Source organism: Beta vulgaris, chromosome 4 (genome assembly GCF_026745355.1).
Source record: "Beta vulgaris subsp. vulgaris cultivar EL10 chromosome 4, EL10.2, whole genome shotgun sequence".
Classification (NCBI taxonomy): domain Eukaryota; kingdom Viridiplantae; phylum Streptophyta; class Magnoliopsida; order Caryophyllales; family Amaranthaceae; genus Beta; species Beta vulgaris.
In genome coordinates this window covers 56,680,994-56,825,172 of record NC_079205.1, presented here as the reverse complement: position 1 = coordinate 56,825,172, position 144,179 = coordinate 56,680,994, and the positions used below count along the sequence as shown (strand labels likewise).

The window sequence follows — 144,179 nt, the reverse complement described above, 5'->3', positions numbered from 1 at the left end:
CTTCAAAAACAAAATGTATTATTTATATATGTTATGTTAATTAACATAAAGATTGATCTAACTAGGGATCTTATAATAACCAGATTTGTTTAGCACATCACTTTAAAGAAGAGAGAGAAACTTTTAACTCAAGCAATTTGAGACTAATCTATAATGGTTGCTTTTAGCAAAAAGAAACTTTAAACTTAAGCGTCCTTAGATCTTAGCTTTAAAAGATTCAAGAAAATAGTATTTTCAATGGTTTAGGTTATCTCCCTTTTGAACTCACCTTTTCTTTCAATTTACCCATACTTCCTGTTGATGGTCAACATTATATAGAATATTATGACCATAAATTAGTAATAATATAAATATGAAAATGCTATTATGGATCTAACCTTCTTAGTTTCACATTAATTATATAATTTTATTAATAAGTATTTAAGAAATACAAATGATCAAATGTACGTGTGAGTATTGAAGAAAAAAAATCAATCAATTAAGTAAAGTATACGTCCTCCGTTTTCTTTTGTTGTTCCTATTATTTGAAATCTTTTTTGTGAGAGAAAAATGGTCAAAGTACGAAAAATCTTCGAAAACAGAGAGAATAATAAAAACTAAAGAATATATTTATTATCTTAAGTAATTGAGTAGTTTTAAAAAACAAAGACGTTGAAGAAGAGGCAGTAGCTAAGTAGAGTTATTTTATCGTCTCAAATTTTAAGCTAGTCCAAGGTTTGAATCTTATCCCAACATAAGTTGGAGAATTTGTCTCTTATGATGGCAGTAGGTCTTTAACCCTTTTGTCTTTTTGAGTTATTAATTAAGCCTTGTACTTAACTTTTGAGTTAGCCGGTGTTTCTTACAAGCTAATAACCGGCCGCGGAAGTTAGTTGTTGTGTCAATTATGTTTTCAAGGACGTTGACCTGATGTTACCCTAAATTTCTACTTATTGCTCAGGACTTTATCGATGCTAATATTTAATCCTATTCTGAATTTCGTATTATAGAGTATAACTTGTTAAGAAAGGCAAATTGTAGATGTAGAATCTCATAATACTGAGGAATATAATAGGTGGCAGGGCATGCAGCACCGACAAATAGAAATATGCATGCAAAATGCAACTCAAATGCAGCACGTCCTTGCATTTTCGTCTCAACATCGCTTTCGTTTCGTAGACTCGTAGTGGGTAAGCTTTTGCCGTTACGATGGACGACCCGAGAGTATGGGACACTACTCTTTTATACTTTAACTAGTTTTAGGACCCGTGCATGATGCACGGGAGTATTAATTGCTTGATAGCATAACTAATGAGCAATAAAAAGAATCAAAATAACGAAACATTTTTAAATAATCATATATGAAGGCATCAAATCGTTATTTACACAAATGATTTTTCAACGCAATCTATATGTTTCAAAACACTTCCTTGTAAACTACTTTTGTGTACTTGTACGCACTCCGTGTTCTTTGTCAAAAGGAAGTATCTTCAAACCTTTTTTGCTCGTAACTCTGGATAATACAGCAACATTAAAATTGGTCGTGGCTAAAAACAGGTCTCGGGAGATACAGGCCTACATGAGACAAAGATTGTCTTGACTTTTATTTATAGTCATAGCAAAACAAACCATTAAAGGAAATTGACGTCTCTGAAATCTGATAGGAAACTTGGTGGAGTCGACGGCGTCAATGTCATTCTTGGGATAAAACTTTTGCACCCACATTACTTCCGGAAATAACAATAGCTTCAATAACACGATTACCTAAATGATTGACACTAACCTCGTGCCATTACATAATCCAGATGTAGATCAATATTACGTAAAAGCATAACGGGCGCACCAACCTTTAATCGTATGCTATGATTTGGGAGACCAGAGCATTTTATTGTATTGAGGAATTCAGTGGAGTATATTTAGTGGACTCCAAAGTTTCCTTCCTCTTTGCTTATAGCATCCGAACTCAATAAAGATCTTCCTCCTGGAATAGTAGATAGAACATTATCATTTACTATCTCCACTATCTCATTTGTTGGGGCCAAAATAGCTCTTTCTTGGAAATATTTAGCTTCCCAAATATGCTCCCGTAGGTCTGGATACGTGCTTTCAACAATTGCTGAAATCGGATCGGCCCCGGGATCTATAAGGATATCTTTTGCAATCTCGATGACGGCTTCACCATCATTAGGACGCCAGCATTTCCATCTCCTACGCTTAGTATCCACTCTGAGAATTCTCGCAATTCATCAAGAAAGATTTCGAGGAACCTGATTGTAATCTCATATTGCGAGAAGTCTTAGGACCTTACACGAATCCCATAAGTAAGACGAATTAACGTGGCGAACACGATATCCTGCCTATTCCCTTTGGTACAACTGGTAATATCTGCCTGAGATCACCACCAATACTATCACTTTACCTCCAAATGGTCGATGCAAGATTATCCCTATCAACAGACCTCATTATGTCCCTCAAACTTCTATCAAGTGCTTCAAAACAATACTTATGCATCATTGGAGCTTCATCCCAAATGATAGTTTTGTCTTAATGAGAAGAGCAGCTAATTCCGACCCAGGGCGAATCCCGCGCAAGTAGAATTCTCATTTACATTAAAGGGATACCAAATCTAGAATGAGCTGTTCTTCCCGTGGAAGAGGAGAGAAGCAATTCCACTCGAAGCTACTGGCAATACAATTTCGCCCTTCTTTCTTATTGCAGCACATAATGTTTTCCAACATATGTTTTACCCCTCCCTCCGTAGCCGTAAACGAAAAATACACCTCCTTCTTCACTCGACACGCATCCAATACTTCTCGATAAATCATCGACTGCTCATCAGTTAACCTTTATACAATTTGTCGTGTTCCAAGGTCATTTCCTCAATGTCATATGAAAGCTCATCTGCTATAAGCTTGTTTTGTCCTTCAAACATGATTAGTTCATCTGGAAAAGGCATTTCACTGAATCTACGCAAGCTACTACCATTACTTTGGAGCATGGTTTCAATCTCAGCCAATGGAAAAGCTTCGATTTGATTGTCAGTTAAATGAGGTCTGTGAAACATATAAAAAAAACAGTAACCTATATACAATGCAAATTGCTAAAAAGTATCGTTTTTGACTCAAAAATCTTTTCGTAGTTATTTACCTTTATTTTTTTTGAAGACAACGCTGCTTGTAAAGTATGTCATCAGATAATAACTGCCATATCTTCTGTCCAAACTTCCTCCGGCTTCGACATGCTACCAGATAATAGTAACATAGAGAACAAATGTCTTAGATAATACCCTGATTCTCTAAAACTTGCTTCTGTTATTGCATCAACATATTCCTTGTCATCATCAAGTAAACCCCTTGCGTAGCAAGCTTCCTTGAATGTAGGATACACTAAACCATCAACTTCTAATTTCTTCGTAGCATGTCGCGCCTTTTACAAAATTCAATAAACGTTCTAAGATAGAACTTCCCCAGATCCTGGTGAGACTGGTAGATTCGTCCTATTGTGAAACCTTTAGCTCTTGGTGTCCACTCTCTCTGTGCCTGTTTCCAAACAAATTTTGTAGGAACTCCACATAAGTAAGCTCCCTAGCTTCTTCATATTTTTGGTTACATTGCATCCAAGATAGGAATTTCGTATTGTCAATATGAGGTCTGTCTAGTACAGATTCCACATCAGCATGGTCATTAAACAAAACGGTTTGTTCTCCTAGTAGATGAAAACTTAATCTTTCAACAGCAGGGGTTCAATAATGTATGCTGAATCCAAAAATCCTCCAAATTGCTTCACACGCCGAAATATATCGGCAATCATAGTACATCTTTATCTCATCTATTTCTTTAGCTTCACCTTCTTTCTGTTTATCTTGATAAGCCGCAGCTGTAACCCTATCATATCCCTTGTTCATATATTTGAACAAATATTTTAGATATGATGTGAAAAGTACTTCAAATATTACATACTTATATTAAATAAGTAAATAATAAATTAATACCATTTATAATTCTCCGTGTAACTGATTTAAGGATATTTGAACTTCGAACCACATGTCTCTTAGATCTAATATTACTTGAGATTGTGCCATTCCAACATGTCTCCAGAAACCATAGAGATGCCTATAATTATTGCTTTTAGTTAATATAAATAAATAAATCGATGTAATTATCGAATACAATCACTTCATTGAAAAGTAGAGAATGCATACCTCGAGCTCTTTTTTCTAACATAATCAGCTTTTGTTACTTCTGGCAATATCAGAAGGAGATTGTGTGGCTAAAGTAAATGTCAAATAAATCATGAGATTTTGCATATTAATTTTATTTAATCGTTTAATATAATATAATAATTAAATATCGGAATGTATGTAAAGCGTATACCGTTAATGACAATGCTGGTAGGATTATTGTTAGCAATAACTGTGTTTAGCGGTGCCTCAAAAGAGACTTAGAAGATGATGATTGCAAATCTAGAAAAATAAAAATTTGTATTTAATTTCTTAATATCAACATTAAAATTTAATTACCATATAAAGGGAATTTATCATTATTTACCTATACGCCCCAATGGAGTAGTACAATAATACTTGAATCATTAAATATTGTGCTTATTGACGGTGAATTAACAACGGATCCATCTAAATATAATACAAAAAGATAAAATAAGTTTATATTTAACGTACGATAATATTTCGTATAATAATAGTCTCTATAGTACACATCTATACCGTTCAATGAACGACAAAAACATTGGAATTAAATACGGATTGCTGCGTCCTAAATTGGCCGAAACTTTTTCACGTCTTTGTATAATATTAGTTTTCTTTTTTGCCTTGCACATCGTTGTTCAATTTTTTTGTATAACTTGATTTAGAGATCTTGAGGATACTGCAAAAAAAGAAAAAACAATACAATACAAAAAGTGAAGTTATATAACGATAATATAATTGCCAAATGAAAACCAAACAAACGATAATTTGTCATTATACTAATTAATTAAATTTAGAATAATAATATTTTATTATGACTATATCTTAAGTACTCATAGTATCACAAATAAATTAATATTGAGAGGGTTAAAGATAATATGTTTACATATAAAGTCTTCTTAAAATTCATGTTTTTTGACATTAAAATAGACTGCTTTCATGAAATTAACCTATATATTATTTGTTTTCTTTTAAAAACATAGAATAACATTAGTAACATACCATTTGACTATGTACAAAATATCAAATTATAAGCCAACATGTAGTGATTATTTCGGTCAAAACAAAATTTATAAGCAACCTTTGTTATTATATTTGTGATGATTCACATGCATTCCTCATTTACTTCATTTCATTTCTCAAACTCATGCAACAACTTCTTTTATTCTCTATCTCTCTAACTTCTCTCTATGATTCTTCAAATATATCTTCATCTACTCTCCAAAAATTTCGAAATATTCTTCATTTCTCACGTTTTGTCCTACAAAATTTTATTTTCAAAATCAAATACACAAATTCACCATCAAACATGAGAACACAAAAAAAATCAGATTTATTTGGTTCGAAATATCTCCGTAGAAAATAATATGGAAATGCTACATATTTCATTTTTACGAAGTTTTAATTCGGGAATTTCTCAAATGTTGATTAGTTATGGACGAATTACTTGCAAAATGTAGTTGCATGTCATCATCTCAACATATTCAAGATGGAAATTAAAGATTTTTGGTAAGTTTTAACATTCTTTTTTTTTTCGTTTTTGTTTATATGGTATATGTTATGTGGATATGTAGTTTTATATTTTTTTTGCTTTTGCTTATAAAAATATGAATAAATACAATAATGAATATTCGAAATTTTGATTTGCATGTAAAAATTATGATGAATAATGGGTGAATTTAAGCTAAATAAGTTTAATAGAAGTGACAAAAATATTTCGTTTATAATTTTTTTTCTTCCGATAATTATTCATATTGGTTTTAAAATTATAGATGTTGGTGGAATATCAACAATAAGTTGGTATATTTTATACTCGGTTCAACTGAATTGAATTTCAGGTAAAATTTTATATTTAATGTTTTTTATTTCTGTATATAAATATATATTTAACCAAGGTTGATTATAATATTTATTTAAACGAATTTTGAATTATGTAGTTAAAATTAAAAACTGGGTTGCATGTCAGTATGTTGCAAAGGAGATTTAATAGACTTCAAGAAAATACATTGTAAGGCATTAATTTCTTTATTTTTGTATTTTTATGCACAATATGTATAGTTTCTTGATTAAATTAAAATTGGAAAAATTTAAATATGCACAATATAATCTAACATAAACATATTTTAATTTGAAGAAACAAATATTAGTGCAATACAAATAAAATCTAGATTTTTGTTAATCAAATTTCTGTGATGTGCTTTGTAATTAGATTAACTTTAATTTTCAAATACAACCTTAACTTATGTGAATCAATTGTTAAGGATATGTACTCCCTCCGTTTCCTAAAGATCTTCCCTCTTTTCCGTTTAAGGGTGTTTCCAAAAGATCTTCCCTCTTTTGCTTTATTCCTTATTTGGCAAAACAAATTTTTCTATTTACCCTCTCATGTCACTATCATATGGTCCACCATTACATTATTAATTCAATTTTACTCCCTTTCTCTCTCCTAGTTTAACCCCTTTTTATTTGTTTATTAATCTTAACCCCTTTCTCTCTCCTACTTTACTCACACCATGCCCCACACAACTTGATTTTCCTTGGTATCTGTAGGAACAGTAAGTGGGAAGATCTTTAGGAAACGGATGGAGTATTAAAATTTTATTCCATACGACTAAACGAATATATGAAGCAAAATTAATTTTTTTTTTTTTTTACAGTAAATTGATAAAAATGTTGTTTCGATTAGTTTTCAAACTAACGATAAATAAAACAAAAACAAATATGACATCTATTATTACTATAACATATTGTATGTCATCTATAATTACAAATAGAGTAGTAAAAAAAAATAACAACATTCATGAGCTTTTAACTATTTTAACATTATAATGGGAATATTATGCAATAGAAATACCATTAGATATGTCGCATAAAGGATTCTTTGAGTAATACAACTTATGTGACTTCTTTGAGAATGAAAATGTAGTTCTTGTTCTTGACTAACATTATCTGCTAAAAATCAGACATCAAGTAATACAACTTATGTAACAGGATAAAATGTAGTTCTTGTTCTTGAAAAATATAGAATATATGTAGGAAAACTGACATATATGTTTTAAATTGTTCCTTGCTAGCTATCAAAGGAATCTGAAAACCTTTCACGTAATTTTGTCAATATAAGCTTCCTTTATTCCTAGTATGACGTTAAGATATTTATTTTGACAATATATAGCTCATTTAGTATTCCAAATAATAATGCTGCAAGAAGAGAAAAGTTTATGGTTAATATGTCCAACCATTTATTAGATTCTCTAACACTATAGTTCAACCTATCTAATGAAAAAATATTGGCTTAACTCATTGCTTCATTAAGAGTTGAGGTTCAGATCGGTGAATGACAACTTGCACTATTACTTGCACTCGTTAATGCAACCATTATTGCTCCCAGATTTCGTACTCTTTCTCAACCCTTTCTTTTGTGATATAGTATCAATCAACCCATATTTTTGCACGGGTCCATTTATTAGATTCTCTAACACTCTAGTTCAACCTATCTAATGAAAAAATATTCGCTTAACCCATTACTTCATTAAGAAGTTCAGATAACATGACAATTTGCACTATTACTGTCACTCGTTGATGCAACCATTACCGCTCCCGTTTTTTCCTAGTCGTGCTTAACCCCTCTCTTTTGCGATATAGTATTGCCTTAATCCATTTGAAGTTGGTGTACACATCATTGACTGAACATCGCGCATGTTATCCAAAATAAAAGATATTTGTGATAATTAATTGTTGTTGAACTAACACGCACTTATAGCTTTTGGATTCCTTGAGACATTTATTTGTTACAAATTTCAATAATGTTAGTCTCTTTTTACTTGATACATTTCTTTATTAAGTAATCATGACCCACCAAAAATTACCAATAATACCTTTTTTTTCCATATATCTTCTTACCTATAACTCCCAAAAGAGGAGAAAGTTTGATGCAACATGTTATAAAGAATTAAAAATGCAAAAATGTTATATTAAAAAAGAAAGATATCAAAAAGTAAAGTGTGTAGAATAAAAAAAAGGTAAAGGAGTATTAAAACTATTGGTATTATAATCTAAATATTATATTTAAGGAAATTCAACACATCAAGTTTGGATTTATGATTGTTTAGACTTATATAGTATGATTAATAGGATTGCGTGAATGTCTAAATAATATAATCAATCGTTTTTTTTTTACATTTGGAAATAGACCTACCTTTTTGACTTATTAATCATTATTAGACCTTAACCTAATGTATTTGAATAAATCTAAATTTGTTAGACCTTATTTTATGAGTAAATCAAACTTTATTTTCTTCTTATTTTTGTTGAACTAACTATATCTGTACTTACCCGAGCATATTAATTTTTATTAGATTTTATGTGAACTTATATGAATTTGACTCAATTTATTGAACTTTTTTTGTTTTTAATAAGGACTAAACAAAATAAACAAATTAGTATTGTATAGTATAGTGTATCACTTTGGTTGTTATTTTACTTAAGTTTTGTAGAAACATTTATTCGATTCTCTAACACTATAGTTCAACCTATATATCTAATTAAAACGTATTCGCTTAGCTCATTTCTTCATTCAAAGGTCCAGATAAAATGACAATTTATCCTAATACTGGCACTCCTTCATGTAACCATTTTCGCTCCCGAATTCCATAGGCTCGCTCAACCCTTCTCTTTTGTGATATAGTATCAATTAACCTATCTGATGTTGGTGTACACTTCATTGATCGAATAAAGATATGCGTGACAGTTAATTGTTGTTGAACTAACCCTTTTACTTTTTGCAATCCTTGTTGTATATAACTTTGTAAATCTATATATTATATTTAAGGAAATTCAACACATCTAGTTTGGATTTCTGACTGTTTAAACTTATATAATATGAATCATAATATTGCATAAATGTCTCAATAACATAATCAATCGATTTTCTTAAATTTGGAAATAAACATAACTTTTTTAATTTATTAGTTATTATTAGACCTTAATCAAATTTATTTGAACAAATCTGAATTTATTATACCTTATTTTATGAGTACATCGAACTTCTTCTTCTTCTCTTTGCTGAACTAACTTTGTCTAGACTTACCCGGGCTTATTAATTTTTATTAGATTTTATGTGAACTTATATGAATTTTACTGAATTTTTTTAACTTGTTTTTTACTTTCAATAAAGAATAAAAAAGAAACGGAATGGTACCGTGTCGATCGTAAAGTATACAACTTTGATTTTTCTTTTATCTAAATTTGTAGAACCATTTATTAGACTCTATAACATTATAGTTCAACATATCTAATGAAAAAGTATTCACTTAGCCCATTTCTTCATTCAAAGATTCAGATAAAATGACAATTTGTACTATTACAGGCACTCCTTCATGCAATTATAACCACTTTCGAATTCCGTAGTCTCGCTCAATCCCTCTATTTTGTGATATAGTATCAAATAATCCATCTGATAATTGGTGTACACTTCATTTACTTAACACTACGCGTGTTATCTAAAGTAAAAGATATTCTTGACAATTAACCGTTGTTAACACTTATAATTTTTGCAATCTTTTTTGTATTATAATTTTGTAAATCTAAATATTGTATCTAAGGAAATTCAACACGTCAAGATTGAATTTATGAATATTTTAACTTATATAATATGATTAATATGATTGCTTAAATGTCTCAATAATATGATCAAACAATTTTCCTATATTTGAAAATAATCCTACCCTTTTGAACTTATTAGTCATTATTAGACCTTAATTGAATTTATGTGAACAAAATTATCCAAATTCATGATACCTTATTTTATGAGTATGTCGAACTTTTTTTCTTCTTATTTTTGTTGCATTGACTTTTTCTAAACTTACCCGAGCTTATTGATTTTTATTAGATATTATGTGAGCTTATATGAATTTGACTGAATTTATTGAACTTTTTTTTTTGTTTTTAATAAGGAATAGAATAGTAAACAGAATGTACTATATTGTATAGTATATCACTTTGTTTAGTTGTTCTTTTATTAAATTCGTAGAACCATTTATTAGATTCTCTAACATTATGTTCAATCTATCTAATGAAAAAATATTCGCTTAACCCATTTCTTCATTCAGAGACTACATTTATTATCAATTTTGCTCCTAATTATAAAATATATTATACTTTATTTATGAAAATATAATAAATATCATAGAATACCGTATAGAATGTACCGATTAAATTATACTCGATTGTTTTGCCATTATTCTACCATGACTTCAAAATAATTATTTTGAGTTCATATGTAATACAAAAAATTTACACAAATGATCTCCTTCTGTCTCTCCTACTTTATCTACAGTTTCTGCCAATCTCTATAATTATACGAAACATATAGAATATATGTAGGAAAACTGACATATATGTGGTAAATTGTTCCTTCCTTGCTAGCTATCAAAGTAATTTGAAAACCTTTCACGTTATTTTGTCAATATAAGCTTCCTTTTTTCCTAGTATGACGTTAAGATATTTATTTTAACAATAGCTCATTTAGTATTCCACATAATGTTGCAAGAAGTGAGAAGTTTATGATTAATGCGTCGAACCATTTATTAGATTTCTAACATATAGTCAACCTATCTAATGAAAAGTTTATGGTAAATATGTCGAACCATTACTTCACTAAGAGTTGAGGTTCAGATAAAATGATAACTTGCACTATTACTTGCACTCGTTAATGTAACCATCACCGCTCCCGAATTTCGTAGTCTTTCTCAACCCTATCTTGTGTGATATAGTATATCATTCAACCCGTGATGTCCATGTACACTTCATTGACCGAACATCGCGCATGTTATCTAAAATAAAAAATCTTCGTGACGATTAATTGTTGTTGAACTAACACTTATAGCTTTTGCAATCCTTGTTGTATTATAACTTTGTAAATCTAAATATTATATCTAAAGAAAATTCTACAAATCAAGTTTGGATTTAGAATGTTTTAACTTATATAGTATGATTAATAGGATTACTTAAATGTCTCAATAATACAATCATCAATTTTATTACATTTGAAATAAACCTACCTTTTTTAACTTATTAATCATTATTAGACCTTAATCGAATTTATTTGAAAAAAATTGTCTGAATTGATAAAACCTTGATTCTAAATATATTAGTTTGGTTTATGAATTTCAGAATCGTATGCTTTTTGATGAATATTAAAATGATCATAGTTCTTCAACTAATACTTAGAAATGTGATGTATATATATATAGGGAGGAATATAAATGTTGATGTGTAGTCATCTAAGGAATAAATTAATGGTTAATCTTTAATAACAATATGCCATATAAACATAATAAAAATAAGAATGATTTAGGCGATCAACTTGCACATGATTTAGGTAAATATTAAAAATTTCGGATACTATCAATTTAAATTAAGTGATTGATTGGAAAATATCATTAACATTGGCAATAATTAAGATTGAATGATAATTTAAATTCATTGCCATTTTTTTGGAGAATTTAAAATTTCGAAACGTAACCAATATGGGAATTATAAATTTCGGCCAAAAGTATATCAATTTGAGATTTTAATTACGTAATTGTAACCATAATTAACGTCAATCACATTAATATATAAATGGGATATGCTTGATTTTTGGAAATCTCATATGATATTTTAACTTATATATATGATTAATAGGATTGCTTAAATGTCTCAATAATATAATCAAATAATTTTTCTATATTTCGAAATAATCCTACCCTTTTGAACTTATTAGTCATTATTAGACCTTAACCGAATTTATGTGAACAAAATTATTCGAATTCATTATACTTATTTTATGAGTACATTGAACTTTTTTTCTTCTATTTTTGTTGAACTGACTTTTTTTAAACTTACCCGAATTTATGTGAACATCACGCATGTTATCTAAAGTAAAAAATTATCCATGACGATTAATTGTTGTTGAACTAACACTTATAGATTTTATATAAAATTAGTTTTATATTGAGGTATGATAATTGGGAGATCTTATATCATATAAAATTAGTTTTACATATAGATAGATATCCAATAAAGTTGGGAAAGTAGTTCTATAATATTTGATTAGCTAAGATTTATAAGTGCACTTGAAGCTATTATATTATAAATGCCAAGTGTTTTAACTATTTTGTGCATCAATGATCAAACTTCCATTCACCTTTGGGTTTTACGTGTTAATTTGGTGGTGCACTTTAAAGTCTATAACATTAAAGTTCAATTTTTTTGTCATTTTTTTCGAACTCTTATCTATTTATGCACATTGTAATGTATTCAAATCTTCGAAATGTTATATAGCAATTCATAACTAAATAATGTAAATTACACCTATATAATTAAATCTACTAAATATATGAGTATATATAAGTATTTAAGAATTGAATTATAAGAAATGTTATATTTGTGTTTTAGGAGCATGAACTCGTGCATGACTATATTTTTCACTTTAAAATTTATAATACTTTGATAATTCTCTAAGTTTTGTATTTAAAAAGTATTTTGAAAAATAGAAAATTATCAAGGTGTTATAGTAACAATAAAAAAAGGAGAGAGTATTTGATAATTATGAAAGATAAGTAAATATCAAGTAGAAATTACACAATCATTACCAACTGGAATTCCAGTACTAACTTTTGTTAATTTAGCTATCACCTTTTTAACAGAATCAAATGTAACATTTTGTTATATCATAGATTTTGTACAAACGAAGTTGATGTTTTTATTAGCATGCAATCTATGATTCCCCCCCTTTTTTTTTCCTTTTTCTCAGCTCCCTTCCTTGTTTCTCTCAGCTCCTTCCTTCTACTGGTGAAAAGTTACAATCTTTTATTTAGAGCTATTCAAAGAGTAATTCCATGATTCTTGAGCTTAAATATTTGTGTCCAGTTTTTTCTTTTGTCTTACTTCCTCTATATTACCAACGAAGAGAAAACCTCCAAAGGTGATTTTTTTTTTCCTGATTTTACTCCTCTTTGCAATTTCTTGAGTTGTGCTCGACTTTCCTGAATTCAAATGTATGTAGTATGTATGTTTGTTTGATTACAGTAAGACGTAAGAACTATTATTTAGATGGACCCGAGTTGTCTTCGATTTACTTCATTAAGATATATGAAAGTGCATTATAAATAATTCTCTCTAAAGCAAAAAAAAGTGTGGTTAATTTTGTATTATATATACATCTTCTTCCCCTCCCCTCAAAAAAAAAAATGTCTTCTTTATTAATTTTAATTAGTGTTTCATTTATCTCGGCAAATAGCAATTAGTTGACAAATTAAATAATGTTAAACATTGTTACAAAAAAACCCTAATGCAATCCCGTGCAAAAATAGTATGTAGTGAATATTTAACACACAATTAGTACTCGAAATTATGTGATTCTACATTAGTTTGTAAACTAAACTAATTTTCACATTGATTTTGTGGCTTAATTGCTAGATTAACTTAAAAAGTAAAGAAAAAAATTGGGAAAGAAATCAATCAAAATTCGAGATCACCTTTTTTTTTATAATAATTATGGGCATGTAATAATAATAAAAAAACTGTAAATTCCATAACTTCCCAATATGATGTTTATAGTATTTCATACAAATTAACTATGACCATAATATCTTTCCAAAAAAATAAAACTATGACCATAATATATTACTTCCTCCGTTTCAAAATAGATGATACATTTTGACTAAAACGCTTTTTGATGCACTACTTTGACTACTAATATCTTTAATTATGTATTAGAGTAAAGTATAAAATTTTGATTTTCTGAAAATATACATTAAGACAAATCCAACAACATATTACATTATAATATTTGATTTTACCTAATAGTAAATAATGCATGGTCAAACCTCATTCTTGTATCCTGCATATATTGTATGATGATGGAATACAACACTCACGGAATTGACTTCCTTCAATGTATGATGTGTAATTGCGTTGGAACCTTAATAAAAGTGAAGAATTCGAAGTAATATGATTGTTTGAGTCTAGAATAACCTTCAAATTGCATAAAGAACAACCAAAATGTATCAAATCATTAATCGAATTTGAATATAAATATGACAAAAGAATAAAAAGAAATGAATTTATTATTATTCAAGAGGGATAAGGATTACATTTGATGAATTAACAAACAATAAAATACATAAAGAAATGATAACAAAATAAAAAACGGAATTTACAGGATGAACTAAAAAACAATTAATTAAAAAAAGATTAAGAATGAGAAAGTGTAATACTCCGTATTTTGAGAATTAATTCGTATTAATTAAGAAAATATAAAGAAGTTAATAAAAAGGATTTAGTATTATTTACAAGAATAATAAGAATATAATAATATTAATACGAGTCGGTTGTGTTAATTTCGGATTTATAAAGGCTAAACCGAGTTCACCCGATCTAGAGTTACCACTTTTAGAAGGCTATAAAAAGGAAAAGAAGAGGAGAAAATTTTCAGAAACCCTAAGTTTCCCTTTCTCCTCTCAGCCGTCATTCCTTCTTCTCCCTCAAACCCTTCTCCTCTCTCGCTGGTCTTCTCTCTCGCGGGTCTCCTCTCTCTCTCTTGCTGACCTCTTTCGTTCTCCATCTCTCCTTTACCAAGAGGCTCGTCGAGAGTCGTGAGGGTGCTGGGCAAACCTTCGGCGAGGCTCGAGAGGGTCATTGCGCGAAGCTCGGGTGCCAGCGAGTGCGCGAGGTCGAGCGAGCGATTTTGTGAGATTGTGCGAAGGGAGTGTGAAGGGCGGACGCTGCGAGGTTCGAGTGCTGAGCGAGACGAGCAAAGGAGCGAGCAGGAGGGGCGTTGTGCGACGAAGCTCGAAGTGCGAGTCGAGTGGTTCGAGTGTTGAGCGAGGGACGACGAAGGCTTGTGCGAGGCTGCTGCTGTGCGAGCTGTGCGACGAAGCTCGAAGCGTGCGTTGCTGCTGCTGTGCGAGTGGTGCGACGAAGTTGTTGCACCGTGGCCGGAAATCGGTCGCCGGAACTTGATTTCCGGCGAGCTTAACGGTATAAAACATTTTTGTATATATTGAATATATTATATTAAGTTTAATTATAATTCTGTTTTCATAATTATGTTAAATTATAATTAATTAATTAATAATTCAAGTTAATGAGTTCATGTTATTATTCTGACTAAAGTTGCGAATCTGACTTTTGGACATAATACTGGATCGGACCTAAGACTTTTGGACATAAGATTTGGACATAAAACATGGTTGGACTTAATTTAATTGGTTTAGTAAAGATAGTGGACTAATATGAGTATGTTCACTAGCTTTGACTTCTTAAAAGACGTTAAACTCTTTATAATAAGAAAAGTAACGAAAATTCTTAAACAAGGGGTTTATTAATCGTTTACTTCGAATTATTAAACCGTATAGTCTTAATTACGTAGTAGTTGTTAACGTTACCAACGACGTAGCACTAAAGTTTTATTTAACGATTTAGGTCCCAATTTCATAAGCGGAACGTTCGATTAAGACAGCGAAAATTCTCCGTTACAAGGTACGTACGCGTACCAGTTTAATCCCAAGTATTAGTATCATGATTAGGTTGCAATCTATGTTATTGGAACCTAGAAGCATGATAGGGAATGTTTGATTGATTGAGATTGTCTGGTTAGACATTTGTAATTGAAATTGATATGTTGCATGGGAATGCGTAATTCTATCGTAGTATTTCAAAGAGCATTTCTAATCTATCCATAGTGTAACAGGTTGTTACAAGAGATATGATTTGAGCATAAGAGGACAGGTAAATGATTCTATGTATCCATAGTGTAACAAGGTTGTTACAAGAGATACGATTTGAGCATTTTAATGAAGAGAACAGGTAATTGATTCTATGTATCCATAGTGTAACAAGAGTGTTACAAGAGATACGATATGTGGTTATGAAATGAATGGTTAATATTAAAATGAATTATGGCAATATCTTGTAGCTGGACTCCCTACAAGTGATGAACAATGGGGGGAGTGTGGGACTTGTCCTACGCTCCTACGCAGGCCTACTGTGACGACAGTAGTGTCCTTATATTTTTGACACTCAAGTAGGCGGAAGGTTCCGTTCGATCTTGGGGGTATGCATACTAAGGTGATGGGTGTGAGACGGCTCGAAACCGTATTTGCATTTCATCTAACAGACCTAGTGTCTGTTAAGGATTCAGTAGCCCGTATGATTCTAGTAAGATGACGGTGCCCGTTCGATGCCAATTAAAAATTAAAGATTAAAGGTTAAAGGATAAGATGTAATGTGTAGCATCATGCTTAAGATTGTTCATGTGTGCATCATTTATGTTTACATGTATTCAATGGTTCATTACGTACTCAGCATAGCTGATTGTGTGTTATTATGTGTTTGATGAACTGCGATGAACCATTGATGCTACAATGGGGAGCAGACTAGGTGTGCTGGTGTGCTGCATATTCGAGCATACGGGGACTAGGCTTGGTATTTACATTTAAAGCATTTTAAATAAGTATTATTGGTTTTTCTAAGACTTATATATGGTTTGTGGTTTGAATGAAAGGGGTCATTGATGATTCCCGAGTTGTATTTATATTTTAATTCCGCTGCATTTTAGTTTTCAAGTTAATGTTTTAAGTTATCGTTAACTCTTATTATGCCTTGCGTTCCATCGCGGCGGTAACGCCCCCGAGGTCGATGCGACGTAACATTAGGCGCGCGTGGATTTTGGGGGTGTTACAAAACTGGTATCAGAGCCGAAGGCTCTGAATTTCAAAGACGTTTTAAAAACGATTTCAAAATGGGTAGTATGGGATAGGAGCATATAGAACATATTATGTTATGTGCATTAAGTCATAGGAATGATTGCAAATGTGATTTCGTTTCGTGTCTTGAACTGAATGTGTTGTTTGATTGTTCAATGAAGTTGCGAACGATTCTTGCAATATTCAAATATGAATAGGTAAGAGGATGTACAAGGATGTTTCAAAAATGGTGTTGACTAAAACCTTATTTTTGCGACAAAACTATTTAATTGATTGGAAAAATCGTTTTATCTCTTAAATATATATATATATGATATATGTTCGAAAACCTTTAAGGATACTTTATGATATTCCTTGTTATGGTTGTGACGTCTCATGTGAGATGTTTGTGTTGCAAGTCAATAAAGACTTAATATTTGTTCGTGACAATTGCTTGCTATATGTGCAATGTGTATTGGTTAAGAAAGGCAGGATGATGTGTGTCACTGAGATAGCTATTATGTTATTTTCAGCGTAGAATGGTTCGGGAGGGAGCACGCCTGAAACCTCTCTGAATATCGAGCAATCGATACGTGACTTGGTGCAAATCACTGCCAACCTAGCCCAAGGTCACAATCGTGAAGGGGATTTATCTGAAAAGGTTGCCCGTAGGAACCCACCAATACTGAATGGGAAAGGGGGACCTGAAGAATTAGAGAACTGGGTTGGGGAATTCGATAAACTTTTCTTCACCTATCCTGCCCTGATGAGAAAACTGTGCCCTTAGCGAGCTACTACCTTCAGGAAATGCTCATTTCTGGTGGACCCAAGCTAAGAGCAACCTCCTGAGTCAGCCTGGTTTTGGGTGGGAAACTTTCAAAAAGGCCTTAAGGGACAAATATTACCCTCCATACCTTAAGAAGCAGAAAGCCCAGGAATTTATGATGTTGGAACAAGGGACTCTGTCTGTTGAGGAGTACTACCGGAAATTCATCGAGCTGATGAGATTTGCCCCGGAAATAGCACCTACTGAGGAATCTAAAGCCTCACGTTTCGAACTAGGACTTACCCTTGACCTGCAAGGAAGACTAGGGGGGAGATACATTCACCTCTTTAGATCATGTGTTTGGCAAAGCTGCTCATCTTTATGCCATCAGGAAGAGAGAGGAAGGGGGTAAGCAGGGTGAGAAACGAAAGATAATCCAACACTGAGGTCCAGAAGTTTGAGAAGAAGCATAATGGGAACCAAAACCTCAAGACCCTCAAAGGAATTTCGGTAAGGGACCCAATAACAACAACTATAATCAACAAAATCCGCAATAACAACACATAACCGCAGATTGAGCGTGTGTATAGGTGTAGGAAGTGCCCTAACACCATCTGGTAGGGACTGTGAGGGTAACAAGGTGGAATGTCGAGAATGCGGGAAATTGGGGCATAGGGCATATGAGTGCTACTCGAAGAACAAACTGATCAACCCTAATGGCCAAAAGAATGGGAATTATGGGGACAAACCTCGAAATGGAAACGGGAATGGAAATGGGGGAAGTGCTTACAATGGGAATTCTAACTACTCCAAGCCTGTAACCAACACCAATAATCAGACATCTAATGGGAAATATGCAACCAATTCCCAAGATAAGGGCAAGGGGAAGCTGTATATGATGTCGACTAGAGAACAAGAGGCTCGAAGGGATGTTGTCTCGGGTACATTTTCTATCAACTCCACTCCTGTTAAAGTATTGTTTGATTCTGGAGCATCATTGTCATTTATTGCCCATTCAACTGTTAGGACTTTAACATTGATCGAGTCTGAGTCGATTTCTATGCCTATAGTCATTCCGTCTGGTGAGACTGTTAATTGCTCTAAAAGATTTCTAAAAGTGCCACTGAAAATAGGAGAGAGTTTCTTTCCTTCTGACCTGATAGAGTTTAACTTATCAAACCTAGACTTATTTTGGGGATGGATTGGCTTGGAAAGTACATGGCTAAGATAGACTGCGATGCGCAGAAAGTGGAACTGAGAGATCCTTTGGGAAAAAAGTGTCATATAGGAGAATACCTCGAGAACCGGATTAAGGTGATCAATGCCTACAACTTAAGAATATGTAGACAAGGGATGGCCTCTTTTATGTGTTCGGTGAGAAGAATTGAGGATGATCCGTTGAGACCTGAGGATGTGCCAGTAGTCCGAGAGTTTAGGATGTTTTTCCTGAAGATATATGGTATGCCACCAAGGAGAGATGTAGAGTTCACCGTTGACCTAGTACCTGGGACTGGACCAATTTCGAAAGCCCATATCGAATGGCTCCAGCAGAAATGAACGAGTTGAAAAACCAGTTGGAGGAACTACTCGACAAAGGGTATATTAGACCTAGCATGTCACCATGGGGAGCACCTGTCTTATTTGTGAAAAAGAAGGATGGTAGTTTGAGGTTGTGTATAGACTATCGAGAGTTGAACAATGTCACTGTGAAAAACAAGTACCCATTGCCTAGGATTGATGACTTGTTCGACCAACTTCAGGGTGCGGGGATGTTCTCCAAAATAGATTAAGGTCAGGTTACCATCAATTGAGGATTGTTGATCATGATATACCTAAGACTGCTTTCAGGACTAGATATGGCCACTATGAGTTTACGGTAATGCCTTTTGGGTTATCTAATGCACCTGCAGTTTTCATGGATCTTATGAATAGGATCTTTCGACCCTACCTCGACAAATTTGTCGTTGTGTTCATAGACGATATATTTCTATTCTAGGAGCAAGGAGGACCATGAGGGTCATTTGAGAGTCATTTTGCAGACACTTAGGGACAACCAATATATGCGAAGTTTTCGAAGTGTGAATTTTGGTTGGAAAGAGTGTCATTTTTGGGTCACTTTGTCTCCAAGGAGGGTGTGTCAGTCGATCCTGCAAAGATCAAAGCCGTGAGTGAATGGCCTACTCCAAAGAATGTCACAGACATAAGAAGTTTCTTGGGTTTAGCCGGTTACTATAGGAGATTTGTGAAAGACTTCTCCAAAATAGCAAACCCATGACCACTTTGATGAAGAAGGATTGTAGGTTTAACTGGAATGAGGACAGTGAGAAAGCCTTTCAAACGCTCAAAGAAAGGTTAACATCAGCCCCTGTCCTAACCTTGCCTAATGGGAATGAGGGATATGATGTTATAGTGATGCGTCCAAGAATGGGTTGGGTTGTGTTCTTATGCAAAATGGGAAGGTCATAGCTTATGCGTCTCGGCAGTTGAAGCATATGAAGTCAATTACCCAACACACACTTAGAATTGGCCGCAATAGTGTTTGCCCTAAAAATCTGGAGACACTACCTTTACGGGGTGACTTGTCGAATCTTCACTGATCACAAAAGTCTCAAATACATCTTCACCCAGAAAGACCTTAAATGAGACAGCGCAGATGGTTAGAGCTCATCAAGGATATGACTTAGACATCCAGTACCATGAGGGTAAAGCCAACGTCGTTGCTGATGGCTTAAGTCGCAAGTCTAGCCATAGCCTGATACATTAGTCGTTGCCGACAAACTTTGTGAGGAGTTTTCTAGACTCCAGTTAGAGTTGTTCATGAAGGGGAGGTAGAAAGATTGCTGAGTGCCTTAACCATCGAGCCCAACTTTCTAGACGAAATAAGAGAAAATCAACCTGGGGATGTGAAGCTTGAGCGAGTCAAAGCAAAGCTTAAGGAGGGAAAAGCAGAAGGGTTTGCGATCCATGAGGATGGAAGCATAAGATATAAGGGTAGGTGGTGGTGACAAAAATGTGAAGAATTGAAACAAAAGATAATGGGTGAGGGTCATAACACGACTTATTCCGTCCACCCAGGGGGAGATAAGTTATATAAGGACCTCAAGAAGATGTTCTGGTGGCCTGGGATGAAAAGAGCAGTAGCTGAATTTGTTTCAAAATGTCTAACGTGCCAGAAAGTCAAAAGTGAAACAAGAGACCTCAAGGAAAGATTCAACCTTTAGACATTCCGACATGGAAATGGGACTCATATCCATGGATTTCGTTGTAGCCTTACCTAGGAGTCGGGGAGGCAATAATACCATATGGGTGATAGTGGTAGACTAACAAAACAGCAAGGTTCATACCTATGAAAGATACGTGGAGTATGGAAGCCTTAGCCAAGGCCTATGTGAAAAATGTCATTCGATTGCATGGAGTACCCACGAGTATAGTATCAGATAGAGATTCGCGATTCCTTTCGAATTTCTGGAAAAAGGTTCAGGAAGCTTTTGGTAGTGAGCTATTGATGAGTACAGCTTTTCACCCAGCTACAGACGGTCAAACTGAAAGAACTATTCAGACTTAGAGGACATGTTGCGAGCATGTGCCTTAGAATACCAAGGATCATGGGAAGACCATTTGGACCTCATAGAATTCTCATACAACAACAGCTACCATGCTAGTATTAAGATGGCACCATTTGAAGCACTATATGGGAGAAAGTGTCGTAGCCCTTTGTTGGAACGACATTAGTGAGACTGTGGTGTTAGGACCTGAGATGATTCAGGAGACAGTGGATCAGGTGCGATTCATTCAAGAAAGATTAAGGCCGCATAGAACAGGCAGAAATCCTATGCGGATCAGAAGCGAAGGGATGAGAATTACGAAGTCGGGGATTGCTTAAGGTGTCTCCAATGAAAGGAGTGATGCGATTCGGGAAAAAGGGGAAGCTAAGCCCTAAATTCATAGGACCATATGAGATTCTGGCAAGAGTAGGCAAAGTCGCTTATCGCCTAGATTTGCCCAATAACTTAGAAAGGGTCCATAATGTGTTTCACGTATCCAATCGGAGATACGTACCGGATGAGTCACATGTACTTGAACCGGAAAATGTCGAAATAGACGAAACCTTATCCTATGAGGAGAAACCTGTCCAGATCTAGACCGCAAAGTGCGTAGTACGAGGAATAAGGACATCAGAATTGTCAAAGTGTTGTGGAGAAATCAAAATACTGAAGAAGCCACCTGGGAAGCCGAAGATGCAATGCGTCTGAAGTACCCTGAGCTTTTCAAGAGGTACGTGAGTTACGGGGACGTAACTTTTCTTTTAAGGGGGGAAGAATGCGATAGAATTTCGCGCTTTCACCCAAAGTATGTTAATTATGATAGTTATTTGTAATTATTGCTGATCTGTTGTGCGAACGTTAGAAAACGCTTATGAAATTTTGGGACTTAGAAGTGCAAAAGATCGTCGTTAAGACTGGCTACCTCCAAGTTTGGGCGAAACTTCTTTTAAGGGGAAAGCCTGTAATACTCCGTATTTTTGAGAATTAATTCGTATTAATTAGAAAAATATAAAGAAGTTAATAAAAAGGATTTAGTATTATTTACAGAATAATAAGAATATAATAATATTAATACGAGTCGGTTGTGTTAATTTCGGATTTATAAAGGCTAAACGAGTTCACCCGATCTAGAGTTACATTTTAGAAGGCTATAAAAAGGAAAAGAAGAGGAGAAATTTTCAGAAACCCTAAGTTTCCCTTTCTCCTCTCAGCCGTCATTCTTCTTCTCCTCAAACCTTCTCCTCTCCGTGGTCTTCTTCTCGCGGGTCTCCTCTCTCTCTTGCTGACTCTTTCGTTCTCCATTCTCTTTACCAAGAGGCTCGTCGAGAGTCGTGAGGGTGCTGGGCAAACCTTCGGCGAGGCTCGAGAGGGTCATTGCGCGAAGCTCGGGTGCAGCGAGTGCCGAGGTCGAGCGAGCGATTTTGTGAGTTGTGCGAAGGGAGTTGAAGGGCGGACGCTGCGAGGTTCGAGTGCTGAGCGAGACAAAGAGGCGAGCGAGCAGGAGGGCGTTGTGCGACGAAGCTCGAAGTGCGAGTCGAGTGGTTGAGTGTTGAGCGAGGGACGACGAGGCTTGTGCGAGGCTGCTGCTGTGCGAGCTGTGCGACGAAGCTCGAAGCGTGCGTTGCTCTGCTGTGCGAGTGGTGCGACGAAGTTGTTGCACCGTGGCCGGAAATCGGTCGCCGGAACTTGATTTCCGGCGAGCTTAACGGTATAAAAATTTTTGTATATATTGATATATTATATTAAGTTTAATTATAATTTGTTTCATAATTATGTTAAATTATAATTATTAATTAATAATTCAAGTTAATGAGTTCAGTTATTATTCTGACTAAGTTGCGAATCTGAACTTTTGGACATAATACTGGATCGGACCTAAGACTTTTGGACATAAGATTTGGACATAAACATGGTTGGACTTTTTAATTGGTTTAGTAAGATAGTGGACTAATATGAGTATGTTCACTAGCTTTGACTCCTTAAAAGACGTTAAACTCTTATAATAAAAAGTAACGAAAATTCTAAACAGGGGTTTATTATCGTTACTTCGAATTATTAAACGTATAGTCTTAATTACGTAGTAGTTTTAAGTTCAAGACGTGACTAAAGCTTTTATTTAACGATTTAGGTCCCAATTTCATAAGCGGAACGTTGATTAAGACAGCGAAAATTCTCCGTTACAAGGTACGTACGCGTACCAGTTTAATCCAAGTATTAGTATCATGATTAGGTTGCAATCTATGTTATTGGAACCTAGAAGCATGATAGGGAATGTTTGATTGATTGAGATTGTCTGGTTAGACATTTGTAATTGAAATTGATATGTTGCATGGGAATGCGTAATTCTATCGTAGTATTTCAAAGAGCATTTTAATCTATCCATAGTGTAACAAGGTTGTTACAAGAGATATGATTTGAGCATAAGAGGACAGGTAAATGATTCTATGTATCCATAGTGTAACAAGGTTGTTACAAGAGATACGATTTGAGCATTTTAATGAAGAGAACAGGTAATTGATTCTATGTATCCATAGTGTAACAAGAGTGTTACAAGAGATACGATATGTGGTTATGAAATGAATGGTTAATATTAAAATGAATTATGGTATCTGTAGCTGGATCCCTACAAGTGATGAACAATGGGGGGAGTGTGGGACTTGTCTACGCTCCTAGCAGGCCTACTGTGACGACAGTAGTGTCCTTATATTTTTGACACTCAAGTAGGCGGAAGGTTCCGTTCGATCTTGGGGTATGCATACTAAGGTGATGGGTGTGAGACGGCTCGAAACGTATTTGCATTTCATCTACAGACCTAGTGTCTGTTAAGGATTCAGTAGCCCGTATGATTCTAGTAAGATGACGGTGCCGTTCGATGCCAATTAAAATTAAAGATTAAAGGTTAAAGGATGTAACATAGTGTAGCATCATGCTTAAGATTGTTCATGTGTGCATCATTATGTTTACATTGTATTCAATGGTTCATTACGTACTCAGCATAGCTGATTGTGTGTTATTATGTGTTTGATGAACTGCGATGAACCATTGATGCTACAATGGGGAGCAGACTAGGTGTGCTGGTGTTGCTGCATATTCTCGAGCATACGGGGACTAGGCTTTGGTATTTACATTTAAAGCATTTCCAAATAAGTATTATTGGTTTTTCTAAGACTTATATAAATGGTTTGTGGTTTGAATGAAAGGGGTCATTGATGATTCCCGAGTTGTATTTATATTTTAATTCCGCTGCATTTTAGTTTTCAAGTTAATGTTTTAAGTTATAGTTAACTCTTATTATGCCTTGCGTTCCATCGCGGCGGTAACGCCCCCGAGGTCGATGCGACGTAACATTAGGCGCGCGTGGATTTTGGGGGTGTTACAGAAAGGCTGGTTTCAACTTTAGCGGGCCATTTTTTTTTGATGGATTTTCGGTTTCTATTATGTTTGGAGGAGAACATAATATTGATGTAGAAGTAGGGGAAGAAGTTGACATCAATATGCAAATTGAAAGTCCGAAATTGAGTTGGGATGTTTGAAGAGAAAACGACACTATTTATACTAAAAAATCTTCCGTTTTTTTTTTAAAAAAATTTACGTTATCTAGGTAATTATCGTTGATTGACAATCAGAATAACTATTGATTGATTGATTGGTAATATAATTTCGGATAGTATCAATTTAAATTAACTGATTGATTGACAATTACCATTAAGCGAGGGAATAATTAAGATTGATTGATAATTTAAATTACTTCCCGTATTTAGTTGATTAGTAAAATATTCGTATAAACCCAATATGGCAATTATAAAATTTCGGATATACACCAATATTAATTTGAATTTTGAATTACGAAATTGTACCCATAATTAACGTCAATCAAATTAATATATGAATGGAATATCCTTGATTTCCGGAAATCTCTTATGAGATCATGATATTAATTGCCTAATTTAAAAAATGAATCAATTAATTTCCAAATTCCTTTGCATTTTTCATTAATTTTTCGGCCAAAAAAACATGCATTGCCACGTGGACACTCTCATTGAGCGTTTAATTGCGAGTAGCTCTAAAATTGCTCGGTTAATGTGAGCTTGACACGTCAGCTTTTGTCTTCTGCTTTAGATAATAGTATAGATTGTCCAACTATGATATTTTTTAAAATACAAAAATTCCTTGTTTTTGAGAAAAAAAAACTTAGAATTATTTAGTGGGAGAAATAGATATTTGTAAGTAACTTGTTTATGTATTTTAATAAATTATTTTACCGCAAAAATTAGCATTTTCAAATTTCTAACTTTTGGATATGATATCGTATCTAAAATTCCATATTTCGAATATCAATTAGGATGTTGATTTTAAGATATATGAAATATGATGGGATATAGGATTTTGAATATCCTATCTGATATCGAAATAATGGGTATGTATCATGTATGACATATGTGCTTCAGGTTTTATACATTTTTGGAAAAATATTAAAATTCAAAAAAACTTATATAAAAAAATGACAAAGAACGAATTAGGATATTGGATATTATATCCGATCTGATCCCACCCTAGCCGCACTCCTCTCTCTTTTCTCTCTCAAACCATAGCCTTCCCTACCTTTTTTCACCAATTAGGGGATGTCATGGATGATTTCATCCATGGTAAGTCCCTTTTTTTCCTTTTATTTTCAGTTTTTAGTTCATTTATTTCTTGTTTTGTTAAATAAAATAGTATCTCTTTATGAAATTTTCTCAAACCTTGTTATGGCGGGGTTTTTAGTCTCTATTTTGGGGATCTCCTTCTCCCCTATGGAAGTTGTAAGTATGATTCTTTTGTCTTCAGGTAGGAGAAATTGTTCTCATTGTTTGAATTTCGACACTAAAAATGAAGGTATTGGAATCTCGGATGCGGTCAACATGACTAGATCAAGAATGTTCTTCTCAAACTATGTCATAGTGATAGACTTCCTCATCAATAGCTGCTTGATTCAGCAAATATAAGAGGGCTACGTTGTATTGCTCGATCTGGTTCATTATAGTTTCTTGGAAGATGAATTTGATGTAACCTTGTTTGATTGGATTTTGTTTTTCTTTAATACCTATTGTAGATGTCGTTTGGCCTCCAATTAATGAAATTTCTCGTTCAAAAAAAAAATCCGATTTGATCCAAACAAATTTCGATTATCAGATTTTTGAAAATTTCGAATCAGATATGGACATAAAATATTGATGATTTCAGATATTCGATTTGTCCTCACCCATAGGTGGATCCATGATTTTCAATTAGTTACTTATAAACTTTAAGCAATTAACTAATTAGTGAATAATAATATATCAAAGTCAAAGATAAAACTTGTCCAGAATGAAAACGACGTACTTTTTTTCTAAACCAAATCGCAAAGCTCACATCTCGTTGATGTTGGGAAAGTTCAACTCCTTCATGTGCTATCATTTCAGCATATTCTCTATGTTGGACAGTAAATTAGTTAAAATTAATAAAAACATCTGAAACATCAAACAAATGTTATAACTACTCACTTATAGAATGGGTCAACTTCAATGCAATTCTTTAAAGCATAGATGTGAGCCTGCTCTCTTTCATACACGTCCAAATTGTTGGTTTTTTCCGCCCCCTAAGGGCCTTCCAGGGTGAGAAAATATAGATAGTTTCCTCGCAGTATCATCATCACCATCACAGTTACGCTCAAGACGATTAAATTTTGTTTCAACGTCATCTAAGTACCTTGAGCATAGAGTCATACACTCGTCAACAATATAACCCTCCGCTATTGAGCCCTCCGGACGTGCTTTATTACGCACATATAACTTGAGTTTATGGAGATATCATTCCCCAGGGTACATCCAACGAAAATGGACAGGACCGCCAAGAATTAACTCATCAGCTAGGTGGATACATAAATGAAGCATGACATCAAAACAAGGAGGCAACCATGCTTCTAACTTCGAAAGAGTTAAAAGGAATTTGGGATTTGATTTTCTCTAGATGTTCAACTTGCACAGATCTAGCACAGAGCACATCGAAAAACTGACATAGCTCAACTAAAGGCTCGGATACATCTTTCACCAAAATGGTCGCGAATCACAAGAGGAAGTATGCTTTGTAGCAGGACATGGCAATCATGACTCTTCAATCCTGAAATCTTACAGTCTTTTACATTTACACATCGAGAAATATTAGAAGAATAGCCATCGGGAACTTTCAACTCTTTTAAAAAATGACACAATATCTCTTTTTGACTCTTAGATAGTGTGTATGGTGCGGGGGGTAATTCAATTTTGTCACCCTTTGAAATAGGATGTAGCTTTAGCATTATACCTAATCCCTCCATATCAAAACGAGAATTAGCTGTGTCTTTAGTTTGTCCTTTAATGTTCATGATGGTTCCCAGAATAATATCACATATGTTCTTTTCAATGTGCATTACATCTTAAATTATGTCGTAAAAAAGTGTTTTCCAATAAGGCAACTCAAAGAAAATACTTTTCTTATTCCAATTATCGCCTCTGATCTTATGTGACACTTTCATCTTCTTACTGGATCTTTGGACAAACATATACCTTCAAGATCTCTAACTTGTTCAAGAACTTCCTCCTGATAATGGCTTAGGTGCCTCTCCTTTTTCTTTCTTTCCAAAAACATCTTTCTTCCTTCGCCATGGGTGATTAATAGGAAGAAAACGTCGATGACGCATATAGACATCCTTAAAACAATTAGGTAACCACATATAAGTTTCTTTATGACAACAAGGACATGCTGTCTTCCCCTTGGTACTCCATCCAGATAACATTCCATAAGCGGGAAAATCATTGATAGTTAACAGCAAAGCCGCATGCATTTTAAAATTTTCTTTTTTTTGATGCATCATAAGTTTCAACACCAACTTCCACAACTCTTTAAGCTCTTCTATCAAAGGCTGCAAATACACATCAATAGCATCGACAGGACCCTTTGGACCAGGTATAAGCATTGACAATAGCATACTCGAAGGTTTCATACACATCGAAGGAGGCAAATTGTATGGAACTAGCATCACAGGCCAAATACTATACGGTTTTGCAACATTAGAAAAGGGATTAAATCCATCACTTATAAGCCCTAACCTAACATTACGAGATTCAGAAGAAAAAGGTTCATTTTTTTCATCAAAATGCTTCCATGCTTTCCCATCTGCGGGGTGCTCAATAAAACCATCTTCGGCAGACCTTTCATGATTCCATCTCATATGATGAGCTGTCTTAGAGCACATGAACAAACGTTGAAATCTTGGCTTAAGCGGAAAATATCGAAGGACCTTTTCAGGTATTCTTTTATCATTTTCTTTCGTTCTAATTTCCCCACTATTCTTACCTTGCTTCCACCTAGAAGCATTGCAAATTTTGCAATATTCTAATTGTTCATCATCTTTCCAAAATAACATACAATCATTAACACAAGCATCAATCTTTTTATATGAAAGCCCCAAATCTTTAGTGGTCTTTTTTGCATCATAATAGGAAGTAGGAAGAGTTGAGTCTTTTGGTAACAAATGATCTTTCAAGTATTGCAATAACATAGTAAATGAGTCATTACTCCACTTCCAAGAGTTTTAATATGAAGCAAGTTAACAATTGTAGACAATCTTGACGACTTAGAACCTTCAAATAATGGCTAGCTTTTGCATATCATCAAACAATCTAAAGAATTTCTTAGCATCATCATTCGGATCTTCAGCCCGTAATTCACTAAAGGAGTCATTTTCAGCAAAACCACTACAATTAGGAAAAAAAATCCCTAAGTATTGTATCCATCTCATTTTCGTTATCGTCATCTAATAACTCATCATCTCCTACTTCTTCGCTAGATTGTGATTCAAAGGTATCCTCCCCAACTCTTTCCCCATGGTGATACCAAAATGTATAACCCTCGATGATTTCATAAGTTAATAAGTGATCTTTTACCATATTTAGAGATTGAAATGATGCATTTAAGCATTTTACACAAGGACATTTAATCTTTTCTATTCCTCCCGACTTTTCATATTTTAAAAAGTTTTCAACGCCTATTTCATATGCAGCATTCAAACGATCATCTCGGGAAAGTTTCATCCATTCCTTACAAGGGGCCATTGTATTCTGAACAAACAGATGTAATGTTTTCTTATAATAAGATAATAACGTATCTAATTTCATAAATGGAGAATATCTATGGTTTAAAATTATAAATAAAGCATGAATATTAAAAAGAATCTAATAATTTACCTTTCCAATATGTTAGGACTATGTGTAGTGTGCAAGATCGTTGTTAAACACGCAGAAAAGGAGACAACACGAAGGATCACGACACAAACCCCAATTGTTGGTATACAACCTACGACAAAATCCAAATCCAAGTGTTAGCAAATAATTAACCTTGAATAACATGTCATTAGAACCTAGAAACCCCAAGCATTAATTAGTTGAATTCATGATTAAGGATTTTACTATGGTTTGTGTTAGGGGCTTAATGTAAAGCGTGTGATCATCTTCAACCCATTTTTCCCAGAAATCTGAACGCTACTGCTAGTTACACTAGGAGAAAAAACATAAAGGGCTGCGCAGGAAGGGCTGCGCTTTTCGTAAAAGCGCAGCCCTACTAGTGAAGGGCTGCGCTTATTTAAAAAAGCGCAGCCCTACTAAGCAGAAGGGCTGCGCTTTTTTAAATAAGCGCAGCCCTTCTGTAGGTAAGAAGGGCTGCGCTTTTAAAAAAGTGCAGCCCTACTAAGTGAAGGGCTGCGCTTTTTTAAAAAGCGCAGCCCTTCTGCTTAGTAGGGCTGCGCTTTTTTAAATAAGCGCAGCCCTTCCTGAAAAAATTTGAAATTTCGGAATCGCGGGCTTTGAAATATTGAGCGGGATTCGTCAAATATATTATCCCTCATTCTCTCTCCTCTCTCACGTCCCTCATTATTCCTTTCCTCCTTCTCTCTCATCCTCTCTTCTCTCTCATCCTCTCTTCTCTCTCAAAAACTCCCATAAACATTTGCGACAAAAACCTTGAAATGATTTGCACTAAACATGGCGACGGAGTCCGATTGCCTGTTGTGATACCTTTTCGGAAGCGGAACGAGCCAACGAGTCAAACTCACCGCTACGCCGTGACGTTTAGGCTTTTTAAGCCATCCGAGTTCGTTTAAGCCTCCTAATAGCCATTTTAAGTTTTTCCGAAATTTTTTTTTCCCTTAAATTATGTATTTGGGTTTTGTTTTATGTATTTAAACATTATTAGGTTGTAGTTCTTGTATTTTCAGATCTATAATGTTCTTGTATACTTCTCTTTGTTTATATATTTTGATTAATGTTCTTCTTCTCTTTGTTTTGATTAATGTTCTTGTATACTTCTCTTTGTTTTGATTAATGTTCTTGTATACTTCTCTTTGTTTATTTTGATTAATGTTATTCTTGTATACTTCTCTTTGTTTATTTTGATTAATGTTCTTGTATACTTCTCTTTGTATATAATTTCTTGTATTTTCATCTTTGTTTTGATTAATGTTCTTGTATACTTCTTGTATACTTATTGTATACTTCTCTTTGTATATTAGTTTTTGTTCCTTTTTTTCATTTTCGTTTCATTATTCTTTTTATTGTTTTGGGTTTAGTATTTTCGTTTCGTTTCTCTTCTCTTCTGTTTAATTTTAGAAAATGTGAGATTATGAGTAAAAAAATGACAAAAAAAAATTTTTTTTTTTTATTTTTTTTTTTGGTAGGAAGGGCTGCGCTAGTTAGGAAAAAGCGCAGCCCTTCTAGCCCAGAAGGGCTGCGCTTTTTCCTAACTAGCGCAGCCCTTCTAGCTTAAGGGCTGCGCTTTTCTAGCGCAGCCCTACTTAAAAAGTGAAGGGCTGCTACTGAAAGGGCTGCTGTCAAAAAGCGCAGCCCTACATGCCTTTTTTAGCGCAACCCTTATTCATTTTTCCACTAGTGTTAGTAAAAAAGTCATGCAAGCAAGCTGCTTCAGTTCACCATAAAAACACAGCCTGACCTTACATATATGTAGAGATATGGCCACTGCTTCAACATTGATCCCTCAAAACCATAAGACCAGAAAGATTATACAGACTCTCAAGTTTAGATCAACTCTCTCTTAGCAAATCAGAGACTACACCAAACAACAGATGTCATATTCACAAAGAGTAAAACACATATACTGGATGTTTGGGCTTATTTCCTGGGTTAAGCCAGCTAGGGACAATCAAGCCCAATAAAGCCTTAAACCTCCAGAGGGTCCCACCTGTGATAGTGCCTTCCAGCTGTCAGTGCCCTCCAGCTGGCCTACAGTTGGGATATCCCCAGCACTATAAATACTCAACTCCCTCATCAATGAGAAGGTATTGAATTCTTACCTAACAAACCAGAGCATCTCTCTCTAGACTTTATCTCTCTAAGCTTGATCACTGACTTGAGCGTCGGAGAGGCGATCCCGGAACAACCCCCGGGGCAGTCTAACTATTACTTTTGCAGGATTCCGGCGTACGGACTTTGGACTCAGGACATTCGAATCTGACCCGGTATTCCCTAAGCAAAGGAATCAGAACCCTTAATTTCTAGACAGAAACACTGGACAACAAGCAAATCACAATTCAGAATGTCTTTTTGTTGTTTGGTTTGATTGGGGTTTCAAAGCACCAATTTTGGTTTAAGATTCTAATAAAATCACACCAAACGAACATAATACAGCCAAATTCGACAATTATATCCCCGTAAAAAAAATCGACAATTATGGTTTACGATTATGAAAATATTTAAATCAAAATTATGCTTGAATATGGAAGAATAATACCTAATATCTCGCAATTATGGTTGGAGATTATGAAAATATCTCACAAATTGGGGCGCCAATGGGATGAATCTAGGTCGAGAATTCCTATAGAACTATGAAAAATAGATGAACAAAAACATGAAGACCGTCAATTAAGGCGAACAAAAACAAAAGAGAACATCTGATTTTGGCTTTATAGCATGAAGGATGGAGAAACTTACCCAGAAATTCGAGATGAACAGAGTAGTTCGCGCAGTGAAGAAGCTCGATCAGAGAGAACCGCAATGGAACAGTACTGAGGACTGAGAAGCGTAGGGCATTTTTTTAATTTTTGGGGATCAACAAATTAATGATATTTTAAAAAATTTCAATAGTCTTTTGCAACCGTTTATCACGTTGTAATTACTAATTAAATGGATGTTAAAAAATTGAGAAACCGGGAAAGCTCCCGCTCATGTTTTTTCGCACAATTTCACACATTTTACGACCAGATTTTGACGTTTGCCACCCAATTTAGGACTCGTTGCAAAATAACCTTAATATCTACGACGGGTTCCAAATCTCGATGTAATTGGTAGCTTTTTACGACGAGATTTCCGCACGGTCGTAAAGGTTGGTCGCAATTGCCATTCATTCTTGTAGTGATAATCAATTTTCACCAACAAAACCAACTTAATCAATAAAACTATGTGTACATCAATCTGTATAGTTTGGATAGTTTCTTAAAATAAATCATTTGAGTAAATACTGTGTGATGATAACAAGAGCTAGTCTTGTGGACCTACTCACCTTTTATAATATCAAGTTACATTATCCACCATTATTTAATATAATTACTGTTTTTTTTTCATATAATCACCCTTTTTTACACTAATTTATTATTACGAAAGTTACACTTTATAATATAGTAAGTTTTTTCTCAATTAATCACTCTTATAATATATAGCTACTTTACTTTTATACCCATTCATTTTTTAACATATATAGTGACCTTTTTATTATTATTAATCACATGTATTAGAATTAGGTCGAAACTACATTTACTATCAACCAGGTCTATATATTTTTTTTTGTTACTGATAACAAGTATGTGAAAGTCCACTTTTAAAACTTTATTATTCCTAAAGCTAAATGATCACAACATTAGCTTCGTAAAAGTTAATTAGTAGTAGTAGGTAACTAGTAGAAGTGTAGAACAAAAAAGCAAGAAAATGTTAGCAACATTCTTTACTTCTGGAAATATCTCTCTGGCTCGGATTCAAAGGGATGCTTTTGAATTGATCTACAAATGTATTAGCCTATTTAACTTTTAACCATCTTCTTAACTTTTGAGTAGTTGTGATCATTGTCAGCTATTAGATATTTTTATATACTCCATTGTTCTTTTTGGTTGCCTTTCACACTAATAATAAGAAATAATATATATATGTGAGTTACATAATTTGTTTAAAGGAGTATATTACAAATATCAAATTTTTAATATTTATTATATTAATAATATAAAATATACATTGACAAATATGAAAAAGTCATATAAAAAAACCAAAAAATAAGATAAGGAGCAAATATTTAAGTATACAACTAGTATTTGGGCCCGGACGTCGCTCCAGGTTGGTACCGTTTTACAAATTTGATATGCATTTTTTTTCATTCCTATTAAAATATATTAAGGAAAACTCAACATTTAAAAGGTACATATATACTAATATGGATACTTAAGTATGATTAAAAGTTGGTTGAGATGGAAATTGTGTCATGTATAATTGTAATAGGTCACAGGTACAAATCTTGTTGCAAGCTAATTGCTTTTTAATATATTTGTATAGATTATTAACCTATTTATAAATACTTTATAACTTTTTTTGAACTAAGACTCGTCTATTTAGTAGGACACATTTATAGGCTAGTAGTTTTCATTTATTTGATTTTTTGCAAGAAAAATTAGAGATCGGGATAGAAAGAATGGAAAAATAGAAAGGCAATGATGGATGAAAGAATTGCAAGGAATATGAAGAAAAATGTTATATATTTTCAGTCAAATAGATAAATGATATTTCACCCACAAGAAAACCTTTTTTCGTCAAAGCAATTGTCAATCTTCGTAAACCAATTAAAAAAAAGAATTTTTTTTTGGGTTTTTCTACGTTATACCCTTGTGTTTTTTTAATTTCCGCGTTATACCCCAAACTTTTAAAAATTTTGCACGTTACCCTCAAACTTACCTTTTGTTAGTACATAATACCGCTACCGCTAATTACACGTCATTAATTACGTCTACTTTTTATAATTTGGTGGAACGTATCTAATTAGTGACTTATCTATCTAAGGGTTAAACTATGTATAAGTCAAATTAGTTCCAATAAGTTAAAAAGAATAAATGAAATTAATGACATATAATCAGCAGTTTGGGCATCATGCATTAATAAAGGTAATTAAGCTTCAGGGTATCGTATGTAATTTTTAAAAAGTTGGGCCGTTGGGGTACAATATAGAAATTGAAGAAATACAAGGGTATAACGTAGAAAAACTCAATCTTTTTTTTAAACAACTATTTGGCAAATAGAGTTTAGAGTTTGCTGTTAGAGTTCTAATTTTTTGTTCAGCGGATCTGACTACTGATTTGATAATTTTTTTTTATTAAATGTATTTGATAACAATTAACTGATTGCTAAAAGCTTATTTCTATTTGTTTGTGTAAAATGACTTTTATAGACATTTTAATACATATGTGTAGTATTATTATTAGAGGCAAAAAAGGTCATTGAACACATTTTTACCTAATCCTCTAATAAAAAAGTTCCTATCATGATAGAGCTTTTCATTTTGAGAGTTTTTATTGCAAAATTCTCTCTAAAACTCTCTTTACCAAACACCTCTATTAGAGTTTTTGACTAATCAAAACTCTAAAAGTAGGCCAAAATTCTCTTTATGCTCCAAGATTCTCTTTGTCAAACACCTCCATATTTTTTGTCCAACCAAACTACTCCCTCCGTTATTTTTATAATTTTATTGCTACTTTTTTCTTAAACGTTTTTTTAAAATTGTTATTTTCCTTATTCGCGGTACTTGGTCCACCATAAAGTAATACTATTATATTTATTATTTATTTTTCTCTTTTTCTATCAAAAATAATACTTTTTTTTTACTTTTTCCTATTATTTTACATTAAATAAGCTAAAAAGTATCATCTAAAAAATTTGAAAGTGACATTGCCTAAATTATTATGCATACAGTAATATAGCAATTAAAAAAACGGAGGGAGTATATATTAAAGTTAGAAGGGTGCATGTATGGGGGAGGGTATATTCAAGCGATTAATTGTCATGGTCATGAACTCATGATGATCAAAAGCATATTTTAATAAAAAGAAGTTGATAAATATTCTGCTATTGATGAAAATGATCTTTTTGCTTCTACAATATTTGAGGCATGGGGTAAAGCTGTTAATTGATTAAAATAAATTAGAAAGAAGACTCCAAATGGCAAATGGAGAGAGAATCACTTTGAACACAAGAAAACGACGTTTACTGCACCTGCTTAATTTAGGTCCCCCACAATCTTTAGTTCTTTACCAATCTATTTTAGTGGTAACTTTACTGGATTACTGGTCACACAGAAAGGTTGGGATCCCATGCTCAAAATTAATTAGCTTAATTTACCTAAAATTTTAGCTTCTTTTGCTAATGACCAAATGAAAATGCCAAATTATTAGCTGTAATACTGTTAATGATTAGCTGTGTTTTTTTTATACCAGGATTAGCTTTATTTATGAATGGATAGTTGTTCTAATGAAAAAGTGTAAGTGAATCATTAACTTGTAATTAAACAACTAAATAACACAAACTCTTGAAATAATCATAGCAACTTGCAATATGATGGTGTTTTCACTTAACAATGTCTAAAGAGATGAGGACTTTCAATGATTTATAGTATAATATTAAAAGTTATCTCGGAAAATAGTAAGATGTCACGTTTTTATATGTAGAAAGTTACCTCGTTTTATAAGTTCAGAGTAGGTTTTTTCCTAAAATCAATCGATAATAGGAGGATAACTCCTTAACTCGGGCTAATAAAAATTGTTTATTCTTTCCTTCATAAATAATGTGGGACAACACTTACACTCACATGTGAGTTGTTTATGGATCCTTAACATATTTTTTATATTTTATTTGGAGCAATTACTCTCTTATAATATGAGATAATTAGTCTAGTCAATTTATACTCTTAAAAAATTACATTGAAACTCGTGAATGTCAATATATCATACGTGCAAAGTTTGTTGCATATATATATTCAAAAAAAGAAAGATAATAACACTTAATGAATCAAACTACTCTGATAATATCGTTCATGAATTGCCATAATATTGCTTAAAATGGTTTTACAATAACTTAGGCCGGTTTGTTTTCTTCACTTTATTTTTGCAGAAAACATTAAGAATAGTTCAATTTAAAAATTCTAGAAAAAGTAAAGAATAGTTCAAACTAAAAAAGTTCTAAAAAAGTAAGATAAGATAAAGTTAAGCAAATATAGGGTGAAGAGATCTAAACAAACCCTTAAGACCCTGTTAAGGGTCAATTTATTTTGACTTATTTTAGAAAAGAAAAATTATGATGAGATAATATATGTTCGAATAAGATAAGTTCAAATAATAGGATCGAATAAGTCTAATAATAAAAGAATCACCAAATTTAATAATTTCAGATAAGATAAGTTTAGATAATATAAAGTAAGTTTAGATTAGTCAAAATAAGCTAAATAGAACATACCTTAAGGTAAAACTAAAGTATTTTTTTTTTTTGTAATAAGGTATGCAAAGACTAGACCTAATTTAAACGAATTGTTATTTTAGGGATAACTCATTATGTACTTTTAGGGGATTTCTTTCATCAAAATAATCAAGAAAGACTTGTCCTTGGAATATAAACACCCTTCCTACATGAGGCCCCCAAAAGAACAGTATAGATTCCAAGGAGCAATGGATTGCAAACCTCTCATTGTTAGATATTGAAACCAGTTATTAGTGGGCTAAGAATAATGCATGTTGAGAAAATATGCCTCGAGAAAGAATAAAATGAGAAACATACATTTATTGATTGTTAAAGCCTAAAGCTCAAACAAAAAGAAAAAGATCACACATCTGACAAATGGAGCAGTATAATACCCTTTTCATCACATAAATTCTGGGACAAAATGGAGCCCAGTCAGACCAAGCTAATTGCTAGAAGTGTACATGGCCAGGCCCGACCCGTTGTCCGTTCCATCGGCCGTGGGTCTGTCAAGGTCAAGAAATTTTATTTTAGGTCTATCCCGATACTGCAACACAAGCCCGCCTATATGGCTCGTGGGCCGGATGCCCCTTTTCTGTGTTTTTTAGTTTAAAATTACCAAAAAAACAACATAAAACACTGGTCAAACCCACGAGAGACACGAGCTCGACGTAGGTGCGCAGACAAAATCTGAAAATTTTAAATCCGACACGACTCGTTATTCACGAGCTCGGGCCTGACCCGTACATGCCCAGGTCTACTCATTGTTATACCATTTATGTTTTATGTGAATGCTATGGGAAATGAGACCTTTTCCCTTGATGAGATATAGGAAAAGAAATTAATACACTTAGTATAGGTGATCATGTATTGGATCAGATTCGGGCCAAATTATACTCCCTCTGTTTCAAAATATAAGGCATTCACGCTTTACGAAAATTTGTTTTGAATACAAATATCTCTCATAATATGATAAATAAAAATTATAAAAATCATACCGTTGGATTCGTTTTGAAAAATACTATAATAACATTATTTTTTAGAATTTTATATTAACATATATTGAGAGTAATTAACGGTCAAAGTTCGACCTTGAACATCGTGCATGCCTTATATTTTGAAACGGAGGGAGTACCTCAAAAAATTGCATACTGGTCGAGTCGGACCAAATTTAAGGCCACTTTTCTGTGCCTGAACCGAAACCCGTTATGTCATATCAAAATCCCGCCGGGTCGAAATTTAAAATAAAAAATCATATTCGCCTTTCCCAAAACTCGTCCCAAAGCCAAAAAAATCGAGTCGGACGAGACTCAAAATTGGGCCAAAAAATTATGCCCAATCCTGGAAAAAAAATCGGGGCGGACTGGGCATATTTGATCAGCTCTAATAGTTAGTGGCGGTTTGGTATACACGAGAATTTGATTCCCGTGGGAAATATCATTTTCCTCGAGTGTTATTTCCTTTATGTAATTCCTAGGAAATTCACTAATGTGTTTAGTTGACATCAAGGAATTTCAAATTACCATGATGTTGGAATCTTAAATGACCAAGGGGGCTAGGTGAATAAATTCTCACGTTTTGTGGGAATTTCAATTTCCCAAGAATTTTCATCCCCCCACATTTTTCCGATTGGTCAACCAAATAATTACCCAATTTGAAAAATCATGAATATTTTTATTGGTTACATAATTTTCTGTATACCAAACAAACATTTATAAGTGGATAATTTGTCTATTAAGATAAATAATTTAATAATAACATTATGGGAAAGTCTTATTGATATATGTACTTTGACTTGTTATCTTTGGTAAACAGACATAAAAACTTATTATCCGAAATGTGCATCTAATAATGTAAATCTTCCGTGACTAATGAGGGAATTTTGTTATTCCCATGTTAAATGCTCCATCCATCTCCAAAAAATGTTTATATTTCTCCTTTTCAGATTTGTCAATGCATGTTTTCTATCATTAGTATCTTAAATTACATATTAGTAAAAAAAATATAAAAGTTTGAATTCCGTAATGTATTTATGTAGGCGAAACAAACAAGACCCTTCATGACAATATTTTTCTTATATATTAGAAAGAATTAGAATATTCTCACTACATATAAATAGTATCAAGGTTGCAAATAAGAACATTAGTTGGGACGGAGAGCATATGCATTATTAAACTAAACTTACAAAAAAAATTCCCACAATAATATAGTTTTAAGCATTTAAAGTGTGTTAATTACACATCTGCACCCTTATATTTACCGTTGATACGCCATAAAATTTATTCTTTTTGAAGATTAAAAGAACACACCCACATAATTATAATCATTAAATCAAAATATTCATGCATGTGAAAGTTAATAGTATTACTAAAAAATGTTATCATACATTGAATTGAATGGCTATAAGAATTTATGCTTGACAAAGAATCTTGATGGAGAATACTCCATAGTTCATACATATTAGTACATCACAATAAATTAACCCAAAAAAACAACAAAGTGATGTCATAGCTAAACAACAAGAAAGAAACCAAAAAGAAAAAAAGACTAAAAATCTCACCTCCTCCATTAAAATAATTTAGGAATCATCAAACTTGAAAGAAATAAACCCCCACTCTCCTCAAACCACGAATGCAAGCATGTTAGCGTAAACTGCGAGAGAGGAGAGAGAAAGTGCCAAAATTTCTACTCTAAAAAGGCAAGAAACAGTAAAACAAGGGACTATTATTTTGCAATTTTCAGGGAGAAAAAAGCTACTCTTAAAATAACAACAACAACAAAAACAAATCATTTTGTGTGTTCTTCCCTAAATTAAATCAAATTCATAGATTATAGAGATCTGGGTATAACATATAATTGTTTACCCAGATGAAATTAGTGAAGAAAACCCAGAAAAATAACAATGGAGATGTTAATGTCGCCGGAGAATTTTCCGGCGGTGAAAATTCCGGTAGAAGAAGTGTGTTAGTTGGAGTGAGATTAGACCAACAAAGTAAAGAACTTCTTACGTGGGCCCTTATGAAAGTTGCTCAACCTGGAGATCTTGTTGTTGCTCTTCATGTTCTTCATTCTTCAACTGGTTTGTTTTTTTTCTAGTTTTTTTTGTTGTTGTTGGGTTTTTTTCCTTTTTTCTGGAGCTTAATTTTGTTGCATTTTTTCTATTTTTTTGTTGTTGGGTTTTTTCACTTTTTTGTGGATTTTTGTAATTTGTGTGTGTGTGTTTTTCTTTGTTTTCTGGAGCTTAATTTTGTTGCATTTTTTGTTTTTGTGTTTTTGTGGGGTTGGAGCAGAAGTTGAGCAATCGACGCTTCTTTCTTTGGTGAAGACATTTGATTCTACGCTTGCTGTTTACGAAGGATTTTGTCATCTAAAGCAGGTTTGTATTTGTTTTTTTTTTGGAAAATATTGTTGTATTTTTGTTGAATTTAGTGTAAGTGTGGAATTTGTTGAGTTTTGATTTTTGTATTTATTCATATGGTTATTTAATTTAATTACTTACATGGGTTTATAATTTAATTACTGATGTTTCATTTAATTTTTGTTGGTTCTTAAATTAGATTGCATTGATTTGTTCAAGTCATAGCCCATCACTGTTTACTCATGATTTAACAAGGATAATTTGTTGGACTTTTTTTTTGTTAGTGATCTACAATGCAATTTTTTTTTGGGAGTTTTGATTCTCAATTATTGGTTGCTTTTAAAAATTTATGCATAATTCAAACCACATTTTAACAAGGTGGCTTTGATTTGTAAATTGTACTTGCAATTTGCAATTAATGTCAAGGTAAGCTAGAAGTCTTGTATTACTACCAATCAATTTAGTGCAAGTCATTTTGGGATGTGATAGTTTTGGTGGTTAAAATTTGATTAGTGGGTTTTGATTATGTAGCTTTTTCTTCCTGGTAATTATTGTCATTTTTATTTCTGATATTAGACTTGATTGTAGATGCCTCTTTTTTGTGTGAATGTCGAGGTTAATTGAGTGAATTGTTTGTTCAGGTTGATCTGAAGCTAAAGGTGTGCAGGGGTTCGTCTTTGCGAAAGATTTTAGTTCGAGAAGCCAAAGCATATGAAAGTGCTACACTAATTCTAGGAACTTGTAAAGCCCAGCACATGATTCGATCCCCAACTTCAGTAGCCAAGTACTGTGCGAGGAAATTACCACACAATTTCTCGGTTTTTGCTGTAGATAGCGGAAAAATTGTGTATCGTAGAGAAGCTGGTAATTCATTCTCTTGTGATTAGTTGGCTGTTGTTTCTTGGTTTAACTGTATTGTTGCAAGGTCAGTGTCTCATAAGATCTAATAACTTTTGTTTTGATTGAGCAGGAAATTGTAAACAGTCTCGATTGGTTTCTGGATCAAAAGTTGACAATGTAGAAGTGGATAGTGATGGGCATTCTCCCACTAAAACAGCGGCATCTGGGCAGGAAGCTTCTGATGTTTTTGATAAGCATTGCTCTGGAGCTAGAAGAAGTACCTTGATAAAGAGGTATTTGAGCTGTGCTCCCATCTCCGCTTGGGCAGATTATTCTTGTGATGACATGCTAGATGGTTCTTCCACTGATGAAAGAGAGGATAGATCATTGGCTTTGGTGCCATATCAAGCAATTGATGCTTCTGAAGTACCAGAGTTTATTATAAGTCAAGAACTACATGAGTCAAAACCTGGTTGGCCGATGCTTCGACGGGTGTTTTTACCCAGGCATCATGACTCAAATAAGGTTCCAAGCCGGAAATCATCCATGGTTCGCCGGGTATTGAGATTTCCGGGGCGGCGTTCTTCAATGGTTGTTCACCCTGATAGAAAGAGACGTGAGTCTGCTCAAATGGACAGTCATTTGTCTGATCTGAATGGGGAGAGTGGTGCAATTGTTCCAGTTGGTGATGTTGCATCCTCTGTTCCTTCATCTCCTTTTAACGGATTCAATTATCTGGCGAAGGAACTCCAAGGACTCCATGAGAAGTACTCATCCACCTGTAAATTGTTTGCTTACCAGGAACTTCAGTCAGCTACTTCAGATTTTGCACCAGGTTTGTTTGTTTTTATTTTTTATTTTTTATCTCGTGTCTTAAAATTTGTCGTCTTATGGTAATCAGGTTTGCTTAAATTCCTCACACTTCTGCTTGTCTTTATGTAGAGAAAATGGTTGGAAAAGGAGGCAGTAGTCAGGTTTACCAAGGGTGTCTACCTGACGGGAAGGAGCTCGCTGTAAAAATATTGAAGCCATCAGAGAATGCGTTGGAGGAGTTCATTGCTGAAATTGAGATCATTACAACAATCAGTCACAAGAATATCATATCCTTGTGTGGATTTTGTTTCGAGGAAGGGAGTCTAATCCTGGTCTATAATTTCTTGTCAAGAGGAAGCTTAGAAGAGAATCTTCATGGTACGTTAGAGAATTCTGCTTTCTTCTATATGAATATAAAATGGGCTGATTCTTTTTGCCTAACATAATACTCTATATTGTTAAACAGGTTATGAGACTAATGCGGGAGGATTTGGTTGGGAAGAGAGATATAAGGTGGCACTGGGGATGGCAGAGGCATTAGACTATTTACACAACAGAGGCTCACAATCTGTGATTCATCGCGATGTTAAATCTTCAAACATTCTCCTCTCTGATGAATTTGATCCCCAGGTACACTAGCTTTTGAAGCAAGCAATATTTGTCATCAATGTTATGTGCTGGATCACACAGTAATCTGGTTATATTGCTAACACTTGATCTATTTTGGTCCTTTCAGCTTGCAGATTTCGGACTTGCAACATGGTCTTCGAGTGCACCTTTTCACTTGGCTTCTTCGGATGTTGCGGGAACCTTTGGGTGCGTAAATTTCTCCTTTCCGAGTTTTCGTCTCACCTAAAATTTCTAACATCTAAACTGAGCAATGTTCCTTAAATTATAAAATGTGGCAGGTACCTAGCCCCAGAATACTTCATGCATGGGAAAGTGACTGACAAGATGGATGTCTATTCATTTGGTGTTGTGCTTCTTGAGCTTCTTTCAGGAAGGAAGCCAATAGATAACAGAAATCCAAAGGGCAAGGAGAGCCTCGTCATTTGGGTATGTGTCTTAGATTCTTTCCTAGAAACTAGAATGTTTCTCAGTGGCCAATGCTCATACAAATACCAATCAACAATTTATGCAGGCAAATACGATATTAAAGGATGAGAAGCTGTCTCAGTTGTTAGATTCTAGATTAGGCAGCGACTATGATCATGAACAAATTGAAAGACTGGTTTTGGCTGCGACGCTTTGCATAAGACGCGAACCTCAAACACGACCCCGTATAGGCAATGTAAGTCATCTCTCCCGTGGTTTTGATTCTCTATATATGTTTGATGCGGTCATATCATATGCTTATTGAAAACTTAATCAACCTGTGTATGATTCCCAGGTTTTGAAGTTGCTCCAAGGTGATATTGAAGTAACCAACTGGGCGAAGCAGCAAGTGAATAGTTATCCTTTAGATTTTGAGGTTTTGGAAGGTGAGACACCACGCTCTGAGATTCTTCAATCCCATCTAAATGTGGCTTTGCTTGGTCTGGTAGAAGATGACAATGCCTCTATTAGTAGTACTGAGCCAAATATATCCTTAGAGGATTACCTGAAAGGTAGATGGAGCCGCTCTTCAAGTTTTGATTAACTGTATATCTATGTGAGAACGTTTTAACAAGGCGAGTGCTTCCGTTAGTGTTAATTTCTCGTGTATAGCTGTCAGTTTTTGTTTTCATTTTGACGTTATAGGCTTTGGATGAGAGGATGTGCGCAAGTGTTATTTACCCTCCTCCTGGTCTAGCTAGTTGCTGCCATGAGTTCATATTCCAATGATCGAATTTAGCCCAGAAAAGAAGTAAATAAAAATTGATAAAAATGTTGAAGGTACAACCAAGTGCAAAGTTGTATGAGCTAGCTGCATGAACTGATGTACCTAATGAAGGTTTATTGCTTGTTCCACTAGATTATCTGTTTTGGTTATTGCAAGTTGTAACATGTGAATAATTTGGAGGGACTTTATGTTTCTCTTTGAACTTCATTTTCTATAGGCAGAAAATGCTGTTTATCTTCTTGGCTCTCGTGTTTGTTTTCATCGACCATTGTTTATAACGAAGTCGAAGTATCAACCATATTCGATATTGTTTTACAAGTTGTAGAAGTAGTTAATAGAATATATATTATGTAATCGTTGCATGATACAGTCACAACATATTCGAGAAATGCCTTGTATTTTTCTTTGGGTTCGATAAGGTCCCTCAAAATCACTTATTCACTTTCCAAAATTACCTGAATTATCGTCGTTATTGGTTTACCACTCCTCTTGAGCTGGGGTTGATCAAGGCTTGAAAGTTCGAAAAACATTGAAGAATCAGGAGTCAGGACTCAGGAGTTCAACTGTTGGTCTGTTAGTGAATTTTAAGCAAGTCTTAATAGTACCATATCCATATGTTTTCTTGGGTGTGAATGTGAGTGATTGTAATATTTACAATGGTAAAGGCAAAAGGTAAATAGGGAGTAGTATTTAAGGATGAGGAGCTAGCTCATGTGGTAGAGCACTCTCCTCTGATCCTTGAGGTCAGGGGTTCGATCCTTACCCCCAACATTATGTTGGGGTATTTTCTTAGCATGCTTTGCATGCTTTATCAGCCAATGTACTGGTAGTTCCTACAAGGCTAGTAGCCTTGGTAGGGGTTAGCCCTTGGGCTGACTTAATTTCCTAATAATAATAAAAAAAAAGTAGGGAGTAGTATTTGTCTGAAATCTGCATGACAATATTGACATTATGCACTTTCACTTGTGTGTGACTGTGGGGGTGATTCCCCTGTAGAGTCACATGCCATAATACTATCATGAATCAGGAATGCTGGAATGGTACCTTGTACAACCATGCAAGATATGTCGTTTGTGTAAAATTTACTTGTTTTTGATACCGAGGTAAGTCGATATAACAGCTAAGGGAAAATAAAGGGATTACCAGAAAAAGATGCTAAAACTGTTTAATCAATTCAGGTAACTAGTTGCGCCACACGTCAAAATGATACAGTTCTTTATGCTCCATATATAAGTTGGTTCATATTCTTTAGTTGTATTTCTCAAGTTTAGTTCATCTCGAAAAATGAAGTTCTAAAAAGTTAGTTTTTTTTTTCAATTTTTCACCAAATATTCTTGAGTTTTTAACTTATTCATCATGTACACTCGATATCAAAATTTAGTAAATACAAGGAATTTGTTTTTTTACAAATATGCTAAGTGAATACCCTTACCCAAACACATGTTAACACTGCTTTGGAGCCATAATGAACACGCGTAATAATATATACTACCTCCGTATCTTTTTAATTGTTACACTTACACTTTTCACGCATGCCGATGCACTACTTTGAGCCTTTATATCTCTAATTTTGTACTTGTAAAAAATATAAAAACTACATATTAATAAAATACATACTAATACGAATCTAATAAGATCCCACATAAATATGTTTTTATTCACGTATAAATCACAAACAAGGGTCAAAGTGCAATTTGTGAATAGTGTAAAATGTCAAAGTGTAACAATTAAAAAGAAACGGAGGTAGTAGTTGTTTATTGTTAACCCTTAATAAACTCTCTATATTTTTCTCTCTTCTATCAACCCCAATCTCACCAAAATTTGTCAATTCAAAGACAAAACACCAAAGTCGTTCACTTTTGATGCAATACCAACAATAAGAGAGGTTTAGGGCTTGTTCTTCTCAACTTATTTTCAGTTTAGTTTAGTTCTATTCAGTTTAGTTCAGTTTTAACCGGTTCAATTCAGTTGCAATCAGTTCAGTTGAGCTCTAATTATCATTTCTATTGGTTATAATTTAATTCAGTTAAAGTTGCAAGCAGTTCAATTCAATTCAGTTCATTTCAATTTAGTTGCAATCAGTTCAGTCCAATTCAATTCAATTTAGTTCAATTCAGTTATTTTATGTCGAAGAGATTAGACACTTATGTGGTTAGATTTTATGGGGTAGAATTTGACCATAGAACTTGAGTTATAGAATTTTCGTGGCTGAGTTTGTCCATATTAACTATTAAGCAATAATGCATACTATAATAGGGTCACCAATCAACTCGGTTAGTCAATAACGACAATTGAATATATCTATAAAAAAAACTTCAGTGGTGGATTCCGATACACTCGTTAAAAAAAAATTATAGGTTTTTTGGCGAAATTTGAATAAGAGATATACGATGAATAAGTTGAAAATTCAGTAATACTTGATGAATAAACCATTTTAATTAACAAAGTGGGTACAAGAAATATACCAAACATCAATCTCAACCGAACCCTCGCTCCCAAAGGATCTTGCTTGTGTATTTGATTCATATTAACGTGTACGAAGTTTTAATCTAGCAACACACTTCTCCTTAGTCCTTACAAATCTTGAAAAAAATCAATCACTTTAATTTACTCTTTTCTTCAGTTTTTTTTTGTAATAAAAAAAGAAAAAAATGTTTTTATTAAGTGAACCTTTTGTTAATCTTCTCAAATAAGTCAACATTGAAATTATGATACGTGTTACTATCTAATAGAATGATATTGTAATTTAAGTCATTTATACTAAAGGTAGATACAATATTAACTTATTCATAATTAATCGAAAGGTTAATTTATGTTAAGAAGAAGGAAAAATTGTGAAATAGTACCTTTTGTAGCACTGGCTTTGTGAACTAGTACCTTTATTGTTTTTTTTTTGTCAACTAGTACCTTTAAGTTGTGAAATCTTTTATTTGCAGTACCTTTACTAAATTTTCCAGGCAAAACAGTCAACATTCCGACGTTGACTTCTGATTTCCACCAAATTTGGCCTTTTTTCTTCTGAAGGAGCGTGTTCTCACTCTCCTCTTTTAACTCCATTTTCCCCCCAATTTCCCACTCTTTCATCTCCCATCTTTACTTTCTCACCAACCTCTATTCATTTTCAGTAAATTCTCTCTCTCTTATCACATTCTCTCTCCTCTCTGTCTCTTTCTTCCTTTGGATTGTTCTGGTAAGCTGAGTCATCGTCCTTCTGTGGAAAGTTACTGCATTTTGTCTTTGTGGACCACAAAACGGGTGAGAATGGGAGAGTTTTGAGTATAGTGGTCAAGGTTTTTGTTTTTGGGGAAAGGGATTGAGTTAAATGGGAGTAATATTTTAGGCGAGTGGGAGAGAGGGGTTCTAAACTTAGATGTGTAACTCACGCGCAAAATTTGGTGGGAAATCAGGAGTCAACGTCGGAATGTTGACTGTTTTGCCCGGAAAATTTAGTGAAGGTACTGCAAATAAAAGATTTCACAACTTAAAGGTACTAGTTGACAAAAATAAACAATAAAGGTACTAGTTCACAAAACCAGTGATACAAAAGGTACTATTTCACAATTTTTCCTAAGAAGAACCCACAAACTTATTTTAAAAAAAACCATGTTTACAGTTTACCCCAATTCAGCTTCTCTTCCCCTCTTCAACTTTTGACACAAGTTAACAACCCAGTGGTCAGTGGATTCTCGTCTTCGTCTTTTCGACCGTTCGGCAGTCGACGGAAGTTGATGATTCGCGCAGTCGGATTCGAACCCGCGGTGGTGAATAGCTAACAACTTCATCATCTTCAAACCTCACAACTTCTCCAATTTGATTTTACCCAGAATCTTCAACACTGATAGTAAGTCAATAACTTTCTCTTTCCTTCAGTTTCATTTTTCAGTTGATGAGTTGAAAAATGTCGAATACATATGAATTACGTGAGCAAAATTCTCAACCTTTTTTTTGCCCATTATGTGTTTGTTGAAATGCTTGACTGAATTGTGAAAAAACTGTGTTATTTTCTTTTGTTTCTCATTTAGGAGTACTGTTAAAATTACCCTTGTAGAAGTAATACTAGTAAATGAATTGGGTGCTCTGATGAAGATCAATGGATTTAATTTATTGTAATGCTTGCTTGATTGTGGAGTATACATTACATATGTTAGGTTTATTGGAAATTTTATCAATGTGCATCTGTTTTCTCTTTGTTTAGTGTGATTTTGTTTACAATTTGGAGATTTGGGTTAATTTGGCTTTTAGAATTTATGGTCTCACCTAAAAGTAATGGACGAATAAGACAGATTAACTATATCAATTAGCGTGTAATTAGCGATCATTGAAATGTCTTCACAAAGAATCTGAACGAAACTCGTTGGTGGAATGTCAAAAACAACAATCTTTTCTCCTTGTGTGACTCTACTTTTAGCTACTAATCTGCTTGCCAATTCGTCGCTTCCGAGAAATGCAAATAGTTACTTGCTACTCCTCTTAAATTAGCTTCTTGCACCTCCCACAATGATCTTAAGGAGTCTCTTTTTGAGCTCATCAGGCAAGAGATGGATGTCCATACTCCATACTATCCTCCCTTTATATTTGTAGGCTTTATCCGATTACAAAAGAACTTTAGGATTTCCAAACTAATATCTAGTGTAGGAACACAAGGATTACATAACTATGGGCAATCTTTGTACATATAATTCAGTTTCTCACTGGAAAGGGAGAGGAGATAGCTTGTACGTTGCATAGTTTTTCTGTTGCCATGGTATTGAACAATAGATTGAGTGACTTATATACATTGATATGGTAACTTTAATCTACTATGGAGTGAGTATTAGTATATCTTATACGATACACATGTGTTATCCAATAATTTGTGTGACATTAATGTTACATGACTAAACTAACTCTCTTTAATGGGGATCGATCGTCGAATCTTTCATGAATATCACATGGAGAACACTATCAGTAGTATTTTACTACTAATTTGGATTCAGAGTTTCGCACATGGTTATATATATTGGAGTTGATACTAGGCTTGGAATTAGGTGAGTTAATACAAGCTAGAATCTGAATCCAAATAGTTATCATAAATTTATGTACGAGAAGGGTTTATGAAGTGATTTATTTGGAGATAAGAGATGACAATGCAAGCTAATCGTTGAATAATGAGACAAAATTTTTTAGTTCAGTCATTTATCATATCCAGTTTGGATCTTATGAAAAAGAAATTCTTTAAAGTTCCTTAGTCTTTCTAGTACTGTGATGCACTCGCCTTCCGGCTTCCATAGACTCTATCTGCCTTAGCTGTTCTCTCTCACTTCCATTATCGTTTAGATGTTCTTCATACTATTCATCCTAATATCCTCAAATGCTGAAGCTAAGTGTCGGTGCTTGACTCCAGCTTGTATCTAAAGGTGGGTCTTGAAGCTTTCAGTAAATCATTTTTTGAGACCGTTAGATCTAGCGTTACAGCTCAAAAAGTTAATGAGGTGCTATTTTAGTTTAATGTTTTGACAATCTTAATTTCCTGAATTGGCATGTCTTCATATATTTTGCTTACCTTCTTTCGATTTATACATAAGATTGGGCAGCTCCACTATAGCTCTTATTGGGATATGTCTGTGGCTTTCGTATAGCTCGATTGAGTTAGATACCACATCACCAACTTATCTGAAGATCTTTCATTTCATTGAAGTAGATCCAGATTTCATTGTTGTCATTATTGACATCTTCTTTGCTTCTTGAAGTCAAATAATTATCGTGGTCTACTTATTAAATTCAAAACACCAATGATTTCCTTAGAAAAAATTCTATTATATGTGGCTGATTTCAGACATTGAAGAAGGGGATAGAGACTGAAAATGGCTACAGAACAAAAGGCAGAAGGTACTGAACAAACAAGCAGTAGCGATCCAGCTATTGGATTTGTAGGAAATATTGAAGCAAAGTATCGTGAACTGAAGGAGCATGCAGAAGCATACCCTTATGTGTGGGGATCTTATCTGGTTGTGTATGGTGGATTTGGGATGTGGTTCGCATACAGATGGAGGAAGCTGCGCAGGACAGAGTCCAGAGTCCGAGGCCTTCAAGAGCGTCTACGTCAACTTGCTCAAACTGAGGAGTCTGCTAATAGTAGTTCTTCTGCATCCGCTAAAGTAGATAAGCCACCCAAATAGTTGTAGGGGTTGCTCATCTTCATAGTAGTTTTGGAAATTGGATCTGGATATCTTGGCTGAACTGGAAACACGGAAAAAAGACATATTTCTGCCTTTTCTGGATGACTAATAGATTTGTTTATGTCAACTTATATATGTAACACAGGGTCTAAAGCTCACTTTATATGGCTATCTTGCTGATTAATTGGACACGACGAAAGGCTGTAAAGCTTCACCATTTAATTTTTGCTTAGGGACCATCAGTTACTCAGTTTTGCTAGTATTAACAAGAGCACTTGCATAAAATTTGGCATTGTTGCCTTGAACAGGAGTTCCTGAGTTTAATGTTTGTATACTGAAAGGTCAATCTATTCGGCATTATATTCCGAGAGCTTGTTAATCTTTTCTTGTATTTCCTTTTTTCTGGGGATCTTATGAGCTTGCAGCGTGCAAATGTCAGATAGGCAGATGTGTTGAAGTTATGGTGATGTTTTAGTTTTCAGCTGAATTATATAATTGGTGAAGAAACAATAGATGTTGTGAAGCATCTTTCTTAAATAATGAAGTACATATTCCCTGAATTGATCATACTCTTTCTTCTTTCTTTTCTTTAAGAAAAAAAGAGTACAAAGGAGAAAATTAGGACGACCTTCTCTAAAAGTAACCAAATTCAAAAGATCATGAATCTATGCTCAACATCGGATGCTATTTCAACATTTGATTCTTTCGAGTGTCCATCTTTACATATTGGTCAATCGTCTACCTTTATAGTTCATTCACCAAGATTACTATATGAGATTACAACTTGGATTTTCTTGTATGAGTTCGTATTGTGTCGGACTCGTCCGACACAATATTCTCGTCGGACCACTTCACTTGAGTTTCAGGTAGTCTTCATTTTTCTTCAGGTAGTCTTCATTTTTTTTTTCAGTTAGTCTTCATTTTTTTCCAGTTAGTCTTAATTTGTTTTCAGTTAGTCTTCATTTTTTTCAGTTAGTCTAAATGAAAGTAAGTTACCTCTAAATGAAAGTAACTTAGGTCTAAATGAAAGTAACTTAGGTCTAACTGAAAGTAACTTAGGTCTAAATGAAAGTAAGTTACCTCTAAATGAAAGTAACTTAGGTCTAACTGAAAGTAACTTAGGTCTAACTGAAAGTAACTTAGGTCTAAATGAAAGTAAGTTACCTCTAAATGAAAGTAACTTAGGTCTAACTGAAAGTAACTTAGGTCTAACTGAAAGTAAGTTAGGTCTAAATGAAAGTAACTTAGGTCTAAATGAAAGCAACTTAGTTTTCAGTTACTTATATTATCGTTTCAGTTAGTTTTTCTTATTCTTTCATTTAACAAATAATAGTTTCACAAGAATAAATAACCAACTGAAAGAATAAAGTAACCAAATGAAAGGATAAACACAACAATGAAAGAATAGGCCAACGAACTGAAAAAATAATTCGACTAACTGAAAAGAAAAAATCGACTAAAAGAAAAACTATTAAACCTGAAAGAAATTCATTCAACCGCCATTTTTGTTCTTCAACTTAAAAGATTATTTATTGCAATGGTGAGTTGTAATGGTGAGTTGTATCTTTGAATTAAAAAAAATAGATTTTAAATTAATAAAGCTTCATGCTGATTGTAAACAAATCCAGCGTATAGTTTCTTGACGACGAAGAATGAATATAAAATTTTGAATGATGTCTACGATGTTGTTGGGGATTGTTTCTGCAACAACTCACACTGTCGGGGGTTCGTCTGGCTGGGATGTCTCCTCTAGTCTCACAAACGGGTCTTCTTCCACTTCTTTCAGCCAAGAACGCCATAGCAGGGATATTTGAACAACAGTCCGACCGAAAGTTTCGGTCAGACCGTCTGATACAATACTTTCACTTCTTGTATTATGTTTTAGAGGATGTTCTCAAGTAGACCTTCAAATTTTTCACGTTGAGAGATGGTTAGAGCCTAGATATTGACAATTTGTTGTTAGTTGTCGATTGTTGGTAGTTTTATTTGGCTAGTTTTACCAACTGATTTTACTAACTTTTCATGTTGGTTGTTTATGGAAGTGTTTGGTAAAATCAACTATGAATGTTAACTGTTTAATGCAAAATGAATGCGAAAGCCAAAAGCCAATGCAAATAGCTTCTAAAACTAGCTTTTGGATAAAAAGTTGGTTTTCTAGTTATCCAAAATGGTAGTTATAAATACTTTTTTTTTTTTTTACTGTTTGACCACATGAAAAAACCAAAAATGCAAAAGTCAATGAAAAATCCACTTATAAGCTAATTATCAAGCACCCCCAACATCTTATTTATGCTGCGGTTATCTGGCTTATTGCTGCCGTAGTGCCGATGTAACTTGTAATTACTAGAAAGCAGAGATGAAAACAACGTGCTCCAAACGTCCTTATCTTAAATTTTTGTGTTCAATTAGTTCAAGCAACCGAAACAGTTATGATTTGCAACCAAGAGAATGCAAATCAATATGATAAATTCCACCCCTTTTTCACGAAAATGAAGTAAATTAAACCATGCCTAAAGTAAATAACAATTCTGAGTTGCTTTCAAGAGGAGGATAAACATAAATGTGCAAGCAAATTGTTGCCAACTTTCCCTCACCATAACAACTTCACTTGACAGTTTGACAAGAAATATTAATTTCAATCGGCTATATAACAAAATTTTACCGCTGATTCGCGAAAGAAAATAAACCATGTTGTTTGCTAAGTTGCTTTGAAGCTAAAGTTAACGCAAGTGTGCAAGCAAATTGTTGCCGGCTTTCCCTCACTTTAACAACTTCATTTGATGATAAAAATAATGGAAATTAACTCCGGTATTTTTGAGCTTTGACGTAATTCTCAAATTATCTTTCACGTTTGGGGAATTCTTCATATACCCTGAACTTTGCGTTTGGACTCAATATACCCTTATCATACACCGAAATTCAAGTGCATTAATTTTCTAAGGTACCGTTGAAACCTAAACTTTGAACTTCAAAATTCAATAAGGGTATTTTGAGAATTAAGCCAAACTCCAAAGTTACCTCATGAAATTTCCCTAAACGTAACCAATCAATGTACTCTTTTTATTAGTTAGAATTCATTTAAGAGAACAAGACCTAAAAAGTTGAGCAAAATATTATAAATCATCAAAGATAAAAACCATATTAGTGAGTAATTTCCATGGTTAAATTCGTTTTTAACTTCATAGATAATTTTTTGAGATAATAGACTAAACTTGTAAACTTCCTAGGTTAGACAACTTCAAAGTTTTGACTTGGTAGTTCTTACTCTCTTTGTTTCACCGTGTATAATATTTATGGTAGAAGTTTGACTATTACACAGGTACACAACATTATATTATAAAAGTATTTTTTAAGCTAAATATTATCATGAATTTCTCATTTATGCCCATGTGCTACTTCCTCAAGCTATGTGGACCAATTAATGTGGTGATTGATGAATTGTGATAATGAGTAGTAAGTATGGCTACATACCCATATTGTGCCTTACACCATTCTAATTTTATCACCTCATTAGTCAATAATCATATACCTAAATAACTGTGCAAATGGGTGAGGCAAAAAGATAAGAATTATTGTTTTCGGAGTTCACTCATGATACATCCGGGTGTACCATGCTCATGGTACACTCAGGGGTATTTTTGTAATAAATTAGAAGTTTAGGTGCTCATTTGACACCAAATTTGCTCATATGGCATTTTGCTCATTTACTCATTTGCTCATTTTGCTCATTTTGTAATAAGAGTGTTTGATCATTTGCTCATTTGTTCATTTTGCTTATTTGTTCATTCGCTCATTTTGCTCATTTGGAGAAAATAGTCTTGGGTGTACCATGAGCATGGTACACCCAGGTGTACTATAAATATTCTCGTGATGAGTGGCTTGGAGGTACACCTGGTATATGTAATAGATATATGTTGAGTTTGATAGAAAGGTTTTATGAAATTATGTTATTCCTATGCAGTATGAACTTTAAACCATTAGATAATTTTGAGACTCAAGTCAATAGTCATGTTGGTTACACATCAAAATGTAATTTTTTTTTTCCCGATTTTTCACCAAGTACCCCGAGTTTTCAAAAAATTCGTTAGGTACCCCCATGTTTTCAAAATTCACAGGGCACTCTTCAATTTTATGTAAATACACTCAAATACCCTTAATGACTAACGGCGTTAACAACCGTTAGTCATTAACTCTAATTTTCTTTTTTTAAATCCTAATTCTAACCCTAATCCTAACTCCTACCTCTAACCCTAACCCATCCTCCCACCACCCCACTTCCCCACCCTTCTACCACGCCACCACCCCTGCCCCTCCCCCACCCTCGCAGCACCCACAACCCACCCCAACAACCCCCCTCCCCCTCCCCCCACTCCATCAAGTTTTGCTGCCCTTCACCCCACCACCGTCGAGTTTCATTCCCCTCCCCCCCACCCACATCGAGTTTCGAGGCCAAAAAATCGAAATCGACAGGGGGTGGGGAGTGAAAATCAACAGGTGTGGGGGGAGGGGAGCGAAACTCGGTGGGGGTTGGGGGAGGGGCTGCGTAACTCGACGAGGATGGGGGGAGGGGTTGCAAAACTCGACTGGGGGTTGCGAAGGTGTAAGGGAAGGCGGCTGCGAGGGGTGGGGAATGGAGGGCTGCGCGGATGGGGGTGTTGTTGGGATGGGGGAGGGGCAGAGGTGGTGTGGGGGTGGGGGAGGGGTGGTGTGAGGGTTAATGGTTAGGGTTAGAAGGTAGGGTTAAGATAGGTTAATTAGGGCTAATTAGGATTTAATTAGGGTTAAAACTAACGACGTTAACTGTCGTTAGTAATTAAGGGTATCTGGGTGTATTTACATAAAACAAAGTGGTGCCTTGTGAATTTTGAAAAGATGGGTACCTGTTGAATTTTTTGAAAACTCGGGGATACTTGGTGAAAAAACCATTTTTTTTTTGTCATGCTTGATTCACAAAAAAATTCAATCGAGATCGAGTAGTTTGCAATCCAAGTTTGTTGTGATCTCTAATGATAGGAAATGTAAGTATGTGACTATTTTTTCTAAACATCCAGAGTTTGGTTGCTAATAATCTATATCCACATAGATATATTAAATAAGCGTTTCTAAACAAGAAACGGTGCCACATGGCGCTCTCCTTAAGAGTATTTTACTTCGTGTAATAATGTACATTAAAAAAAATTAGAAATTGCATAGTATAAGTTTTGATCCTGTGACCTCAATTTCATAAACTAAAGTCTTAACCACTAGACCAAGTGGTATTTAATTTATTGTTATTATTTTAATGTACAATATTAATAAATGAAAATTTTTCTTACCAGCGGCATCCTTGGCCTAATAACTAGTCCATACAAATATATTAAAAGGCGTGCATGACAATGTATACACGCCATGTGGCACCTCTGTTACTCCACTTGAATTGTCCAATGTGTACATAAGTCATGTCAATTAACAAAAGTAAAATTAGTTTGCAACAAGATTTGAACCTATGACCTCTTGCCATTATACATGACACAATTACCATCTCAACCAACTTTTGATCATGCTTTAAGTATCCACGTTATTATATATGTAACTTTTAAAAGTTGAGTTTTCCTTAATATATTTTACCGCGAATGAAAAAAAAATGCGTATTAAGTTCGAAAACACAATACCAACTTGGGACAACGCCCGGGCCCAAATACTAGTTAATATATTAAAAGGTGTTGCTAATTGAATAAGTAACAATGTCACGTCGCGCTCTCTCTAAGGAAGTTTTACTCCATGTAATTCACATAATATAGGATTTGATCTAGTGATCTCAAGTTTATATTCTAAAGTATTTACCACTAGACCAAGTGATATTTAGTGTTATCATTCTTGTTATGGCTGAAATTTCGAGTTGACGCTGACCCAATGACACAGGGTCATTGACAGAGTGACGTGAGGTTGATGACATTCTAGCAAAAGACATTGACGCACAGGCCAAGTCAACAGGCTCCGAACCGATTGTCCAAAGTTAAAGGAATTGAGTTGTTCATTATTCGAGTGATTCTCCAACGGGAATAAGACGACGTGAAAGTGGCTACAAGATAGGGATTTAGTTGGAATCAAGTGAGAGTCCTGCGGGGCATTTTCCAAGATTCCGGCAAGATCCGTTGAAGGCAATTTCGAGCTCTAGTAGAAGTATTTAAGCAGAAAAGCCAAAGAAAGAGTATCTAGCATTAAGAGAAAAACACATACGAAAAAGGCATTCAATATTCTTTATTTACATTCTACTTGTACTTAGATCATAAAAGCTAAGATTGTATTGAGTCATTTAGTTCGGCTGATAATTGCATATAGTGGGTTGGTGGGCTCATTTCCACCCGACGTTTTTACCCACCTTCATTGGGGTTTTCCGCGTCACCATCTCGGTGTCACTCCCTTGAAAATCTCCATTTGCATTCATTTTTCTACGATCATATATTTATCTGGTTGTCGTGGTCCCTGAATCAGATTTCGTCACTAAGGCAAAATCTATCATAAACAATTCTAAAGTACAATATTAATATATAAAAATTTTCCATACACCTCATGCCTAAAGTATAATTTTTATTCGTATAAAATGTTGCCAAAAAATGCAAAGACATGCTGCAAATATATAAATTTCATAAATTCTCATCCAGTCATATGATTCATAATCCAAATTCATGTCTTTTGAACAATAATAAAAGAATCGGCCTTACTACATTCATATATATAACATAAGCATATACAATTACTAAACCAACAAGAATCGTTTAATTATATCTCTACTATGTACAAAGTAGTAAAAAATTCACAAACCAATAAATGCTTCATCTTTCTTCAAAACATACTATATACTAAGCTCCACTTATATCCTCATCATCCATTGGAGTTACAGGTGATGATACTCCTCTTGGTGTAGATGCAGACGGCATATCGGACATAAGAGAAAGAAAATGACGAACATTACTCGATTGAACTCGCTTGAAGCTAAAAGACTTCAAACTCTTGTTTTTGGAGAAAATATTGGATGATTTTGTTAAAATCAAATAAACTAAAGCTTGAACTAACAGAAACCAGCCCAAATGAATCAATATATCAATTGAAGACATCTCAAATATTGATGCCATAATAATAATGAATCACCCAAATTAGTAACACAAACAAATTTGTTATGAAAGTTGAAATGAAAATTGTAGTAGTTTTTGTAAAGAGATTGTACGTATGAGTTCTGAGAGTTTGTACCAAAAAAATGCTATCTTTATATAGTAAAGGAGTGAAAGAGAAGATTTTACAAGCCGTCAATTTGACTCGTACAAGGCACATCTAGATTTTACGCGCATATAGCATGTGTTTATGTAAATTGAAGTATAAAATATGAGGTTTAATCATTTTTTATGGGTGCAATTCTTAGCTATATCATGTATATGCATGCATCATAATAACATGTGTCATGGACTTATACAAAGTCCACGCAACTTGGTTTATGTTCTGTCAAATTAAGAGAAGAAGAAGGATCGTAGAAGAAGTAACTTCGCCTAGTTGTTTTCTTTCAGCCTCCAGGTAAGCGTGACTATGTGAGGCCGAGGAACCTATTCTTCAAATTTATTTCTTGGTCTCAACTCTCACATCGTGTCTTATCTAGTGTCTCAAAAATTATATCTCTGTTTTTTTAGTCGTGGCTTTTGTATTTTCACCATCTTTACAAGTAATTTTTGTTCATTAATGTATTTATATACATATTATTAGATATGATAAGAGCTTGGTATAATCAATTACACATTGAAACAAATATAATAAGATTTTATATCATAAATTTTCTTTTATATACTACTAGTGGAAGAAGAGGTCAAAGTCATATGATTTTGATCCTAGAATGGAAAATATGCTAAGAGAAAAAAACGAAAACAAGAGAATATTTATAGTACACCTGGGTGTACCATGCTCATGGTTAGGGGTGTAAGTTCGGTTTTTGGTTTGGTTTTAGGTCAAAATCAAACCAAACCGAAATAAATTCGGTTTTGAAATTTCCAAACCAAATCCAAACCGAAATTCGACTCAATCCAAACCAAACCAAACCAAACCAAAATATGAAACCAAAAACCAAACCAAACCAAACCAAACCGGATTTTTTTTATCTTTCAAAAATCTAAACCAAAACAAACCAATTTTTTTTCATATTCCAAAATCCAAACCAAACCGAAATGAAATTAAATCAAACCAAGATAAAAACCAAACCGAATTTAAACCAAACTTTCTGATAATTTGTATTTTAAGTGACAATATTTTTGTATTTTCGTAATTAATATTAAAAAAAAGAAACACAAAAAAATAATAGACAACATTCGTATGTTAAGTGACAATAATTCGATTTTTTCGGTTTTCCAAAACCAAAACCAATCCAAACCGAAAAACCGAAAAAATAATTTTTTTGAATCCAAACCAAACCGAATTTCCAAAAAAAACAAACCAAATTACTAATTCGGTTTGGTTTGGTTTGGTTTTCGGTTTTTAACCAAATAACTTACACCCCTACTCATGGTACACCCAAGACTATTTTCTCCAAATGAGCAAAATGAGCGAATGAACAAATAAGCAGAATGAACAAATGAGCAAATGATCAAACACTCTTATTACAAAATGAGCAAAATGAGCAAATGAGTAAATGAGCAAAATGCCATATGAGCAAATTTGGTGTCAAATGAGCACCTAAATTTCTAATTTATTACAAAAATACCCCTGGGTGTACCATGAGCATGGTACACCCGGATGTATCATGAGTGAACTCACCCATCACTCCTAAAGTCATGAATCTCATGAGGTTTAGATCCCAAATTCCCAACACAAACAATCTCTATCATGTACTTATTGTACCGTCTCTCACGCAGCACCCAAGGCTTACAACCCCTCATTGCGTCAACATTCAACTTCCAAACTCCATCATCAGGGATGTGCGATGTCCAACATTCTATTCCGCAACAACTTGCCCACTCACGAACACCCACTTGTTCTAACTAAATGCTACTCCAATCCAAATCGCCCGAAAACTGCAACTAATTTGTTTTCTAAAGTTTTCGGAAAGACAATCTAATAGATAGACTGGTAAATTGTTAAAACAAATTTGTAAAAGTCATAAAAAAACAGGTTACAAGTTAAATATTTATACAAAATTGTTAAATTTAAATAGTTTAAAAATTCTCAAACGTTAACGACAAAGAAGTTTACATATTTAAGTAGCGTGATCTGAATTCTATGGTTAAAAACACGTAAACCATTTGATACAAGACTTGCTCATAAAAATCTTAAGATGGAAGGATATTATCAAACATCATCCAGTAGACTATATGGTCGTATCTACCGTATTTCTATTACGATATGTGCATGTCTTTTCATATATATTCCTCACCAGTCTCTACGAAACCCTCATTTATTCACCTTCACCGTAAACCATGACTCCCGTAGTCGACTTTGAGTAGTTTCTTTCTCCGAATCATTTCACTTTTGGTAAAAAAAAAGCAACTATAGTTGACAATATCGCATTTACTTTATGTTAATAAAACCATTATTAATTACTCAAATTGTCTCATAAAGTTGTGTTTACTTTATTAAGGATTTAATTATCCCCTACTCTAATTTAGCTCTCTATGCTAAACTACCCTTTTTTTTTTCTTACAAACCATGCTCAAACTCATTGTTGTAGTAGAAAAAAACAGAAAAAGTATTTGTCGTTATATTTTAATTTCTAGATTTTTTATTATGATATATAAATTTTATATTTTAATGTTCAGTTGAATATTGTAGCTAAGTCTATTATTAAGTAATATCCCAATAATTGGTATGACTAACAATAGCTAACCTATTTTTAACATGAAAAATACCCGAATGATACTTTAAGAAAGTAGAAGGTAAAAATTTAATAGATTCAGGAAATAAAGAATAGAGAAAAAAAATGAGTGTTTGTCACAACTTCAACTTTTAATTATTAGCATATAAACACTAACGCATATAGAATAGAAGATGGGAAAGCAAAAAAGAAGATCATAACGATGGTATCATGACTAAATTAAATTAAATATAAAACTAACCTCTATTAATAATCGAAAATACTATTTAAGAGAAAAATTATCTTCATCAATCATGACCATATCAAGATTTATCGAACTTTTTTTTTTAATGATCTGTGACCTCAAGTAGTCTAGAAACTCGAACCTTGATTTCCCAATTAGTTTTAGTATAATTAAGTTCATTGAGAAAAGAATAAGATATGACATATAGATATATGAAAAAGAAAAACATAAATAATTATTTATACAACAAATATTCTATGATAAAAATAATTAGTTAATTGCATAATGCCTGCAATGTCATTGACAAACTTTCATTTGATTCTTCATGTAATGTCATCATGGTATGCTATAGGTCCAAAATTATATGTTTGTATTTTTTATATTTATATAACTCAATTTTAAAAGTATGATTTCGAATGGCACAATTGCTATTGTTACATATAATACGCTATTTATATAGTTAATTTTATATGTATTTAAAATATAAATAATAAATAATACCTTATTATTCATCTAAATAAATATATTTTCATAAGTTGTAAAATTATATTGTATATAAAACTTATTTCGAAACATAATTCAAGCACTCTTAATGGTATAAAAAAAACATAATATTGCGAATTACGTGACGCGCTCTATGCTACCAATCCTGTTATAATACAGAACACTTGCAAGTAATAACCCTATAATATCAAATTCCGGCCACAAGAAAAGGAAGTAAGAGAATCTACGATCTACCACTCCTCTACCCCTTGGTGGTCATTAACGAATAACGATCCTTCCTTGCACATGACAAAAGACGACCATGACCAAGTTACGTGGACGATGAATTGGTCCATAACATATTAACATATATGTCATGTTACTTTATTTTATTTGGATAAGATAAGAGCATACGATTGTTTTTATAATACAATCAATCAACACATGCACCTAATTTCTAGGTGCCTTGTACGTAAAAGTCAAATAGGCGGCTATCTCAAACCTCCTCTATATACATGGAAATCATAGCATCTAAAAAACCAAATTATCATAAATCTACACTTTCATAAACCACCACTTCTCTATTTCAATTTTCACAACAAATTTCTGTGTGATATTCATATACCTAGCCCCCTAGAGTAAAATAATATGGCAGCATTATTTGAGATGTCTTATGTTAATATGTTGATCCACTTGGGCTGGTTTCTTGTAGTTCAAGCTTTAGTTTATTTGATTCTAACAAACTCATCCAATATTTTCTCCAAGAGCAAGAGCTTGAAGTCTTTAAGCTTCAAGCGAGCTCGGTCCAGTAGTGTTCGTCATCTTCTTTCTCTTATTTCGGATATGCCGTCTGGAACTACACCAAGAGGACTATCATCACCTGTAACTCCAAAGTATGAGGATCAAAATGAAGATTAGTATTCACAGCTAGAGGAAAGAAGAACCATTAATTGTTCTTTAGGAAAACTTCAAGCGGATCTGTATTGAGGCAGAATGGGGTTTAGCCCTCCAAATTACATTTTTTTCTTCATTTTTTATGTATATAACATACTCCATATGGAATTTAGAATTTTCTTCTTTGTTTTATCAGATTTTGTAAGTTCTATACTTTATTCTTCAAAATGTATGAGTGACTCTATATTACATGATGAATGAAAAATTATGACATTTTGATTTGCAAAAGAGTATGTTCAAGTGATTGCATATATTACGTTACGTCTCAAAAGCTGAATGACGCCGCAGTGTTGTCTGATACAGGCAGAGATACATCCTTATTCCCGGTTCAACTAATAACATTAGTTCTGAATAAAATAGATACAAAAAAATGTTTAAAAGGATCATACCTGATACATTACTCACAACACAAATTGCAATTTACAGATTGTGATCTCATCCTTCTACCATCGGATGCATTGAAGTTAGGGGAACTAGCAGTAACTTGCATGAGTCGCAACCGCTTAAAGAGTCTGCAAGGATGAGTAAACCTGACGAGGTATCATGTAAGGAGAAAATTATGTCAGCAAAAAAAACAGTTTTGGGTGTATTCCCTTCACCTCGAAGAAATTTTCAGAACTTGGTGAATTTTTTTTAACTTGTAGAGTTATATTTATCATCTAAATCTGGCAGGATTAGCAATAGAAAGGTGACTTCTTGAAAAGGTAGTAATTGACAAATTTTCCTAACTAGACTGAAAATTTAAAACTTGTCAATTCAAAAGGGACAACCAAGGCGAACATTTGTAAGAACACAGTTGAGTCGGAGAGAATCGAACATATGATTGTAATCATAATAGTAATCACTCTGACAGCGCGAGAAGCTGATGGCAATAGCACTGGCTCAAAAATTCTTCCTAACAGGAAGAGGGCACACAAGCGACAGAACAAAACCACACATTTTGCTTCAATATGAGTTAATACATCTGAGATGCTTTGTCTGAGAAAAGATGAACTAAGCAAGGTTGCAGAAACAACATTCCAAATGAAGTACTACAGATCAGAGAGAAATTGAATGCAGCCTATAGTGGAGTGCTTTCAACCAACTCAGAAATCTACAATTGGATAATAAGAAATTCCATTCAACTGACTTTTCAATATCAGATTTGTTTGACCACTTAAAAAATTAAACAAAGAGAGTAAAGGGAAGCAACTGCATAATAAGATACAAAAGTCAAGTTTCCTATGACAGTCTGATTACTTACTAGAGAAGAGGGATTACTCTATAATCACACAAATGTCGATATGTCCGAGTGGTTAAGGAGACAGACTTGAAATCTGTTGGGCTTCGCCCGCGCAGGTTCGAACCCTGCTGTCGACGATACCTTTTACCGTAATATTTTTATCAACCTCATAACATTGAACCAGCTCATCAATGCCATGTTTTTCTTCCCACCAGACTGCTGAATCTTTAGTCCAACTGTCCAAGCAACTCTAGATAGTACATTTTCACCTATATTGACGCATAAATACACCAGTTGTCAACTTACCCTTCAAAGAAAACACACGCAAGCTTTAAAGAGATCTCGCGACTAATATGGAGAGACATCAAAGTTGCCCATGCCAGCAGTCTACATGCGATTAAACTTGACAGGTGAAACTTACTAGGAACTGAAGCATTCCGTATTGAGATTCAACGTAGGTTTTTACTTGTATTATTAATAGAGATTCTTACTCCTTAGTCCTTGAAAGTTAGCAGCATATTTAGTACCTGTTGCTAAAAGTTCTTACTTGACAAGCTAAAAAGCTTATAATACGTAAAAATCACATACATTCAAACTGAAACTTTGTTTGAGGCTGACAATTTTATTTCATAATAATTCGGCAATCGAAACTCAGAAAAAACGCTTTCCAAAACCATTCGGCTGTGAAATATCGGTAGAGTTTAAAATATATGAAACCTTGGGGTTTCAAGTATTGAAGAAAGGCGGTTGTGAAGTTGTGATGGTTCGCTTCTTGTCACAAATGAACTTAACTTCTGAAAAGATACTATGTTTCCACGTTTTTTCTATTCATAGTATTTCCATTTCCACGTTTCCCCATCTTCATTCTATGCAACCTAGTTTGGCCCGTATCCCAAACATGGCTATTATATAGTTTATTCGCCATGTTCGAGTCATGTCCATACCCGGTTGCACTTCTACTTACGTGCACATCTTTGACAAGTCCAGACACATGTTTGATGCAAATTAGTTGACCCTTTATATATGGCTTCTGATCAACTCCCCATTGAGAAACATAAGTGCTCACATGATCACACATTAAATGCATCTATCTCGTTGTGAGCATGACCTCCTTTAACAATTCAACTGATTGTATATTGGAATATTATCAGTACATTATTTGACCTCTATAAAGTTTAGACAAAGAGATGAAGGGAGAAACAAGCGCTAAGAAGTCAAACTCCATCTGACATTTAGATTAATTATAAGAGACAAGGGATTGCAGTTGCACCTTAATCACACAGATGTCGATATGTCCGAGTGGTTAAGGAGACAGACTTGAAATCTGTTGGGCTTTGCCCGCGCAGGTTCGAACCCTGCTGTCGACGCCACCTTTTACTGGCTCTTTTTATCATCCTCGAATGGTAATATCGAAACGGATTATTAATGCCATGTTTTGCTTCCAGCCACGCTACACAAGTATCATAGAAAGGTTGCACATTTGTTCATGATTTTTTTAAAAAGCTGAATCTTTAGTCCAAGCAACTTCAGATAGTACATATTTAACCATTCACCTATATTGCTGCATAGATACATCAGTCACGTACTTGCACTTCAAGTAAATACAGACAGCATTTGAGAGATCTCTGGATTATTTTTAGAGGGGTGTCAAAGTTGCCCAGCATTCTACATGCCTTACTTTTAACTTGACAGGAGAAAGTTACTGAGAATTGAAGCTTACCATATAAAGATTATGAGTAACTTTTACATTTTTCTTGTATTTTGTTGGGAACTTTCAGCAGAAGTTTGCAACAAATTCAGTATATGTTGTCAAAAGTTGCTAGTAATATACAAAAATCATATAATCCATAAACATAAAGCTTGTTTGAGGCCGCTCTACTTATTTCCAAATGTTTCAAAACCAATCAGCTAAGAAATATTGATCGAGGTTAATGATTAACCAATCATTTGATGGGAAGAGGTATGAAACCTTGGGGCTTTGGATGATTGGAGAAAGGCGGTTGCGATTGAGATGGTTGGCTACTTGTCACAAACACAGTTATTTCCAAAAGAATGTTGAGAAGAATTTTAGATGATGTTTCCAAGTTTCTCTAACTTTGAGAATTTCGTTTTCTTTTTCCCCATGTCTGTTTCCTTGCAACCTATTTTCATCCATATCTGAAACATGCCTATCGAATCGTGTCCATACCCAGTTCAAAACTTCAAATTCTACTTCAGTGGTGAAAATTCATATTTGACAAGTCCAGAAACACCTACTTGTGCAATATTAGTAGACCCTATATATATGGTTTTTATATTGACTCCCCTTTGATGCATCTATCTCGTTCAAGCATGATCTCCTTTAATAATTCAACTGACTTCTAAAATCAGATTTCTTCATTTCATTATTTGACCACTAAAACAAATGCATAGCCAGCATAGGTATATAAAAGTCAAACTCCATGTGACATTTAGATTAATTATAAGAGACGAGAGATTGCACCTTAATCACACAGATGTCGATATGTCCGAGTGGTTAAGGAGACAGACTTGAAATCTGTTGGGCTTTGCCCGCGCAGGTTCGAACCCTGCTGTCGACGCCACCTAAACTGGCTCTTTTTATCATCCTTGAATGGTAACATAGAACCGGATCATTAATGGCATGTTTTGCTTGCTTCCCGCCGCACTACACAAGTATCATAGAAAGTTTGCACATTTGTTCATGATTTTTTTAAAAGCTCAATCTGAAGTCCAAGCAACTTTAAATAGTACATATTGAAACTTTCACCTACGTTGATGCACAGACACACCACTTGCATACTTGCAGTTCAAGTAAATACAGACAGCATTAAAGTCATGCACATGAAAGAATGTTAGAAAAAGATTTGGATAATGTTTCCCCGTTTATCTAAATTTTGAGAATTTCAATTTCCTTTTCCCCATGTCCATTTTCATGCAATCTACCTTTGTCATACCCAAACATGCCTATCAAGTCATGTCCATACCCAGTTCCGATTCTACTGCAGTGGTGAAAATTCTCTTTGACAAGTCCAGACACACCTGCTTGTGCAATATCAGTTGACCCTTCTTATATGGTTTTCGGACTGACTCCCCATGAGAAACATAAGAGCTCACATAATCAATCCTTTACTGCATCTATGATCCATCACGTCCAAGCATGATCTCCTTTAACAATTTAACTGACTTCTAAAATCAGATTTCTTCAGTTTATTATCTGACCACTAAAAAAAGTTTTGACAAGGACATAAGGGAGAAACAAATGCATAGCCAGCATATGTATATAAAAGTCAAAACTCCATGTGACATATATACTACTTATTAGAGACGAGGAATTGCACCTTAATTACACAAAATGTCGATATGTCCGAGTGGTTAAGGAGACAGACTTGAAATCTGTTGGGCTTTGCCCGCGCAGGTTCGAACCCTGCTGTCGACGCAGCCTTTTTTTTACAGGAATTTTCTTATGATCCTCAGAATATAGCAATGAACCTGCTCAACAATGCAATGTTTTAATTCCCACCTCACTACAGTATTAACATAGAATGGTGACACATTTGCTTAAGCAATGCACACTTTTTTTCTTTAGTTGAAGCTACTCTACAATCTACAAAGTACTTTTATAAAAGTCCACTTACTTTGATGCAAGAAAATACAGACAGCTCAAGAAAGATCTCAGGAGGAAAAATATTGAGATATATTAAAGTTGCCCAGCAATCTACATACGTTTCAACTTCACAGTAGAAACTTAGTAAGAACTAAAGCAATCCGTATCACCATATGAAGCATAGATACACCACTTATCAACTTGGCCTTCAAAGAAAAAACACGCAGCTTTAAAAGATCATGCGACTAATATGGAGAGACATTAATGTGGCCCAGCAATCTACATGCATTTGAACTTGACAGGAGAAACTTCCTAGGAACTGAAGCATTCAGTATGGAGATTCAGAGTAGCTTTTTACTTGTATTATTAATAGAGATTCTTACTTCTTAGTGAAAATTAGCAACAAATTTAGTACCTGTTGCTAAAAGTTCTTACTTGACAGCTAAAAAGTTTATAATACGTAAAAAACACATACATTCAAACAACTGAAACTTCGTTTGAGGCTGAAAATTTTATTTCATAATATTTCGGCAATCAAAACTCAGAAAAACGTTTTCCAAAACCATTCCGCTGTAGGGTTTCAACTTTCAAGTATTAAAGAAAGGCCGTTCTGAACTTGTGATGGTTGGCTTCTTGTCACAAATGGACTTACCTTCTGAAAAGATACTAAAAAACAAAATTATCTTATGTTTCCACGTTTTTCTATTCATAGTATTTCCATTTCCATGTTTCCCATTTTCATTTCTATGCAATCTAGTTTGACCCTATCCCAACATGCCTATTTATATAGTTTATTTGCCATGTCCGAGTCATGTTCATACCCAGTTGCATTTCTACTTACATGCACATCTTTGACAAGTCCAGACACATGTTTAATGCAAATTAGTTGACCCTTTATATGTGGCTTCTGATTAACTCCCCATTGAGAAACATAAGTGCTCACATGATCACACATTAAATGCATCTATCTCGTTGTGAGCATGACCTCCTTTAACAATTCAACTGATTGTATATTGGAATTTTATCAGTACATTATTTGACCTCTATAAAGTTTAGACAAAGAGATGAAGGGAGAAACAAGAGCTAAGAAGTCAAACTCCATGTGACATTTAGATTAATTATAAGAGACGAGATTGCACCTTAATCACACAGATGTCGATATGTCCGAGTGGTTAAGGAGACAGACTTGAAATCTGTTGGGCTTTGCCCGCGCAGGTTCGAACCCTGCTGTCGACGCCACCTTTTACTGGCTCTTTTTATCATCCTTGAATGGTAACATCAAACCAGATCATAAATGCCATGTTTTGCTTCCAGCCACACACACAAGTATCATAGAAAGATTGCACATTTGTTCATAATTTTTTAAAAGCTGAATCTTTAGTCCAAGCAACTTTAGATGGTACATATTTAACCATTCACCAATACTGATGCATAGACACACCAGTCATTTACTTGCACTTCAAGTAAATACAGACAGCATTAGAGAGATATCAGGATTAATTTTAAAGAGATATCAAAGTTACCCAGCAGTCTAGATTCCTTACTTTTAACTTGACAGGAGAAACAAACTGGGAATTGCAGCTTTCTATATGAAGATTCAGAGTAACTTTTACTTGTATTTTATTGGGAAATTTTAGCAAAAGTTACAATACATTCAGTAGATGTTGCCAAAAGTTGCTAGATAAAGGTGTGATTATGTGAGCATTTATGTTTCTCAATGGGGAATCAGTCTAAAAACCATATAGACAGGGTCAACTAATATTGCATAAGCAGGTGTATCTGGACTTGTCAAAGATGAGTTTTCACAACAGAAGTAGAATCGGAACCAGGTATGGACACAACTCGACCTTCAATGCATCTATCTTGTTCAAGCATGATTTCATCTAACAATTCAACTGACTTCTAAAATCAGATTTCTTCAGTTCATTATTTAACCACCAAAAAAGTTTACACAAAGACAGAAGGGAGAAACAAATGCATAGCCAGCACAAGTATATAAAAGTCAAACTCCATGTGTTATAAATACTACTTATTAGAGACGAGGGATTGCACCTCTATTACAAAAATGTCGATATGTCCGAGTGGTTAAGGAGACAGACTTGAAATCTGTTGGGCTTTGCCCGCGCAGGTTCGAACCCTGCTGTCGACGCAGCCTTTTTTACTGGAATTTCTCATGATCCTCTATTTATAGCATTGAACGGACCTGCTCATAAATTCCATGTTTTACTTCCCACCACACTACACAATTAACATAAAATGTTGACACATTTGTTTCACACTTTTTTCTTTAGTCGAAGCTACCCTTCAATCTACATAGTACATATTAATAAAATCACCTAAATTGATGCAAGAACATACAGTCAGCTTGAGAAAGATCTCAGGAGTAAAAACATTGAGAGACATTAAAGTTGCCCAGAAACTTAGTAAGAACTAAAGCTTACCATATGAAGATTCAGAATAACCTTTTGCAATATTATTATGGGTACTTTTAGTGCTAGAATAAGTAGAAAGTTAATACATTTAAACAAGGAAAATAATTTCCCCTATATAGTCAAATTCCACCTGTCTCATTTTATTTTGCAGAAACCATTTACCCAAGACTGTAGGAAAGTGAAAAGGTAGATAGAAAAAAGTGAGTTGATAGGTATGGCCGTATGCGGCCCCAACTCTAGAGATAATTACAAAGAAAAAACATTATGAAAAAGGGTGATTGACAATATACAAGGACCACTGAGAAAGAAAATTGAAGCAATTAAAATGGAACGAAGGGAGTACGTTAACTTTTTTTTCCTGTATTATAAGAGAAGTAAAAAATTGAGAGAATAAAGTGGGTGAGTACTGACTACTGAGTAGTAGTATAGATGTAGGATGTAGCATTCAACTTCAAAGAAAGATAGATTGAGTAAACTTGCTAAAAAAATTATAATGATGTAGCAAGTTATTTTGACCGAGTATTCTTTGCAGTCCACTCAAGATAGATCAGCAGCCAGTTGCCCAGTAGGCCACACAATCACACCTGCCTAGAAAGAGGGGAAAAAAATAAACTCCAGTTGGTGCTGGAAATTAATTATCAAAGAGCAAGTCTTTGGACGTTGAATAAGTCTTTGACACATGACACTATGTATGATAAAAAATTATTAAAAAAGAGAATCTAATTTAAATATAAAAGTAGACCTAGTCACTAAATGGATTAAACTGGTGATTGAAAGAAATTAACTTAGTCACTATTGGGCTAATTCTATTTTTAATATTAAGCTTACAATTGCCTAATTTTAATCTAAAAGTAGGCAGTCTCTTACAAGAAAAACACATGTATATTATAAGGAATTAAGGATATGATTGATCTCCTTTTTACAATAATTTAACACATGCACCTAAATTTTCAGATTACTAGCAAGAGTCAAATTGGTGGAGCTCTAATCCTCTCACTCCCCTCCTAGGCTCCTATATAAAGAGAGGTGAAAGATAGCTAATGAGTACCAATTATTGAAACAAGACAAACAAACAAACAAAAAAAGTTAACAACACCATTCATTTCTAATCCCAAAAGTTATTCTCTATTTTCTTGAAGAAAACCATGGCAGCAATATTTGAGATGTGTTTGGTTGATAAGTTAATCAACTTAGGCTGGTTTTTGATAGTGCAAGCTTTAGTTTATTTGATTCTAACAAGTTCGTCCAATATATTTTCCAAGAACAAGAACCTAAAATCATTTAGCTTCAAGGGAGCTCAATCTAGCAATGTTCGTCATCTTCTTTCTCTAATTTCTGATGTGCCATCTGGGTCTACACCAAGAGGACTGCCATCACTTATAACTCCAAAGGACGAAGATCAAAGTTATTTGATGCAAATTTGAATCTTTTTTGGGGCAGAACAACCCGAAAACAAATTGTGATTATAAATATTAAATACATGTTATAGTGTACATAATTTTGCCAGATTTGGTCCATTCTTTTCTTGTTCAGATTATGTAATTCATGAAAAGTTTTTCTCTCTCTAATTTCAATAACTTGTGTTCAAGACATTTCAAGATTATGCTTTTCTTATTTTTTTTTCCATTACTCGAACTTTTTACTTTACCTCAAATACCCACATCGGGTCATCCATCAACATTTTGCCATGAACTCTTCAATTCACCTCAAGTACCCGTATGGCCGTCCTTGACACTCAAACGTGAACACGAACACATAGACACTTCATTTTGTGCAAAATCACTGAAAATTTTCATAGAGTAGACGAAACATTGTGCAAAATCACTGAAAATTTTCATAGAGTAGACGAAACATACACTTGGACACGTACTCGTGTCAGACATGGGTATACGAGTCCAGTTAACATAGTGTATAAACACTTCGACACTTCAATATCTACCTAAATCATGATAACTTTTATAAAACACACGAAACGAATACCCATAAGTAACATATCTTATTAAAAAAAATTATGAACCCTTTCAAAACAAGATTAGGAAAGAAAGTTCCACAACTAATCAGATTCCACTTCTCTTCTAGAAAATTCAAGTAAAAGAAAACCCACCCTAATTATTATAAATTGAAAACCCCATATTTGGTGAGTTGAGATCTATTAAATGCCATGTCAGTTGACCCTACCTATATTGCTAATTGCTTACATTGACTTTTAACAAAAGACTCCTACTTTTCATTTGAGTTAAAAAAAAAATAAAAAAAAGGGAGAAACAATTGCATAGTGGAGTAAGATATAAAAAGTCAAGCTTCATATGACAGTTTGATTACTTACTAGAAAAGAGGGATTGCACCATTATTTCACAAATGTCGATATGTCCGAGTGGTTAAGGAGACAGACTTGAAATCTGTTGGGCTTCGCCCGCGCAGGTTCGAACCCTGCTGTCGACGTCTCATTTTACTTATTTTTTTTAAACATCCTCGCCTTAAAACAGCTCATGTCTGCCATTTAATTCTTCTCATCACATCACTATACACATACCATGAAATAGTTCAGCAAGTCATTTTTATAAGACTAAAAACAACAATGTCAAAGCTTTAAACCCAATACGACCGCTGCATGTGCATGTACCTAGATATTATCTCCACATTAATAAGGAAACGTCGAAACGCCAATGTATCATATTAGCTCATGCTCATAGATGTCACTAAATTTTACGCTTCTTGTCACCAACTGCAACCCTCCTTGTATTAAAATAACTTTATCAATTGGTGCACAATCTCTTATACAAAATCACAAAAAGCCTTAAACAAAAGGTTATATTACATGCACATTGTGATCACAAGCCCCATGGGCTATGATAACCTTAATCCAGCATGAAGTACATAAAATACACACACCTTGAAAATCAATCTGCCAAACTCATCTCTTGTATGGTTGAAGATGATAATCTTCAAACTCAGACCCAAATGATATAGACTCTTCATCAAGTTTCTTCTTCAATCTCCACCATGTTTTCATTTTATTAGCTTGTATTAACCCTCTATAAAGCATCTCAAAGGTGATCTTTTGTGGAAGAAAACCCTTCTCAATCATTTGTACAAAGTATTCACAAGCTTCCCTCCATTTTTCTTTCTCAATCAAACCATGAACTAACACGGTATACGAGTCCAAATCAGGTCCAGCCCCTGCATTTTTCATGTCATTCCAAATCTCCTCAACATTCTTCATATTATCCAACTTCACAAACATTTGCACCAAGATATTGTATGTCTGTAAGCTAGGTACACAGACACCTTCTTTCTTCATCTTCCTATACAAATCTAAAGCTTTTTCGGCATCCTTTCGCCCTCTCAACTCCTTAAAGAAACAATTGTATGTTACAGAAGTTGGTGTAACTCCATTATCAATCATCTCATTAAGCAATCCCTCAGCTTCTTCTAACCTCCCACATGAACTAAGACACTTAACAACCGAAGTATATGTAGCCACACTCGGACTCACTCCTTTCGCCTTCATCATCTCTAACCTATCTAAACTCAAGTCAGGCTTATGAGCACGACTACAAACATGAAGCACAATAGAGTAGCTAGTCACATCAGGTTCAATCCCTCTCTCACGCATTTCATCAAACACCTTATCTGCAGCTCGAATCGTCCTCTCAAATCGATCATCCGGGTGTAAACTCGATTTTCGACAAATCCCATTAAGCAACACATTGTAACAAACTACATTAGGTTCAATCCCTTTCTTAATCATCTCTCTTAATAATTTCTCCCCCATATCAACCCTCTTAACTTTACACCACCCATCAATCAAAACAACATAAACTTTCACACAAACATCAAACCCAAATTTCCTCTTATTAAACAACTCCATTGCAATCCTAACATAACCATATTTACACAATGTATCAATCACATACAAAAAATCATCTATAGAAGCTTCAGTTTCAGTAAAACAGGGCATATCATCAAACACACGAATTGATTGACGGGTGAAATTAGCAGCAATTAAACGACGAATAAAGATCAAGAAAGTTGAGTTTTGGGGTTTTAGATTTAGGGTTTGCATTTGAAGGATAAGTTGCCAAACGACGTCGAATTGACGGACTTTTCCGAGGATGTCGACGATGAGATTAAAGGAGAGGACATCAATGGCGAGAGAGTGAGAGGAGAGAGAGTAAGAGAAGAAAGAAAGAGCGATTTTGGAGAGGTGAGAGAGACGAATTAGGGTTTGGTGAAGAAGAGAAGAGGAGAGAGAAATTCCGTAGAGTTGAAGAGAAGATTCCATGGCGTGAAAAGGGTTGTGGTGTTGAATGAGGATGTTGGAGATTAAATCTGCGTCGTGAGATGGTTGGAGAGTTGGAAGTGATGGTTTTGTTGATGAAGATAAGGATGATGAAGATGATGAAGAAGAGTTGAGGGAGAAAGAGGAGAGAGAATGAGAAATTGTTTTAAGGTGAAGATGGTGAGTTTGTTGAAGAAGTAGTTTTGAGGTTAGGAGTGCCGCCATTAATGGATAGTTTCAGAGCTTCTAGTTGTCTCAGAGTGTTTGGTCACACTGTCACAGTGAGTTAAGTGAGTTAAGTGAGTCAAGTATACTGAGAACTTCGAGTAGAACTGCAGCTGCCCGCGTTAAAAGTTTGAAATGTCTAATTGGAAGACTGTAAGAGTCTGTAACACCGTAAGTGCTAGGTTAATCACGGTGAGTGGCGAAACTTTTTTTTTTTTTAGGGTAGGAAGAAAGCACTCTAATCGGATCAAAACCTCGCTCAGGTCAATCCGGCTCAAGTTTGCAGGCAAAGCTCATTGAGAGTAGGGAAAATGATAAGGGAAAATCTCCACCACTTATAAGTGCCTCTATTGGGGTTTGATCCCACAACCTCAAGGTTGTGAGATACAAACCAAACCACTAGACCAAGTACCGCTTGGCCGGTGAGTGGCAAAACTTACAAAGCTAAGATGGTGAATATGCTAATACATAGAGTATAGTGTTGGTAGGCAAAGGTACACGGATAATAAATCAAATGTTTAAATAAACATATGTATATCTTTAGTTGGTACATGTTTATTGGTATTGGTCTATGTGTACATAATCTACTCATTCATGTTTAACGTAAGTATGCTTTTTTTTTTCCTACGTACGTGTGTATGTACTAATTTGAGTATCAATACACATATAAATGCTGCAAAATATGCAATCATATAAAAAAATTACCATACACTTAGATAAGTTAAGTAGATTTAAATTTGCGATTTCACAAATTTGTTCTCCCTAATTGCATTTGGGATATTCAAGTCTGAAAGAATTACTTCCACCCCACCAAATAAAGACCACTAGAGGAATCTCAATATCGCTAACTAACTTTTTTTTTTGAGGGAAATGTCACTAACTTAGATGATACTCTCAAGGAGTTTTACCTATAAAACGGGGCTAAGTTGACCTGAACAAAGTTCCACTTGCCTTGTTTGGTTGACAAAATAAATCATGGGAAATACAAATTCCTAGGAAGTAGAAGTATATGAAGTTGTTTGGTTGGCAAAACCATGGGAATTTGCACTTCCTAGGAAGTTCTACTTCCTCCAAAATGGAGAAAGTTACTTACCTAGGTCCCCCTAAATAAGTAGAGCTTCCCATAGGAAGTTCTACTTCCCATTATCAACCAAACACAATTTTACACTTCCTAGGAATTTCAAATACATGGAAAAAATAACTTCCTAGGAAGTATGACTTCCTATATACAACCAAACAAGGCCTAATAGAGTATTGTCTCTCTCGCTTAAGATATATATATACACACCATTTGCAGCAAATCTTCTAATTTATTTTCTGATGACTTCATAACTCATTTTCATTATATTGCATTTAATTTTTATTCCACTCCCTGAAAAAATAGATTTATTAAAATCCTTAATTCAATGGTGATATTTTACACCCATGTCCCTTGGTTCATACTTCATCATTATGACTATTGGTCAAATTACTGATTAGAGTTTTGTTTTTACTATTGACATATGCCTATTTTAATAGTATATTTGTTTTCAAATTATAACATAACCAATATTTGTTGCGTTTATCAAAAAAAAGAGGCAACATAAGTTTAAGTTTAACACACTTCTGACTTCTTAGTTACATCCCAATAATCCCATATTCAACCCTTTCTGTTAAACTCAGCGACACAAGAGTATTTAAAAAAACAAATATAAAAATTAGAGAATCTGAATGATTTCCTCATTGATTCAATGTTATTCACATTGGGAGCAATCGCAACGGATCTTCAAACACAGATATGTGCCAAACAGGGAAAACGATAGAGCACATTTTACAGACTTCTTTCCAGCCAAAATTTTACATCTTCATGTACAAAAAGGGCATCAAGCCAGTGCCCATATATCCTTAAATAGCAGAAGGCATGTACCTCTTATCACCAACTGACCATATGATATGGTAATTACATTTCACATCAGTGTACCTGAAAAGAACAAGAGGCTACTTTCCCTGCATAAAAATTCTATACATGTAATGACCTCTGTAATGCATCAGTAATGTCATCCAATTCAATGACTGGATTGGTCTTCTCAGGTGAGGTCAGATTTTCAAGCTCAAAATTCAGTTCTATGATTTGCTTCCGAAGTTTCTCTCCACTATCTGGTAATCTTGAAACGGTAGCCTGCAGTAAAGAGAGCAAAAAAACAACAATCAGCAATAGGAAATTACATAAAGAAGGCTCACAGCTGGGAAAAAAGTTGGCGTTATGTAGTCGCTTCCTAAAATCCCCTTGAAACTCGGAAAATATACTGAGTGGCAAGCTAAGAAAATAAGTGTATCAACTAATCTCTGAAGTAGCAGGCTATATTTGTTCAGAGATCACCAACTATATATGTCAATCCAAATTGGACAAGATTGTAATCTCTACAAAAACATACAGCATAGATGATCTGAAAGCCAAGAAGTCAGCTTGGCTTGCTATTCAGATGAAGCATGACGCAACTCATCCTCATGATCCACTTCTAAACAAGCATAATACAAATTAACTTAAACAAGCCTGAGTACGTCATGAAAGTTGAACCCCTTTTTTTTTACGGGGCCTGAAAGTTGAACCTGAGAAGACTAACATCTACTGAATTCCCAAAATCAAAATTCCGAACCAGAACAAGATATTACTCTGAAACGTAACATGATTTTCAGCGAAGCACAATAAGACCGTATCTGAACCAAACAGACCCAATATTTAGTTATATGTTACTCATTGCATTTTCACAAATAATTGAATATAAATCACGTATGACACAAACGACAACGGCTTCAGTTAAATAAAAACAGCATCGAACTCTGAATTTCAAATATTCAATTTAAACCAATCCATAAAATACTAAACCTAACCACATCCGATTGACCCAATTGTTAGATCTGATAATCTAGTAGTGTTTCCTAACCATCTCTGTCTCAATATTCGAATGGCATATTAAGAGCAAGAAAGAAAATAAAATCTCAACCACAGCCCACAAGGGAAAAAATCAATATAAAGTGAACAGGTGCAACTAGGCATTGAAGTTTTATGTAGGTTCCTACGTGGTGTAATCTGATTGATGTTTACAAGTAGTAGAATAAAACAGTCAGACCTTATTTGATAAAAGTTGAGAAAGTCGGTTGATTCTCTCCTTGATGTCTGATTCAGTCAATTTAGCAGCACATTGTGGGGATGAGATCATCTTTTGTGAGTTCACATCCTTGGGGTTAAATGCGTATTGAGACCTGTGAAAGTAAAGGCAACGTAACAGCATAAAAAAGATTATATTATGCAAGATTTAACAAGGAAAGAAACAAATAATTATCTTCAAATTCATAAGATTTGGAAATATCATACCCATCCACGTAATGCTCCGTTGAAGAACCACCAAAATTCCTATAAATTTTAGTTCCCATTCTCCTAAGATGAGTAATGAAGAATATTAATGTTTCGATCAGATGCAAGAACTGAATGACTTTCGGATCATCCTACACAAGAGAATCTATTGCCAATGCAAAACGGGGCCTTCCAGCTCCCAATAGTAATGCAATTTTGGCTAGAAGATACTTTGTCATATGGAACATGGGGCTTAAGACATAAATTAACATAAATGCCAAAGAGTTGGACCCTCACCTTGGCTCTTCTTCTTCTACCTGCACAGCTGGTGTAGGTTCTGATTTCGAATAAAGCAAGCTATGGTGACTGACACCTCCAATACCTAAAGATTCCAGGAACTTGATATGGGTTTTCAAGAAGTCGCTCCTGTTAAAAAACATAATACAGAAATTTAACCAACCGGTGAACTAAAGCAAACAACTCAGAAATAGAGACCATGAAGACAAGAATTATAATATCAAGCCAGCTAATGAAGACCATATAAAAGGTAAAATACTATTACAGTGAAATCTGGTCACCATGCTCTTCAATCAACTGCAACTGAGTGGGAGAGACATCAAAACCATCTTTGGGAAGACTGAAAAGCTCCCTAAGATCCTGAAAAAATATGGTGTAGTCAGAACATCAAGACCTCAAGTCCTCAACACATACCATAAGAGCAACACATATATCAACCTAGAAAGTAAAAACAAACAAACCTGCTGACTGAAATAACGGGTTTGTTCTTTGTGCTCTGTGGCTGTTTTGAACAGGCCACCCTTGAATATCTAAAGCACATTTAAGATGTTAGCCAATTAACAAACTGCATATCTACTTCATAATGAATAAGGCAGAGATATAAAAGGTAAACAGAACTGCTAACCTGCATCCTGTATATTTTTTCTTCAATTGTACCACATGTCATCAGTCTGTAGACCACAACATCTTTCTTCTGACCAATCCGATAAGCACGATCTACACTTTGGTTATCCATACTGTAAAGATCAAATAAAATGTTTATTTTATTTGCTGAAGTAAACAGAAAAAAATGAGGTATCTCTATGAAAAATTGGTCGTTTATCTCAAGCACTGCACTCCAAAGCTAATACTTCATCCGTTTTTTAATACTTGCAACGTTTACCGTTTTGGGGAGTCCTCTATTACTTACAACGTTAACATTTTATGCAATATATTATCTCTTTCTCTCTCCTATATCTACTTCGATTTTCCACAGTATGCAGCTCACAAGAAGGTATGGATGACGGTTCTTGCCACTGAATCTGTAATTGGTAGGATCATAGCATCTACAGGGTCTAAATATAGCAATTGCCAGAAAGCAATAGTTATATATACTTCCTCCGTTTTTTTTTAGATGTTACACTTTCTATTTTAGGAAATTTTAAATTAGATGTTACACTTTTATTTTGGGTAATAACTTATCTCCATCTCTCTCCTATCACATGTTCACATGGGACCCTTTTGTTTTTCATTCTCTCTATCTCTCTCCTCTCCAAAAATCATCTAAGAGTCCGTGATTTGAAAAGTGTAACATCTAATAAAAAACGGAGGAAGTATATATACACACACACACACACACACACACACACACACACACACACAACCTTACCCCTAAATTATACATAGCTTGTGTCTTGCTTAATAAGTTAATGACCTACTTCAACATGAATAACTGAATAGTAGTAGAATACAGTAGATTATTGATACATGTAATTGACCTTTGGTTGATATCATCAATGTTTCATTGTTTTCTTGAAGCTAATTGTCAAACTGATTTTATGGCAAGGCATAGGGTCCTATCTTATTGTCTGCAATTGATCCTCGTGAGTTTCATCTTCTCAATCTCATTAGAAAGAATATTCAAAGCTGGGATACCACATAAGACCATATAGACTTCATCCCCAAATATTATCGAAAATGGACAAGGCATTTTTACTTTCCTCTTGTTTACCATACATACTCAGTAAAAGAGCAGGAATTTGAAAAAAAATATACCACTGATAGCATGCTCTAAAAAAACTCAGCATTCATGAATTCACGAAAAAACTGTTTACCTAGGGTTCCAAGCTGGATCAACAACAATTACACGATCAGCCTTCGTGAGTGTCAAGCCAAGACCACCGACTTGAGATGTCAGTAGGAAAATAGGAGCCCCGCGACCTTCTTGGAATTCCTTGATTATGGAACAGAAAAAAAAATCTTCATCATAATCACGGAGATAAATAATTATTAAGATTTAAGAAAGAAGGTAAAACCCCTAACATTTACGATCTTCAATCTGTCACAAGCTTTTGTCGTGCCGTCAATGCGTAAGAACTCAAAACCATTTGTCACCAATGATTCCTGATTGCATCAAAACAGAAGGGTGAGAACACTTAAGCTGGCTGAAGATAAACAGACAGAAATTTCACCAAAGGCCAACTTGATGAGGAATCCAAGCTTTAGAACTAAATATTCTTCAAGGAACACTTACTGCGTCTGACCACCTAAGTATCCAGTCTGAATCCCATGTTATGTACAAATGCAAATGTACAAAAAACTACTAGTTATTGCTACAGTTAACATTTACTTTCCATAACCAAGGCGGGAATAATTTGGCTGTGTACCAACTACCAGCAGAAAATATCAACTAATAAGGTGGTAATTTAACACTTGAGGCAGTGCAAACTGCATAGTGCGGGTAACTCAGGGAGACAAGATCTGTACAAAAAAAATTGCTAGAATAATCAATCATTGAAAATGGGACAACTCAACCTGGAACAGCGTAACTAGCAAGGTATGGAACGAGAAGATGCAACGTGAATTGAGGAGGTAACTGTCAGAGATAGCAACAAGTAAAAATAGGAGAAAAGAATTCTAAGGAAGTAGGTGTCTCCCAACGCACTGACGAAGCTATGAAGGGGTCAAGGGCCCCCCCCCCCTTGTTTTTTTTAAAGTTTGGTATTTTAATTATACATTTAAATTATATTATTTTTCAATGGTTGTACGGAAATTATTAATTATTGGCCCCCTTTATGAAAATAGTCTGGCTTCGCCTCTGCTCCCAAGTGTCTCGGCAAAGACAAGCAAAGCAACATGATCTGAATTAAGATTGGATACCAACATGGTAGAATATAACAGTTATGTCCTCACTTTATTTAAACCATGTACACTGCAAGAACTGCAGCACGTAATTTACGCTGTTAGGTTTTTTAGTTCGATTGTGTCTATCCCTTTATTGTGAATTTGTTTTCACCAGGTGCAAGAACAAACTCAAATTCATTCAATCATGAAGGATATTTGAAGAACAGAAAATCTTCATTGCATTATGCACATAATCACCTTGATGCACTTTGAAGAAATCAAGCAACCTCACTCATGGATCCTAACCACCCTTGTCAAAAAGGATAATTCAGGTGTTCATGCAAGTCGTGCAAAAACATTATACTGACAAACTTATTTAGTTACTTCCCTGTTCCCACATGTATTTTTAACCAACTAAGGCAAGCAAGATTACCCAAATTTTGCTTCCCACCCTGGTATTATCAAAAAGAGACATAATGTGAGTTGCTGAAACTGACCTGAATGAGATTAAGCATTTTGCGAGTCTGAGAAAATATAAGAACACTATGCCCCTCAGGTATTAATTTTTCCTGCAACAGTTCAGAAGGTAGTTTAGAATTATACCAAGCAAACAATGGTTGCATTTTCACTATTAAGATGACTAAAGGAAGGTCCACCAACCAACAACGACAGTATAAATGATATCTTGCACGAGAGATTGGCATGCTTTTCCTGAAAATCATCTTCCTCCGATAGCTGTGCGGCATGCATGGCCAATTTCTCTGCTAAACCACATTCATCTTGATTAAGCATGGAATCCATGCCTTCCAATACATCTTCAGCCGCTCTCTTTGTTAAGAGATATGGATGATCACATATCTTCTTCAAAATCTGTGTTAAATGAAGATCTTATATTAAATCGTTTAGACAGGAAGTGTATTGATTTTCCCATTATGAAACAGTCATGTAATTTTTCTAGCCACCGCTATCTCAAGAAAACCCATCCAAGTTAAGCAACAGATATGTTAAAGCAGATGGCTAAGCATATGTTCACCTGAAGGGGGTTTTGTACTCAGATTAACAGCATATATATGGAATGATAAACAAATGTGCCCCTCAGGTAACCAGGTGCCGACAGCATAACCTTCCCCAAATTATACATACACAACAGACTGAAAATATTTCGTCTCCCGTATTTTGCTCGCTACAATTTACTTGGAAAAGCAAATAGAGCAAATAAAGCATCTTTTTCTGCAGGATCACTTCCGAAAAAACCAAGCTTCACAAATGCATCAATAGTAATAAATCTATAGTCTATGCCAATGTAAAGAAAGAACAATGCAGGGGAAGAACAAAGTGAAGGAAAACAACACTATAAAATACAGTACCGTGATTGCTGCCAGAGGAGAGCCATCAAAAGCTGAAAGCACTATCTCACTTTTCAGAAAGGCTTCATAAAGTTGACGCTACACCAAACAAGGGAAAAGAAAGGCATATGAGATAGCAGTTCAAATTAGAAATATCGAGAAATGAGAATATCCTCCTGTACCTGGCAGCTAGTCAATCGCAGCCACACTATTATCTCGTTCTTTTTGGAAAGTTTTGTGTTCTCTGAATCATCTTCACGAAACACTTCGCTTTTCAAGCGTCTGAGAAAGTAAGGTTGAATGCGTTCCCTCAGTTCCTGCAAGCACACAGAACTGAACCCAGTAAGCATCAACAGCTGCATAAATGTCTCTTCATTGCATATACCTCAATAAAATATATGAATCCTTGCTTGTAAACCAAGCCTACTAATAATGAATCAAAATCCTATTGATGAGTTCGGCTTTCAATATGAAATACAATCTTAACCACTATTAATTACGAGGTAACCACATTTCGTTTTCTTATATCAGCTAATCAACTTTATCAAAATTTGACCTTGTAATATAATATAAGTTGGTCCTAAGCTAAGACAAATGTTGAATTTCCATTCATGAGAAACTCACTTTAAAGAAAAAAGAATAATGACAAACTACTGAGATCAACCAAAAATATTAGAAGAAAAAATATTTCCAGAATTAGGACGATAATCAAACTATACAGAATGGCATACACAGAAAATCCAAGAAATTCAAAGGTACATTACCATTACATACAATTACAAAATCAAGTCAAACATGTACTAGTATTTGGATTTTCAATTACTAAATTAATATTGCCCATTAAACAATGTGCACTTATTATATGTAAAATAGTTGCTGCATATTAGATTAAGGGTCAACTTTAGATAGTGCATTTAATTTCTATTATTGCAGGGTAAAGGATGCGTACATCTAATCCCAACTTCGCCAGCAATTTCATCCAGAGTAAGAACCTCCCTAGAAGCATGATGGTAATGTTGTTGGAAGGTAGATGACCAGGTTTTAGCCCTTATTTACAAAATTAAATCAGGCCGGTAAGGCAATCCCGAAACGACATTTAAATGCCTACCTCATCTCCCCCAAAACTAGTAGAAAATCATCAACAATAACTCAATAATCCTCCCTAAGATAAGAAGGCACAATCATTACCTTTGCAACCACTGAACCAACATGCTTATCTCTCTGAGACGCTTTTTTGTCATTACCACGAAGAATAGGTTGTTCATATCTTTCTCTGAACCTGAATATACAACAAATTTTACATCTTATAGAAAGAGAGCAATCTCCACAAGCCACATGATCAGAAAGAGACATACTCTTTGTTGTCACCCAGTAAATGAGGGCAGCAGAAGTGGAAGAGTGCCCACAGCTCCTGTTTCAGTAAAAGTAAACAACGAGAGACACCATGAAATCACATTTATTCTTCTGGTAATTAGCTCACCCATATCAGAATTGTAAGATAGGCTAAATTGAGAATACCTTTAGGTTGTTTTGTATTGGAGTGCCACTAATGATAATGCGATGAGCACAGGGTATTCCAAGTAAACTCTTGGCTCTTTGTGTACTTGGATTCTTTATGAGATGGCCCTGAAGAGATAATGAATCATAAGCATTTTACTATTGTACTACATAAGACATGCTCGTAGATAGCTGAAAAGGCAAGATTCATGCTCTTTGCAAATCACAAATTTTGATGTCATAAAGTTCTACTACTTGTTACCTACTTCATCAAGAATCATGTAATCCCAAAGAGGGCCATCATCGTCGTCATCATCATAATAGCCACTTCCAGTTAATAGTTTTGCGTTGAACCTTACAATATCATAAGTTGTGATAAGAATACCATCATTCTGCAAGAAAAACAAGGAGTAAATCACAAAGTTCAAGTAGATAAACAACGCAAAACAAATGATGTCAGAATAAAACAGCATAAGAAAAACAAAAGAAAGATCTAAGCTATCAAAATATTGTCTAGCTTTCATATGTATTGATTCCATGGCAATAACTGATCTTAAAACTATGATAATCAACTGGTAAGATTCAACATCTGCTTTCTGTATTTCCATCTCAAATAAAAAAATGCGCATAATCAACGAGTAAAAACTAGCTTAAGGACACAAATCCTCTTTCTATGTCATGTAAAATTGAGTGGTGCAGTAAAACCTGAAATACGTATTGAAGCTCATACTGCCGTAGCTTTGGACATGTTCCAAAATATCTGCACAGAAGGAAAATTTAGAGAATCAAACTAGTAACATTGTAACTTGTAAGAATACCCTCCCCCTCCCCCTCCCCCTCCCCTACCCCCAACTTAACATGGTCATGTAAGCTCACTCTTTTATCTTGTCTGAAAGCCCCACAACAGTAAGTTCTTTGATCCAGTGAGGGATAAGTGTCTTTGGAGCCACAATCATTGCCCTCTTTATCAAACGTGAACTAAACAAACCAGCTAAAAAACTAGCCATCTGAAATGCACAAAAACTGTTAGAAATAAACAACATAGTGACCAGACGATAGTAGACCCTCTAAGAATGAACATTGTAAACTGCATTTTACCTGCATTGTTTTCCCCAAGCCCATGTCATCTCCCAAAATACCACCTTTTCCTTGACAATGAAGAGACCAAAGCCACCTCAGTCCCTCACGTTGATGAGGATACAGCATCTTGCCAATTTTAGGATGCAACTTGTAAGTTGATCTTGGGCCACTCAAAGTTATTGTGTGATCCTCCTTCGAAACAATCTCATTAGTATCATCATCATCTACCACCTCAACCACACTCGAATCACCATGCTCCTTATCTAATAAACCATCATTCCTCTGGACTTTTCTGGTCCAATTGTTACCTCCCACCTCTATACAATCATCCTCATCATCATCAACTTCGTCTTTAATATCATGAACCGCTTTTTTATGAGAAACAACAGGTTTTTCCTTAACTTTCATGCTTACATTCCTCAATTTCGCTTTACCGGCATTCTTATTCACTGAGGTTTCCTCATCAAAATTGTCCTCATCAGATTCACTCAAAGTCCCTCCCTCAACTTCCTTGTTCACAACCCCACACGTCACACCAGATGAAGAACTTGACACATCCGGAGAGCTGGCAAAGGAAGAACCAACGCTACCAAATTCAGAGTCTACCAAATCATCCTTTACAGCCACACTCTTTTGCTTCACTTCCTGCAATGAATCATTGCTCAAAGGAACCGCTTTTAGGTCAACCGGCCTAGGGTTTCTCTTCTTCTCAATCGACATAAACTCAAGCCTAGAACTCAAATCATTCAATATATCCCTAATCTCATTTCCCCCACAATCTACATCTTTCCCACGTGGCGGTGAGCTAAAATCAGAAATATCAAAAATCTGTTGATTCCCCTCTTTTTTCTCATGATCATCCTTCTCATTATTCTCCGATAAAACTTTGCAAAGGCGTCTACGTCCTTGGATTTTCACTTTCTCCACCTTTGGTTTCTCTGTCAATTTAGCTCCAAATTAATATATATACCAAAACATCCAAATCAAAAAAAAAAACCACATACTATTTTAGCTACTTTTAACAACTCTAATCAAACTTCACGAATTCAAATAAACTTTGCCGTTTTTTGAACTTCTAATCATTTTCACTCGAAAGAAAACATAGCCATACAAACATACGAAATTCAAACTTTTACTATAATTCAGAAACACAAATATACATACCAAGAGGAAACTCAACATGTGCAACTTCAGACAAATTAGGGTTTATATCATCACTTCCTTCATCAAAAACCGCAGAATCTTGAGTAGTAATCTCCTTTTCCCTCGAGAATTTGGTACTATCTGTAATCAATTAAACCATAAATAATCTCCGAAACAAAAAAAAAAAAAAAAAATGTCGGAAAAATAAGTACCTGGAGAAGAATCGAAATCGGCGATTGAGAAGTGAGGAACATCATCATCGAATTGTTTAACTTTCGATTGATTTTCTTCAACTGTAAAGAAAAACAACAATGGAGTTTGAGAATTACATAAAATGGAAATAAACGTACAAAAATGTAGGAGAGAGAAAGAGATAGTACGAGGAGGAGGTTTAGAGTGAGAAGCAGAAAGAAAGCGAGTGTGACGTTGGTTGAGACTCAGTGGTTTATTGTTCGTCTTCATCTTCGACGTCGTGTTTTCTTCCATTGTTTTTCTCTCTCTAAAAGCTCTGATTTTTTTCCCGCTTTGTGTTAATGGGGTTTGAATTTTGCTTTGGTTGTATTCAAATTTGATAGTTTGAAGAGTATATGTAGTACAGTACTAGCTAAGGTACTAGGTTGGGAATTGGGATGTCGTTTGAATTACTTTTTCTATTTACATTTTTGGGGTGCAAATTTTAGCTAAAGTATATGTCATGACCTTGACTTAAGTAAGAGCAAGATAAGATAAAGAAATGACATTGTAATTTTTGTAAGATTTTATGTCCGTTTATTAGAGCTGGCAGTCTCTGACACGATACGATAATATGTCCGAAACTTATACGACAAAAATACGAAGTTACTTACTAAGTGAAAACACAAAGTCATCACATTACGACGCAAATAAGCCCAAACATGATATGATTAGATCAATTTGTCATATTATTCAATTCTACGTTTTTATATAGTTGTTGATAAAGTTATATTAACAACTAAAGACCAAACACAAACATGTTTCGATGCGTGTTTGACACCTCTACCTTTTTACCATGGGAGGCTATATAGTTGTAGACACATGTACATGTTGATTTGATGGATAAATGAGGCGTATAGAGGTATCTATTGGAGTGGTGTGTAGGGATGACGATTGGGTTGGACGGGTACGGATGATAGTTCCTCCACACCCGAATTTGCATAAAATTCCCATCTCCATTCCCGCCCCCACCACCCAATGCGGGGGAAAAATCCAGGTCCATCCCCGCTCCACCAGGTATATCTTTACTCCCATCTCTGCCCTACCACCAGCATGCATACTTGCGCGGTGCTCCCGCTTCGTGCATGCGACGTACCCACTTCATACCCGCAACTATCCTCCTAATAATCGCAAACAATCTGTCAGTACTACAGTAATTTATTAATAATATAAGTATATAAATTAAATTTTAATAATAATATTCTAATGTACAATTTGTTTTTTACTAGGGAGTAAGGTATGAGATGAAGGAGAAGCAGTGTAGGGAGGGATGGGTCGAGTATAGGCTATAGCTAAAATTCACACCCGTTCCATATGATTTTCATCCCCATCCCCATCAAACCTAAAACTCATCCCTCTCCCAGTTGGATGGGGATGAGGTTGGTCTCCTACTTATCCCGCTCGCTGCCATCCCCGATGGTGGGTTGAATATTATTCGTGATTTATGTTTGTATGAATGTGGGATTTTGTGCTCGTCATCAATTGTGGAACATTTTTAATGGATATAGCATAGATGACCATCACATGGAATGAGCATGTCAATTAATTATTTAACTTTTCATATGATTTTCATTTTCGGATAACAAGTGTTGATGCCTATTCGAGTGAATTGGTTGGTTCAATTTATACCATACTTTAATGGTAATTAAATTTGTGACATTTTCGTTTAGTGTGTATATATATAATTATTATAAGGATTGCATCACAATTCACAAGGACTTAAGGATGAGATGCATCCTACAAAGGGGGCTCACATACACATGCACGAATGTACACAACTAGATTGGTTAGCATATAGTAACTCTTCAACTAATTGTTATTGTTATTATAATTAATAATACAATGTGTCGTTTGATATGTATTACACTGTTACTAATAGTTTGAGAACAGTTGTGACAAGGTGAGGTCAAGGATTACAAATTGGTCATTAAATGTTCATAAATTAACTATTATTCCCTCTATTCTAATATATAGTTCATATACCTTTGATTTAAAATATTTTTCATTTTGTATTAGTAAGAAATATAAAAAGTTAATATTATGAAGGTAGACATTGAGGCGAATTTAATAAAACCCCACATAAGTACGTTTTTATGTATACATTAATGAGAATGTTTGGTAAAAAAATTTAAAATTTGACCCCCAAAATAGAAATAGAAACTGTATTACAAGACGAAGAGAGTTTTACTATATTTGGCTCGTGATATAAATAAATTGAGAATAGAATAATAGCTTATTTGTTGCAAACTTACAACCATAGCTCCTAGTTTACTTATGGGATTCATATATATGGTGCTTTTAGGTTTCACCAACTAATAAGTTGAACTTATGTCCAATCACAAGTTTAGGTATGCATTATCTTCATCGAAAAAATTTATAAATTTAAGGTATAACTAAACAAAAGTTTTAATAACTTATAATAGGGTTTGGTAAAATAAAGGAAATGAAAGGTAAAAACAAACTTTCTCATGTTTGGTAAAAGAAAATAAAAGGGGTTTGATTGGAAAGGAGAGAAAGTGGAGGGAAAATAATACTCTTAAATCTTTGATTTCCTTTCCTCTCAAAGTTGGAGGAATCTGATCACAAATAAGTACATGCACCCAAGTGCATGTAGAGCATGGTGCACCCTTTTCTAAACTACGTCGTTTTATTATTTTTAGAGTCTATAATTTTAAAAAATTATTGTTATTTGTTTCCTTAAATTTTGCAAGTAAAGATTCCTTTTTCAAATTTAAATTTAAAAGATATATGTTCTTTTACCTTAAGTGTAGATGTTCATTTACTATATGTTATTTTCATTATAACATTTGTTCTTTTATAAATATAGATTTACACGTTCTTTAATTTTAAGCCGTGTGTTCTTTTTTAAAGTAGAAAAGTTGTTGAAAAAAGTTCATGTTCTTTTATATTAATTGTATGTTCTTTTTGGGTGCACAATGAGCATTGTGCACCCTAGTCCATAATCCACGCTTTGGAATCTGATAGGAAAGAAAGATAACAAGCTTTTTACCTATGTTTTTTTTGTTCATGGTTGCTAAATGCAACCTCACTTTACTATACACAACCTAGACACCTCTCATAACTCCATTCACCATCTACCAATTTATGCCCACTTTCTCCCTCAATCATTTCTTTGGCTTTTTTCTAGGGCTGTACCAATTTAATTTCTAAGAATCCCTCCATTTTCGAGTAATTTCTTCATAACAACACAACAAATTCAGTGATTTCTCTTCCTCATTTCTCCATTTTCGTGGTTTTGTCTTCCTCTTTCTCCATTTTCATGATTTCTCTTCCCCTTTCTCCATTTTCGTGGTTTCAAAACAGAAAACTGCAAACAACAAATTGTGAGTTACAATTTGGGAGGAAACTGCGAAAATTATTGAAGGTTCGAATTTACGGTTTCGTGTAATTTGCACGAAACTGTGGTTTCGTGCAATCTGCATGAAATAAAATAGACCGTTTCGTTCAACCTGCATGAAAGAGACTAATCGAGTTCGTGTAAATTGCACGAATCAGGAAAATCGATGCGTAATAATCGCCCGACAATGCATAATGACGAAAAAATGAACAACATACATCAGATTGACATTCGTTTGAGTCAAAATTATCGTCTATTGAGTATCAAATTAAAATATGTGAATTAGTTCTTCTATGAAGTTCTTGTCCTCTAAGGCTTTATTTGGTAGGAAGGATTTGAATGGAAAAGAAAGGAAAGGTAAAAATAAACTTTCTCCTGTTTGGTAATAGAAAATAAGAGGGGTTTGATTGGAAAGGAGATGAACTAGAAGGAAAAGAATACTCTTAAATCATTGCTTTCTTTTCCTCCCAAAATCGAAGAAATTTGACTGGAAAGAAAGTAAGAAGATTTTACCTATGTTTTCTTTATTTCTTTCCTTTCCCTTACTAATGACAACCAAACATGTGATTTCTCTCAAATCCACTAATTATACCAAACATTAGAAACTACAACTACCTTATTTTCTCTTCTTTTCCTTTCTATTCCTTTCTTTTTCATTCCTTTATTAAAAGAATACCAAACAAAGTGTAACAGTTAGAAAGGAGGAGGAGGAGATAATATTTTTAGAGAGAAAAAAGTTTTTTTTACAAAGAATATGATAATAAAGGTTTTTTGGGCTGCGTTAGTAAAGTGAGGCTGCATTTACATTTCGTTTACTAATGACAACCAAACATGTGATTCCGCTTAAATCCACCAATTATACCAGACATTGAAAACTACAACTACTTTCTTTTCTCTTCTTTTCCTTTCTCTTCATTTATTTTCTCTTCATTTACTAAAAAAAAAAATACCAAACAAAGTGAAGGGTTGCTTATAAGAAATAAATACACTACCTTGAATGGAAAAAAGTTGTGAATTTATGAAAAAATTATGCATCAATCGATGAAATAAATGATCAATTAATACATTTTTTTTTTACATTTTTAGCTTCTTATATGCAGCATTAAGGGTTGCATATAGCTTTTTTTAAAATTAATAATATGTTAAGAAATATGTCATTATTTTAATTGTTAGCAGATTAATTATTAATATGTAGTTTTAATATTTTTTTATAATTAAATATGTTAATGATCAAAATTGTACATTGACAAACGTGTCATTCAATGTGATGCAAAACAAATAGAATATTTATTTTAGGTCAACCTTAGAGAAATTTATATTATGATGTATTATATTCACATTTAGTTTCGACTGAATATATTCAATAAGGCATTAAAACTCCCCTTTTTTACGTGCACCATTTCATTATTCACGTTTATCGAGATATTATTTAAACGTCAATATTTCTAATTGCGTATAAGTAGGAATTATTAAAATTTGATATTTGGGATCCTTGCATTGAGACAGTCCTAACAAGACACTACTTGACTATGTTTTTTAAGGACTCTATTTATTATTATATAATAATAGAAGATATAGTCTTATAAAATTGGTTGATAAATAGTGCCAAAAATGAAACAGTGCAATTAAAAAAACAGTGAAACTATAAGGTCAAATAGCTCTTACAAGTCGCAAATTAGATCCTACACGGAGGTGTAGGATGAGCATCCTAGACCTTGTCCACGTGGCTGGCTTTTGGCAGTATTTTTGAAAGTGGGTCAGCTCTTTCTCTTTCATCACTCACTCATTCACTCTCTTTCTCTCTCATTTATTTGCTGAAACAAATATTTTAATGTACAAATGCATATGGTTTGGTGTACAATAATATACGAGTGTATATTTGGGGATTTTTAGTGATCAAAGTAATGATCATCAATGTACATTGTGATTTATTGAATTTTGGTATGGGACTGTAAATGTACATATTGAATTTCATTAGTGAACAAACATCAACACACACAGTGTACAAAGATTGGAAATTACTCACTTGACATATTTCGGTATAGGACTGTAATTGTACATATTGAATTTTATTAGTGAACAAACATCAACACACAGTGTACAAAGATTGGAAATTACTCACTTGACATATTTCGGTATGGGACTGTAATTGTACATATTGAGTTTCATTAGTGAACAAACATCAACACACCCAGTGTACAGAGATTGCAAATTAGTCACTTGACATCAGATTCAGGATTTGGGTTACTTTCAGCTGGGGGGCTGTCATTATACATTTTGATTTTGTTAATGAACAACCGCGAAGCCAAGAATGTACAAGGAGATTGAGTGTGGAAAAGAGAGAAGTGGTGAACAGTATACGGGGGGAAATGATGGCGGTTGACATCAAATCAGTTATTAAATGGTGAACAGTAACAGTCAAATCAATTACTTTTTGAATTTTCAACATGTACACTGGATGTAATGAGAATGTACATTGACTGTCAAATCAATTACTTTTTGCATGTTGAATGGTGCGTTTCATTCTTCTTGCCTTGCGTTTTGGAGCCGGTGTAGGATGCTCATCCTACACCTTGGTCCAGGATCTACTAATTGCTTACAAGTCCAAATGAAAACACCGCACACTCTTATTTGTTGTTTTGAACTTATTTTCAATTCAATTCAGTTTCCACCCGTTTAGTTTTTTTTTTTTTATTTTATTTTTTGTCCCGTGTTAGTTTTTCTACTTTCAGTTGACTTAAGTTTAATTTGGTTTATCTCCTTACCAAAGAATGGGCATTAATAGTCTTAATTCAATTTCTATTTCTCTTTCTATTACTAGAACTGTAAAAGGTGTCCCATCTTTCCCGTGTTAGCTTATCTCTTACATTGTGCAGTTCCATGGAAACTCAATAAAACCAAAAAAAATGCTCCATTCAACTTCAATGGCGGCAACGGCTATTATCCAGTTAACTCGGATTACGCGCCAAATTCCCGTTGCATCCTCCATTTTCACCCCAATTTCATCTCCTTTACTCCTAAACTCTTGCCGTATCTCTTTCCGCTCTAAGCGACCTCGCTGTCGTCGCCTTTCCACTAGGAATTTCACTGCATCTGCGTCTAGTTATGGCGGTTAGTTATCGCTCTCTTTCTCTCTCCTCATTTTCATGTTTGAATTGAATGTTAGAATTCCTTTGCCTCTTTGGTTGTCGTTGAGGCATTTTCACAAACAGTTTGTGTTCATACTTGAATTGTCGAGTAGTTATCGAATTGCTGCAATGTAGTTAACAAATTCAGCTTTACCTCAGTGATTTTTGTTGAATTTTATATGTATTTTATGACTTTGATTATTAAATTTGATTATTATTGTTAGAGCTAGTTGAAGTCTTACCTTGTGACTTGAGTCCTACATTCTGATTACAGACGACTATGCGTAGATGAAAAGGCCTAATTCAGAAGCGTTCGGAACATTTTTTGGTGGTATATTGAGCAAAACAATAGTATACTTATAACATAAGGTAGTACATTTTATAAAAAGAAGTATATAAGGGGTCATTTAGTTCACTATTTTTGGGCTTCAAGAAACGGAATCAATTACTGACTCCCTTTCTTCTTGTTTGGTTCAACTCCTCATCAATGCATTACCATTACTTGATGGTAATAGATTCTCCCAATTTGTTACCTTCCCGTTACCTTGAAGTAACAAAATCCATTACTTGAAGGTAATGGTTACCATCATTTCCATTCCTTAGCTCATACCAAACACTCAATAAAAGTAACCAATTTTGTTACCATTCCCCTTCTCTATGTATATCCATTCCCTTTCCATTCCTTATGTTGAACCAAACGACCCTAAAAACCTGGCATATGGCCTGATTATATTATCACTATGATGTTTTTGATTTCAATTTACTATTTTATTGAGTAAATGTACTACTCTTTTTGTTGGATATACTGCTTTTTAAGATGATCTGAACAAAAAATTGTGAAGACAGGTTTGATTTGGGCAAAGCTTATTCTTCCATAGGCTGGTATCAATTTTGAATAATATTCAAATTTTTCTTGACCTTGTATAGCTAGGATAAAAACCAATCATATTATAGCTTTATGTAATTGAGATAAAGAGTGACTGATCACTGTTGACATACCTATTTCCCCCTGATTTTATGAATTCTAACTGGAAGTTCCTGTTGGAGCAGCTGATGAAATGTACGACGTGATTGTGGTTGGAGGTGGACATGCTGGATGTGAAGCTGCTCTTGCCTCTGCTCGTTTAGGGGCAAAAACTCTTCTTCTCACACTTAACATTGACAGAATCGCGTGGCAGGTAAATGTTTTTTATGTAAGGTGTAAAGGAAATATCGTGTTCATTATCTCTGGCCCATTTAAACTTCTGACTTAGTTTTGTATTAGTTTTTGAGTCAAGTCGTTATGATTGAGCCTTGAAAGTAGCCAGATTGTTGAATCCATGGCTTGAGATAGGCTGTTGGATTGAAACCAAATGTTGTCATATTACATCTACTTATTTTTGGTGAATGGATGTAATTCTAGGTTATCGTCGAAGTTCATTATTTTTGCACTAAGTCTGCGTTGCATGCTCTGCACACATTCAATAAGTAAGAAGTATATAGATAATTAGATAAGTGCACAGTGTACCTTTTTTTTTTGAGGGGAAAGTGCACAGTGTACCTAATGAAAAAGAATTGATGCAAAATGGACTGAAATGTGATTTTTATTGTGGATGTTGCTGACATCCATGTCTATGCACTGATTATGAAGGTGTGTATAATTATTTGCTATCCTAAAGGATAGTTTTTTGCACTTCAGACTATTTTAGCCTTGTCGTTTACTCTCTTCAGTTTTCTTCAGTCTACTATTATTGTCTTGGTCAGCAGTAAAGTTGAATAAGAATTTGGATGCAGCCTTGCAATCCGGCTGTTGGTGGACCTGCAAAATCACAACTTGTACATGAAGTGGATGCTCTTGGCGGTGAGATAGGGAAAATCGCTGATAGGTAATTTTTTTTATTGAAATATTGAGTTCCGAGAAGGCGGAAACACCATTCACCAGACAACTTTTGTGATTTGTACTTAAGAAAGATGAACTAAAAAAAGTATTACTGGACGATACAACCATGACTGTGCATCTTCTGCTATTTTCAGCCTATATAAAATTAAATTAGTCTCTATATCTGAACGAATTGAGCTGCAGTCACAATGTCACGACTTGATTTGGATAGCCTGTTGAGTTATATCATTTAATTTGTTAAGGAATCTGATATAGTCTATTGATACTATAGCTGTGCTTTTGAAGAATGTTTGTGTGAGAATTGAGATATCTGCCCATAGCCCAAAACATTTATATTCTGAAGTTTTTTCTTATAAATAACTTAGTGGCTTTTCTTTGTTCATATTTTAGGTGCTATATTCAAAAGCGTGTTCTTAACACATCCAGAGGCCCAGCTGTTCGAGCACTGCGTGCACAAACCGATAAGAGGGAGTATGCTATGCAGATGAGGAGTGTTGTTGAAAAGTACATTTCTACTACTTAGCTATTTTTGCAGTGACTCTATTTATTTGGCAGCATATGATGAGTGATGACAGTTGAGAACTTTGTTTTGCCTGTTTAAGTTAGCTATTAACTTATCTTTTGATATGCCTCTTTTCCTCTATTTGATGTTGTTCCTTTTTTTTCCAAAAAGCTTAGGCTATCATCCTTCTGTTTGGATGTTGTCACTTTGCTTCGTTAAAGTCTTGTCTTCCAAAAGAAAATGCAGTTCAAGGAGCTGTTTAATTCTCCTCGCCGGTCCATTTTGTTTGAGATAATGTATTTTTCTTGTCGTATTTGCTATGCTAATTATCGAGGATGCAACAATTTTGAACATTTTTCTGTGAGGCCAGGTAAGAAAGAATGCTTTTTAAATGATATACTAAAAGCACATGAAGATGTCTCTCTAATATATGAGTAAAATGCATATTTCACTTGAACAATATATCTGTGTGTTTGTCTTTTGTATTTGTATTCTTCCATATGCTAATTTCTGTAGTTGATCTATTTTGCAGCACAAATAACCTTTCTATAAGAGAGGCTACGATGACAGATATCATTGTCGGGAAAAATGATAATATTGAAGGTGTTCGGACTTTCTTTGGAATGGATTTTTACGCACCTTCTGTTGTTCTTACAACTGGGACATTCATGAGTGGCAAAATCTGGGTTGGCAGAACCTCTATGGATGCTGGAAGAGCTGGAGAGTCCGCATCCCATGGAATCACTGAAAATCTTCAATGTCTAGGATTTGAAACTGATAGGTTAAAAACAGGGACTCCTGCGCGAGTGGACATTCGTAGTGTAGATTTTTCCAAATTGGAACCTCAACATGGAGATGAAGAGGTCCTATGCTTAAATCTTATGTGTACGTTAACTGTTATGTTTTGAGTGAAAATTTTTAATCCAACTTCCGAGTTCCGAGTTTTGGTGGAAGTTCTGTTTTGTATCACATCATGTATTTACAAATATTGGTGAAGTCCACTTACATGGTCTTTGGTTTGCTTGTATGTGGAGATATTCTGACGCCGAAATGATGATTGAGCAGGTTGGCTGGTTTACCTTTGACCCTGAGCTTCACATTGAAAGGGAACAGATGTGCTGTTATCTGACACGTACAACAAAGAGCACGCACACGCTGATTAAGGAAAACTTGCATGAAACTCCAACATATGGTGGGTGGGTTGAAGCTAAAGGACCTAGATATTGCCCTTCCATTGAGGATAAGGTAAACTTTACACATTAACAATGTCATGCAAACTGCATTCTTTTATTCCAAAGCCCCCATTTCTCAATCTAGTCTGAAACGAGAAAAGAGAAGAGCCAGCAGGTAGCTAGTTTCTTTAGAGATGGAGGTTCTCTAGAGCCGGGTGAGGAATTGCAGAGCAACATGTTTTTGTTAGTCTGTAGGAATTATTATCTCAAATCCTAAGCACTAGTGTATGTGACCAAACAGAAATCTTTTTTTTCACCTTCACCTTCACCTTCGTTTTCTTTTTCTATATGTTTATTGGAACTGTAATATCTCAAATTTCAAGTAAGTGTGGATTGCGGGTAGGCTTGGACTGACATGATCAGATTTGGTGAGGATGCTGGAATTGAGATTGTGACATTGTGTTTTAGAATGCAGGGTGACATGTGTTATAAAATGAGGAATTAACTTAAAGTGATGAGAGAGAAAGAGATTAGCAGAGCCACATTGTCTGCAAGTACAATAATTGGGGATGCTTTCAAGGTCTATCTAGTCAAAGTACTTGTTACTTTGTTCATCTTTTGTGAAATGTGTTGTTATCACATCAACATCTATGCTGTTCTGGGATATCATAACAAGAAATACTAGAGTATGCGGATGCTGAGGCAGGAATTGCTTTGAAGTGAAAAAAGGTGGGGTGCCTGTAGCAAGGGAATTAGCACACTCTGGTGCTCTATTATTTATATACTAGGATCTATGAAATTCTAAATCTATATCGTATCAACTCAGTGCATGTTTCTAGTTTCCTGTATATATGGTGGGGTAATTGGGGCATAGGTGAGCTCAGTGTTATCCCTGCGCAGTGGCTTATTCTGTCTTCTCATTTCCTGTTGAGCACTGTTCTATGGAGACCCTGCATCTGTTATTCTATTCTCTTAAAATCTCGTTGTATCTTATCCTCTTTGTTGCTGCAGATTGTCAGATTCCAAGATAAGGAATCCCATCAGATTTTTCTCGAACCAGAGGGCCGAACTGTGCCTGAGCTTTATGTACAGGTATTCTGCAGTTTTGTTCTTCTTTCATCGCTTTGGATTTCTTGTGCTTAGTTAATGGCATCCGTAGCTGTCGGGAGGTTATTTCTGTATATAGTGCAAGTTCAACAAGAATATTTTTCATCTTCTAATTTTTTTGTTTAACTTCTCTAATTTGGATTGGTAATAACTTTCTACATTTCCCCTGAATTTGATATTATATCTTCATATGAATAATTTTTTGCAGGGATTCTCAACTGGTTTACCTGAGAGACTGCAGCTACCACTGCTGCGAACATTACCTGGTCTTGAAAACTGTACCATGTTGAGGCCAGCTTATGCTGTCGAATATGACTACTTACCTGCTCATCAATGCTCTAGATCTCTGATGACCAAGAAGATTCAAGGTCTTTTCTTCTCTGGTCAGATAAACGGAACAACTGGCTATGAGGAAGCTGCTGCTCAGGTTTTTCTTTTATCCCTTCTCTTGTTCCTTTCTTTCTTCCCTATCTTAGAGTTGAACGATAATAAATTATTACTAATGTTCGAGAGTAGATGACTATCCCAGGCCATATCAGAAAACTGAGAAAAGAGGCTGTCTTGAAAGTAGCAGTAGGCATGAGCAGGGTGACTATAAAGCTAAGAAAACTCTCTATGTATAGTAAACAGATTAGGCTTTATAGAAAATCAATCATGTATTTCTCTAATATAAGCATACTAAAATTATGCATGGATCTTGCTTTGCTTAACCTTCAAATTATACACGTATACTATAATTAAGCATGGATCTTTCTTTGCTTAACCTTCAAATTATACACGTCTTTCTTGGGAAACTTGGGTATTCACCAGGATAAGTCCATTATTCCATAAGTGAGCTGCATCTTGTTTGCCTCTTCTGTAGGGCATCATTTCTGGAGTTAATGCTGCAAGGAATGCTGATGGTAAATCTCTTATTGTTCTTGAGAGAGAAAGCAGCTATATTGGCACTTTGATTGATGACTTGGTTACCAAAGATCTCCGAGAACCTTATCGAATGCTAACAAGGTACTGAAATGTGAAATTTCATGAGCTTAATACTTTTATTTCTCTAGAAGTACCAAAAGAGTAATGGACTTTTCTCCTTGTTTCCTTTTTTCATGCTCCTGCTAGTCGTTCAGAACACCGGTTGCTTCTTCGTGCTGATAACGCTGATAGTCGTCTGACGCCTCTGGGCTATGAACTTGGTTTGATTGATGATAGACGTTGGAAACTCTACCAAGATAAGCAATCACGAATATCAGAGGAGAAGACTCGGCTGAAAAATGTCAGGATATCAGGTTTAGTTCCTCATCTTTCTTCTATATTCATTTCTCCAGGGCAGGAATTTGTGGGTTGGATAAGGGCATTAGTCAAAGTTTTACAAGAATTTCTTGAGATTCTCTTGAAGATGTTCAATCATTGTGATTTGGCTTGCTGTACGGAAGTTTCTGAAAGCTGCTGTGTACCTCTAGCGGTTTGACACTCTGACTGGCTATGTGATAAAGGCATGCTTCTTGGAGATATTATAAGAGACCTGAACAAAATATTGAATTAGAATTGACTACCCTTTGTTTTGGTGCAACAATGACTAATTCTTCCTTCGATTATGTAACGTTGGTTGCTTTTTGCTTGTCAGTCATTGATAAAGATAACTCTTTTTCGGCCTACTCTTTTTAATTGACCATTTTCTGTTTCTGATTTTACATCTTCTTTTCTCTTTTTCCTATGCTGACTTAAAGCATTAAGCAAAGTAATATATATAAATGGTGCAAAGTTGGTTGAACAAAGAAGTAAAATTCCTGAGTGTCTTTCAAGTTTCTGATCCTCTTCTTTTGAAGTACTTGTAGGTGGTGATCTGGCTGCTGATGTTTCCCTATTGTCTGGTCAACCAGTGAAGGATTCATCAACGTTGGAGAGTCTTCTTAAAAAACCACATGTAGAGTATAAAGTTCTGGACAAGCATGGTTTTGGAAATCAGTGCTTATCCAAAATGGAGAAAGAATGTTTAGAAATTGATATCAAATATGAGGGCTTCATTATCAGACAACAACGGCAGCTGCAACAGGTTAGTTTCACGGGTGCTATTGGCATGCGGCCAAGCATGTCTTATAATATCTGTCTCAACATCATGCTCATATGTCTTATTCATATGTTCCTTTATAGATTTGATCTTTGCTCCATTTATAGATGGTTCATCAACAACACAGACCACTCCCAGAGAATCTAGATTATAACTCAATGACTACTTTGTCTAGGGAGGCACGGGAGAAACTCTCCAAGGTATATATACTCTCTTATATGTAAAATCTGGTGGCATCTGAGAGGGAGTGATTTGATCTTTTGAATTTTTGTGTAACATCACTTCTCTGATGATTATGTGAAAATTTGATTGGTAAGATGCTATTCTTTGTGGCTCTTGTATTTAGTACCGAGTTTATATCATTGCCACAAAACCCGGAAAGCCCGTATTTTGTGCTGTTTCTTGTACGATTAGAATCCTACAGGATCAACTTCAGCTTGTAGCATGCAAGAGTAGGGTATAACCTATATGATTATCGTTTGTTTCAAGTTCAACAGCAACTGACTTGCCTTGGCTGCTTGGCATAGTTCAAAGGTTTATAATGTGAATTATATGAATCCATTGAACAGATGTCCTGAGTAGTCAGTTTCATATCAGCACCCTCACATTTTTTACAGTAACTTTCAGGTTATCATAATACCCACTATACCATGTTATATTCTAGAAGTTGAAGTGAGGTTAATTTAATTTAGTTTGTGAGGTCTTTCCAATGTTGGGGGATGAGGGGCTCCCCATAACTCCATCACAATAGGCTGGAGGCAGGGACTAGTAGTAATTAGGTCAGCTGGTTTTGAAGTTAGAACTGCACCATTGGCCCAAAGGCAATAGGCTCCTCAACCCTTTAGAATCTATTTTCTTCACAGAAATGAGAAAAAAAAACAAATCACACATGGTCAAAAGACGAAGGGGCCATCCCTAGAATTTAATCACGGGATGGTATAAGGAAACATATAGTCCAATTTTCAAGCTTGTGCTTTGAGTATGCATTAATGAACTTGTCCCATGGACGTAATTCCTTGGTGGTTCTATTTGACCTGCTTTTTCTTTGCCCATTTACAATTACGAATTCTTTATTATCGTCCTTGTAATTTTTCCAAGGTGCTATAATTGTATGTTGTTCTGTATTCTCGTTCTTCCCCATGAAAAGGGGGGGGGGGTTGGGATTTATTGGGGCTCATCTATGAAAGGGGATAGTTGATAGCCCTCCCCTGTCCTGAAGACCTGCCACTTGCATGTCAATGGGATTTGATTGCAAGTATCTGAGCTTAACAAGGAATGCCAAAACATTGAGCATTGGGGTTGAACGTGATGCTTGTGTCTCTTGTCTAATTCTTCCATGCAGGACACAATGATACTAATCCTTATATTCAGCAGCCATTCTTGTGACTGCCTTCTTTTTGAGGCACGTCTCTAAATGTAGCTTCACTTTTTTTTTGCAGGTAAGGCCACAGACCATTGGCCAAGCAAGCAGAGTTGGCGGGGTAAGCCCGGCTGATATCACTGCTCTCCTGATCCTCCTGGAAACTAACCGAAGGCAAGTCCAAGAACAAAAAAGGCGCCAATTGATGTCTTCTGTTTTGGTCGAGTCAGAGAAGGAAGTTTCTGAGTCTTCAGTGGCAGAGGCAATCAGCACTTAGTATGTGTACTGATATGTCGGAAATGTGACTAGAAACTTATATCATGTGCGTAGAAGCCCAATGCCACACCGTTTCAGTATACTGTGGGTCACATGATAAACTATTCTGATTCCCGCGTGTTGGACTGTTGGAGATCTGTGCCTCATCATGTATGGTTTCTACTTTCGGGGTCTTCATTTTTCAAAGCAACCGGCTCTGATCAGAGTATGATCAGAGTATTTTAGCACCATCGGAAAGACATGAGAAGTTAAAGCTCAAAAAAAAGGTGATGTATCTGAACTCGAAATCCAGAATTAGTTATGCAGTTGCCATTTTTGTGAATCAACTCAGTTTTGATCCTAGCATGACATGTCATTATAAAGCTTAAGGAATTACCGAGATAAATTAGCATATTATTTTTTCCTTACATGGTTGTAAATATGAAATATTCCTTCAGTACTATTAATTTTCTGAAGTGTTAAAAGGCTCCTCTTTTCTATTGTTCAGTACTTCTCTATATATAATATACTAGTATATATTTTTTTTGAGGGGTGTGGGATGGCAGTTGATTGGTCCCAGTAAGGCTAGTGGGGTCAGGCATGTTGCCAATCTGGGGGCTCTATCTCCAATAAAAAATTGGAAACCGGAAACTGCTGAATGCTGATTCCATGATGCCTAGTAGAAATAGTTGGCACAAACTCAAAACTCGTGTTTTAACCAAGTCATTAGTCAACTGTAGATTTAGTTTGATTGATTGGCTAATCACTTCATGATCTCTCCAATTTATGCCCATATCGTGTTTCCATGTACCCTATCAACCTATCAATCTCCCGGCCACTAATTACTCAACCCCCCCCCCCCCCCTCTCGCTCTCCAACCCCTTTTCCCTTCTTTTGTTTCATCTCCTGTGTAAGGACATTGATGATGGACAATAATGTAGCGTCCATTGCTCGCCGCTTCTCATAAAGTCTGATTTCTTTTCTTTTCCTTGTCCTCTGAAATTTCCGATCAATGGCGGTACCAGAGAATTCAAAGTTAGGGATTTGCTATATATGGCTCATCTCTTTCATCCTTTTCGTCTTCACAGTCTCAGGTGCCATCTTCTTGCTGATGTACATGATCCAGCCTACATCCCCCACCACTTCTTTGTACCCTGTTATCGGTGTGTCTCTCATTAGCTTCCCTTGGTTCTTTTGGCTCCTTACAATCCTTTATCGGATTGTGTCACGTGCTTGTGGGTTTAGGATGAGTTGTTTTGGTTCCTATGGTGCTGATCACCCTGATGATCGTGTTCCTTCTGGTGCGCCGGCCATCAACAATGGTGGTGGAGGTGGTGGTAGTCCTGTTCATAATGCTAGTATAGCCACTACTAATGGTATCGGTGAAGTCGAGAATGGCGTTAATGGTGATTTAGAAAATGGGAATAGGAATGAGAACGGGAACGGGAACAGGATGTCTGCGGTGGGATCGCAGCCAGGAAGTCCAAGGCGGGTTCATTTCGGAGGGGTGGTAATATTAGGTGAGGATAATGGTGTTGCTCATGAAAACCAGGGAAACCCAAAACCAATATCATCACCAAGATCATCATCGTCATCATCTTCGTCGGAAAATTGTAATGAGAGTGAACTGCCTCTGAGATTTTCTATGGCCTCTTGAATTTTGATCTAGGCAGGTCAGAGAATGATATAGTTCATATGATTAACATCTGACAGATCAGTCAAATTGGTCGCAAATACATTAAGGATTTAAGGCTAAAGAGGACTTGAACACCTTTTCGGCTTTTTTCTGATGGCAGAAGAAGATATTCTCTTCATCTTCTGAGTTGCTAGATTTTCTAGCCAAAACAGAGAATTGAATTTAGAACAATTTAGGGGATGGGAAAGATGGAGATTTCGGATTTAGGAACGGGAATTCTGAAAATTATATCGTTGTATAGAAGATGTGCAAGTTGATTATGGCTTATGCTTAATTGGTCCGTATATATATTGTTTGTATTCATAAATTTTTGATAGAGATACCAGAGATGAGTTCTGAATGCCGAGGAAGATGGACAAACTGTTGTTATTATATAAGGTATATAATTTTCAGTAATTTCTCATACTAGTAAGTTTTTTTGATGTGTTTATATAGGGTGTTCTCTTCAACTTGTTTTTCTTAATTTCTCATATTTAATTTATTGAATTATTCGAACTTTTCTTAACTTCTATTTATTTTTGAGAACTTCATAAATTTTTCTGATTTTTTTTAAAATTAAATCAAATTAACTTGAAGAAAACAAATCGTTACTAGAATAGTAGGATTACATAAAAGTGACTTGTAACTTTTGTTGTATTATCAAGTTTTGATTTTTAGTAGTCCTGGATTGGGCCAATTGACCAATTTGATAAAAAAAATTAGCACCTAACGACAATATGGTAAAAAAGTTAGCTTCAGTGACAATTTGGTAAATAAACTTAGCTTCGGATGATAAATTGGTAAATAAACTTAGGTTCTGATGACAAATTGATGAAAAAGTTAACTTTTGCGACAGTTTGGTAAAAACAGTTGAGCTCTTGCGACGTTTAGCCAAAATTTTAAAAACCTAGTTTCTTTTTCTTTTTATTTATTGTTGAATTCAGGGGTATCTCCTTTTAATTAATACAATACGAGCGAGAATCATTAAAATATTATTTTACTCATCACATGTGGTAGAGAGCAAATGTATTCATGTATGTGTTTGATATTTTTGAGATTTATTTAGGGATAATTTAATGCACCATTGTCCCCAAAATTGTCATATATATATCTTCATTACAACATTGTATCCATCTTAAAAATTGTCTACAAATATATTAAATACATATTGAATACAAATGTTATTGTTCTCAACTGTTAGTTAGAATGAAAATGGAGAGGAAAATATAGGGGATAATTGGGTAAATAATTGCATATAGAAAAAAGAAATAATGGTGAAATTAATAAATTAAAAATATTCTCTCTTCTACACAATTATTTTTCTCTTGTTTGCACGCTCTAATTAATATTCGAGAGCGACCTTTCAAAAAAAAAAACATTCAAAAACAATAACATTTGTATGCAATATGTATTGAAATTTATTTCAATATTATGTGGAATATTTCTAAGATAGATACAATATTTTAATGAAAGTATACACTCCAGAGTAACAACTTTAGGGACAATAATACATTAAATATTTTTAAAAATATTGAATACATTTGCACTTAAACTATGATGAATGAAATAATATTTTTTATTCTCCTCTTGTATTAATTAGAATGGAAAGAATATATGGTAAAATAATGAGCGACAGTTGGGTAAATAAATGTGTGGGAAAGAAGAATAAAATTTAACAAAAATGGGAAAGCACAGAAAAATAGGTTTTTAAAATTTTGGCCTCAACGTCGCAAGAGCCCAATTTTTTTAATAAACTGTCGCAATAGTTAACTTTTTTTATCAATTTGTCACCCGAACCTAAGTTTATTTACCAATTTGTCATCCGAAACTAAGTTTATTTACCATATTGTCACCGAAGCTAACTTTTTTACCAAATTGTCCTCATGTGCCAATTTTTTTTACCAAATTGGTCAATTGGCCTCCTGGATTGTGAAAAATCTTAGTGGTCATATTAGATAGGACCATGGGAAAATCAAACTTCAGTTTAGATTAGGCAACTCCTAAGCTGAGTTTCAACAAGTGTTGAAGTTTAGATATAACTATATCATTAAATTCAATGAAAAGCCTCAGCTTCATAATTGTTATTAATGATAATAAGTTTAATGTTAAACCTCATCATAAATCTTGATTCAGTCTATATTATGAGAAATGTTAAAGGCTTAATTTAATGAAATACCTCGATTTTAGATTTATGAACTACTCCAAGTTTATCCTAAATTTGTTTTGTAGTAGCAATTGCCAGAGAGAGAAAAGGGTTTAATTTCAAACTTATGTTTGGAAAAAACTATTTAATGTTCAGTGGCAATTTGGCAAATATGCATTTCTAATAATCCATTAACCCCTTTTTGGCCTTAGCAAAGAGAAAATGCATGAGGTGTGAGCCTGTGAGGTGAGGACGAATGAAGGGAGTATCAAACTTTTACTGAATAATCAAATTCATAGGGCTTGTTTGATATTTGGTTATAAATGGTGATAATGATATTATAAGAATGAACTTTTATGTAGATTTGTGAAGAGAATTATTATTCATTCCCTTAAACTCAATGAGGAATTGAGATTACAACTTAAATATAATTAAACCTACAAGGTCATACACAAAATACGAAAATGAATCAAGGCTTAAATTGATGAACTTAGAGCCTATCAATTAAATAAGCAGGTAAACAAGGTTAGAACTTATTGAAAGACGTCCTAAATGGTCATGTGGACCACACATGGGCTTTAGAGGGACGAGTGTTCTATAGTGAACGGAGGGTTGTGAGCCTACCATAACCGAGTTAAGTACACAACTATGTATTAAACTTTGCCAAAAGTTTCAGTTTGTGTACTCAACTTTCAAATATTTAAGTTTGTTTATTACTCAAACCAAACTTCTGTTACTTTTTCTGTTAACTCCAATTAAATAATAAATAAAGTACTCTTGCACAAAATTAATATCCTATTTTCTCTCATCCCCATAAACACCAATTCTACCCCCCTCCCACCACTAGGGGTGCTAATCGAGCTGAGCAGCTCGAGCTCGATTCGTTCAAAGCTCGACTCAAGTTCGCTCGTGCTCGCTCGAATCAGCTCGAAACTCAATAATTTTACTGAAAATTCAATAAATTTCTACGTTTAATCCTTGAAAACAAAAATTAACCTTGACACTTGATGCAATAAATTAATGCACTTTAATAATATATAAATTCCATAATGAAAAGAAAATATAATCAATAAATTTGCTCAAAAAATTGAAAATCAAGAGGGTCAAAGCATTAAACGAGCAGCTCGTGATCGGCTTGGCTCGACTCGAAACCTAACGAGCACGAGTCGAGCAACCCCCAGCTCACGATCGACTCGCTCGATAAGCACCCCTACCCACCACCACTCTTCCAAATTACTTTCTCTCTCCTCCTCCACCACCACTTCAATACTAACATCAACCTCCATCGTCGCCTCTACTGGTGAGACCTCGAATGCCGACGATAAGTTCCGATCACTTGCTTCAATTTGATTGGCTAATGAATTCGCATCTACAACATTGTTCGGGAATTGCGATGGCACAACTTCGTTAAGGGAAGTCAATGTGAGTGAGCTTAGGTGATCATCAATGTCGGGGTTATATTGGTGGTTGATCGGAGAACTCTGGAAGGAGATTTGTGAAGTATCAATCGTTGAATGTGTGTGACTCTTCATCGGTCCACGCTGTGATTACCCTGGATGTGGCTTACCTCTGGGTTCGATTGTCGCGGTGCATTCTGTGTTGTAGCATTCTCGCTACCCTCAATCGGTCTTCTTCCATTTTGTTACCTCTTAGGCTCTTACGAACTCGAAACCCTGATAAAGTCCACCTTCCCTCACCTGAAACTCAACTGCTATATATTTGATGACGCCATTGTAAGACACTTGATTTCTACCTCATGTCGTCAAGCGCTAGAGTAGTCCTTGAATCACTCCCTATCTTCCTATGATCCTCGAACCCTACGTTCGACGGGTTATCTATTTGACTCTGATCTCGTGCTTGTTGACGACATTGCCAAGTCGTGGAACACCAGGTTGGGCGCTAAAACTATTGGAGCACCGAAATTTCGGGAGTTAGAATTTCAGGTGGTGGAACCGAGTTAGAAACTAATTATTTAATAGGAGTTAGAAATTTCGGGATCTGATTTTGAGGGGAGGAGATAGAAAAAAATATTTAATTGGAGTTAACAGAAAAAGTAATAGAAGTTTAGTTTGAGTACTCAAACTGAAACATTTGAAAGTTGAGTACCCAAACTAAAACTTTTGGCAAAGTTAGTACCTACTTGTATACTTATATCTACCACAACTTATTTAAGACTAAAAAAAACTATCCTTCCTTCATCACTACCACTACCATGTACCATAGCAAGTAGAAACCACACCAATCTGAATGTTTTAATTTGTCACGTGATTTTTACATTTTGTTTGGATAAGAGGAATTGAAGAGGGGGGGGGATGAAAGGGGAAATTATCAAATTTTATCATACACTAGGGTGTACCGTGAGTATGATATACACAAGACTTTTTTTTTTACTCATTGCAAATTTAAAATGATCCAAAAGAGCAGAATGTCTATTATACTTCCTCCGTGTTTTTATTCTTGCTATATAGAGAAAGTGAGGAGTTTTTAAGAAAGGTAGAGAGAGAAAGTAGGGGACCACCACTTTTTGAATAAAAAAACATTTGTTAAGGAAAAAGTATGAGTATTTTAAAAGAGAAGGTGGGGGACCACCAACTTTTTAATAGTATTTTAAGATTTTTATGGTGAAAAGGAATCCATTTATGGTATGTAACATCTATTATGACATTTCCATTTCAGGGAAATGTAGCATCTATAAAAAAACGGAGGAAGTATAAGAGAAGGGGGAGCAATGTTGTCCTCTTTTGAAATGCCTATTTTGCCCCTCTTTCTTTTCTAAATTACAAAAGAAATGTCAAAATCAAAATCGGCACTCAAAGAAAACTACCGAAAATTAATTTACAACACTCACTCACAAATCACTTAAAAGAAGAAACTTTACAAATCACTCATACAATTGAGAAAATCACGTTATAAAAATCACGCAAATCACTCAAATAATCGGGAAACTTTATTAAAACTTAAAATTAACATTCAAACTAAAACTAATAACCTAGAACGTTAATATATACAAAAATTTACCTACAAATCACTATTCTCAAGAACCATTCATAATTAATGGTGGATCATGATAAAAATAGAGGTGCATTTGTAGTGAAATAAGAATTTAGAAGTTAGACAAGGAAAAAAATTATTTACTTTTTTATAGTGTTTAGAATTTAGAAGTTAGTACTGTACTTAATTCAAAGATCAACTAAAAAATTATAATATTAAAAATCATAAATAAATTCAATAAAATTTCTATTTTGTTCATAGAATTTAACTTTGAAAAGTATAAACAAAAAAAAAAAAACAAAAAAAAATGGTGAGAGACTTAAGTGACATAAACTAAACCAATCAAATTTTGCAACTAAAAACAATTATACTTCATATGTCTAATGTTCAAATTTTGACTCTTATGCCGAAGAAAATCGAGTTTCTGTTTCGAAAAAAATTCAAGCACGCATCACGTGCAAAAAAACTCTAGTATACTAATAAAGAAACCTAGGTGTACGATAAATGAACTTGAGGAAACTAATTCATTTGTTCTCATAAGAGGTTATGTGAAGAATAGGAGGCTTTTCGGAGTTTGGATGGACGTCTAATCGCGAGAGGCCAAATGGCCTCTCTCATAGGGGCATTTTTGACATCTTGCGCAAAAAGACAAAAAAAAGACGCTGAACTTTGGTACCAACTTATACCAAAGTTCAGTAAAATTGGTACTGATACCAAAATAACTCTTACTTTGATACTCAAGTATAAGTGAACTTTGGTATCAACTTTGAGCTTTGGTATTTACTTTGGTACCTACAAATTAGGGGTGAGCACAGCCAGGTACCCGGTAGAATTTCATAGACCCGGACCCAGACCCAACCCAGTGGGTATTGAAAATCTGGAATTGGAATTGGTCCAATCGGGTCCTAAATTTTTGGACCTAGACCCGAAACCGGTGGGTACCAGGTCTAGAACTGGGTACCCAGTTGTAAGTTTAACAGCATACTAAGATGGGACAATTGAGATATAAATTTTTTAAAAAAAATTAAATGGGCCTAAAGGCCTACTAAATACTAACGTTTTACTTAACAACTATTATCCTATTACCAATTCTATATGAGTATATGAAAAAAAACCAATTCTAAGTACTGGGTACCCGAACCACTACCCGCTCCAATCGGGTACCCAAAGTCGGAACCGGTCAAACTGGGTACTCACCAAGTACCGGATCCAACAAAATTCTATCCAAAATTGAAACCGGATGCAACTGGGTCGATTTTTGGACCCAGACCCGGAATTAGTTGGACCTGGTCCGGGTTCGGACCCGGCGGGTCCACATCGGGTCTGGTTACCCGAATTTCTGCTCACCCCTACTACAAATAACAAAATTTTACCCTCTCGAGCTTTGGTACTAGAGGTACCAAATAAACACTTACTTTTGTACATCTAACTCTTACTTTGGTACCTACTGTAAGAGGTCATTTGACCTCTCACGGTAAGACGCCAATACTTTCTCAGCTTTTGCTCCCTCTTTGAAAAAATCTCATCCCTCCAAAATTAGAGGGGTTTTTGAAGAAAAATGAACACCATCATTCACCTCTCTTCCCCCCCCCCCCCCCCCCTTCATTTCCTATCTATGTTGCTATTTATCTCTAGTATTATATAAGGGAAGGGGGGAGCTATAGTGTCCCCGAGTGAAGAGACTATTTTACCCTCTTGCCTTTCTAAATTACAAATTATATAAGGCAAGAGGGCCTTCAAACATAAATACCGAAAATAAAATTATAACAATCACTCACAAGTCAACTAATATTCAAATCGAGTTATTGGGTCAAGTTATCCTTCCCTCCCAACAAAAAAAGTAAAAGAAAAAAAAAGAACAACTATCCAGATAAAGAAGAATTCAAGATCAAGAAGTAAAAGGATTCATTGCATGTGACTAGCATGTCAGGTAGTATTCCACATTTCCACTCCCAAAGTTCTTTTCCTCCCTCTAGAAAAGAAATCCCAAAACAACCACATTTCATATATAGAAGTATGTCATAAAAATTGAAGTAAATTTTTTGATATCAACAACATAATTTGACAAAAACAAGCTAGGACTAGGAGATCAGGAGATCAGGAGATGGCTGGGCTATTTGACAAGCAGGCAGATTTATATTTAGAAGGCAGGCCAAATTATCCAAAAGAATGGTTTTCCTGGTTAGCTGATCGCACCTCTCAACACTCCTTAGCTTGGGATGTTGGAACTGGCAATGGCCAAGCTGCTATTTCTGTAATCTTTCTTTCTCTCCTCTATGTGCCATACAAGTATACAACTATATGTTCTTTACTTTTACATTAATGGCTCGCTCCAAATTGTGCTATATTCAAATGGGTTAGGGTAGATTCTTAACAATATTGAATCAATTTTTATACCATTTCTTCTAAATTAATGCTGTGTTTTAGTAATTGTTTGCTTCTTTGTTTTAATTTTTGCTGTCTTTTGGGGATCAATTGATTTGGTCCGTTTGGGTAACAATCATAGAGGAAATTGGATTAAGGTTTGATCGAATTCAATTTGAGGAAATTTGAATTTCAATTTTCCAATTTAAATCCAAACTAATCCAATCCAATCCGAATTTTCAAAAACTAGATAGGATCCAATCCGAATTATTCAAAATTTTGAACTCTATTATTTTGATGAAATAATTTAAGCACAAACATCAATAATATAAGTAATTCATACAATTCCATAAAAAGTCAAAATTTACAACTAATGATCCGTACAAACCCATAAATATTGTCGAACACACTCAAGCCCAATCCCAAATATACAAATATACAATACAAGGCTTATTAGCGGTTTTTTTTTTTGAATCTTCATTGATCATGTTTGATCTTACTGTCTATATAAATGGAATCATAGAATCATGTAAATTGCCATTATGTCAATAGATAATCCATCTTATGATCTTATCCATTTGAGGTGCAAAACTTCTATTTTTCTACAAATTCAGCATCTTTTAACCTTTTCTTTTTGACAATTTAATAAGGTTGCTGAGCATTACAATCAAGTCATAGCCACAGACGTAAGTGAACCTCAATTAAACCTGGCAATCCAGCATCCTCAGGTCAAGTACATTCACACACCACCATTTCTATCAAACAATGAACTCATATCATTAATTGGACCTGAGAGCTCGGTCGATTTGATCACCGTAGCCCAAGCAGTCCATTGGTTTGACCTCCCAAATTTCTACTCCATGGTGAGCCAGTTACTAAGAAAACCGGGAGGAGTAATTGCGGTTTGGTGTTATAATGACATTGTTGTAAGCCCTACATTCGACCCGATAATGAACCAATTCCATAAGTCGACCTTACCCTATTGGGATCCGAAGATTCAATACGTGTTTGACGGGTATAAAACATTGCCATTTCCCTTCGAAGAAATTGGGCTTGGGCGTGAGGGGCATCCCATGGAATTGGAGATTCCGAAAATGGTGTCTTTCAAGGGGTTCATGGAGATGTTGAAGTCTTGGTCAGCTGTTACAACTGCTAAGGAAAAGGGTGTGGATTTGTTGAATGAGAATGTGGTTACAGAATTGATGAATGCATGGGGTGGATCAGAGTTGGTCAAGCATGTGAGTTATAAGGCTTTTATGATTGCTGGAAAGGTTAGAATTTAACTTGGGATCAATGTCAAATGGGGATTTTGGTTCGAAAGGAATTATGATGTTGTTGCATAAAATAAGCTTGGTCCATTTCTTTATACTAATAATGTTGCATAGAGAATTTCTCGAGGTTGCAACAAGAACTCAACAAGGTTTGTTACATAATCTACATTTGAAGTTGTTCAAACATGTTGATACAATTTTATTTCAAGTGCGCTATTTGTTATTTCTCCGTTGTTTGCAGCTCTGTTAGTGTAAGGTAGAGATAGCCAACAGTGCGGGCCAATCCAACCCATCCAGCTTGCCCACCTCGTGGGCCGTGTGGGCTGGTCTAGCAAAAAGTCCAGTCCAACCTAACTCGAACCTTGGAATTGGTGGGTGGGTCGTGGGCCATATTTCATGAGCCCAACCCAATAAAGCCCGCTACTAAAACCACCCAGTCCAAACCATGAAACCGGTTTAGCCAACCCATGAACCAGACCAGCCCAATCCAAGTAAAGATTGAACCAAATTGTGTATATTTTAATCAAATTGTATATATTTTAATCAAATTGCATATTATAATTCAGTCAAATTTAAAAATATTGAAATTATTCATTAATAATATTTGTATATATTTTAATTCATTTTAAAGATTTTATGTAACAATATGAATAATTTCAATGATTAAATAATTCTGAAAAAAAAATGCTCATGCTGGCCTGCCAGCCCGGTCTAGCCCACCTGACCCAAGAACCGCTTCCCGAACCATGAAAATCGGTAACAGACCGGTGTGGGCCAAGATTTTTCAGCCCGCGGACCAGCCCGTCCAACCTATGAATTTCACGGTCCAGTCCTGGGCCGTGAAATCTCAGCCCAGCCCGCTACGGCCCACAGTCCGACCCGCTCAGCCCGCACCAGTGGCCATATCAAATTAAATGCAACAATTTTTAAATATGGTTGTTTCAAATTAATTCCAACAATTTCTTTCTTTCCATTTTTGGTATGATTGTTACCCCTGAAATTACAAAAGTGTCCTTATTAAAAAACTAAAATACATATTATACTATCCAAATCAAATTAATTACACACATAATCATAATTAATCAACCTAAATATAAGCCTTCCCTCCCTTCACTACCACCTTCACTCCACCACCCACCACCATTTATCTCTCCTCATGCTCCCATCTCCATCCTCCTGCCGTCTCTCTCCTCCCCCACTACCACCACTATCATCACATTCGACCTTCGATCTCCTCCACCCACCACCACCATCATCACCTTCGATCTCATCACCAGCCACCACCATCTTCGATTTCATCACCAGCCGACATTACTAATCTTACCGGTGTCCACCACCAGCATCATCATCACCTTCGATCTCACCACCAGCCGCCACCACCACCAGCCGAAATCCAGTCGAAGTCCACCCAAAACCTCGACCACTAGTCGAAATCAACCACGACCAGCCGAAATCCACCGAAAACCTCCTTTCTCGTTGTTCTTTCACCTCCATCTTCCTTCGTTCTCTCTCCTGCATATCTCTTTCTCTCTCTTCAATTTGTTTCTCTCGTTTCGGTGGTGTTATGGAGGTGGAATGGGTTTTAACGGTGGGTGGTGGTGGGGGCAGTAGGAAGGTGGTTTTGGGCTTCAAATTTCGGGTGTGTGTTTTGATTTAGGTTTCTGGTTGATTTGGGCAGCAGGAAGGTGTTTTGATGGTGGTGGTGTTTCGATGGTGTTGGTGTAGTGGCGTTTCGGTGGTGCTAGTGATACTAGTGGTGCTCCGACGGTGGTAGTGGCAGTAAGTAGTGGTACTGGTGGTGTCCTGGCGGTACTGGTGGCAGTAGATCAGAAACTGGTAGTGGCGGCATTAGGTGGTGCTTGGTCTCACCTCCTCTCTCCAATTAAACTTAATTACATACCATCATCTTTTTCTAATCTCACCCTCAGAAATTTTGCCTAGGAATCCGTGTCCATTGAATTGTTGCGTTTAATTTGATACAGAGGAAGTATTAGAACTAGTTGTGTTGTCATGTTAAAGAAACAAATAGGATGTGATAATCTATTGTTCCTTATTTTTGTAGGTTACCTATTTTGCCTACTTTACTCTTATATACTCCCTCCGTCCTCTATTAGTTTACCCCTTTCTTTTGCACAGAGTTTTAGGAGAAATAATGTTGTGGGTCATAGAAAAAAAGAGAAACTATTATTTTATATTAAAGTTGAATGTATGTGTGATGAAAAATTTGTTGTCCCATTCAAAAAAGAGCAAAACAAAAAAAGGGGTAAACTAATAAGGGACACCCTTAAAAGGAATACAGGTAAACTAATGGAGGACGGAGGGAGTATATCACATCTTTGTATTTTTTTTACAAAAAATTATTAAAATATGCGCAATCTAATTTTAATATCAAATTAGACAAATCCAAGGCTACATTCTCCTAATAAGATTATTCAATTTTCAATCTAACCCAACACTATCAATAAACATCTCGCACCAATCTGCCATTCTCTTCTCCTTCCTTTGTTTCCATTTAAATCACGAACTAAAATAAATTTTTGAAAAATTAACCTGACCATTTTAAAGAATGAATTAAATTAGTCAGTAGATGGATTAAAGAATGTGATTACCGAATAAATTAAACGGTTAGTAAATGGACTAAAGTAGTCACTATATTAATAAAGTTGATCCATTCTCTTCTTAATATTGGACATGAACTGTTGCTTTATTGTAAATTGAAAATAGGCTGTCTTTTACCAGACCAATTGTTTTCTTAAAGATCTTTGTATAATGTTTTCAAGAATTCAAACAATTTATATTTCTTCTTATCAAATCATATCACGTATCTTGTCCCCAAAGGGTGAGACATGGCGCATTTGTGAGGGATGAGGGCGACAAATTGCGAGTTAAAACTAGTTTGTAGACTTGGACTATGTCCAGACTATTTATAGTTTTCATTATTAGTAGTTTACATTAAAATGATATCACCAAATATCATTTGGTTTAGCGATTCAGAATTTAGTATATAATAAACTTGAAGTCATGGGATCAAATCCTATATAATGCAAACACCTTTTTTTTTTTTTTTTTTTGTATATGGATCATGTGCAGTAAAAAATAATAATAAGGAAAAGCGCCACTGACGCCGTTCCTTAGTTAAGAACACCACACCTTATAAAACAAGCTTTTACAATAAGCAAATTAGTTTTTTGATCATGCTAACAAAAGGAGAAAATTCATTTTGTTCATATATATATATATATATATGTATCACATGAGAATGTTCAATGAAAATGAATCTCAACCACACGATTGGATTAGAGTTATAACACTTGTTCATTAGAGTTATACCCCCTAAAAAATTTTGAGCCTAAAAAAAGTTAGTTTTCAGTATATCCTACCTCTATTATATATAGAGGTAGGATATACTCAAAACTAACTTTAAGTTGAAAACTGGAAATCGACTTTTTTTTTTTTTGCTCATTTTGCAAATTTTTGCTCTTTTTGTGTTTTTTTTGCTCATTTTATGTTTTTGTTCATTTTAAGAAACTTTTGCTCATTTTAGCAAACTTTCGCTCATTTTACGAAGTTTTTACTCATTTTACAAACTTTTGTTCAATTTATGTTTTTTGCTCATTTTATGTTTTCGCTCATTTTAAGAAACTTTTGTTCAGTTTTGCTCATGTTACAAATTTTTGCTCATTTTATGTTTTTTGCTCATTTTAAGAACTTTTTGCTCATTTTCAGAGACTTTTTGCTCATGTTATATTGCAGTTTTCAGTTCTCAGCATAGGAGGAGTTTCGAGTGATTCTATCCATATATATATATATATATATATGCACATACGCCCACACAATTTCTATTGAAACTCATAATATCATTGCTTATATTTGACTTGAAACTCATAATATCATTGCTTATATTTGACGATAAAAGCGATAAAAGGATAATATAGTGGTGGATAAATCTCTACCTTCTACATAATTGAAAAGTGCCACATGGCAAATTGCAATTCCTACTCACACATTTTAACTGATTTTTTGATTGACATGATTCATGAAAATCATGAAAGTAGAAATGTATGGGAAGAAGAATAATCTAAAGTGGTTTATTTGACAAACACACATGAAGTTTTACTTTCAAGGGACTGGTACTTACCGTACTTAAAGGGAATTAACTTATCTAGCTCTCTTACGGTAATAGGACTTATTATGAGATTTTTCATTTCTTACACCCAACCAAATAACTTGCATTTTTTCATGGAAATTTCCATTCATAACATCGGAATTTCATAATACAACAACTTTCAAAAATAACCCGACAGTTAAATTTTATGAGAAAGAGGAGTAGAGGATCAAGAACGAATAAAATTATGTGAAAACAACTTTTTCGTCCTAAAAAAATCTCGTGCAAATAACTTTTTCGTCCAATCATTTGAAAACAATTCTACCGTCCCAATTTATTCTTTTTCTAAATCTTCTTTCTACCAAGAATCATATTTGCCAAGTGATTATGTGAGAACAATCATTCCTCCCCAAGATGTCCAAGTTCAGGAGAAGATAGCTATAACAACGGAGAAAAAGAAGTGCAAAGCCAAAGTCGTTTTTCAAAAGATTTTGCTAAGAAAAAAAAAGAACTAGAGGATCAAGAACGAAAGGAAATTCATCGTAATACGTGGATTTTAGTAAACCAAATGATAATTCAGGATATAATGGTCAAGAACATAATGATAGTAAGAGAAGTTGCATACGTTGTCGGTCTATCAAGACTCCACAAGCGTGTGACTACTCTATATATAGATGAAATATAGCAGCTTGCTGCAACTGCTGACAAGGAATGAAGTAACGATTGGTACGTCTACACTAATATTTAGAGCAAACAATTTAGGGGACTAGTAATCGGACAAGTCAGGTTCAGGTTGATTCGTTTGCATAGACGGGTTAGCACCCTTACACCTGAATCAGAGATTTTTTCAACCGGAACTTGACTTATTTATATAGTGATCAGAGTCCAGGTTCACCTGTTTAACCTTATTATTGAAAGCTTGTTTCCATGTCTAAGAACAAGAGAATTTGAAATTGACCCAAATTCAACAAGTAAATTTTAGGATTGAAATTCTGATTTTAGCCATCAAGCAAAAAAAACAAAAAACCAATTAAAAAATCTCCTCCCATGTTTTCAGCTTTTTATCATCATTGCATGGAACTGTCCCAAATTAAAAAAATATAAATTTATACATATATTAACAGATTAGATGAGTTGGTATCAAGTTAACATCATTACGGTATGACAACACCCGAGGTTTGTTAATTATCGCTCCAAAATTACTTAAAATCGCCCCAAATTCATTTTTTCGGACTATTTTACCCTTTCCTCTTTTCCACACCACCCACCACCCCCACCACCACTCCCTACCTCTCCACTGCCACCTGTGACCCTCCACTGCCGTCACCTACCTCCCCCAACCACCACCATCACCCACATACGATTTTCGTGAATTTTTTTTGGCTTGGGCGAACGTCCGTGGTGGATGTTCACCCCATGGCCAGAACGTCTGGCCTGGACGTTCCGGCCATGGGGCGATCTTCCGCGGTGGACGTTCCACCCATGGCCGGAACTTCCAGGCCAGACGTTTCGGCCATGGGGCGAACGTCCACCACAGACGTTTGCCCAAGCCAAAAAAATTTAGCGAAAATCAATTGAGGATCGAGGAAAGCGGTCCGCTGGTGGTCTTGGTCTCAGGTCGTCTGTGGTGGTAGACCAGCGAGGCCATCAGAAGTCCGGGTACAACGCTATAGCAGAGGTGGCCGGCGACTGAGAAGGAGAGAGAGCTAAGGGGTAAAGGGCTTGAGAAGGAGAGAGAGAACTCAAGGTTAAGGGGTTGTCGTGGCAGGATCGGAGGTGGGTGGTGGTGGTGGTGACAGTCTGTTAGGAGGTGGGTGGTGGTAGTGGTGGTGGTGGGTGCTTGGCCGGAGGTGGGTGGTGATGATTTAAGAAAAAAAGAGAAAAGGTTATAGAGGTAATTTTAATTATTTTTTGGACGATTTTAAGTAATTGTGGGGGCGGTATAGAAGTTGAGCTAACACCCCATAGGCCCATACATGTACCCATTTAATTGTCCTAACTAATTCCCTTCTTATGAGCTAGTGAAGGACGAAGACGAAAATACTAATGAGCTTGACCTAGCAATTTAACATACAATAGTTTTCCTTTTTAAGCTTAACTAGTTAGTTGTGTGAATATGTTTAAACTAAGGGGGCGTTTGGTTCACCAAGAGAAAAGAGAAATAATTTAAGAAAGAGAAATAGGGTATGGAAAGCTAAAATTTTAGATTTAGGGCCTGTTCTCTTCGGCATAAAACAGCTGAACGGAACTGATCTGAACTGAACTTAACTTATTGGAGCTGAACTGAACTTATCAGAGCTGAACTGAACTGAACTGAACTGAACTAAATTGAATTGAATTGAATTGAATTGATTTGAAATAAACTGAATGTAATAAATATATAAATAATATTTTAAACAAGAATAATATGAATATTAAATAATAATTATAAAGATAAGTAATAATAATGAAAAATAATAATAATAATAGTATTTTGGATATTTTAAAATGATAGTTATAAATAAATAATATTAATAATCATAAATTAATAATAATAATAATTAATGATAATAATGATAATTAATAATAATTATTTATATTATTTGTATTAATATATTAATACTTGATGATGATATATATAACAATAATATCTAAGAATAAATTAATATTACTATTTTAATAATTAGATTTAATAATAAAAATATTTAGTAATAAAAATAATGATTGGGTTGGACCGCAAAAATTACATCATAAACCGTCTTGACGCGATTTGATTGGTTTATTGGCTAAAAAAAGTGGGTTTATTTGTGCTTTGACCTAAATCATGTTCCTCCTAATAATAATAGTAATAATAATGAGTAAAGCTATAATAAACAAAATAATATATAGAAACAACAACAACAACAACAACAACAACAACAATAATAATAATAATAATAATAATAATAATAATAATAATAATAATAATAATAATAATAATAATACTTAATAGTAGTGATATATATTTAAATAATAATAATAATAATCATAATAATAATGATGATAATAATAATAATAATAATAATAATAATAATAATAAATAATAATAATAAAAGAGTAATTAGTAAAATAAATTATACCAACATAATAATAATATTTAACAAAATAATTATAAAAGAATGGAGCTGAACTGAACTGAACTGAACTTATTGGAGCTGAACTGAACTGAACTGAACTTATTGGAGCTGAACTGAACTAAAAATAAGTTGGGGAGAACAGGCCCTTAGTAGATTGTTTGTTTCAAAATATCTAAGGTATCGATCATAATAATGTTTGAAGTGAAGGATAATTTATTTGCAATTGTATGTTGAGTCATTTTCCGAAATAATGTTTGGCAAGAAGGGTTGAATGTTAAAAGATTTTTTTATTGGATTGAAATCTCTTTTGACTAGATCAGAGAGGACTTTTAATCTATACTAGATTTAAGCTGCATTTGTCGAGTTTAAATTATTTCGAAAAAAATTTAGACTTGATGGAAAGTTCAATTTAGTCCATCCAATTTATGCTTTTAAGGGAATGGGATGGAAATGAAGGTTTCATGAACTTGTTTCTACTCTGTTTTAGAAATTTTGTGCAATTTTAGACATTGGAACCTTGGAGGGGATGTGAGATAAACCTTGTTCCATTTGCAAATTCCTTTATGAAGAAAAGTTTGTAGAGAACAAGAAATTGGAATCTCTATCACACCTAACTCAGTTGAGATGTATCGGTGGTAAGCCCCAAAAACCTTTTTGATTGCTTCCAATAAGTACATCCCATCATTAAGATGGTATTTATTTTACGATGTTCCATTTTTTTTTTTTGTTCATCTAATGAAGAAGGAAGATCTAACGATCACTATTCTCTGTAAGAATCTAGAAGACTACGGAAGTATTTTCACCCAAACGACTATGTATCAGCAGAAGTCAAGCCGAATCAAGGCGAACTCACAGATTGTATTGCTTCAGATGAAGTTTTTTATTAAGGCTATTTTTTATCAAATCTGCGATGTATCTAGTTCTAAGGTGTTATATACCTATGTTGGAATTTTCAATTTTTCAGGAATTGATTGTAAGTGCCGTTTGGCTATCCCTTATCAATGAAATTATTTTTCTTCCTGTAAAAAAAAAAACTCACTTGACCATGTTCTAATAGGAAAAGAAAGTAAGGGATAGCTTAGTGGTTAGTGTTTCCCTCCTGATTTTAGGAGGACCTGGGATCGGTTCTGACCCTTGATAAATTGGGATTCCCTTTATTCCCTCCAATTTGTCAAGGTTTCTACTTATTAAAAAAAAAATTCCAATAGAAAAAAACTTTATCTATTTAGCAAAAGATCCACCCACTATGTTAGGAACTTCACTTCAAAAGTCAACAACACACAAGGAATTTTAATGGTGGTTTAAAGCACCTCTTCTTTAATTAATAAACTGCAAAAAAACAACTACTATGTGTTTTAATTCAGCTTCGTTGTGAAGTTCCCCTCAACTACTTATGAGCTCCATCTCAACTGCGTACCATCCTATATTTATAGGAGTCACAAAATCTCCTATTCTTACTAGAATATGTAAACCACAACTAGATTCCTAAAATAATTAGGAAACGTATAATTTGAGGATAAGTAATTTCCTTCCTACTTAATTTCCTAACTTTGATATCCTAATAATATTTAACTTCTTAAAACACAAAAACTTCCTATTCCATAATACTTCCATACTCGAAAGATTTCTAATTAATGTTTGGTGTATTTCTTGGATTTTAACCCAACAATCACCCCTTCAAGAGTACGTCAGATTGCAACCTCCAGAACGACCTATGGGTTACGTTTCCTACCGTCTGTGTTAGGGCCTGTTCTCTTCGGCATAAAACAGCTGAACTGAACTGAACTAAACTGATCTGAACTGATCTGAACTGAACTGATCAGAATTGAACTGAACTGAACTGAACTGAAATAAAATGTGATATGTGAGAGTAAAAGTATTGTCAAGAGCTGAGCTGAACTGAACTGATCTGAACTAAACTGAACTGAACTGATCTGAACTGAATTGAAATGAATTGAACTGAACTGAACTGAAAATAAGCTGGGGAGAACAGGCCCTAAGAATGGCCAAACTCTCGATGCGGGATAACATCGCAACGTTTTCCGTCCTCTCGGACGACAACATATCCTATGTTTCTCCCATGCAGGGTAGCACCCTGCTCAGTTCCCCCTGTCCTCTAGGAGTGCATGTTCAAAACCTTCGCGATTCAAGATCCCTTAGACTACCCAACTCAAAATAAAACGTTTATAAACTTAGTGAAATAGATATAAATAGTAATCTTCAAGCATCAAAATATTCTTCAATTATTCAAAATCTCTCAAATAAACATAATTCCTCAAACCAATTCTTTAGAATAATACTTCAAAATGATAATAATAATATATATTTACTAAACGTTAAGCTTTGAAATAAACTCCTTCAAAACCCTTTTATTAACCAAAAATAAATATACTAAACATGCTTCAACAATTAATAAACCAAAAATTCAGCATACATGAAATAATAAAATATAAATAAATTTCATGCTCAACACAACGAAAATAAAATGAAACAACAACAAGTAGCAGTCGGGTGGCGAGCACCAGTCGTGGTACACAACCAGCCCACTGACGCGGCTGCGTGGCACCGCTGCCGACGGTCCACGTCTACTGTGGTGGTGGTGGTGGTGGTGTCACGCCTTCCTCTTTTCCTCTTTATCAAAACCCTTTTATTAACCAAAAATAAATATACTAAACATGCTTTAACAATTAATAAACCAAAAATTCAGCATACATGAAATAATAAAATATAAATAAATTTCATGCTCAACACAACGAAAATAAAATGAAACAACAACAAGTAGCAGTCGGGTGGCGAGCACCGGTCGTGGTACACGACCAGCCCACTGACGCGGCTGCAGCAGTGGCAAGGCACCGCTGCCAACGGTCCACGTCAACTGTGGTGGTGGTGGTGGTGTCACGCCTTCCTCTTTTCCTCTTTCGTACTTAATTCACCATCTCCAATAGATATGCATGTTAATTTAATACCTCAAAAATTTAAATAAAAGAACATATACATCTTCCTTAAATATTCCAACTATGAACATAAAAATAACCAAAACATACAACATACGTTTCCAACTCTAGACACAAAATTCCAGCACTAAATAATTCCTTAAAAGAGCCAAAAAAAAACTCCTAAAAACATGGTTATAGTACTACAATATAATAGGACAAGTATATATAACGTTATTACACTAAAACCTAAACATGTATAACAAATAAAATAATTCCAGCACTATTAACTCAATGAAAAGTAGTCTAAGAACAACTAATAACTTCTCTAATGACATATCCATCATACCACAACGCTTACTACATGAATATAGATTAAAGACAATACTAAAACTAAATTTTTCAAGGAAATAATAAATTCCAGCACATATAACAATAATAAAAACATGAATTAACATCTGAAATAAAATAAGAAATCATGAATAACAACCCTAAACATGATTCTAACAATATACAATCATAAAAACATGAATTAACATATGAGATAAAATAATAAATCATGAATAACAACCTTAAACATGATTTAACAATAACCAATCATAAAAACATGAACTAACATATGAAATAAAATATAATAATAAATCATGAAATACAATCCTAGACATGATTCTAACAATAAATACAATAAGCATACCGATTCTACTAATTCTAAAGTACTATATAAAATAAGTAAAAATATTAGTAGCATGAATTCTAATAACTAATACTATTTCTAGTATGATTCTAACGTCACTAAACTATTAATTAAACTCTAAAGTATTAGAAGGGATGTTAGTTACCTTGATCTAGCGCGGAAAAAAAAGAAGAGAAAGAAGATAAGAGATAATAGAAAATATCCTCCTTGATGTAAGAGAATATAAATACCAAAGATCCGCACCTTAGGCTTGAATTACTCTTGAAAATTAAAATAACACTAGAATGGTTGAATTTTTGAAGAACAAGAAGAAGATCCTTCTCCCTATTTTTTTTTGTGACTAGGGCAACCAAAGAGGGATGAAAATTGTTGTCTTTCTTTCCTTTGTGCAGCAATTTAATTTATTTAGGTCAAGATTTGGGTGGTACACTAAGGAAAGAAAATAGAATATGATCGATTTCAAAGGGGAAATGATTTGAGAGTGATACAGACTACCTAAATTACATAAAATCTGATTTGATAAGCAAAAGATTCCCTCCCTTTTCCCTTGCAAAAATTTGGACATCATAGTCCACGAAACACAAGTGGGTTGGCCCACTTACAAACCGAAACGACCGAATCCTAAAACGTTAACCCAAACTAAAAATAAACAAAGCTCTCATAAAAAATAAATATAAACTACTCAACTTACTAAAATAATAGATAATATTGCTAACTTACTTATGAATATGAACATTAAAATAAATATACCAACAACTCTTACAATTTCACAACAACAACAAACGACAACAACACTTTCCAAAACTTTCTAAAATAATAGTAAGTTATATAAATTTAGTTTTAAAAATATAGATATATGCATATACACATCCATATATATATATATATATATATATAAATATATATATATATATATATATATATAATTATATATATATATATATATATATATATAAAAGTGTGTTCATATGGAAATGCAAGTGAGGTAACTCTAATGAAAAAGTGATTTAACTCCAAAAAAGAATATTAGAAAATAAAAAAATTGGGCTCAAAGTTTTTTCGGAGGTATAACTCCAATGAACAAGTGTTGCAACTCTAATACAATCGTGTCGTTGAGATTTATTCTCATTTCTCATCTAACTTATGCTATGTACAAGGCATATGTTAAGAATTTCAAGTCATTGAAAAGAAATATAATACAAAATACTCCCTTTATTTTCTTTTGTTGTTCCTGTATTCCTCATTGGCAAATTTGAATATGCTATTCTTATTTTGAATCTTTTCATACATAGTGTAAGTTTATGGCGTAAATTTCCTATCGGTTTTAAACTGCATGCAATTGATGCGTTTACACTATTCATTAGTCAGGTTTTACAAGGGCGATTGATTTATGAAGGACGCCCTATTCAATGAAGATAATATTGCTCCCTTTATTAATACTAGCTTTTTATGCACGCGATGCGTGCGATGACATTTTTAGGCGTAATTATTACTAAGTAGTAAACAAAAAGCAAATGCAATTTAGTATTTAAGTTCACATCCATTTTGTGAATAAGATTATTTAAAATACAATCAAATAGTATTTAAAAACACTTTAATAAATAAGTATAAGTATTGAAATTGCATTTGTAACTACTTTTTTGTTGACATTAACTAATTTTCTTAAAAATCCACGCACACTCATCAGCCCAGTCAACTTCAAATATGTAATCAACGGTGTGGAACTGATTAATATCCATGGTGTTACTTGGTGGATGTAAAAACCATGAGTATTCTTTGAATCCGAAAACTTTCATAACTTTGTTGAAAACTGCTGCTCTTCCATTAGGCTGCAATTAATAGAGATATTATTTTTAGTTGTAAAACGATACGTAAAAAAAAGTTTGGAGTACTTGACAAACCTGTTGAAGTAGTGATTTGATTTCAGTCGGAGTACACCGCAACATGTGTTGAGTTAGGTCGTTCATCAATGTTACTCCCATTTTACCACTCTTGTCAGAAATAATGAGTCGAAGCATTAATCTGTCAACGGAAAAACACAATTAATAGGATTTGTGAATATTTGTAATATATGTAGATTAATGTTATAAAGTTTATACCTTGGAATAGTTGCAGCATTTGTTAGATTGCACCGTACACATTTATAGGCCGTTTGGGTGATGACAATTTTTCTTAGACAACGATTACATGCTTCGTAAATAATCTCATCAGGTTGTGACTCAATACGCCTCACATGAGCGACTAATCGACAATAATGAACCTATCATAGAAAACAACAAATATTCGTTATTTTGTTTTGTATTGATAATTCCACTAATAAACAAATTGAAAAGGTTTATAGTTATTTACACTCGTTATAGTAGGTAATTTAGATATCCGAGTACGAATGGCATTATAAACTGCAATTGATGAATGCATTGCAAATGGACATGAGCGGAAAGCCGCAACCCGTTTCTGTGCCAGTTTCTCGTGTCATACCTGAATTATGTATGTGAGAATCAATTTGATATACATAATAATGGTGCGTATACATTTTTTTGATTAGTTGATTGGTGTGAAACTGAATGTTGCATACCATGCAGATAATAAACTGGTAAATTTGTTCTCTGTATTTAAGTATATTCTGCTGTAATAGCCGGTCGTAAGATATACCCCTGTTGACATAAATGATTCCAAAAATTAATCTTGGTCAACCATATACATATACAAATTTAAAAGCAATATCTTTGTTGTATGAAAAGGGATGTTATTCATACCGTGGTAATTTTTCAGATGAAGCCCACATGCGACAACAATTGAATGTTGTTTCCCATAGTCAAATGGTCCATCTCCGAAGACATGAACATAATCATTCCAAACAGTTAATTTGATAATGATCCACCTGGAGAGAATAAAGTTAAAAAAAGCAATGCACTATAATAATAAATTGTGATATTAAATAAAGAATGTGCACGTACGTGTTATCCATTATTGCAACATCTCTTTTGAAAGAGTTGTTTCCAACCGGTTGAATCGGTGATACATCAAGGAGTATTCCAACGACATCTGAGAAACGTTCACCATGCATTAAATATGTGTTTTCGTAGTGACAACATGTATATGGTTGGAAATAAATAGACTTTACCGAATAATTTGTCACTGCAATCAACATGACGCCATATATGAGATAAGGCACTCTCTTGCAAAAAAAAGTGGGCATTGCAAGGTCATCTTCATCTTCAAGAATGACATAAGATGCATCAGTCAATAACATCTGTCTGGAATCGTCAACAATGTCATTTGTGTAGTCAGCAGGCACTATCTGTACAGATTGGAGCACATAGATGTAGCCTGCTTGAAATCTCCCAAGAAATCTCTCAATATGAGGGGACAATACAGTACACTGTATGCCATCACCCTATAAAAGCAATAATGTAATAATTATTATGGGTGTAATAATGGAAAGCAAATTTCCCAATATAATAAGAGTTATTTATAATATTTACCTCACTATCCACAAAAAGCATTTTCCAAATTTGTTTGCAAGCTCCACGATGTGTGAAGGTGAAGATGTCAAAATTATGAACCAATCGTGCTCGCACATCATATTTTCGTACTCCGCAAGGAAATAAATGAGCAAAGGGTGTACAATGATATTCCATCCTAACAATGACCACAATTACATACAAATATATATAAAACATCACTTTCAATTGATACTGTTAAATCTAAAACATCGCGTGCATTAAAACCATGTGTAAACTACATACTATCAGAAAGTATAATTCATAACATTTATTAAATTTCGTTAAATATGTGTAATAAGTAATATATAAATGTAAGATACACTATGTAGGAAGTAACAAAACTTCCTTGTACACAATTTTTTTGTGAACACTCCTTCCTTTCCTCTAATCTTTCCATTGTCGACAGTAATCTTTGTCGTGTTCTCGGAAATTCCACGCGAAAGTGCAACATACAACTGCCCATGGCTAAATACATGATCAGGAAGATATATCCCAACATGTGGGATGGTTTGCCCTTGAGACTTGTTTATAGTTAAACCAAAACTCAACTTTACAGGGAATTGCTTTCTGACCATCTCAAAAGGTAACCTAATATCTTCAGCAGTTTTCAACGGAATTCTTGGCAAAAAGACCCTGTTTCCCCTTGCATGTCCAGTTAAAATCTCAGCATCGATGAAATGATCCTTTAGCGAATGGCAAAGTAGTCGTGTTCCATTACAAAGACCATTTTTAGGATCGATATTCCTGAGAAGCATTAGAGGAACGCCAGGTTTCAGTTTGAGCACATGTGGAGGCAGTCCTGACGCGACAATTGAATTTAGGAACTCTTGTTGATACAGGTTTCTTGTATCATCAGGCACTGAATCAAATGAGTAGTATGTTCGTCCTTCTCCGAGAAATCGTTCGATAACCTTGTCATTGATTCTATCAGCATTTTCGTTCAATGGAGTGATGATTGCTCTTTCAACCATAAAATTTCCATCACCGATGTGTTCATTTAGATTGGGGAAAATTTGATCAATCAACCCATCAATCGAGGTCTCAGCAACAGTAGGGATAACCATGTTACTCGGCAATTTTATCATATCATCTGAAATGGTAGGTTCATCGCCATTTCCAATAGAGAGTAAGAAATTAGCGAATCCATTGTCATGTCTAGATCTCATGTTTTCTCTCAATTGCAGAACCGAAATATGGTTCCATAGTGGAGACCTTATCAAGGATGCATCAATCATTTGAGCTCTTGTTCCATTTCTCACAACAGGTAGAACTTGCCTGAAATCCCCACCAAACACAATTATTTTTTCCCAAATGGCAAGTCATTTCCCATTAAATCCTTAAGTGAACGATCAACTGCTTCAAACTGATACCTATGTGTCATTGGTGCCTCATCCCATATAATAACTGAAGAATGTTTTAAAAGAATGCCGGTTTTTGAACCAAGGTAAAGATGCATGACGATGAGCTATCTGGTTTTAATGGTAGTTGAAAAGTTGAGTGTGAAGTTCTCCCTTGGTGCAACAATGTGGCAGCAATTCCAGAAGTTGCTGTTGGGATAGCTATCTCACCTCTACCTTTTATAGTAGCTAATATAGCTCGATACAGATATGTTTTTCCAGTACCACCGACGGACCATCAACAAAGAAAGCACCACCATTTTTTAAAGTGATAGCATTCATCACTGTGTCATATGCATGTCGTTGATCAGCATTCAACTTACCTATGCACTCGGTATCCTCAGTAGGAACTGGCACTGAGAAATATTCCTCCATCACTTCAGATAACTCGTTAATATTTTCCACAAATTCTGGTAAATTGGCAATTCATTGTAGTCTGATATTTTTTTCTGAGCGGTCGTAATAAGCGATCCAAGTCTTTAAGAAGCTTGTAAGTTAGAATTTCATTGTTGTTTGCCGTTGTCGAAGACGGATAATCCTCAACCAAGTGTGGGAAGAACTCATCCCACAGTGCACGTAACCCAGATGGTTGACAATATATTAAGATAGTTGCAAATAATCGTCTCAGTGCCGACGGCATTCTTACCTGACATGCTTCTCTAAGACATTGACGTATGCTTTCATCATTCTCAATAAGACCTAAGGACTCAGCTGCAGCTCTAAAGGTAGGGTGGGGTATCCCATTGACAGTCCTTAAATGATCATATGATTGGGGCCCTTTGACATGGTTTAGTAACATTCTTAGGTAAAACCTTTCAACATCCAGAGGCGAAGCTACATACAATCGACCAATTACTCTCTGCATGGTTTTCCTTCGGCGCCACTCTCGCGTGGAATTAATCCATCTATATTTTTCTGGAAATTCTCTATATAAGTAATTTCTGGCTTCAGGATCTACTGAATTCATCTTGAAAAATTAGTCAACATTGTTTTGGAGTTCCTTGGGTCAGCCAAAAGCTTTCGATAGGCTGGTTTCCTTCGAATCTAACTTGGTGCATGTTTGGCAAGTGAACTTGCAGACGGTCTACCGACGGGTTCATCCGAGTCATTGGAAATTTGTAAAATTTCCACATAGCTTCAGGTGCACAAATCCATCTTGCATCAACGAACTGTGCAATCTCATCCCCTTTATGAACTTCCATGGAAACTCTATCAGAACCCTTATGGATGTATTTGTATAAATATTTGACACACTTAATGCTGCTGCATATCTCTACATTAATGTGACAATCATACTTATTCAACAACCACGGGTTATATGGAATACCCACCGATTATCTACAGTTACTCGTGAATTCTCAGTAATGGTACAGGTGGAGCATCTTGACGCCGACGGTAGATGGGATATGAGTCATTTCCTTGCTTTGTACAATTAGAGAATGACTTAGGAAATCCCTTCTTACAACTCCCTTGTTTCATGCATGGTGAACGTGGATTCTGGACACCACATGGGTTGTGAATCATGTGTTTAAGAATCCTTTTATGGAGCTCTGGTTCTTGTTGTTGGTCAGGAATTTCTGCTCTCACTATTTTATCGTAATCATCAGGAGTGGCAAGCTTGTCACTTTGGTCAAGAATTAGTAACATATGAACATGTGGAAGCCCTCGTTTTTGGAATTCAATCACATATACATAAGCAACTACCTTCCCGAGAACATTCCTTTCTAACACATCCTTTTTTAACTCCTCGAGTCTGGCATGAAATACCCTTGTTAGCAAGTCTGGACGATCATGAGGTTGTTGGCCAGGTAGAATTCTGCTACTATTTCTGACCACGACGGATTGCACGTCATAGTAAGGAATATGTCTGGCTTGCCAAATTTGTGCACCAAAGCCATTGCATCTTGGCATCGTTGATGCATATCTCGCGGACTCCCAACAAATGATGATGGAAGTATAGTTCTTCGTCCAACATTTTCTACATGTAGGTAGAAAGTGCATAAAATAAGGTTCAAATAACGTAGGTGTCTATATTAAAGTAGATAATTACCGATATTATGTGAAATCATACCTGTATTGTGCTCTCCGGCATTGTATGAATCCTCTAGTCCCTTGTACAAATCTGCACGAATTGTGTCTTGGTTGAGTGCAACCCATCTCAAATTGGATGCTTGCATCTTTACACAGTTGTCCACAGCAAATTGTTGAGTTAACCGGCCAGCTCTTAAGACTATAGAATCATAACATTCTCTCATCTATTTCAAGTATAAATTAGTGAGGTAGTTAGAATAATCATAATGATTAACATTGAGGATGGAGAATGGTTGTGATATTGTATGTACCTGAAACATATACGAATAAAATTCTCGGCATGTTATCTTCTTGCCAGTTAAAGATCTGGTGTTTAAATCCCAACCGTAAGAGCCGTAAGGAAATAATAGAGGATATTGTAGTGGATCGTAATAGCCTGCAGTCTCTTTGATAGACATGAGTCGTCCAGCGACGGACTCTACCATGACATCCCTTTCTTTCAGGTTGGCAATATCATCACCTCCGACAACAACTGCTGCAACTTGAGAGGCTGAAGGCATTGAATAATTATGTTGGTTAGGAGCTTGCTCTTTTATGACAAACTTGCATTGTTGTATGTCATCTCGTTGAGCAAGATGTCGGAGAGTATGGACAAAAGGATTATGCTCGTTCAAAATATTTTTAATCCTATCAATGATATCCACTCTTAACGTTGCATTTTCTGCCATTCGATGCTCATTTTCATGCTCGGTATCATATATGTACATTTGAAGGAATCGAGGACGATCATTTGAGTTCAAAGGTAATAATCCACCAATACGATGATAAATTGAACCGTGAGCACGATATGTGTACACACCTTGACGTGCGTCGGCTAATTCATCATCTATAACTACTCCCATTGAAGTAAATGCGAAAACATGATTATATTTTCGAATGTTCAGTCTGAAATGTTCCCCATCCTCTCCTTGATCAGAATAGAGGCCTAGTAGAGCAGATGACAAAGGGAATTCAGGTAATCTGACCTTCCCGCTCAAGCAACATAATTATGATGATTCACAACTAAAAAGTCGTGCTTGACAGTGTGGACATGTTGTCATTGGAGGTAGACTGAATATGGGAACCCCATTACTCTCTTGGTAATCCCTTGCACAATTGTGATATCCACGTCGCCCGACCTTCCAAATCCTTATTCCAGAAGTTGCCGCTCCTGGCGTGTTATTGACATTGGAAGTGCTACTTTCACCAACACAGAAGTGTCGAGTCGGCATGTTACTTTCAGTTGCAATCCCGGAATTATTGTTGGCATTAATGTCAAACAATAGTTGCACTGCGTAAGAGATCGTATAAATTAATTGAGTAACGAAATTTTAGGCAAATGTTTATGTCTAGTTTAGATACATACGATTGTGTCTTCCATGATCATGAGTGACATGACTTTGGTGATTAGTGATGTCTACCATAGGCATCCTTATATTTGAAGAGGTAGGTACATCACGTTGATTCACAGTCTGACATTGTCTTTCAGTGGTGGGTGAGTCAAATTGAATGTGCAAAGGTGTTATCCTATCATCTTCTCGTCTAGCTCGCCTTCTTGCATTTTCAGAATCTCTTTGTTCAGGGGTCATTGAATTTCTTCGTATCCTTTTATTTTCCATCCAACTAATCCTACGTTCTTGAGTAATTTGCAATTCGAAGTCGTCCATTCTAAAATCTATATCGTATCAGATGTAACATTTTTCAGTACAGTCTAAACATAAGAGTAGACATGAAGCACTACTTTTTAAAAAAGAGATTAACTTGAACTAATTAGCCATCTTTCATGGCTAGAATAAGATCACATCCTAGAAACAAACAGAAAGTAAGCTATTATTACACGTTAACCCATAAATCAAGATTGAATTCTCTTCAACTATTATCAATTTATCATCCATATTAGAAATTATGAAAAAAACCACCCTATAAAAAAAATTAAAATATCTCTATTGTCATTTCCTTTCACTTTGTCCTTTATCCTAACTTAAAATCTACATAAAGAGACAACCCAAAATAGTGATGTAGTAATTAACGATAAAAAATTTGGGAGAATGACTTCTTGTAGATGACTTCTGTTATAGGAATAAGAAGAGGAATTAATGGGTTTAATACTTTCATTAAAGAATAGAACTACACGCTTACTGTTGTTATGGACAATATTTTAAATTTTTCCGAAAAGCAAAAATTTATTACTGTAGGTTAAGCGGATTCGAACCGCTTACCTGATGTTCATTATGTACGCGGTCTTACCACTACTCTAAACGCTTCCTTTATAATCTTAGTATTACTTATTTACATCTATATCAATTTATATCTAATTTTATATATCATAATTTCATCTTCCTCCCTATCTCCTAGATGTCGATTATGAGATTTTTTTTTATTGATTACTATATCATATACATTAGTTTTGTTATGCTAAATAGCTAAAGTTCATAGGTTAGAATAAAATTAATAGTTCGTATGATCAATAATAAAAATTTAGATTAAACTAAGGATTATTTGTCTCTACATTAATAATACAATTAAATATTGGATCATCACCTAATAAAAGTAATCATTATTTTTAAATTAAAATTTAACTATGTTATGTAATACGAATATTGATGAATTTTATGTGATATGAATAATTATTAATTATGGAGAGATATATAGATTTGAAATGAGTTGCTAACAAATATTTAAATCACAAATTCTACCAATTACGCACATTATAATAATTCAACAAAATATTTATTAAACATTTAATTTGTTTATTAGATATAAGTTTACTCAACAAAGAAAAATTAACAGAGATCATGGAATTGAGATTGATTACTTGCCGAATTTAAAATAAATCACATCATAATGCCAAAAAATTGATCATACAGAAATATATTTATTTGAAATCAGTTTCTGAAAAGAATTTGAAAATCACAAACCTTGTCAACCTTGTATTCTATAATTAGGCTAGTTTTTAATTTATTGGGAAAGATGAAATAAAGACATGTTGTAACTTTTCAACAATATTAGAAAAATGGTTAGTAGACAATAATAATATTCAAGTTATAAACAATGTTACTTCCAGTAACAATGTCAAAAAGCTCAAATTTTATGTGCTTATGCTTATATTAAATTTCAATCTAATAATCTATAATATTAAAAAAAGCTAGCCTAGTTACAACTTTTCCAATAATTTAATTCAAAAGACATTACATTTCACTCATAATGTCCAAAAAGAATATTAAAGACAGTTTTGTATCTATTTTTTTCATCTATTTAAAAAATTCAGCTTATTTTTTGTGCGACACGTCACATCCTCAAATAACAACGTGACATTATAAGTAAGTAATCTGATAATTCCCATACATACACTCTCTCTCAATAAATCTATTTACACACACTCGATGTTCGAATTTTACTTCATATGTCTAATGTTCGAATTTTACTTTATATGTCTAATGTTTCAAATTTAGCTTATTTTCAGTTCAGTTCAGCTTCAATAAGTTCAGTTCAGCTCCAATAAGTTCAGTCCAGTTCAGCTCCAATAAGTTCAGTTCAGTTTAGTTCAGCTCCAATCAGTTCAGTTCAGTTCAGCTCCAATAAGTTCAGTTCAGTTCAACTCCAATAAGTTCAGTTCAGTTCAGATCAGTTCAGTTCAACTCTATTCTTTTATAACCATTTTGTTAAATATTATTATTATTATTATGTTGGTATAATTTATTTTACTAATTACTATTATTATTATTATTATTATTTAAATATATATCATTACTATTAAGTATTATTATATATTATATTATTATTATTATTATTATTATTATTATTATTATTATTATATTATTATTATTATTATTATTATTATTATTATTATTATTATTATTATTATTATTATTATTATTATTATTATTATTATTATTAGTTCAAGCACGCATCGCATTAGTAGAAAATGTTGATAAAACACAAATCTAAAATACAAAGATAAAAATGAGGAAAAAGAAACCTTGTAGTAGAATCCCACCCACCAAACACATTAGTTCATTCACCAACTCATTCACACACATACATCCATCTCTATGGGAATGGTGATAGAGAAAAAAAATTTCATTCACCGACTCCCATTCACTGACTCCCAACCCAAAATTAGTTCTTTCTTCTCCTTTCCTCACCCTCACCCTCACCTCACCTCACCCACCCTCATCACTCTCACTTCTTTCCACTTTCCACCATTTTCATTCACCTCTCATTTTCTCTCTCCTCTTTCTTTTTAATTCATGGGAGAGTACCCAATCTCACAAGCTTAGCAATGGGCTCTACGTTACGGGCCGGCCCGATTCCCAACCCAAAGAACGCCCACCAACAATGGCTGCTCGTGCCGTACCCTACACTGGTGGCGACATCAAGAAATCCGGCGAACTCGGCAAGATGTTCGACCTCACCACCACCACTACCCAGCTCATCAAATCAACTATTTCAAGTATTAAGTATGCAACAGTAGATTTTATCTGAAGGAAAGGTAATTCGCCAGAAAATGTAATGTTTGTTTTAATCCGAAAATTATAAATCAATGTTTCCAAAATATAATCCGAATAGTATAAATTTTTCCCCCTTGCCTAACATATAAATTATGATTTCACAAACTTAAATTTGAATTTTTCTGTCAGAGTTTGAAATTGGATTTTTTTTGAAATTAAAGTGAAAATGAATTAAAGTTAAATTGTATAAAAGACATTTTTTTTTTCTGAAAATGGTGCTTAATTTCACTATTTTTTTTAAAAAATCTAGAATTTTATAATTTTATACTTAATTTCACTATTTTTTTTTCTGAAAATGAAATTAAAATGAAAATGAATTAAAGTTAAATGGTATAAAATCTAGAATTTTATACTTTTATGTACTCAAAAATTACACTTTTATCATGAAAATTATACTTTTATCATGAACATTTTATTTTCTGAAATCTAGAAATTAAATCAAACTCATAAATATATTTTAAATCTAGAAAATTATACTTTTAACATGAAATAACAAAAATCGGTGTATTTTTTTTTTTGAAATAACAAAAATCGTTGTTTTTTTTTGAAATAATAAAAATCGTTAATTTCAGTGATTTAACATGTTTTTTGGTTTTTGAAATAACAAAAATCTATACTTTTATCTTGGTGCTTAAGTTCACTGTTAATGTAATTTTTTATCCGAAATTTGATTTTTGCAAAAGTCGTTGGCGAATTTTTTTATTATCACCCTTTTATCTTGGTGCTTAATTTCACTGTTAATGTAATTTCATTGTTAGTAATAATTACGCCTAAAATTGCTATTGTTTTTTCAACTAATTTGAAATAAATTGCAAGATTGAAAGAATTGTGTACCTTTTTGGAAGATTGAAAATGGTCGATGGTCAAATTTGTGATATTCCCGGTGAAATTTTATGTTTTTTTTGCAGATTGTTGTGTATATCGTGTATAGGTATTGAATTTTGCGAGTTTTTGAGAACAATTGTAAGTGTTGATTGTGAATGTTTTTTTATGTATTGAGACTACTGTAAGTGATTTGTGAGTTTTTTAGAACAGTGATTTGTATGTTAATTTTTATTTTTTTGTAAAGTTCAGTGATTTGTGAATTTCTTCTAACGTGATTTTCTCATTTATTTCCTGATATAAGTGATTTGTGAGTGATTTAAGTGATTTGCTTAATTTTTGTAAAGTTTAATTTGCTCTCTAATACCCGTGGCTTTGTTTGAGGTAATAGTGAATTGTAATATTGAAAGGGAAGGGGGGGGAAATTAGTCAGTTCAAAAAAGGACACCACACCTCCCCCTTCCCTTATGTAATAGAGATTTTAGATATACAAAAATATCTTGAAAGTTTTTATAAAATTAAAAAATATTCACTAATTATCATTAATGTATAATTAAAGGTACACTTTGAATAAGTATTCTTTACCTGGTTTGATCTATAGACATGTGTTACAATCTTACTTCATATTATCTATTTTAATGAGTTATAAGGTTAATAAGCTCATGTTTTACCATTAACATTAAGGAGTATAACTCATTTTATTTTATTTTTAGTATTAATATGAGTACGTAATCAACTACATCTGGAGTAAAATCTGGAGTATATTCTCCCTATGACAATTTTTATTCCGGAGTGTGAGTTTATGACTTACCTTTCCTATTCGTTTAAAGTGCGATGAATGTGTTCACATTATTCATTAGTTAGGTTTGACTCTTTTATCCTTCAAACTTCTGATTTTGAGGTGATGTTTCGTATTTGTCAACCACATTGCCAATTTTCTATTTTTTTCGTGTAGAATAATTATGATTGTGAATGGATAAAAAACCAACTGATTGTATTTTGAGTTTAAGTCAAGCAATCACAACAACAAAAGAAGAGATAAAGCACATAATAAGTTAAGTCAAACGTGATTTGTTTTCGATCGGACGTGGTTCATTTGTCCTAGGTATTCTTGTTAAGTTTCGGGCAAACGAATGATAATTCTTTTGATAAATACAAAACTTATTTTAGTATTTTTTTGCATTTAAGGAAAAGCTTGCAAATTAAGTATAACTATAATGATATTGATATTGGTTTATATGTATATATTGTAATTCATATTTCTATATAAATAGGTATATTGGTGAAAAATTTGCTCAGTAAAATGTGAAGTCGATACATAGATACGGTATATTTACCACTATCAATCATTGACAATATCAAATTCACTTCGTACAAAGATTCCCTTATAAATATTAGATATATGTTATTAACTAGACAAGTTTATTACTACTTGAATTTTTGGCACTCAACACATCTATTTACCTTTTTATCTAGTTTTCATACACAAAATATTATATAATATCTTAGAAATTGGTATTGTTGTTGATAGTTTTAGATGATATGATGCATTACAATAATAAAGTAAAATTTTGCTCATTTTTGCAGGTGGGGTTGGGTGGGGGTGCTGGCGGGGGTTGGTGGTGGTTATGGAAGAAAAAGTAGTAGAGGCGAGAGAAAAAAATATTTGTTGAGTCATGTAGTATTTTGATGATTGTAAACAAATGATGATTATCTAACTAACATGTGTGTTTGAGATGTGCATATTACATTAACATGAAACAAGTCATCAAAGGTTGAATATATCACATCATGAAGGTTTTCCAACAAGTGAAGTTCCTAAAAGAGTTCCTATAAGGAACATAAATACAACGGTTCTTAGGTACATCCTATGAGGAACATTGAATATGAAGTTCTAGAGCAGTTGCTGAGTGGAAGCATCAATATAACATTTCAGAGTTGAAACAAGAAGTTCCTGAGCAGGAACTATAAGTGCGAAGTTTTTAAAAGGAACTAGCACACTGAAGTTACAAAGGTGGAGCTATCAACATGCGGTTCTTGAGTTGGAGCAGCATGGAGCATGAAGGCAGAAAATACGAGTTTATTTTATAGGATTCATGTAAGTATATGGAAACATGAAAGGTAATGGAACAAGATCTAAAGGAACTCGTAAGGTCAAAGGAACTCGTGGAACTTAGAGTCAAAAGTATTTAACAGTCAATAAATCTGATGCATATTATTATCTTAATCTATAAGAATTTATTTAGAGTTTATTTCTTAATAAATCTCTACGCGGTTAAATATTTATAAATAATATGCGTGAGTTGTTTTAGGATAAGTTTTAGTTTTAAAATAAAAGATGAGTTTTAGTTTTAAAATAAAAGATAAGTTTTAAATAAAATAGGTTTAATAAAATCGATTTCTTTAGGAATCTGATTTTAATTAATTTAATTTTATCTTTTTAGTTTTTGGAAAATAGAAAGGCTAGATTTATAATACGTATAATGAGTATTGTTAAAGAAATTGTCTGTCTGTTCCTCTCTAAAGGAACAGACGTGGTAGTCCACTAATCTAAGTTAAAGGAACTAACTATTAAAAGGAACTAGACTGAGGATGGAGCATTACAACGGTACAATTATGTCAGTTGAGTAAATTATACCTAGATTATAGGAGAATCTTTATAGTAAACCTGGGTGTACCATGCTCATGGTACACCCAAGGCTATTTTCGCCAAATGAGCAAAATGGGCAAATGAGCAAAATGAGCAAATTAAGCAAATGATCAAATGAGCAAATGAGTAAAATGAGTAGATGAGCAAGTATTTCTACTCATTTAAGAAAATGAGCAAACTTGGTGCAAATGAGCAGTTACGAAAACGAACTAATTACAGGTGAGCAAAAAAGAAAATGAAGAAATAGATGAAATGAATAGAAAAAAAAAGACTAGAGCAAGTATAAGAGTTCACTAAGCAGCAATAATCATCCAACACAAATAATGTAAATGAGCACATAATCTTCAATCATTCTAAATAAGCATAGATGCTTGACTCATTTGAACATTAGATTTCAAAATTATTGCAGAATACATTTGCTCATTCCTACAATGATAATTCAAAATCAGCACCCATAATTTTGTTCATGTCCTGATCATGTAAAACAACCAAAAACATCTGGTTTATGCAATATGAATAACTGAGGGGAAATGAGAAAAACAACAACAACAAAACAAATGAGTAAAAACATAATCAGATCTGGGTTATGGGTCTTCATCATCGTCGTGGATGGGTTGTGGGTCTCTTCAATCGCCTCATCATCATCATCTCGAGTCCGCATCACCATCATCTCATCGTTCATCTCGCGAATTTCAGATCTGGAATTTTTTTTTCGCGAATTTCAGATCTCCATTGTTGTGTTTGGAAGGTTTGGAAGGAGGAGAGAGAGAGAAGAATGGAAAATCAGATTTCTGTAATTAATGGCAAATTAATGCTTAAAGCGGTTGCTAAAATTAAGGAGCAGTAAGTTAATTCTCTCCCACGTTTAACAGTGATCATGGAGATCATGAGATGATTGAGGAACCTGTTCCTCCGGGTAAGGAACATCATGGGATAATGGTTTAACCACTAACACATGATTAATCCCACGTTTATTCTAAAAGACTGCTATAAATATACAAGTTCAATTGAGTTTCAAATTGTCTGACTAGTGTCTTTCCATAGTGTTAGACTCATGCCATTCCATAAGTTTGGCTTAAGGAATAGCGTTACAAAAGAAATATAATTTCTATTCCTTGTTTGAGTCAGTTCCAAGTTCATACGAGTGCCATGTTCCTTTACAGTTATTCAGTTTCTATATACTAGAGTTAAACCAAATTATCAAGCGTCTGTATTTGAGTTTGGGGTTAAAGGGTTTGAGTGAACTCTTGTAATGGGAACTTGGTAAAGGGTTTGAGTGAATTCTTGTATCAAGTTCGAGTTAGGAACTTGAGTAAGTTCGAGTTAGGAACTTGAGTAAGTTCTTATTGTGTATGCGTAGACTTAGGGTGAAGTCTATCTAGAGGTGAAGGGTTTCAGTAAACCTTTTGTAAAGAGTTGTGGGAACTCTTGAAAGACTTAGAGTTAAGTCTAGAGTATAGAGTGGAGATTGTGAGAGAGTTGGAGTTCCGAGTGGAACTTGAGTATGTAATAGGTTGAATCATAGGAGATTTCCTATTATAGTGAAGAGTTTAAATCCCGAGTAGGTCGTGGTTTTTCTTCTTGTATTGAGACAAGAAGTTTCCACGTAAAAATCTCTCTTGCACTTTCAGTTCCTTATTGCTTATGTTTTAAATTCCGCATTATTTGGGCAATAAGTTCCACACTACAATTCACCCCCCCTCTTGTAGTGTTCCTAGTGAAATAACAATATTGTATAAAATCACTCAGAAGTTAACTAAAATCATAGAATTGCAAAATTTACGTTATACAAGTCACTCAAATGAGTAAACTTTACAAAAACTTAAAAATTCATTTACAAACTACAACCAATATACTACAACTTCAATACATACTCACAAAAAACATTAACAAAAATTTGACTTGAAAATCAAAGTGTCCACTTTCTTCACAATCTATGAAGTAGTATACTTAATTCAAAAATCAACTAAAAAATTATAATATTAGAAATCATAAATAATTTCAATAAAATATCTATTTTGTTCATAGTTATATAATATTTTAATTCAATGAATGTACATCAAAGACTCTTAGGGTTTCTTATGCTAGAATCCTAATAGAGATGGATGTGACAAAAGATATGCCAAAAGAAGTTAAAATTGCAGATCCTAATGGGAATATCTTTACACAAAAGGTTAATTATGACCGGGTTCCACCTAAGAAATGCCAGATTATTGGGCATAATTGTGACAAACAAGCTTTTATGAAGAAGAAGATAGTGCAGAAGTGGGTGCCAAGGTCAACTGGAGAACAAGGTATTGTAACTTCAGATTCTGGTGATCCCACCTTGCCATTCAGTAGATCCTAGGCCTCCTAGTGATCCTGTCATTGTGGTAGATCTAAGGACTGAAGATCTTGCTACTTCAGTAGCCTCACCTAGTCAACAAAAAGGAGTCTGAAGAAGAAGAAGTGTGGAAAGTGGTCACTAGGAAATCAAAAGACAAGGGGAAACAAGTGACCTATCAGACAACAAAGGTGGTGAACTATGCAAATCAAAGTGGAAGTAAAGACTCAGGTAAACCTAGGGGCGCTAAGGGGTCAAACCCTAATCTGTCTTAATGATTATAACTTCATGGAATGTCAGAGGGATGAATGATCCCTACAAAATAAAGGAAGTTAAAAGCTTTCTGAAGCAGGAGAAGGTGGATCTGTGTGGTTTACTATAGACTAGAGTTAGATCTCATAATGCTCAAAAAATTCAAAAAAACTTTGGGGTTGAGTGGATTTGGTGTTGCAATTACTCCTTCTCACCAAGATGAAGGATATGGATTGGCTGGAAACCTGGGGAAATTAATGTGCAAATTCTTAAATAAGCAGAACAATTGATGGCTTGTAAGGTTACTAACTTTGAAGGTACAATAGACTTTAATCTTATAGTGGTGTATGGTTTGCACACTATAGGAGATAGAAAGGAATTATGGAAGGAGCTGATGGATGTGCTAGAAGACCTTAATATTCCAGTTATGATTATAAGGGATTTTAATGCAGTATTGCATTCTAGTGACAGGATTAATGGTAATCCAATTAGTATCACTGAGACTCAAGATTTTGAAAATTTTGTGGATGAGGCTAGAGTAATGGAAGCACCTACTGCAGGAGTATATTATTCCTGGAGTAACAGAGGGGAAGGTCAAGCAAGAATTGCTAGCAGGATAGACAAAGCCTTGGTGAATCTAGCTTGGCTAGACAAACATACTGATGTTGTTGTGAACTATAAATCTAATGGTGTGTCAGATCATAGTCCACTGGTGTTTAATATGAACCCTCATATTATTCAAGGAGGAAGGCCTTTTAAGTTTCTAAACATCTTGTGTGAGCATGAAAATTTTGAAGATGTTGTTTAGGATGCTTGGAATAGTGTGAATGATGAATTTAAAATGAACAGTATATGGCTTAAGCTGAAAAAAGTTAAACATGCTCTGAAACAGCTGCATAAGCCTCAGTCTCAGGCTTATTGCAAAATTGAGGAGCTAAGGAGGAAGTTGGCTAATGTGCAAGCATAGCCTGACATCAATAATAACTCCAACTTACAACAAGAAGAGAAGGAATATGGAGAGAAACTTAGATACTGGTCCCAGGTTGAAGAGAGTATCCTAAGGCAGAAGTCAAGAATTGCTTGGTTAACTCAAGGAGATTCTAATTCTAAGTTTTTCTTTGCTGCTATGAAAGCTAGGAAAGCTAAGAACAAGATCACTCAAATCCAGAATGCACAGGGTGATACCTTAACAAAGCCAGAAGAAATTCGGGAGGAAGTTGTAGGCTTCTTTAAAGGTTGGGTACAAGTGGCAATGAAATACCTAGTATTGATATCCAAATTATGAGAGCAGGCAAACAGTTGAGTAGAGAAGCTTGTGATGCTCTAATCACAAATGTTACAAGAGAAGAGATAGATACAACTTTGTTTAGTATTGATGATGGTAAAGCACCTGGGATTGATGGCGTTAACTCAGTATTCTTTAAGAAGTGCTGGAGCTTCATTAAAGAAGATATGTATTTGGCAGTGCAAGAGTTTTTTTCAAAAAGCATTTCTGCATTGGCCAGTAAATACTACAGTTGTGACCTTGATTCCTAAGAAGGCTAATGTTACTCATGACAGGGATTATAGGCCAATAACCTGCTGCACAGTTGTGTACTAAATCATCTCCAAGATTTTAACACAAAGAATGGGCAAGGTGATTAATAAAGTGGTGAACTCAGCTCAGTCTGGTTTTATTCCAGGCTGACATATTGCAGACAACATACTTCTTGCTACTGAGCTGATCAAAGGTTACAACAGAAAGCATATGTCTCATAGATGCTTAATCAAGGTAGACATTAAGAAGTATGATTCTGTTGAATGATGCTTCCTTGAGAAAATGCTCTATGAATTGAGATTCCTTGAACAATACATACAGTGGACTATGGCTTGTGTTAGAAGTGTTAGTTATTCTATTATGCTAAATGGCATCCCTGCTGTTCCTTTTCAAGCTAAGAGGGGGGTAAGGCAGGGGGATCCACTCTATCCTTTTCTGTTAGTCCTTAGCATGGAATATTTGAGTAGATGTCTTGAAGAGCTTCATTTGAACCCTGATTATAATTTTCACCCCAAGTGTGAAAAGATAAAGCTCACTCATATGATGTTTGCAGATGATCTGCTATTACTTGCAAGAGCAGATCATAGTTCAATATTATCCAAGATTATGGCTGCGTTTCATAAGTTTTCTACAGCTTCAGGATTAGAAGCAAGTGTGGAAAAAAATTGTATTTACATGGCTAGGGTGTCAGAAGAAGAGAAGGTAATGTTAGCTGAGCTTATTCATATGCCAATTGGGCAGCTTTCGTTCAAGTACCTTGGAGTTCCATTAGCTTCAAAAAAGCTCAACTTCACTCAGTGTAAACCTTTACTGGAGAAGATTTGAACGAGCCCAAGGGTGGATGGCTAGCCTTCTATCATATGCTGGGAGATTGCAACTGAACTATTCTAAGTAGTATGCAGAATTACTAGGGCCATATTTTCGATCTCAAAGAAGATCATTATGGACTGGAGCAGTTGGTACTTCTAAAAAAGCTCCAGTAGCTTGGGAGAATTTGTTTAAGAGCAAAAGTGAAGGAGGATGGAACTTGATTGATATGAAAGTCTGGAACTAAGCAGCTCTCATGAAGCTCCTTTGGGCTATTTCATTTAAAAGGGAGAAGTTGTGGGTACAATGGATACATACCTATTACATAAAAAGGCAAACTCCAAACACAATTGTTGTAAGCAACAACTCTTCTTGGATTCTTAAGAAAGTGATGGCAGCCAGAGACCAAGTTCGGGCTTATGGAGGGTGGCAATCAATGTTAGTGAATGAAAGCTTTAGCATCCATAAAGCTTATCTTAGAATGAAGGCAGTCTCTGATAGAGTTTCTTGGAGAAGGGTGATAAAGGATAACAGAGCTTCCCCTAGAAGTGTGTTTATCGTTTGGCTTGCAGCGCAACAAAGGTTGGCAACTACAGACAGGTTACTAAAATGGCATATACAGTGCAATCCTGTTTGCAAGCTTTGTGATGATAAAAACAAAATAATTGAGCATTTGTTCTTTGAATGTCAATACACTAATACAGTGTGGAGCCACCCTCTTAGAGTTATTAATATTCACAGAAGAGGGCAAGGATTCAATATGGAATTGCAAGCAGCTTGTAGAAAGGCCCATAGCAAAACTCGAAAAGCTAGAATTTATGTTATGTTGTTCACCGAGGCAATTTATATGCTGTGGCACCAGAGAAATCAAAAAACCTTCTGTAACACTCTTATGCAACCTGATAGAGTTTGCAAAGATATTCTATTTAGAGTGGCAACTAGATGTAAACAATGTTGTTAAAATCGGGATTCTAGTTTGAATCGAAAACGACATTTAGAATCGAATCGTAAAATCAATCATAGAATCGTAAGATTCTACAAACATATATAATCAAGATATTGCACTCAATCTTCATTGAATATGCTAAAATTATAAGTTAAAAGACCTAAAAATTGAAAAAAAATAGTTTTTTACCCACTATATTGGCAATAACTAATAATATATATCTCTTATTTTCTTTGTTAGCATGATTTAAACTTGCGAGGTTTTCGCTAGTCAACAGAAATGTATAGAATCGTCTAGAATCGCGAATCGAATCGTCTACCATAGTTTGAATCGTAAAATCGTAAGATTTTAAGATTTGAATCGCGATTTTAATAACTTTGGATGTAAAGATGAGGATAGACATATGCTAGCTAGTAGTGTGATGTTTTGTGTTTTTTTGCTTTCCCTCTATTACTAGCTTGCTGCTGAGTAATTGGGATTTGTATGTTTGTCTCACAACCAAGTTTTTTTGGTTTTCAATAATAACTTTGAATTGCCAAAAAAAAACTTTGAAAAATAATAATAATAAAAAGACTGGTGAGAGACTTAAGTAACAGAAACTAAACCAATAAAATTTTGCAACTAAAGCAATTATATTTCGTATGTCTAATGTTCAAATTTAAATCTTACTTATGTAAAAAAAAATCGAGTTTTTGTCTCGAAAAAAATCCAAACACGCATCGCGTGCAAAAAATACTATATATATATATATATATATATATATATATATATATATATATATATATATAATATATATATATATATATATATATATATATATATATATATATATATATATATATATATACATATATATATAACTCACGATAGATCCTCCTTTCTGCATCAATATCTCAACCTTATACATTAGAGACCATAAAAAAACATGTATAATTAACAAATAATACAAATATAATACGGGTAAACATACCAATATCATTATATAGTTATACTTAATTTGCAAGCTTTTTCTTAAATGCGAAACATACTAAAATAAGTTCTGTATTTACCAAAAGAATTAGCATTCGTTTTCCCGAAACTTAGCAAGAATACCTAAAGATGAGGACAAACGAACCACGATCCAAAACAAATTGGGTTTAGCTTGACTTATTCTGTGCTTTCTCGCTTTTTTTTTTGTCGTGATTGCTTGACTTAAACTCAAAATACAATCAGTTGGTTTATTATCCATTCACAATCATAATTATTCTACACGAAAAAAAAATAGAAAAATGACAATGTTGTTGACTTCAACCATTGAATAAAACTTCACCTCAGATACAATTCTACCTTGTAGAGTTTCACTAAAACTCTACTAGTCTCATATGCACGCGATGCGTACAAAGACATATTAACATTAATATTGACATTAAAAGCACTAAATGCACTTATACTATTTTATTGTAGTTTAATTTGCTCATTCACAATATTTTTTTCAATGTGATAGATGAATGTGTACCTGAATGTACTATAAGTTGATATTGTTGGATGATATATGCTAATATCTTTAATATATGTGTAATTTATTGCTTAACATTATATTGAGAAATTAATTGGATGGTATAAGCTTATTTCTTTGATATATTTGAATTACGAACATATTTTTAAATAATGATGAGATTGATTATCCCAACTAACACAAACGACCACTATGAGCTTTTAAAAAATGAAAATATGAGATTGTCCTCTTTTTTTGGTATATCTATGTTAATGTATGTTCTTTGAAATTGTGATTGCAATTGGAAGTTTAGTTTTTTTTTTTTTTTTTGAAAAAGAAATTTCATTGATTGAAGGTCAAATGGCATCTACAATAAGAAATAAAGAAAAACAGGATACAATTAAACAAGATCAGATCAATTTCGTCTTCGATGAAACTACAATGAACCAGATCGAATATTGTGGCGCAAGTTCCTTGTATTTGTTGTCCCAAGCAACTATTAATAGAACCGTCTATCATTTTGACATAGTTTGGAGAAGAACATTCTTGATCTATCCATATTGACCGCATCCGAGATTCCAATACCTTCATGTTGATAGTTTTGAACATCAACCAATGAGTACAATTTCTCATACCTACAAATGAAAAAACTAGACTTACAACTCCCATAAGGAGAAGGAGACCTCCACAACAGAGAAGGCTAGTCTTCCCATATCAGGGCACAGGAAACTCTCATAAAGAGAGACTAACTTATTCAACAAAACAAAAGGACAAACTAGAAAGTGAAACAAGAAAGGAAAAGGGGCTTACCATGGATGAGACCATCCATGGTAGCCCCTAACTGATGAAGGGAAAGGGGAAAAAGGGAGGCGGCTAGAGAGAAAAACTAGGTTTAAGTTTTTACTTTTTGATTGTTTGAAAATTGCTTTAGTTAAATTAGTTTAATTTTCAATCAAAAATATCTCTTTTTAGGCATATTTTTTTGGGAAATATATTATGTGTACATTGCGTCTTATTATAAGTTAGGCAATAT

General features: G+C 34.4%; 10 protein-coding genes, 2 long non-coding RNA genes and 7 other non-coding genes across 40 annotated transcripts; 14 read left to right on the top strand and 5 right to left on the bottom strand.

Moving 5' to 3' along the window:
* The first annotated feature begins 14,458 nt into the window (after window positions 1-14,458).
* On the top strand, window positions 14,459-24,517 carry LOC125497047 (uncharacterized). Of its 3 annotated transcripts, none has more exons than XR_008969120.1 (3): window positions 14,459-15,202; window positions 15,647-15,703; window positions 24,284-24,517. It is a non-coding gene; the product is annotated as an uncharacterized LOC125497047 (long non-coding RNA). The 3 variants fall into 3 exon arrangements; XR_008969119.1 differs by lacking the exon at window positions 24,284-24,517 and adding an exon at window positions 23,348-23,395; XR_008969118.1 differs by lacking the exon at window positions 24,284-24,517 and adding an exon at window positions 16,599-16,614.
* A 14,732-nt stretch (window positions 24,518-39,249) lies between these two features.
* LOC104890581 (protein kinase STUNTED) lies at window positions 39,250-43,836 on the top strand. The gene is made up of 10 exons (XM_010676122.4): window positions 39,250-39,843; window positions 40,055-40,140; window positions 40,764-40,986; window positions 41,093-41,797; window positions 41,905-42,153; window positions 42,242-42,405; window positions 42,512-42,591; window positions 42,684-42,831; window positions 42,917-43,066; window positions 43,166-43,836. Exons 1-10 carry the CDS (start codon window positions 39,633-39,635, stop codon window positions 43,412-43,414), a joined length of 2,265 nt encoding a protein of 754 aa, XP_010674424.1. The 5' UTR covers window positions 39,250-39,632; the 3' UTR covers window positions 43,415-43,836.
* A 3,328-nt stretch (window positions 43,837-47,164) lies between these two features.
* LOC104890582 (hypothetical protein) lies at window positions 47,165-50,120 on the top strand. Its single transcript, XM_010676123.3, has 2 exons — window positions 47,165-47,438; window positions 49,413-50,120. The coding sequence occupies exon 2, from the start codon at window positions 49,441-49,443 to the stop codon at window positions 49,753-49,755; it is 315 nt and encodes a 104-aa protein (XP_010674425.1). The 5' UTR covers window positions 47,165-47,438; window positions 49,413-49,440; the 3' UTR covers window positions 49,756-50,120.
* A 10,517-nt stretch (window positions 50,121-60,637) lies between these two features.
* LOC104890585 (pentatricopeptide repeat-containing protein At2g13420, mitochondrial) lies at window positions 60,638-73,350 on the bottom strand. 16 transcript variants are annotated; one of them, XM_057394413.1, is made up of 10 exons: window positions 71,395-73,350; window positions 71,126-71,238; window positions 67,210-71,023; window positions 65,805-67,072; window positions 64,949-65,131; window positions 63,737-63,916; window positions 62,888-62,993; window positions 62,488-62,735; window positions 61,634-61,774; window positions 60,638-61,170 (listed from the first exon to the last, which is right to left on the bottom strand). In XM_057394413.1, the coding sequence occupies exon 1, from the start codon at window positions 73,007-73,009 to the stop codon at window positions 71,417-71,419; it is 1,593 nt and encodes a 530-aa protein (XP_057250396.1). In that variant the 5' UTR covers window positions 73,010-73,350; the 3' UTR covers window positions 60,638-61,170; window positions 61,634-61,774; window positions 62,488-62,735; window positions 62,888-62,993; window positions 63,737-63,916; window positions 64,949-65,131; window positions 65,805-67,072; window positions 67,210-71,023; window positions 71,126-71,238; window positions 71,395-71,416. The 16 variants fall into 16 exon arrangements, with proteins under 16 accessions (XP_057250396.1, XP_057250388.1, XP_057250389.1 ...); XM_057394405.1 differs by lacking the exon at window positions 62,888-62,993 and having other exon boundaries at window positions 65,805-65,955; window positions 66,102-67,072; XM_057394406.1 differs by lacking the exon at window positions 62,888-62,993 and having other exon boundaries at window positions 67,210-67,334; window positions 68,123-71,023.
* TRNAS-UGA (transfer RNA serine (anticodon UGA)) lies at window positions 62,522-62,603 on the top strand. The gene has a single exon. It is a non-coding gene; the product is annotated as a tRNA-Ser (tRNA).
* Window positions 63,752-63,833, top strand: TRNAS-UGA (transfer RNA serine (anticodon UGA)). Its single transcript has one exon. It is a non-coding gene; the product is annotated as a tRNA-Ser (tRNA).
* Window positions 64,964-65,045, top strand: TRNAS-UGA (transfer RNA serine (anticodon UGA)). The gene has a single exon. It is a non-coding gene; the product is annotated as a tRNA-Ser (tRNA).
* Window positions 65,821-65,902, top strand: TRNAS-UGA (transfer RNA serine (anticodon UGA)). Its single transcript has one exon. It is a non-coding gene; the product is annotated as a tRNA-Ser (tRNA).
* On the top strand, window positions 67,225-67,306 carry TRNAS-UGA (transfer RNA serine (anticodon UGA)). The gene has a single exon. It is a non-coding gene; the product is annotated as a tRNA-Ser (tRNA).
* On the top strand, window positions 68,138-68,219 carry TRNAS-UGA (transfer RNA serine (anticodon UGA)). The gene has a single exon. It is a non-coding gene; the product is annotated as a tRNA-Ser (tRNA).
* Window positions 70,863-70,944, top strand: TRNAS-UGA (transfer RNA serine (anticodon UGA)). Its single transcript has one exon. It is a non-coding gene; the product is annotated as a tRNA-Ser (tRNA).
* Window positions 73,351-74,698: 1,348 nt separating the features above from the next.
* Window positions 74,699-85,110, bottom strand: LOC104890586 (protein CHROMATIN REMODELING 24). The gene is made up of 23 exons (XM_010676126.4): window positions 84,910-85,110; window positions 84,742-84,822; window positions 84,551-84,670; window positions 83,405-84,324; window positions 83,183-83,313; window positions 83,012-83,066; window positions 82,573-82,698; window positions 82,328-82,435; window positions 82,165-82,220; window positions 81,998-82,088; window positions 80,992-81,126; window positions 80,831-80,908; window positions 80,124-80,333; window positions 79,961-80,032; window positions 78,663-78,743; window positions 78,455-78,573; window positions 77,266-77,377; window positions 77,102-77,170; window positions 76,906-77,000; window positions 76,641-76,769; window positions 76,365-76,427; window positions 76,120-76,252; window positions 74,699-75,167 (listed from the first exon to the last, which is right to left on the bottom strand). The coding sequence occupies exons 1-23, from the start codon at window positions 85,013-85,015 to the stop codon at window positions 75,009-75,011; spliced, it is 3,249 nt and encodes a 1,082-aa protein (XP_010674428.1). The 5' UTR covers window positions 85,016-85,110; the 3' UTR covers window positions 74,699-75,008.
* A 5,623-nt stretch (window positions 85,111-90,733) lies between these two features.
* LOC104890587 (uncharacterized) lies at window positions 90,734-100,087 on the top strand. Of its 5 annotated transcripts, none has more exons than XM_010676128.4 (13): window positions 90,740-91,229; window positions 92,297-92,424; window positions 93,020-93,111; window positions 93,516-93,629; window positions 94,160-94,490; window positions 94,693-94,872; window positions 95,811-95,891; window positions 96,115-96,333; window positions 96,769-96,911; window positions 97,017-97,183; window positions 97,724-97,950; window positions 98,073-98,165; window positions 99,405-100,087. In XM_010676128.4, exons 1-13 carry the CDS (start codon window positions 91,025-91,027, stop codon window positions 99,600-99,602), a joined length of 2,178 nt encoding a protein of 725 aa, XP_010674430.1. In that variant the 5' UTR covers window positions 90,740-91,024; the 3' UTR covers window positions 99,603-100,087. The 5 variants fall into 5 exon arrangements, with proteins under 5 accessions (XP_057250384.1, XP_010674430.1, XP_010674431.1 ...); XM_010676129.4 differs by having other exon boundaries at window positions 90,743-91,229; window positions 97,733-97,950; XM_057394401.1 differs by lacking the exon at window positions 99,405-100,087 and having other exon boundaries at window positions 90,734-91,229; window positions 98,049-98,165.
* A 505-nt stretch (window positions 100,088-100,592) lies between these two features.
* On the top strand, window positions 100,593-101,237 carry LOC104890588 (hypothetical protein). The gene has a single exon (XM_010676130.2). The coding sequence runs from the start codon at window positions 100,593-100,595 to the stop codon at window positions 101,235-101,237; it is 645 nt and encodes a 214-aa protein (XP_010674432.1).
* A 7,002-nt stretch (window positions 101,238-108,239) lies between these two features.
* Window positions 108,240-110,232, top strand: LOC104890589 (uncharacterized). The gene is made up of 2 exons (XM_010676132.4): window positions 108,240-108,643; window positions 109,404-110,232. The coding sequence occupies exons 1-2, from the start codon at window positions 108,494-108,496 to the stop codon at window positions 110,034-110,036; spliced, it is 783 nt and encodes a 260-aa protein (XP_010674434.1). The 5' UTR covers window positions 108,240-108,493; the 3' UTR covers window positions 110,037-110,232.
* A 9,286-nt stretch (window positions 110,233-119,518) lies between these two features.
* LOC125497048 (uncharacterized) lies at window positions 119,519-121,304 on the bottom strand. The gene is made up of 2 exons (XR_007273598.2): window positions 120,997-121,304; window positions 119,519-120,160 (listed from the first exon to the last, which is right to left on the bottom strand). It is a non-coding gene; the product is annotated as an uncharacterized LOC125497048 (long non-coding RNA).
* A 3,334-nt stretch (window positions 121,305-124,638) lies between these two features.
* Window positions 124,639-125,592, bottom strand: LOC125496776 (uncharacterized). The gene has a single exon (XM_048642349.2). It carries the CDS (start codon window positions 125,590-125,592, stop codon window positions 124,639-124,641), a length of 954 nt encoding a protein of 317 aa, XP_048498306.2.
* Window positions 125,593-127,787: 2,195 nt separating this feature from the next.
* On the bottom strand, window positions 127,788-129,413 carry LOC104897172 (uncharacterized). Its single transcript, XM_057394149.1, has 4 exons — window positions 129,191-129,413; window positions 128,918-129,115; window positions 128,097-128,770; window positions 127,788-128,009 (listed from the first exon to the last, which is right to left on the bottom strand). The coding sequence occupies exons 1-4, from the start codon at window positions 129,411-129,413 to the stop codon at window positions 127,788-127,790; spliced, it is 1,317 nt and encodes a 438-aa protein (XP_057250132.1).
* An 11,704-nt stretch (window positions 129,414-141,117) lies between these two features.
* Window positions 141,118-141,687, top strand: LOC104890711 (uncharacterized). The gene has a single exon (XM_010676288.1). It carries the CDS (start codon window positions 141,118-141,120, stop codon window positions 141,685-141,687), a length of 570 nt encoding a protein of 189 aa, XP_010674590.1.
* Window positions 141,688-144,179: the final 2,492 nt, after the last annotated feature.

Excerpts from the sequence above, each read along its gene's own strand:
- LOC104890581 (XM_010676122.4), top strand. The coding sequence starts at position 39,633 with ATGAAATTAGTGAAGAAAACCCAGAAAAATAACAATGGAGATGTTAAT. Across the intron at positions 40,987-41,092 it reads TGTGTATCGTAGAGAAGCTG|GAAATTGTAAACAGTCTCGA; the intron begins GTAATTCATTCT and ends TTGATTGAGCAG. Across the intron at positions 41,798-41,904 it reads TACTTCAGATTTTGCACCAG|AGAAAATGGTTGGAAAAGGA; the intron begins GTTTGTTTGTTT and ends GTCTTTATGTAG.
- LOC104890582 (XM_010676123.3), top strand. The coding sequence starts at position 49,441 with ATGGCTACAGAACAAAAGGCAGAAGGTACTGAACAAACAAGCAGTAGC.
- LOC104890585 (XM_057394413.1), bottom strand. The coding sequence starts at position 73,009 with ATGGCGGCACTCCTAACCTCAAAACTACTTCTTCAACAAACTCACCAT.
- LOC104890586 (XM_010676126.4), bottom strand. The coding sequence starts at position 85,015 with ATGGAAGAAAACACGACGTCGAAGATGAAGACGAACAATAAACCACTG. Across the intron at positions 84,823-84,909 it reads TCACTCTAAACCTCCTCCTC|TTGAAGAAAATCAATCGAAA; the intron begins GTACTATCTCTT and ends TTTTCTTTACAG. Across the intron at positions 82,089-82,164 it reads TTACTGGGTGACAACAAAGA|GTTCAGAGAAAGATATGAAC; the intron begins GTATGTCTCTTT and ends TTGTATATTCAG.
- LOC104890587 (XM_010676128.4), top strand. The coding sequence starts at position 91,025 with ATGCTCCATTCAACTTCAATGGCGGCAACGGCTATTATCCAGTTAACT. Across the intron at positions 91,230-92,296 it reads ATCTGCGTCTAGTTATGGCG|CTGATGAAATGTACGACGTG; the intron begins GTTAGTTATCGC and ends CTGTTGGAGCAG. Across the intron at positions 92,425-93,019 it reads TTGACAGAATCGCGTGGCAG|CCTTGCAATCCGGCTGTTGG; the intron begins GTAAATGTTTTT and ends ATTTGGATGCAG.
- LOC104890588 (XM_010676130.2), top strand. The coding sequence starts at position 100,593 with ATGGCGGTACCAGAGAATTCAAAGTTAGGGATTTGCTATATATGGCTC.
- LOC104890589 (XM_010676132.4), top strand. The coding sequence starts at position 108,494 with ATGGCTGGGCTATTTGACAAGCAGGCAGATTTATATTTAGAAGGCAGG. Across the intron at positions 108,644-109,403 it reads ATGGCCAAGCTGCTATTTCT|GTTGCTGAGCATTACAATCA; the intron begins GTAATCTTTCTT and ends CAATTTAATAAG.
- LOC125496776 (XM_048642349.2), bottom strand. The coding sequence starts at position 125,592 with ATGATTGATGCATCCTTGATAAGGTCTCCACTATGGAACCATATTTCG.
- LOC104897172 (XM_057394149.1), bottom strand. The coding sequence starts at position 129,413 with ATGACCCCTGAACAAAGAGATTCTGAAAATGCAAGAAGGCGAGCTAGA. Across the intron at positions 129,116-129,190 it reads TGATCATGGAAGACACAATC|TGCAACTATTGTTTGACATT; the intron begins GTATGTATCTAA and ends TCTCTTACGCAG. Across the intron at positions 128,771-128,917 it reads TGCAAGGGATTACCAAGAGA|GCCTCTATTCTGATCAAGGA; the intron begins GTAATGGGGTTC and ends CTGCTCTACTAG.
- LOC104890711 (XM_010676288.1), top strand. The coding sequence starts at position 141,118 with ATGGCAGCCAGAGACCAAGTTCGGGCTTATGGAGGGTGGCAATCAATG.